Source organism: Podarcis liolepis (genome assembly GCF_965112155.1).
Source record: "Podarcis liolepis genome assembly, chromosome: 9".
NCBI classification, from domain to species: Eukaryota; Metazoa; Chordata; class Lepidosauria; order Squamata; family Lacertidae; genus Podarcis; species Podarcis liolepis.
In genome coordinates, this window is record NC_139564.1 from 76,333,970 (window position 1) to 76,476,663 (window position 142,694).

Genomic DNA, 142,694 nt, shown 5'->3' on the forward strand with positions numbered 1-142,694 from the left:
TCTTCTTCTTCTTCTTCTTGCCTGCTCTACGTTCATTATACTCAGGGCTGCCATATGCCCGGATTTTCCAGGTCATTACCGGGATTTCTGGGGAGCGCTTTGGAGAAGTCAAAGAACTTTCGGGGTGTCAAACCCAATAAAAATACCTAAGAAGGAAAGAAAGAAACGCGCAAGTAATTATTTTTTGGGGGGGCTGCGTGTGCTAACTGTGCTTGTTTGGGGGGCGTCCTGGCGATTCTTGCAGGAGGTCTTTTCGCCCGCCGATCTTTGCGCAGCGCGCCGCGGCCACTCGGGGCGGCGCCTCCTCCTCCTCCTCCTCCTCCTCCTCCTCCTGCTCCTCCTCTTACTCGGCCGCCGCCAGAGGCTCGGGAGGCGCCGCCGCTCCGTCCTGGCCGAGGCATGGCGGGCTCCGGGCGGAGAAGCCTCCTGCTGCTCCTGCAGCTGCTGGCGGGGCCGGGCGGCGCGGGCGGAGCGCCTTCCCCGGGTAAGCGGGGCCCCGCGGGGCTGGCGGGGACGCGGGAGGACGGGGGCCGGCGCGGTCCCTCGGGTGGGCGATGATCTTCCTCGCAGAGCGATCTATCCACCGGGCGGGACCGGGGAATCCCTTCCGCCTCCCAGGTGCCGCCGGACCCGGGGCTCTTTCGGGTGCAGACCGTTCTCCCCCCCCGGGATATAGGGGTGCCCAGTCGTGCCCTCGCGGGGGGTGTGGTGAGTTCAGAGCCCGTGGTAATGATAAAAACGGATAAAGTAACTTTTCTGTAAATGCGTGTTTCTGTTTTGCGGGATGGTACTGGAACAAGGGGGCACCGTAATCGGGGCTGAATAGCCTCACCCTATATTTGTCCACTGGGAAGGAAGCCATCCTGGCTTTCCAAAGGATTGAATCCCAGGTAAGGGCATTTCTCTTTATGTCTACTCAGAAGAAAACCGCGTTGAGTTCAAATGCTCCTTGCTCCCAAGTAAGTGGTTAGAGTAAGCAATGGGTTGGCAGCATTCATATCCCTTGGAATTAGGATAAAAATGCAGAGATCTTTGTTGGTCCAATTATATTTTTAAAAGGCTTATGGGTCAATATGCACATAACTGCTGTAAATTGGTTGCTAACTTGTGAGAGGGAAGGAAGAGCATTTTGTACAGTTTCATATAATTCAAGCAATCCTCATGGGTCATTTTGCTCAGAATTATGATAAAGTAGGATTTTAGCAGGGGAGTATTTGACAAAGGTCCATATACCGGTAGTTAAAGCCGTGGTTTTCCCAGTAGTGATGTATGGAAGTGAGAGCTGGACCATAAAGAAGGCTGATCACCGAAGAATTGATGCTTTTGAATTCTGGTGCAGGAGGAGACTCTTGAGAGTCCCATGGACTGCAAGAAGATCAAACCTCTCCATTCTGAAGGAAATCAGCCCTGAGTGCTCACTGGAAGGACAGATCCTGAAGCTGAGGCTCCAAGACTTTGGCCACCTCATGAGAAGAGAAGACTCCCTGGAAAAGACCCTGATGTTGGGAAAGATTGAGGACACAAGAAGGGGACAACAGAGGATGAGATGGTTGGACAGTGTTCTTGAAGCTACCAGCATGAGTCTGACCAAACTGTGGGAGGCAGTGGAAGACAGGAGGGCCTGGCGTGCTCTGGTCCAGGGGGTCACGAAGAGTCAGACACGACTAAACGACTAAACAACAACCACATTTGACTTTTCCCTATCCATAACTGCCCCCACCCCCATTTTGGGCAGGGCAGTTGCCCTGCAAAGACTTGTCAATCTGACTTTTCTAGGCTAACTTTTACAGTGGGCTGTCCAGAAAAGATGCAGAAGTCTGTTTTTTGTCTTTACAAAGGGATGATGTTGGATACTGGAATTTAAAACTAATAGTTGACGGTGGTTGTTTTGGTTGGGGATGAGAATCCTGCAGGCATTTAAGTGGATACATGCTTGCGACATGTTATGCGCTGAATGTTTCCTTGCTTTGGAGAGATTTCTGATGATTTAAGGCTTATTTGAAGGACAATTGAGGGCTTTGAACATTGGCATTGTAATCCTAGGGAGACAATGTGGAAGCAGATTTGCAATTCTGTTCTGCAGAAAAAACTGATGCTGCTGTGACTACACTTCATTCTGGTTTTTATTCATACATAATCCCTCTTACCTATTTTATTAATGTATGTTTATATATTGAACATTCTCTGCTCTGGTACATATTTGTGTCCCTTCCTTTACCTTGTTAAACACAATCAAGCAAATTTGTTCTTATAAGCATATTGCTTTTTGCCCATCTTACACAATCTTAATGGTAGAGTTGCCATATTTTCTTGCTTCCTTATACACATTTTGCTGCTACTGTTCTGATGCTGCTTCCTATACATTTATGTGGGGCGTGGGAATCTTCTTCAGGAAGTACACAGAATGGATCTCTAAATAACTACTCTTCCAGAGATAAGTAGAACAGAAGTTAGTTTAGAAATGCACAATACAGCAAAACAAAAATGTATCCGAAAACTGAAAGCATTAGGATTACAGTGGAAAGACTGGCTATAGAATCCTGTAGACTCCAGCTTGGTAAAAATTTTGTTTTATTGAATGTATTTGAACTGCCATGTATTCTTGCCAAGTAGATGGGAAAGGCATTTAATAAATAAAAAGAAAAATGAAGTATGCATTTTGAGTCATAATAGCTAAATTGCGGAAATGCAGTATTTAAGCTTCCTTTCTGTGTGAGGTGGTATGAAAATACTGTCTCAAAACTTTTGTTCAGTTTTAATGCTTGGTGTGATGTGAAGAAGAAAAATATTGAGAACATCAAGTTGAGCATTTTAACATTTTAATTTAAAAAATGCAAAGATGGGAGACTGAATATTGCAATGGAAGAAATGCAGTGATGCTTCTAGTCAAACTTCTGTTTCATGACATCAGTTACAACAATAGTATAAATCTGGTTGTTTGCCTTTGTCCTTCTGTTCCATATGAATCGGGAGAGACAGTTGAGCTAGACTGGTGCTTGGAGATGGAGATGGGCTGGATGTGCACCAGTAACGGAAGCTGAATCCTGAAAAGACGGGGTGCTCTGCCTTCCAGGCTCTTGAGTCTAGGAAGTGGGGAGACTGCCTGTTCTGGCTGGTTTCGCTCCTGGAAGGAGCAGGTCCATGGACTGGGGTTGCTTCTGGATTCATCATTTTCAGAGGCTGGGCGGGCCCATTTCAAGCTTTGTCTGGTTTGCCAGTAATGCCCCCCCCCCCTTTTGATAGAGATGACCTGGCCACTATAGTCATACTCTGCAGTAATCCAATCTGAAATTTACTAGTGTGCTGTATATGGGCTGCTCTTGAAGAGAACCTAGAAACTTCCATTGGCCCAAAATGAAGCTGCCCTAAATGACTTAATATTTGAAAAAACACGCCTTTCCATAGAGACGTGACCCTCTTGGGTGTTAAGACCAGCAGATGGGACTTTCTCAGGAATACCTGTGTATAGGATTTCAACCTAATTCTGTAGCTATGAGGCAACAGGTGGGAGTTTTCTGCTTCTTGCTGAGCTGAGAGGTGCTGAGCTCCTATGGCCTGAATACTGGATTTAGGCCCCAATCCCTGTTAACCACGAGTACAACCTCAGCCATAGGTATTGTCAAACTCAGTCCCACAGTGCATTGGATAATGAACTAGTTTGCATGGTGTTTTCCACTCGATAAAAGTGATTTATCACATTTGGGGACAGGAAGGCTGTTAAAACGAGGTTGCAATCTCAGCATAAGCCCAGATGAACTCAGTAGAACATACAGTTGTACATTGGTTCTCAAACTTAATCCATTCTGGAAGTCCGTTCCAAAACCAAGGCGTGCTTTCCCATAGGAAGTAATGCAAAATGGATTAATCTGTTCCAGACTTTTAAAAACAACCCCTAAAACAGCAATTTAGCATGAATTTAACATGGTCTTTTACGAGACCATTGATCCATAAAATGAAAGCAATAAACAATGTATTGTAGTCACACAATCAATCAGTAGCTGAACTGGGTTCTACACAGTCACAAAAACAACAACAAAAAAGCCGCAAAAATACAAAATAGCAAAAACAGACCTCAGTGTGGCACTCAAATCGGAAGCATGACACTCAAAACGGAGCACCTTTGGCTTCCAAAAAAAGTCCGCAAAACGCTAACTTCTGGGTTTGCAGTGTTTGGGTTCCGAGTTGTTTGAGAACCAAGGTACCACTGTACTAGAACATCACAGAGAACTCTGCTGGAAATTCCATTTGTAAGGAATTGCTTTAAACTGGCATCGGATTGGTGTGTGTGCTAGTTAAGATTAAAAAGTAATGTGCACATAATCCTTATTGGAAGACTGCAGAACTGCTTCCTATATAACTGGCTCTGAAATGTGGTTTACAAAGTCTTTGATTAAACCATAAGTGATTATGGTTCTCTACAGATGTTTATCCTCAAGCAAGAGTATTAAACGTTTTTGAGAAAGGAGATGCAGCTGCTAGTTTCAAATATGAAAGCTTTTCTCCTGTGGTTTTCCTTTGATTGTCTTATGCTCTACTTCTAATAATGCAAATTTTCCAGTAGGCTACAGAGAAATTAGAGCAAGAGGAGTGCTTATGTAACCCCCCAAATGAGAATGCTAATATGGATATGTTGGCAATGATCACTGTGAAAGCCAGTGGAGCTGTGTGGCAATACAATTCTGTGTAGCTGGCCCTGGAAAATAGTAGTTTACAGTACAGTGCGGCTATAACAGATTATGTCCCTGCACGCAGGCCTTGCTGCATTGGAGACTTGATTTTGCAGTTCTCTAGGAGCCTCAAGGCTGTGCCTAATTTGCATATACATTTACATAAAATGTCAATTTGCATTCATAAACTTCACAAAATAGACAAACTATGTGTGGCTATAATAGGAATACCTTACAGCCATCTTCCTTTGCATCCTTCTTTCTTTTTTCATATTGTCTCCTTTGACCCCTTTCCCCCCATAACAATTGCCTTCTGGGCGCACTGATTAAAACTCAACAGCTTGGTATAAAAATGTTCATATGTATGTATGTATGTATGTATGTATGTCATTTTGGGGTTTAATCCCATGCACTGAATTCCCTATGAATTCCCTATGAATACATCTGAGTCAGCATGCACTGGATCAGTGTGTTTACTAAAATTTAGGGATGATTTCAGCACCTCTTAACAGATGGCTGGTGAAATTCCCAAGGGGACCTTTCTAAAGCTTGCCTGTATGACAGCCGACCGCAGCATTATTGCTATTGCCAGACAGCTTGCAAGGCCACAACTTGAATAATTGTCCTTACATTAATGTCTACAAAATGCCAACTGCTTTCCAAATAATTCAGAAGGGAACATTTCTCTGCTCTGTTAAGCTCTTAATCTGAGATTGCCACTGCACAGAGGGGAAGGAAAGCGTATTGAATAATATAGGAGGACTATGGATGAAAGATGCAGCGTGTCAGGGTAAATATGGAAACCATGGAAAGGGAGGAGGGGAAGTCACCAGAGAAACAATTTACATTTTAAGTTAAAACATGTTAAGATTTTGTGTGTGTGTGTGTGTGTGTGTGTGAGAGAGAGAGAGAGAGAGAGAGAGAGAAATTAATAAGATTTTTTAATTTAAAAAAGGCATAAATATACAACCCAGTTGCATTCCTTGTAACAACCAGGTACAATTTATATTTCCCACTGGTTCATTGCTAAGCTTGCAAGATGTTGTTGTTGTTATTTTATCATTTATACCCTGCCCATCTGGTTGGGCCACCCCAGCTACTCTGGAAGGCCTCTAATGCATATAGAAACACAATAAAACATCAGCATTAAAAAATTCCCAATCTAGGGCTGCATTCAGATGTCTTCTAAAAGTTGTGTAATTCTTTATCTCCTTGGCATCTGAGGTAGCCTCTGCTGATGTTTACCTATAAATTCTGTTTTCAGCATCAAAATTTTATAGCTTTTTGAACACTGTGGTAAATTTAGGATTTGAGCCAAATTTAGCAGAATGTTGTGGTGTCAGCACTCGCATTTTCTGCATCTACTACTGCTGTTGGCTTTCTCAAATTGCTCCAGGTTGCATAACGTGATTTTTCAGCCAGGGTGGTGGCAGTGGTGAAGAAGCTAATATTTCATGGAAACTATCAGATTTATATACAGTGTTACCTTGAAAGTTGAACGGAATCCGTTCCGGAAGTCCATTCGACTTCGAAAACGTTCAGAAACCAAAGCTCCTGCAGCCGAGCGGAAGCCACGTCAGACGTTCGGGTTCCAAAGAACGTTCGCAAACCAGAACACTCACTTCTGGGTTTGCAGCTTTCGGGAGATAATACGTCCGAGTACCAAGGCGTTTGGGATCCAAGGTACGACTATACAAACAATAGCGTGTGTCAGGGGTTCAGGAGCAGAGACGCAGAGAAGGGAGGAGACAGAGAGCGAGGGGGAGGAATACGAAGGAAGGATGAGTGGGGATGACGACCCGAGATCACCGAGCCTGTCTAGCGAGTCCGAGGATTCCCAGAAGGGAGCGCCAGCAGCCAGAGCAAGGGGGGAGAGCAGGGGGACACCCCAGGAAGAAGGGTCCAGAGAGGGATCAGAAAGCAGCAGTTGGAGATCGGGACCCACGTGCCCAGCCGGGAGCAGCGGGGAGAAAGGGGACCAGATATTGGGCTCCGGAGACTTTCAGAAGGAGGGAGGGCATGAGTCAGGAGTAGTCACGCCCACCTCGGGGAGCGATGAAACGATCAAGAGGAAAGTGGAGAGTTGGGCGCGCGCGCCAAGTTCAAATGTAGCGGAAGCTGGCGCAGTCAGCAGCCCAGAGAGTGAGCCGGGTCCCAAAGCCCGCCGCAAGGAGGCGGAAGGGTCAGGGGGGTCTGCGTCAGAAGAGAGTAGGAAGGGAGAGACCCAGGGGGGCAGAAGGACCCAGAGACGGAAGGAAAGGCGCAGGAGGTGGAGCAAGGCTAGGGTATTAAGCTGGTGCGCTAGAGGCGGGGACTCAGACGGGTCTTTGTCGTTCTGACCTAGAAGAAGTAGGGCTGCACATTGCAGTTTGGAAATGGAACCTGTAATCCAATAAAGACTCTTTGAAACTGAACGCTGGCTGACTTGGTCCTATGTGAGCTGGGACTGGGTGGCAGCCCTGACAGTAAGACCCGTCTCTAAGCTTCTGACACCTGATACCTCGCAGCGGAGACAGAAGCAGCTGGAGGAGGAGATCGGTGTTTGGGAGCAAGCTCACGACGGTTGGCAGAGATGACGGAAGCAGAGAAAGTTTCAGCGCTGCAACAGGCAGTTACCCAATTGAATGCGGAGGTACTGGCATCCAAGAAAAGGGAGGAGGATGCGGCAGCCGCCTACCGAGATCTCCACGCCAGGTTTGAAGCATGGGTTAAGCACGGGCAGCCAGGACCCAGACCGGAGGGGGTTGGGTTGGCACGGAGAGCAGGAGGGCTGGTGGCTCACTTCGATGGGAATTTACAACAGTACTCCAACTTTCGAGCAGATGTAATGTGCGCACTGCAACTGCTGGCAAAAGACTTTAGAGATGAGGAAGAGAAAGTGGGGTTTATACTATCCCATTTGCATGGGGATGCTAAAGCGTGGCTGCGCAATTTGTGGAGGGATAAAGATCCGGCGCTTCAGAGTGCAGATGCCTTCATCAAAGCGATGGATGCGTGTTTTTTGTCTACCATTGATGTGGATCTTGCCCGACGGGAGATTCATGGACTGAAACAAGGGAGGGCGAGCGTCCGGCAGTACCACGCCCGCTTTTTTGCGCTGGTCAGTGCATTGGAATGGGACCGGGATTCGCCCCCAGTCAGGGACCTGTTCTGGGAGGGTCTAAGCTGTGCTGTGAAGGATGAAATTGCGAGGGGGGAGAGGCCCCGAAGCACGCAGGAGGTGGTCCAAAGGGCGCTGCCTGTGGGGGTGAGGCTGGAAGAACGTCCATGGTGCAGAGATGAAGGACGCGGAGGGCGCGAAGCAGCGAGAAGTTTCTCTTTCGTTCCAAGGGAAGCAGCGCGTGCGCAATCCACACCTCCGCCAGGAGGGGGAGTGGAACCTATGGAGGTGGGAGGCGCCAGGGCTCAGTCAGCTACCAGAGCCTCTGCACCGACGGCAGTCAAGACTAAACCTCCTAGAGGAACCAGGAAGTGTTACATATGCGACAGCCCTCAACACTTGGCGAAAGAGTGTCCCCAGAGGAGCTCCAAGCACACTGCAGCCTCCGCAACGGTGAAAGCGACCACGCAATGCAGCGAAGCCCAGCAGGGAAACGACGATGTCTGGCTGGAGACAGAGGCACTGGGGCCCAGCCAGACGCATCAGTGAAGCAGTCCCCAGCGATATTGCAACCCACGGACCCCCTCCCACCCAAACCAGTAGTGCAGCTCACAGCGTCTCTCCAGCTACCCAATGGCGTCACTATCGAAGTGCCGCTTTCTGTGGACTCTGGAAGCAACGCAGACTTTATAGCACAGGATTTTGTGAAGCAGCACGCTATAAAGCTACTGCCTGCCACTCTGCCCCTGCAAGTCGTCACAGTGGATGGCAGAGAGTTGCTAGGGGGGCAGGTGGTGAAGCAGACGCCACCAATGGTGATGCAACTTGGTAACCACAGGGAAGTCATCAGTTTTAATGTCACCCGACTGTCGGACACGCCCATTGTGTTGGGCATGAGTTGGCTGGACAGGCACAGTCCAACGCTGGCTTGGTACCAGAGACAGCTGATCTTCGGCTCCTCTTACTGCGCAGAACACTGCATCCTGCCCAGGCAGGAGGGGGAGGAGGAGGACTCACAACTGCAGTTGGGAACGTTGCAAGCAGTTCCCCACAAATACGCGGACTTTCTGGAGGTCTTCTGCGAGAAAGAGGCGGACAAGCTACCACCGCACAGGCAATATGACTGCAAGATTGACCTCCTGCCAGGGGCGACGCTGCCGAAGGGGAAGCTATATTCCATGTCTGAGGACGAACTACAGGAACTCAAACAGTTCATCAATCACAATTTGCAGCGCGGTTTCACCCGGGAGTCCAGCGCAGTAGGGGGCAGTCCTGTTTTCTTCGTGAAGAAGAAGGACACGCCCCAAAAAAGATTGGTCGTGGATTACCGCCTCTTAAACAGAATGACCAAGCCCTCCGATTTCCCCATGCCCAGGATTGACGACCTGCTGGCGACGGTGCGCAAGGGACGCGTGTTCACCAAGTTGGACCTGCGAGGAGCGTACAATCTCATCCGCATGAGGGAGGGCGATGAGTGGAAGACAGCCATGTTCACGCCTCTGGGCACCTACGAATACAGAGTGATGCCGTTTGGTTTGCAAAACGGTTCTCACTGTTTTCAAGCTTTCATGCATCACGTGTTGGCGGGACTCCTCTACAAGAAGTGCGTCTGCTTTCTGGATGACATCCTGATATTCTCTGACTCGCAGCAAGCACACGACCAGGACGTTCGGGAGGTGCTGAAGAGGCTGCAGCAGCATAGACTGTACGCCAAACTGGAGAAGTGCCAGTTCGACACGACGGAGGTGGATTTCTTGGGTTACAAGCTGTCGGACAAGGGGCTAGCCATGGACAGCGCCAAGGTTCGTGCGGTGTTGGATTGGAAGAGCCCGCGCAACCGGAAAGAGGTCCAGAGGTTTGTCGGATTCGCCAATTTCTATCGCAAGTTTATCAAGGGGTTCGCGATGCAGACGGCAGCTATTACGGACACGCTAAGCTCCAAGAAAAAGAAATTCATCTGGACGGAGCAGGCGGAGCGGTCCTTTCAGACACTCAAGCGTCTCTTCGCGTCGGAAGAGCAACTGCTGCATATCGACCCCAGCAAACCGCTGCGGGTGGAGACAGACGCGTCCGATAGAGCGATGGGAGCGGTCCTGCTGCAGAGGGACCCGCAGGGGGTCTGGAGGCCGGGGGCGTTCTACTCCAGAAAGCTCAGCAAGTCGGAGCAGAACTACACCATCTGGGATAGGGAGCTGCTTGCCATTCATGCAGCTTTCAAGGCGTGGAGGCACTTCCTGATTGGCGCCAAGCACACGGTGCAGGTCTGCACGGACCACAAGAATCTGGAGCACTGGCGCACGGCTCGGTTCCTGAACCAGAGGCAGATACGTTGGGCGGAGTTCTTTGCTGACTTCAATTTCCGAATTGAGTACGTCCCGGGCGACACCAACATCATGGCGGATGCACTGTCCCGAAAACCGCAATACCTCGAAGAGGCGACGCCAGCGGCAGCCATGCACATCTTCGCGCCAACAGCGTGGGCGTGCACTTCAGCCACAGTAGACCTGGATGCGGTGCGACGGGCGTTGAAGGACGACTCATTCGCGCAGGCGAAGATGGCAGAGGTGCACAAGGGCACGGCGAAGGGCGACGAGTTCCAGATACGAGACGGCTTGCTCTTACGTAAAGGGGCCGTCTACGTGCCGGGAGACGAACTTCGCGCCCGGGTACTGCAGCAGCTGCACGACGCACCCACGGCCGGGCACTTTGGCACAGAAAAAACGGTGGAATTGGTCGCAAGAGACTTTTGGTGGCCCAGACTGAGGGGGGAAGTCGCGGACTACGTCGCGAGGTGCGACACCTGCCAGAGGGCCAAGCCGGTGCACAAACCACCGGCGGGACTACTGGAACCGCTGCAAACGCCGTTTGAACCATGGGAGAGAGTGGCCCTGGACTTTGTCACGGATCTACCCAGCTCGAGAGGCAAGACAGCTGTACTAGTGGTGGTGGACTTGTTCACCAAGATGGCACATTTCATACCGTGTGCGAAGGTGGCCACGGCAGAACAAACAGCCAAACTGTTCATAGATCACGTGTTCAAAGTGCACGGGCTGCCGCGGTCTATACTGTCCGACCGCGGACGCCAGTTCATCTCGAATTTCTGGCAAAAGCTGATGGGCTTCCTGAACGTCAAGATCAACCTGACATCAGCAAGGCACCCGCAGACCAACGGGCAAGCGGAGAGGGTCAATGCCATCATGCAGCAGTACCTGAGATGCTATGCCAATCAACAGCCTGCGACGTGGGTGGATTACCTGCCGCTCGCCGAATTCGCCTACAACAACACGAAACACATATCCACAGGGGTGACGCCGTTCTTCGCCAACAATGGGAGGAATCCCAGAACCTTCCCGGGACTGGACAGAGTGGGGGAAGGGGAACCACAGACGGCGGACGCTTTCGCATCTGAGTTGCAAGAGGTCCACGATCAACTCAGACGGCAGCTGGAGCTAGCGAAGCACGCATACAAAGTCCAAGCTGACAAGCACAGGCGAGTGGGCGAGGAGATCCGAGTGGGAGACTGGGTCTGGTTAGCAGCCCACGCGGTGCCGACCCGATCGTTAGCCAAGAGGAAGCTGGGGCACAAGCAACTCGGTCCATACCGAGTCGAAGCGCAGATCAACCCGGTGGCTTTCCGGCTGGTGCTACCGGAGGGTTCCAGGATGCATCCGGTGTTCCACAGGTCGGTGCTCACTCCCTACAGGGCACCGCACAGGTTCCAGGAACCAGGAACGGCACCAAGTCAGTCTCCGGAGCGGACGGAGGCGGGAAGCTTGCCACAGCAGGACCCCATCAACGAAGTCACGGAGATTTTGGACTCCAGATGGGGGGAAGACGGAGTAGAATATCTCCTAGCAAGGGAGGGCACCCGGGCCAGTGCTAATAGCTGGGTGCCGGACTACGCCTTGGAGGAACCCCTGCTCAAGGACGAGTTTCATGCCCTTTTCCCACACAGACCTATGCCAGCGGGCTTCTTCGACGACTGGTTGTTCACGCCCACGCTTTCCTCCAGCACGTTCCATGGCTTCGACTCGGAAGGGGAACCCGCACCGCGCACACGTTCCCCAGAGGGGTCACCGGAGGGTTCGGCGTCCGACAACTCGTATTGGTGGGACGATCGGCCAGAGGAGCAGTGGCGCCGGAAGTGGCAGGAGACACCAGGTCCAGCGACAGACGCAGAGACTGACATGGACGTGTGCGGGGAGGACCTTGGTTTCGAGCACGGCGGCACCGAAATGGAGGCGGAGGAGATCACCGTTGACGAACGTGGGGAGGAAGACTCGGAGGTCTTCAGTTGGCGGCCAGCAACGGGGAGCGAACTGTATCCGACATTCACTCCCGTGACGACGGAGCACCCACCAACCACCCCTGAAAGCGGGGAGGGGGGAAGGGGGGGCTTCGAGGGGGGGATGGATGTCAGGGGTTCAGGAGCAGAGACGCAGAGAAGGGAGGAGACAGAGAGCGAGGGGGAGGAATACGAAGGAAGGATGAGTGGGGATGACGACCCGAGATCACCGAGCCTGTCTAGCGAGTCCGAGGATTCCCAGAAGGGAGCGCCAGCAGCCAGAGCAAGGGGGGAGAGCAGGGGGACACCCCAGGAAGAAGGGTCCAGAGAGGGATCAGAAAGCAGCAGTTGGAGATCGGGACCCACGTGCCCAGCCGGGAGCAGCGGGGAGAAAGGGGACCAGATATCGGGCTCCGGAGACTTTCAGAAGGAGGGAGGGCATGAGTCAGGAGTAGTCACGCCCACCTCGGGGAGCGATGAAACGATCAAGAGGAAAGTGGAGAGTTGGGCGCGCGCGCCAAGTTCAAATGTAGCGGAAGCTGGCGCAGTCAGCAGCCCAGAGAGTGAGCCGGGTCCCAAAGCCCGCCGCAAGGAGGCGGAAGGGTCAGGGGGGTCTGCGTCAGAAGAGAGTAGGAAGGGAGAGACCCAGGGGGGCAGAAGGACCCAGAGACGGAAGGAAAGGCGCAGGAGGTGGAGCAAGGCTAGGGTATTAAGCTGGTGCGCTAGAGGCGGGGACTCAGACGGGTCTTCATCATTCTGACCTAGAAGAAGTAGGACTGCACGTTGCAGTTTGGAAATGGAACCTGTAATCCAATAAAGACTCTTTGAAACTGAACGCTGGCTGACTTGGTCCTATGTGAGCTGGGACTGGGTGGCAGCCCTGACAGCGTGGATTTCTCTGTTTTCTCTCAGTTTTTCCAGGTGTATTTCAATAAATGGTGTGTAGTACAGACTATGGAGTATCATAGACAAAAATTGATAATGTGTGAAATTCAAATGGTTGAAGTGAGAGTAAAGTATTTTCATGACAGAACAGCTGTTATTTACAGGGGTAACTGGTCCGCATTACACTTGAACCAATGTTAGCATTAATCAAAGTCAGCTGTATCAAGTCCACTTCTAACTATGGTTGCGAATTTTTCTTTGGCGCTAACTGTGGTTAGCAAAAACACTACTGCCTCCATAAGGCTGACCATAGCTACACCCAAAACCGAAAGAGAGAGCGAATGTCCATGCAAACTGGGAGGTGTCAACCCACACCTCCAAACTATAGTTAGCAAAGTGTTACTTTTCCTTGCAGTGTGATTTACATGGAGGAGAATGAAACAGCCCACAGGATGGTTAACAGGGTATGTGGGGTCATAATCTGTGGCCACAAATGCAATACACTTCCCAAGCTGTAAATACCCTTCTTAAGGAACTCCCACGTAAATGGGAGATTGCCTGTACTTGCCCTTCTCATCCACTGAATTGTTGCGCCTTCTCTGGAGAAGGAAAAACTTAAACACGATGCAGAGTTCCCAAAAAATAGACCAGAGGCAATGGTATTTCACCCAGCAGATCTTTACTGCTACTGAAGGCAGATGAGCATAATGGTCACAAATGCAATACATTCAGGATTGGCACATTCCATAAACAATCCAGTTGCAGCACTTACAAAAACTAACAAGACTAAACCATAACGCTAAGCATGCTATGTACAGAGCACCACACCAGAAGGAAGAGAGATAGAAAGTAAGAAAGACCCATGCTCCTTCTGGCTTATATCAGCATGACCTTAACAGAAAGAGATAAGAGAACCAGTTTAAGTCAGCTGTACTTAGCTTCTCTGAAGGTATAACCCAAACATCATGAAGCTACTTTCACACAGAGAAACTTCCAGAAACCTATTGAATTAATTTGAATAGGAAAGATCTCTACACATTAGATCAATACTTTCTGCACCAAGAAATGCAAACCGACATGACTATCATGCCCATTTTTACCTTACTTGTATTAAGTCATAAGTCAAATTTGAAAAAGCATAAATTGTTGCTTCTTCTTTCCTCCTATACAGGCAATTCCCCGTTTACACGGGTTGTGTTCCATGTCATCGTGTGTGTCAGTGGAGCGGGTGTAAGCCTACCCCGTTCCACCCCTTTCCAGGGCCAGAAACGGCACGCACGTCCGTGGTCACGTGCCAATCGAGCACGTGCAAAATGGTTGCCATCTGTATACAAAGTAGGAGAATTGTAATGTTTGTGTTACCTCTTTTCCATCTGTACAGGTATGTCTGAACCTTCCTTTATTGCTAAAAGTGAAGACCGTCTGTTTAAATACTTATTTGAAGATTATGAAAGATGGGTTCGCCCAGTAGAGCGTCTGAACGACACAATCAAAGTGAAGTTTGGCCTTGCAATTTCCCAGTTAGTGGATGTGGTACGTTGGAAAGTTCTGCTGTTTGCTCTTTAAATAGGCATAGCAGCGTAAAGTAGTTGCTTGTCAGAAGCGCATCGTCTGAACAGCATCCCTGGCTTTTTCACAGAGCCTCTTCTCCTCATAAAGAGGATGCCATAACTCCACACAGGGTGTTGGGGTTGCAAAAGTTGTCTGTGTGTTATTGGTCGCTTGCTGTTGAGAGGATAGGAGGAAGGAAGCGTGCGTTCATGCGCTCTCTGTTCACACAGGCCTGGCTTGCATGTTATAAAAAGCCAGAGTTTGCTTTAAAGCATAGTTTAATCCTGAATATGCCTTTTGCTTATTGTGTCCTCTTGTAGCTCATGCAAGCCACACTATGCCTTGTTGTGTTGTCTAAATCCAGTCAATGGTTTATTTGTTTCAAATAAACAATGAGCTGTAAGCTGCAAATAAACCAGCATTCATTCTCAGGTTCTTTCTGACTTACCGCTTGGTAAGCCTGGGTTTGGAAGACACGTCAAGCAATAGTATGGCTTCTTTGAGCTGCGCAGGAGAGGAGAAGCTGTGCAGGAGCCCCTGCAGCAAGTGAGAGGCATGGTCACAATCCAGCCCTGGTTTCAGAGGAGCTTGCTTATTCTGTCATGTACCTGAGGCCTCTGTGTGTAGACAGAAGTGGGAGAGTTCCGGCACCTCTTTTTTAAAAAGAAAAATAGCACTGTATGAGATGATTCTCTCAAACAATTACCTTCAAAGGAACTGCTAACTTGATTTCTTGTAGCTGCCAGACTTTCTTTTGCACAAAAATGGAATAACTTAAATGATATGTCTCTTGAGTTGTGGTATAAAAACTTACTGAACCTCACAACTGCTGAAAAGATAGTCCACGAGATTCATGTGATGCGAGGGTAAGAACCAGTAGAACAATTGGGACTTTTATCTTATGTTTGACCTGCACGACTTCCTACCTGCACCTAAAAAAAAAATCCTGTCCTAAATAATATGTTAGTTTAATAAACCTATGTAGAATTGTAATTATTATGTAAGTATTTCTCTGATGACTTTCCACACTCTTGTGTTGAAAAATTAAAAAAAGTTTTTGAAAAGGAAAGAAAAACTTTCCAGCCAATAATAAATAGATTAAAGTTCCTCCAATGCCCCAGAGCAACCAAAAGATAGTGTTAGTCTGGGGCATTTTGGGAAATTCAGGTGTCAGCCTGGAGCCTGCCCTGGTGAGACCTGTAGAATATATGCCATATGTTAATTGACCGCTGTCTGGAAGTGAGAGGAGTGTACTGTCATTCATATAAAATGCTTTTTTCTCTCAATAGGATGAGAAAAATCAACTGATGACAACAAATGTTTGGTTGAAGCAGGTGAGTAGTATATTAGGAAAAAGTTTGGACTGTAACCATGATGTTGGGAGGGATGTTGATTTATACCGTTTGGTTGCAACTGAGGTGTATTATTCAGTGTAAACTCAAATAACCAGGTTGCTACAGCGGTGATGAAATCCTATGCACACTATTCTGGGAATAAATCCCGTTGAATTCAGTGGTGCTTATTTCTGAATAGACCTGTATATAATTGCACTGTAAAGTAAATAAATTAGTTTATCAATTAATACTATCTTTACTCTCTTTGTAGGAATGGATTGATGTAAAACTGAAGTGGGACCCTAAAGATTATGCTGGAATAACATCTATCCGTGTCCCTTCAGATTCTATATGGATCCCAGATATTGTTTTGTATGACAAGTAAGTATTTAATGTTTTTTAACACAATTATTACCGCTGCAAAAATTAAAGAGAGAAATAATTTGAATAAGTTGTATTTTGAAATTGCTAAAGTTGAGAGCATCTTTTTTTCTGAAATGATATATTTGGCACGATAGCATGGCATTCATGCAGAATTTTCAAATGAGAGTAATAGTTTCAAACCATGAAATATATTATGTTTGCTGGAGAGACGTATTTTCTTCAGTTATGTGTGCTGTGTGGTGAAAGAGACATTCCACAGAACACTACCTGAGTCACTAAATGGCAGCCTCATGGTCTTTGTTAGATAAAAGAAGTAAAAAGTAAAAGGGACCCTTTAGCCATTCATTTTGTAAGAGCAAAAGCGGAGTGTTATAAGAGATAGTGAAATGCAAGCAGAACAGTAGTTATAATAATAATAATAATAATTTATTATTTATACCCCGCCCATCTGGCTGGGTCCCCCAGCCACTCTGGGCGGCTTCCAACAAAACACTAAAATACAATAACCTATTAAGCATTAAAAGCTTCCCTAAAGAGGGCTGCCTTTAGATGTCTTCTAAAAGTTTGATAGTTATTTTTCTCTTTGACAACTGGTGGGAGGGCGTTCCACAGGGCGGGTGCCACTGCCAAGAAGGCCCTCTGCCTGGTTCCCTGTAACTTGGCTTCTTGCAGTGAGGGAACCGCCAGAAGGCCCTCAGCGCTGGACCTCAGTGTCCAGGCAGAATGATGGAGGTGGAGACGCTCCTTCAGGTATACTGGACCGAGGACCGAGGGCTTTCAAGGTCAGCACCAACACTTTGAATTGTGCTCGCATATGTACTGGGAGCCAGTGTAGGTCTTTCAAGACTGGTGTTCTATGGTCTCGGTGGCCGCTCCCAGTCACCGGTCTAGCTGCTGCATTCTGGATTAGTTGTACTTTCCGGGTCACCTTCAAAGGTAGCCCCACATAGAGCGCATTGCAGTAGTCCAAGCGAGAGATAACCAGAGCATGCACCACTCTGGCGAGACAGTCCGCGGGCAGGTAGGGTCTCAGCCTGCGTACCAGGTGGAGCTGGTAGACAGCCGCCCTGGACACAGAATTGACCTGTGCCTCCATGGACAGCTGTGAGTCTAGAGTGACTCCCAGGCTGCTCACCTGGTACTTCAGGGGCACAGTTACCCCGTTCAGGACCAGGGAGTCTTCCACACCTGCCCATCTCCTTTCCCCCCAAAACAGTACTTCTGTCTTGTCAGGATTCAACCTCAATCTGTTAGCCGCCATCCATCCTCCAACTGCCTCCAGACACTCACGCAGGACCTTCACTGCCTTCACTGGTTCCAATTTGAAAGAGAGGTAGAGCTGGGTATCATCTGCATATACTGATGAATACCCAGCCCAAACCCCCTGATGAGATCCAGCTGAACTAGGAAACAACTCTCACCTTTGTCCCTAGCCCACCGGAGATCATCGACCAGTGCGACCAAGGCAGTTTCAGTCCCATGATGAGGCCCGAATCCCGACTGGAAGGGATCCAAAATGGTCCGCTTCTTCCAGGCATGCCTGGAGTTGTTCAGCAACCACTCGCTCAATCACCTTGCCCAAGAATGGAAGATTTGAGACTGGGCAATAGTTGGCCATATTGGCAGCATCTAAAGATGGTTTTTTAAAAAGCGGTTTGATAACCGCCTCTTTCAACAGGTCTGGGAAGGCTCCCTCACGGAGGGAAGCATTCACCACCCCACGAAGCCCATCGCCCAGCCCTTCTCGGCTAGCTTTTATAAGCCAGGATGGGCAAGGATCAAGGAGACAGGTGGTTGGTTTCACTCACCCAAGCAGCATATCTACATCCTTGGAGGTAACAGATTGGAATTCATCCAACACAACTTGACTAGACAGGACTCTAGCACTCTCCCGCCCCGGCCCTGCTCCCACGGTGGAGTCTACCTCTTCCCGAATCTGAGCGACTTTATCTGCAAAAAACTTGCAGGAGATCATGTGTCCCGTACTGGGCCCTGATGTAGCAGGTGGTTCCGCTAAATTGCGAACCACCTGAAAAAGTCTCCTGCTGCTGTTTTCTGCAGATGCAATAGAGGCGGTGAAGAAAGTCTTCTTCGCCGTCGCTACCGTCATTTGGTAGGCTCGACATTGAGCTCTAACCCGTGTCTGGTCAGCTTCAGACTCAGTTATCCGCCACCAGCGCTCTAGCCGCCTCAACGATTGTTTCATTGCCCTCAGATCCGTGGAAAACCACGGGGCTGTCCGGGCTCCATGCAATTGGAGAGGGCACTTCAGAGCCAAACAATCAATAGCCCTGGTTGACTCCGCATTCCAGCGTGCCACCAGGGAATCAGCTGAAAGGCCATCAACATGGGATAAAACATCCCCTACCACTCCCTGGAAACCATTTGGATCCATTAAGTGGCGGGGGCAGACAATCTGAATCTGTCCCACCTCCCTGCAGAGGGGAAGGGTTGCGGAGAAGTCCAGTTGCACCAGGAAGTGATCTGACCATGGCACTTCTTTTGTTTCGCTTTTACTTAGTGTCAGAACACCAACATCCATGGAGGTAAACACCAGGTCCAAGGCATGTCCACGGCTATGGGTTGGGCCAGACTTTTTCAGGGACAGCCCCATGGAGGCCATGCTTTCCACGAAGTCCCAAGTGGCCCCTTGTAAGTCGTGTCGGCAGGGATGTTAAAATCCCCTAGGACAACCAAAGTAGGTGTCTCCAGGAGAACATCCGCCGCAACCTGAAGCAGCTTGGGCAGGGAATCCTTGGCGCAGCGGGGAGGTCGGTACACCAAAAGGAATCCTGTACTGCCCCTATAGCCCGACTTCCAGAACATGCACTCAGAGAACTGGGTCTTCCCAATAGGACGCCTGGTGCAAACTAATGACTTCCTAAAAATCACTGCAACCCCCCCTCCCCGCCCACAAGGCCTGGGTTGCTGTGCATAAGAGAAACCTGGTGGACAAGCAGCGGCAAGGACAGGCCCATCTGCTTCATCCAACCAAGTCTCTGTCACACATGCCAGGTCAAGTCCTCCATCCATGATCAAGGCATGGATGGCAGTAGTCTTATGAATCATTGACCTGGCATTGCACAGCAGCACCTTCAGGTCATGTGGGTTTCCCCTGCTGATTCCAGTATCCTTCCGGTCAGGACCAGACCCGGAGTCCTCAGACAACGACTAAACCTGCCTCCTCGGTAATGACATGGTCTGGTCTTAGCATAACTCCTCCTACCCATGATCACTGAGATCGGTTTTCCCAGTGCACCCACCCCCCGTGGGACCCACTCCCTGGCAGCCCTGACCCCTCCCCTTAAGAACAAAAAAAAAACTTAAAAAATCCCAAACAACCCACAATAAAACAAAAAAACTGTAAAAATTACAAATACATCAAAATCAAACAAATTCCCAAGCCCAACCAAACATCCATCCCCCCCACCCCCACATACAAAAAATTCAAAAAGGAAAAAGAATTTTTTTAAACATTTTAAAAAGAACTCTGCACCCCTCCGAGTCCTCCTGGACAGCAGCAGCAGCAGCAGTAGCAGCACCCGTCCTTGTGAGGCCTGGGCCAGGTGGTGAGTGGCAGGAGCGGGGCCCTCAGGCACTTACTACAGGTTTAAGCTGAGGAAGGAGTCACTCCTTGAAATAGGTGTCTTCAGAAAGTTTTGGAGCTCAGCTTTCCTCTGTGTGCTGGAAATGCTGCCACATATAAACTGCAGAGCTTTGCGTGTGACCTTAGCAGCCATAGCACATGGGGCCCTCCAAAGTAGTCTCAGGACTGATCAGGCCGCTTAGAGTCCTAGAACTAACTCTTACATGAATTTGCAGGAAAGAATAAAAGACCTTTATTATGGATCTTGACATCCATAACCTTCAGCATAACTTGGTATAAATCAATTAAATATATTACAAACAAAGAATGGGTGAAATCGTTCTTCAAACAAATCTCTAGCTTGCAGAAAGCCCATTTAGCAGACCACTTTTAATACAGCAAATGCCTTGCTTGTTGATTTCAAACCAAATATAAGAACCATTCCTTCTTTGCAGTCTCTGAATGTGTATGGGTTCTTGAGTTTTGGGTGACTCCCTGTCTCCATTCCTCATTTGCCCACATCAAAGGGTATTTCTCCTGCCTTTCCCGTCAGTTCTCTTCCCAGCACAAGAGCAACGGCTTCAAGGTAACGATAGTCTTGCTGGATTGTTAGTGTGCATTGTTGTTTTCAAACAAAATACAAAAAACCATTTATTTTGACCTCATTCTGTACTGGGTGCCACTGTTAAGAGCGTCACATAAACATCTGAAAATAACCAAGTAAAATGTTTGAGGAAAATAACTTCAGCATGTTACATTTTTAAATAACTTTTCATTGAACATTTTTTCAGTGCAGATGGTCGTTTTGAAGGAACATCTACAAAAACAGTAGTGAAACATGATGGCACAATTGCTTGGACTCCTCCAGCAAATTACAAAAGTTCCTGTACCATAGATGTCACTTACTTTCCATTTGACCGCCAGAACTGCTCCATGAAGTTTGGATCCTGGACGTATGATGGCTCACAAGTTGACATAATTCTAGTGGATGATGAAGTAGACAAGAGAGATTTCTTTGATAATGGAGAATGGGAAATAGTAATGGCAACAGGAATCAGAGGGAACAGAACTGATGGGTGTTGCTGGTATCCATTTATTACCTACTCATTTATAATTAGACGCTTGCCTCTCTTTTACACACTGTTCCTTATTATTCCCTGCATAGGGTTGTCCTTCTTAACCGTCCTTGTCTTTTACCTTCCGTCTTATGAAGGTGAGAAAATTTCTTTGTGCACATCAGTTCTGGTTTCCTTAACGGTCTTTCTGCTTGTCATTGAAGAGATCATACCGTCATCTTCCAAAGTTATACCTCTTATCGGCGAGTACTTGGTATTCACGATGATATTTGTTACATTATCCATTGTAATAACTGTCTTTGCTATTAACGTTCACCATCGGTCCTCGTCTACGCACAATGCAATGGCACCTTGGGTCCGCAGGATATTCCTTCACAAACTTCCAAAACTGCTTTGTATGAGAAGCCACGTCGACAGGTATTTCACTCAGGAGGGGGATGCCAACAATGCGGATGGTGATGAGGCATCTCGGATTACCCTGGAAGCCGCCCTAAATTCTATCCGATATATTACAAGGCACATTGTCAAGGAGAACGAAGTACGTGAGGTGTGTGTATTAGTTAACGTTGCAGTCAACTCTTGAGGCTGGCAGTCTGGGACAGGAGCCTGTGCAGTTGTGGAGTTAATCATAAGTAAAATCCTTGCCTGCTCATGTCAAATATATCGTGCACTGTAGATATCTCATATTTTCAGACAGCATGATCTCTAATAGAAGTAACTAGGCAACTTTTGCATGAGAATAATTTCAAAGGTGAAAATGGACACTTTCAGAGATAATGCAGAAATCCTTATTTAAAATGTTATGCCTTTGTGGTGCAACAAATAGGCTCCCTGCCCCATTTTAAATCATATGTGGCTACTCCTTAGGAACAACCATTTCATTATGATATAAAGGGAGCCACAATAAGTTATGTTTGGGGCAATTTAATTTTGCACTTAGCCCAATAAGAGAGACAGTGGGGTTTTGTGCCATTATTATTACTCTTTAGTTGTAGTGTGTATACAAATATTCTGGAGTGTATTTCAGAAAAGGTACTGATTTTCTTTCTTCTCTCTCTAGGTTGTTGAAGACTGGAAATTTATAGCTCAGGTGCTTGATCGTGTGTTCTTATGGACGTTCCTTCTGGTTTCAATTATTGGATCGCTGGCTCTATTTATTCCTGTAATCCACAAGTGGGCAAACATAATAGTCCCAGTCCATATTGGAAGCACCAACAAATAAGTGTGTGATGAGGACAAAATTGTACCAGTCTTTCTAGAAATATTAATCTTAGAGGTAAATAGTAGTGAAATTATCTGGCACATTTTAATCTACAGTTCTGAAATCTTGGAAGGTGTGGGTTGGAGTTCATGCTTATGTTTAAGCATGGACCTCTTAGGACATACGCATTTTTCCCCCCTTAAGTGTTAGTTCATTGCTTTCCTATTAGAGCTCATTGGTATGCCATTGCTGCCTTGATGTGCCCTAAAACCACCTGTGGAATAAGTGAGGGGCAATGTAGAGTAAAGGACACTCCAAATGTAAATACTAATAATAATCACTTTTAAGACCTGCTACCTGCCATCTGCCAGCATTGGAAGGCTGCTTCATCAAGCGGAACGAGATCCAACTGCTCAGCCCTTCCCCCTTGCCTAAGAAGAGTTGGGAGGGAGCTGCTGCCAGGTGGATCACCAGGGAGGAACAAGGGCAAGGAGAGGAAGTTCTCTCTGAACAACCCTGATCCCACCCCATATGGGTGCCATGTTCTCTTCCGCTCCTGTATTGTGTTTTGTAAGCCACATTGAGAGAGGCAGGATATATGAATAATGCAAAACATTTTAAGCTTTAGTAATCCCGTACAAGGCTTTGGTAAGACAGGACACTATTATAATCCTCAAACGGGGGCTGAGGGTGGGTGGCTTAAAGTAATCTAGCAAGTTTGTGATCTGAAACTGGCCTGTTCATAGCTCATATTCTTTTTTTCTTTTTTAAAAAATAATATTTATTAAAAGTTTAAAGATTACAGAAAGAAGTAAAAAAAAAAAGAGAACGAGAAAAGTAAACAATACAAATCAATACATTACAATACATAAAAAACCAAAAGACACAATACATCAAAACAAAAACAAAAGCAAAAACAATTAAAAACACATCCAATATTTCCATATCTTTGTCCTTCATTAACTTGTTTCATTGACCTCCTCACACCTCCCATTTTGTGTTCTAGTTATTATTTCAGCAAATCCTTTCCATCTTTCACTGTTTTCTGTCATTTAATTGTCTTAATTTATTTTAACCTTATCTTATCATTAAAACCCTAAAACTTATTTATACTTAACTCCTTATAACGTTTCTACTAAAGCCGTGTAATTTCATTCCAACATTTTTCTAACACTCATTAATTTTACAATATTTCTCTAAATAAATTTTAAACTTTTCTCCAATCTTCTTCCACCGTCTCTTCTTCCTGGTCTCGGATTCTGTCAGTCCTTTCTATCAATTCCATATGGTCCATCAACCTGGTGATCTTCTGTCCGAGGCTCTTAACTCTTTTCCATGTCCCTTCTGCAGATCTTCTTCATATTTATACATGCACTTTACTTTATCTTCTGCTGATCTTGTTCTTAATTTCCTTCCTTTGGCACTGAGGAGTAGATCTCGGGGAAACTCCAACCTAACAATGTCTTTATTCCTTCTCGACAGGTCAGCCCATTTTCCATAGTCAGAACTAAAGTCCAAAAGATATTTCAGAGCGTGTTTCAAAATCCCTCCGAAGGTAAAGGCCCCCACAACTCTAATCTCCCCCTGACCTAAATCCAGATCCAGATCCCAAAAGCCAGAACATCCCTGCATAAGGGGATCTATCCAACTTTCCTTCTCCAATCCAAGCGGGACTCCATCCCTCCAAATCTGGCTTTCTCTAAATTCAATCGTAAAAGGCAACAGCTTATATTCATCAAATTGCCTCTGTAAGGCTGGGGCTCTCTCCACTTGTGTTACTTGAGATTCAACAACAGCTTTCTCCCTCGTCTTCTCCACAGCTTGCCATGTCAAAGTAGATTCCTGAATCGATTCCTGAGTAGTTTCTGTATAGGTATTCACTTTTTGTCCCAAATCAGTCACTTTTTGTCCCAAATTATCAATTTTAATAGTCATCACATCCATCTTCTCATGAAGCTGTTCCAATAAAGCACTTGTCTTGCTAAATGCAATCACTAAGGCTTCTTCTGTCGACATTCTTGTCCAAGGTCAATCTCTGATTCTCACGGTCTTTAATCTCTGCAGCTGGAAAATTCCCCAGCTCCACTCCTACAACAGTTTCAAAAGCTCCCTCTAGAGGAAACAATTTCTATTTGTATCCATCCTTTTAAACGCAGATCCAGCACCAAAGTTAGTTTCGATTTTCAGTTACTTTTGCTCCTTTTTAAGTGCAAAAGGAAACAATGGAAACAATATATTTCTCTTATTTAACTATCTGTCAACATATGTTTTATTCACAGTCAATGAACTTTCCCAAAACGTCAATCTTACTGGCAGCCCGTTCCCAGGTTCAAAACGGTGGTAATTTATCTTTCTTCACTCTCTCTCCTGCAGGCTTAGGCGATCTAAAATTTCCCCCCTCTTCTCTTGCTTCCAAGGGGGGTTTAGTAATTTTAACCGATGGAGATTTAATCCTTTACAAAAGGCTTTCCAAGACTTTAGCTTGCAACGTCTTTGCTTCAATCTATTTACAAAAGAGGAAGGCGGACTTCCTGTTTGAAACCTTCCTGTTTCGGTGCCAAATTAAGATGTTTAAAGATCCAATTTTCCGTTCTACTCACGGGTAGTTGTTTAAAGTCCAATTGTCCACAGGAAAAAGTCAGCGCTCTCTGGCAACAGCAATGCAGCTTCACTCCGTGAAAGAAGCAGTCGATTCAAAGCACCGCGCCGCTCACCCCACGTCGCTCCGGATCCCCGAAACCGGGTTTCCCCGCGAGTAGGGGAGGCGCAAAAGGTGCCAGCCGAATCCCACATCCACAGGCTTCTCCCGCCTGTGGTTTTTAGTGGGTCTTTGCCTTCGCCGTGGTGGCCAGACCCTAATTTCCACGGAGCGGATTCCTCCCGATCAGAGGAAATCCGCCATTGCCGGAGGCGCTAACCCGGAAGTCCATAGTTCATATTCTTAGCCACAATCTGTATTGTGGTTTCGTGCTTTCACCTAGCTCCAACATACCTTTCTGCAGTGCTTCTGTTGGCCTATGATCCTTTATCTGCCAGGTCTCCACCACAGCTAATATTCTCTAGAGTCTCTTCTAGTGTCCACTGCTTGTTTGGACACATAGCACAACACGGCAGGGTCCCAAGATGTAGGCCTAGGAAACCTTCATCCCCTGAAGAGCCAAAGGAATTTATTTTGCAACAGATTCTGAATATGAAATTGGGGGGGGGGGATGCTAGCATATATTTACTTTTGTGTAAGTATTTGGGACGGGGTGGGTGGAAAAGAGAATGAAGCACGTGAGAGCCACAAGGTCTCAGTCTGATTTAGCGTGAGGCTTCTGTTATTTTCAGTTCTACAACACACACGGAAATGTTCAAGTATAAACAAGTTAATGTTTCATCGGTAGATTGCCTTAGAAGACTGGGAAATGTTGGGCTACCTAACAAAATGCATTTCTCCCCTTGGTCTCAATTTTTAATACTTTGGGGGGGGGCGGCTGTAGACTTGGATGTGGAAAATGAATATAAGAGCTAATGGATCAGCAGCTATTTCTGCGATCATAAGGTGTTTTTTATTACAGAAGGTGACTTAGAATCATAAGTTGTAAAGTTGGAAGGGACCCCATGGGTCATCTAGTCCAACCCCCTGCAATGCAGGAATCTTAGCTAAAGACTTCTCTGTGATATGGTGGCTAACAAGTTATTTTCCTACATGCACGGGTTCACTCCACTGTTCTTATGGAGAAAAACATGTTGTGTAAACGGGTCTTAAATTTAACATACTAACAAATATCAAATACTGAAATTAAAAAGTCTCTGAACATTTGCATGTTATGTCAAAAAAAGAAGAAGACTGTAATGCTGTTTAAAATCACTTTAGAGATACAGTATAAAGTAGGAAAACCATATCAACCATGGGCTGCAGTCTGTTAAAAATTCATATTTGTGTTTGGCATAAGATAGTGGTCCTTGATGGTTTTGTCTTCTGAGCAGAGGAGGGTTATTAAAGTATCTGGATGAGTCCAGTTTTTAAAGTGTTTTAAAAAAGAATTTCCAAGTTTGCCAGCTACGCTAATGCATTTTGGGAGAAATCTTATACTAATGATAATAAACTAAATATTGCATTTGGTACTCATTGACATCTGAGGACATGGGTGACGCTGTGGTCCAAACCACTGAGTATCTTGGGCTTGCTGATCAGAAGGTTGGCAGTTCGAATCCCTGCAACGGGGTGAGCTCCAGTTGTTCGGTCCCTGCTCCTGCCAACCTAGCAGTTCGAAAGCACGTAAAAGTGCAAGTAGATAAATAGGTAGTGCTCTGGTGTGAAGGTAAACGGCGTTTCTGTGCTCTGCTCTGGTTTTGCCAGAAGCTGCTTAGTCATGCTGGCCACGTGACCTGGAAAGACTGTCTGCGGACAAACACTGGCTCCCTTGGCCAGTAAAGCGAGATGAGCGTTGCAACCCCAGAGTCGTTCGCAACTGGACTTCAGCGGCCAGGGGTCCTTTACCTTTAGTAACATCTGAAACATGTTTATATCTGACTTAAAATCTCTGTTGTATAATGCATTTTTACTATGCAATGAAGGGTTAATTAAGCATTCTTAATTTATTAAGAACCCTACACAGCGTATACTTTTATACACACTCATTCCTTTGTCACCCTTTGCTTCTCTCATAGTAATTTGTTTGCTTTTTATGTAAACAGTTGATATTATTTGTTCTTAGCAGGGAGTTCATTTCATGTTGCAGAGGGACACAGGTGGTGCTGTAGTCTAAACCGCTGAGCCTCTTGGGCTTGCTAATCGGAAGGTCAGCGTTTTAAACCCCTCGACGGGGTGAGCTCCCATTGCTCTGTCCCAGCTCCTGCCAACCTAGCGGTTCAAAAGCATACCAGTGCAAGTAGATAAATAGGTACCACTCTGGCGGGAAGGTAAACGGCGTTTCCGTGCGCTCTGGCTTCAGTCACGGTGTCCCATTGTGCCAAAAGTGGTTTAGTCATGCTGGCCACATGACACCATCTCCCTCTGCCTGAAGCGAGATGAGCGCTGCACCCCATTGTCACCTTTGACTGGACTTAACTGTCCAGGGGTCCTTATCTTTCACCTATTTTACCATTTCATATTCCTTTTCATTTCATGCTCAGCCTCTTTGAGTCAGGAAGTTCAAAGCTGCACCCAGCTTTCATATTGTTTATTCTGTTATCAACAGGTTGGGCACTGATTTCCTTTCGGGTGAAGACCGAGAGAAAGTGGATATTGAGCAGTCCCACCTTCTCTCTATGACCCAGTAGCATTTATCCATCTTCTCCATTCAGATGGCCTACCGCTTGCTTGTTCCTCTTGCTTTGAATGTAGCCGAAGAAACCTTTCCAAATTATTTTTAACTTGCAAGCCTGAGCTCATTCTAAGCCAGGCATCCCCAAACTTGGCCCTGCAGATGTTTTGGAGCTACAACTCCCATCATCCCTAGCTAACAGGACCAGTGGTCAGGGATGATGGGAATTGTAGTCACAAAACATCTGGAGGGCTGAGTTTGGGGATGCCTGTTCTAAGCTTTAGTCCACCTGACCTTCTCGCTGCAAGATCTTCCTTCACAATTCCCCCTTTCTTCCATTTCTTATACTTCCCCTTCTCATCTCATCTGTAAGCTGAGCCACACTGGTTTCTTTAGATGCATCCCACTTTTCTTTCTTGTTGGAATTGTCTGCCTTTTGGCCTTCAGTATTTCACCTTTCAGAAACTCCCGTCCATCTTGGACTCCCTTCTCCTTGAGTATTTCTGACCCTGGGATCACACCCAGTATCTCCTTGAGCTTTTTAAAATGGACCTTCTTAAAGTCCAGAGTACATGTCTGACTACACTCAGCTTTCCCTGCCTCTGTATCATGCCACCCAAGAGGACATGATCACTTCCTTCCAAGATTCCCAGTACTTCCATTTCTTCAATCAGTTCCTCCCTGTTGGTCCAAGATAGATGATCCCCTTGTTGCTTTTTCCACCTTCTGAGAAATGAAATTGTCAGTGAGGCAAAGGAGGAATTTGTGGGATCTTACATTCTGGGCAGAGTTTGAGTTTCAACAGATATTGGGGAAGTTGACAACTCTATCTCTCATTTTGAATGTTTGGTAATCTGTTCCATAAGGCACCCAAGTCTTCAGTCCGGCTTAGAGATCTGTCACAGACATCCACAGTAACATCACTGTAGTTTCTCTCTCCTATGATTTTTACCCATATACTCTCAATCTGCCTTCCATGCCTCAGGTCGTGAATTTCTTCACAAGTGCACACACATCCTTTACATATAATGCTACTCCTCCCTTCCTGTTTGGTCTATTCATAGAACCATAGAACCATAGAATCATAGAATCATAGAGTTGGAAGAGACCACAAGGGCCATCGAGTCCAACCCCCTGCCAAGCAGGAAACACCATCAGAGCACTCCTGACATATGGTTGTCAAGCCTCTGCTTAAAGACCTCCAAAGTAGGAAACTCCACCACACTCCTTGGCAGCAAATTCCACTGTTGAACAGCTCTTACTGTCAGGAAGTTCTTCCTAATGTTTAGGTGGAATCTTCTTTCTTGTAGTTTGGATCCATTGCTCCGTGTCCGCTTCTCTGGAGCAGCAGAAAACAACCTTTCTCCCTCCTCTATGTGACATCCTTTTATATATTTGAACATGGCTATCATATCACCCCTTAACCTCCTCTTCTCCAGGCTAAACATGCCCAGCTCCCTTAGCCGTTCCTCATAAGGCATCGTTTCCAGGCCTTTGACCATTTTGGTTGCCCTCCTCTGGACACATTCCAGTTTGTCAGTGTCCTTCTTGAATTGTGGTGCCCAGAACTGGACACAGTACTCCAGGTGAGGTCTGACCAGAGCAGAATACAGTGGCACTATTACTTCCCTTGATCTAGATGCTATACTCCTATTGATGCAGCCCAGAATTGCATTGGCTTTTTTAGCTGCCGCGTCACACTGTTGGCTCATGTCAAGTTTGTGGTCAACCAAGACTCCGAGATCCTTTTCACATGTACTGCTCTCAAGCCAGGTGTCACCCATCTTGTATTTGTGCCTCTCATTTTTTTTGCCCAAGTGCAATACTTTACATTTCTCCCTGTTAAAGTTCATCTTGTTTGTTTTGGCCCAGTTCTCTAATCTGTCAAGGTCGTTTTGAAGTGTGATCTTGTCCTCTGGGGTGTTAGCCACCTTTTGAACAGGTTATATCCCTCAACTTCTACATTCCAGTCATGAATCTCATCCCACCAGGTTTCAGTAGAGCCTATTAGGTCATATTTGCCATCCTTCATTAAGAACTCAGATTTGTCTTGTTTCTCATACTCTGTTCATTAATATAGAGTCAACTGAAACCACGAGTCATTCCCTCCAGCTGCTTCCATCTTGTAGTTTCCTGCCCCTTAGCAGGTTTATGGAGCATCACCAAGTTTCCTTTGCATCAATGATGCCATTATCCCCAGTACCAGGTATACCCCCATCATCTGTAATACAGGCGTCGTCCCCCCCCCCTTACGCAGGGGTGTTCCTGGCCCCCGTGCACATAAACAAAGATCACTCAAGTGGGGAGCACCCTTCAAATGCCCTCTCTGCCGCTCCATCTCCAATCCATATCAAAACCACTGTCTCCAAACATATTCACAACTAGAATTGAAGCTCTTGGGCTGGTAGGAGGCTGGAGGACTGGAGAGAAAGAGGCTGCTGCTGCTGTGCTACCCCACACACCAGCTGTTAGGTGGGGAGGCTGAGCAGCATAAACAAAGCCCTGCTGTGCCTCCTGTCTCTTTGGGGCTTCCTCCTCCTTCACTGATGTCCTCTTCGGGCACCAGGAAGTGTCTCTTTGAGAGTCATGAGGATTCGCCAGCTCATTCCCACCATTTCTGGGTTTGAATCAAATTACCATCTTTTTCGCCCCATAGGACGCACTTTTTCCCCTCCAAAAATGAAGGGGAAATCTGGGTGCGTCCTATGGGGCGAATGGAGGCTTTCGCTGAAGCCTGGAGAGTGAGAGAGGTCGGTGCGCACTGACCCCTCTTGCTCTCCAGGCTTCAGGAAGCTATCTGCAAGCCTTGGGAGCCCGCGGGAATTCCTGCCAGGCTCCTAAGGCTTGCGGACAGGAGCCTGCAGCCCGAAGCTTGGGGCGGGCTGAGCAGCGCGCCCTGGGCTTCGGGCAGATATCCGCAAGCCTGGGGAGCCTGGCGGGAGTTCCCGCTGGGCCCCCAAGGCTTGCGGATAGCAGCCTGTTCTGGGGGCTGGGTTGGGGGAAGCTCGGGCTTCCCCCGCCCCAGCCCCGCGCCTGGGGGGGAAATAATTTTTTTCTTTACCCCCCCCCAAACTAGGTGCGCCCTATGGGACCGTTCGCCCTATAGGCCAAAAAATACGGTACTTACTTATTTCCTGGTGCCATACATGCGCAATTGTGCACGAGTTGATTGTGCGTAACTGGGGGGCGCCTGTATGGTCTCTCTGATGAGGTTTGTGAGACACATTCCTGCCAACCACTGTGAGGTGCAGCCCATCTCTTGCCACAAGTCCCTCCTCAAGGAAATGGAGACCATGGTCTAAGAAGCCAAACCTTTCTTGACGCTACCACCTGTGCAGTCAGCAGTATACCGCCAGTATTTTCCTCTCCATTCTTGGGCCACGACATTCAGCAGGAAGGAGTGATGAAAAGACCACCTGTGTCCCAAGGCATTTTACATTATTATAACAGTAGGTCCCATTTGATATGCTCCTGTTGTTTCCTTGTGCCTTTTGGGCTTCTCTAGATTATCAGTTTATATTGCAGTAATTGTACGGTTTTTATTTATTTGCTTCAGCGGGTCCCAGTGTCACTAACCCATGCCTAATCATCTTCCTTTTAATATTCTTAAAACAAGACCCCCCCATTCATGGTTTTAATCATTGAAAATTATGAGGACAGTTAGAAATTAAGAATAACTGTTGTATTCTTAATTTTGTTCAGCTTCTTAGTCCAAGCTCTTTATTGTGGATTTGTAAAGACTGGACTGGTCCTTCAGTGCTGATGAATGCAATTCCTCATATTCCTTAAGGGAGCAAATAAGCTTGTGACTCTTGCACTGTGGCAAAGCCCACCCCCACCCCCGCCATTCATTCTATGCCACTCTCACAAAATGGGGCTAATACAGCATCAAAGCCAAAATCTGGGATTTCAAAAAAATGGCTTTGAAAGACCCTGAGTATTTTCATTATTGGTGAATGAAGTTTATTTTATAGTATATGAAGTAAAATGTACATGCTATGAGTCTATTCCTTCTGTTCTCTTTACAGCACTCTATTCAGTAGATACATAACCGAATTACATTTTGTTAGAGGCGCTCCAAAGCAAGCCAGGGGGGGACAGACCCAGCCTTGGTTCCACTGGTGATTTCCATAGGTGGCTTGGATCAGAATGTCGTTTGCAGTTGGGATGACATCTATAGCTACTTTTTGCCAAAACACATCAAAACAGTTCTCTGCTCTGTGCAGACAGTCCAAATCCTACCTGCAAACTGCACATCTGTTCCCTCCAATACTAGCCACTACTGTACTTGGGACTTGTGCACACTTCCACTTGTCTCGTGTCCAGAAAGCATGCGCTCAAGCAGTTTTGCATTTGTCCCGCTGCTTTCCCCTGGGAAACCCCACCGTTTCCCGCTGAATTGGGACAAGCGGAAATTTGTGGAAAACCAAACTACAGTGGTACCTCGGTTTATGAACTTCCTCTGTTCCGTAAGTCCGTTCTTAAACTGAAACCGTTCTTAAACCGAGGTGCGCTTTCCCTAAAGAGGCCTCCCGCCACCGGTGCCCTACCACCGTTCGGCTTCCATTCTTAGACTGAGGTAAAGTTCGCAAACCGGGACACTACTTCCGGTTTTGCGGAGTTCGTAAACTGAATAGTTCATAAACAGGGCTGTTCTTAAACCGAGGTACCACTGTATCTTCTTTTTTTCCAGTTCAGCAGTAAAACATAAATGTTTTCCCAGGGAAAAGCAAGGCAAACAGAGATGTGGAAGAGGTCTTGCTGTGTCTGCAATGTTTTAGGTCTGGTAACGGAAAAGCCTTTCAGGTGCTAGCTGACTAATCCACCATCTTGCCTAAACAATAATCCCTCTTTGCACACATCTTATGCTACGTAGCAGGATTTGTTTGCAGTTATTTGCCAGATGAATGTAAAAACAGCAACAGCCAAGAACAGGTGAATTGCCTTGTTCCATCTTGTACAGCTAGGCATCCCCGTGAAGCTCACAGGCAAGGCATCATGGAGATGGCTGCCCCCTGTTGCTGCCCCTGAATAGTAAGACCCTCATTTTATCAATGGCTAACAGCTCTTCGGAGTGTCCTCCGTTTGCTTGATATGGCTCTTTTCATTTTGCAATGCCTGAACTCAACGGTGTGGGAGTAAGAAAAGCAAGTCCGACTGAAAGTGCACATAGGTTTGGTTCTGTTTCTCATCTATAATGACCTCTTTTCTGATGAGTCCCTCTAAGGAAGAGAATAACTTCCTTTCCTTGACACTTCAATGGCTAATGAGCTTGTTTCTAGGCCCAAGCGAAAGTGGGTTGCCTAAGTCGTGTGTCATTCATGGCTTGCCATGTTCCAACTGGTCAAATGACCTGAAGTTGTGAATGCCTGACTTGGGAAATGAAAGGAGTTTCGGTAGGTTTAAAAAGAAACAAACAAGATACTTGCTTTTCCTCATTTGCTGGCGAGCTCAGAAGCCACGAGGACTATATCTTAGTGAATAACTTCAGCCTTGTAGGACCTCATGTCCTGTGCTTCAAGTTCTGGTTTCTCCTGCCACGAGAGATGCAATGAAAGGCAGCTGCCGGGTGTTTTGCTATTTTTATTGGCTTCCCTATAGATGTGTGTATCACATCCTATGGCCAGGACTTCCATAAATTAGCTGTGTGTGTGTGAAGAAATCCTTCCTTTTGGAGTTGAGGAATTGATTTCATAGTGACCCAGTGTCCTAGTGTATTTAGAGAGGAGGGCTTCACTCTTGACACACCATCAGTGATATGGCTAGAGTTGTGGCAGTGATCCACATTGTTAAAGCTATTGCAATATCTTTGGTTGGCTTAGGGCAGTAGAACAAACTTTCCCCACTTGTGTAGAACTGCATTTCTTTGAGGCTCTTGACACCCACTCAGATCTCATTTTCTTCTAGGAGTGAATATAAGAAGAAAACTGGCATTCTTCCTAGAAATTAAAATTTTCCAGTCTTATACAGTACTTCATAACAGTGTTACACAAATCATTAGTATTTTTATATTTAAATGGAAGGTGGCTGAATCTAGCCTAATGTTTAAGTATCTTTACTCCACTACTGAAAGACATAGGAATAATTACTTTAACATAAAGAGAGAGCAGGTAAGACGTTTGGACAGCAAACAGGAAATAGATTTTTTTACAGGGGAATATCGCCTATACTTCATCTCCAACCATTAGCGGTTGCAAGAATAGTCCTGCTGTCCCCAGAATGCACACAAGAATAAATACCCACAGGAAAATGCGATCAATGACCATGGCGACGTATTTCCAGTCATCTTGAGTCTGGAAAATAAAAATATTTTTTTATCAATTCAGGTACAACTTTTATAAACCTATTGTGGTAGTATGAAAGTTCAATACAGTATTTGTGATTTGATATAACAAAATCCACCATGTGAATTTGCTCCATGGCTGGACTGGCATTGCAGTGTTTCCTCACCAGGACCATCAGCCTGAAAAGGTTCAGAAAAGAGCAGCCAAAAGCATCGAGAGGCTGGAGCAGCCGCCTGGTGGGAAAAGGCAGCGTGGGGGACTGAGAGGAAAAGCTGAGCAGGAGGCAACATGATAGCAGTGTTTCAAGTATGTGTGACATGGAGGAAGGGGGCAGGAAAGGTCTCTCCCTCACAACACTCGAACCTGACATCTAACAAAGCTGAATGTTGGAAGATTCAGGACAGAGAAGAAGTTCAACTATGAACTTCTGCTCCCACAAGAGGCAGTGAAGGCTTTAAAGGAAGACTGGACAAATTCATGGGGGAGAGGGCTATGGATGGCTGTGCTCTGCCTCTTCTGGATCCCAGTTGCTGGAACCCACAGGAGGGGAGAGGGTTCTTGGGCCCGGGTCCTGCTTGCAGGTTTCCAGAAGCATCTGGTCAGCCACTGTGAGAACAGGATAGTGGACTAGATGGGCTTGATCCAGCAAGCTCTTCCTATGTTCTTACTGTACGTAATACACAGTAAGTAGTATTACTACTACTACAATGAGTAAGTAGTAAGTAGTGTGTCATCCAAGTCAGTACATCTTGTGACAGTGAACTCCATGTGTGGTGGACTGAATTGCAAGTGATAAGGGAGCCCAGAGTCTGAAATGGTGAGGACGGAGGAAATAGTACTGGGCTAGGTGAACAAATAGTTTGACCTGGTACAAGATAGCTTCCTGTGGTTCCTCACCCCTGCAGTCTGATGTTTTGTTCCCTGGGTACACAGGTTTATTGCCCTGCTCTGCACCATGACTTGGGAACCTTTCACCTGACAGATGCTAATGGACTATGACTCCCATCATCCCTGACCACTGGTCCTGCTAGCTAGGGATGATGGCAGTTGTAGTCCAACAACATCTGAGGACCCGAGGTTGAGAAAGGCTGATATGGAGGGTCAAAAGTTCCCTAGCCCCGATTTAAAGTGTGGTGCGTGTAGCTTGAATAATTAATAAAGTTTGCCCATACCTCCTTGGCTTCATTTTGCATTCTCATATTTTCTGCAATGTATTTAATGCTCTCGATCGCATCTCTCATTTCTGGCGATACTACCAAAGACGAAAGCAGAGCGTCTACAGATTCAGAACTGGAGCTCTGGGTCAGGTTGCTGTTCACCTTGACATATTTTATATGTTGGTGTTGGTAGCAAGCACAGGTCGTTTCTTGGCACGGGAGGCTGTCTTTGTAGCACCTGGTCTCTGTGCCGCCAAAGCAGTCCAGGGGAGAGAGCTCCGTGTTGTAAGACGGCTTTGAGTCCTGGCCACTGTCATCTGATTCACTGGTGGGCCTGGTCATGAACATGATCCTGGGTAGAAAGTTCAGGAAGATGGTTTTCACCCACTCAGGCATGGTGTGCGTCCTTGGTGTCCTGTAGTGTACATTGAGCACAAACACCGTAATGACTATGGAGAGAGTGACAAATATCATGGTGAAGAGGAGGTACTCCCCAATCAGTGGAATCACTAGAGAGGTTGAAGGAATGGTCTCTGTTATCACCAGTAGGAAAACAGTCAAGGACAAAAGGACCGAGATGCACAGCGTCACTTTCTCACCACAGTCGGAAGGCAGATAAAACACCAACACGGTTAAGAAGGAGATCAAGAGGCATGGGATGATCATATTGATGGTGTAAAATAAGGGCAGCCGCCTGATATAAAGGGAATAGGTGATATCTGTGTACACGGCTTCACAGCAGTTGTACTTGATGTCATGTTTGTAGCCTGGTGCCTTAATGATGGCCCACTCTCCGCTCTCCCAATAGTCCTTGAGGTTCATAGTGGAGCCAACGAGAACCAAGTCAATCTCTGCTTTGTCGTAGGACCAGGAGCCAAACTTCATGGTGCAGTTCTGGTAGTCAAATGGAAAGTACGTCACGTCTATCTTACAGGAGCTCTTAAAAATAGCGGGTGGCATCCAAGTCACGTTCCCGGTGTAATTCAGCAAGGCTTTGGTTTTGTCGTCCACCTGGAAGTCTCCAACAGCACTAGGGAGCGGGGGAAACAACAGACCCCAAAGTTGTCTTCTCCACATTGTCACGTCACTTTGTGAATTCCTTTTTTTAAAATGCCCTCAAGAAAATTCAGCAGCATTTTAGTGTGAATTTCTCCTAATTTGCAAAGCAAATTTCCCCTAATATAATGCATTGTTGAGTGTTATATTCACTAATGCCTTTTAACACACACTTCACCCCAGCATGTGCATTTTTGCACCTCTCATTTGGCTGGAGAACTATATTGCAAAATGTGGATAATTTTTAATGCTGAAGGTTGGCTGTGTTTCAGCTCTCACCTTGTTTCAGAAATTATTAAACTGCATTGCATTTATCCCCCACCCTCTGGAACTGTGTTCCTCCCGTTGAATGCAGTGTCTTCAGACACTTGTTGGAACTGAAGCAGGGGGCAAAAGGTCGCCTCCCTGCTGGCAGCACCCTTGATCCTGCAGCAATTTACCTTTTAAAAACACAATACAGTGAATCGCTTGAGCATAATTAGCATCATATCTATCAGATGTTTGGGAAACGCTGCCCTGGAGGGATGGCTGTTCTGCACAGCCTCTTTCTTGATGCCTCCTAATGTATATTGATGGGATTCAATTAGTGCCCCAATGTAGCAATTACAGCCATACCTCGGGTTACAGATGTTTCAGGTTGCGGACCGCCGAAACCCGGAAGTACCGGAATGAGTTACTTCTGGGTTTCGGTGGTTGCACATGCGCAGAAGTGCTAAATCGCGCTTTGCGCATGCGCAGAATTGCAACCTGCATGTGCGCAGACGCGCCACTGCGGGTTGTAAACGTGCATCCCACATGGATCACGTTCGCAACCTGAGCGTCGACTGTATTGTTCTTTACTGTTATTGGAAGCTACCAGATTAGAAATGTAACGCTACCTCTGCCACCCTCTGTTCCAAGTTCATTACACATTTCATTTCTTCAGTTCAGTAGAAGACACCATGTTAGAGAAACAATGGAAGGGAAAGGGGGGCATTGAGATTCATCTACAGGAATCCTAGAGTTGGAAGGGATCCCAATAGTCAAGCCCCTTGCAATGCTGGAGTTACAAACTAAAGCAACCATGACAGACGACCATCCAACCTCTCTCTGTCTGGACTGCTTAGGTTGTGCCAGTCCATAACACAGACACACTACTGAGACAAGAAAGTCTGATGTGGGTTGGATTTGTCCAATATAAGAAGAAAAGGCTAGCAAGGGACTGGATTCAGATGATCACTTTGCCGCTTCTGATTTTGACTTTTGAAGCCCTTCTAGTGGCCCTTGTGTGATTGCGACTTAGTTGAGTCAGATATCCTGTGCTATGGTCCCTGGAAAGTCTGATGATCCCTGAGATTTGTGAAATGGCAAGAAATTGCAAAAGGGGTGGTGGTGCACAAAATTACTTCATGAAGGAGAAAAGGTATGTCATAGACCAAATGGAGCAAACAGCACCGCAGACCTAGTGGTGGGAGGAAAAAATCCTTAAATAAGAGACACGGGGGAATGATTAATGGACTTCAATGTCTGTACACTAATGCGCAAAGCATGGGAAATAAACAAGATGAGCTTGAGCTCTTGGTACAGCAAACTAAATATGACATAATAGGCATCACTGAAACCTGGTGGGATAAGTCCCACGATTGGAATGTAATAATGGGGGGATACAATCTATTTCAGAGAAACAGACCAGACAAGAAAGGAGGAGGAGTGGCGTTATATGTCAGGGATGTGTATACCTGTGAAGAGATCCAAGATTTAGAACCTCAAAGCCAAAGTGAGAGCATTTGGGTCAAAATTAAGGGAGAGAAGAATAACAGAGACCTCATTGTGGGAGTTTACTATAGATCCCCAAGCCAAACGGAGGACATAGACGATGCCTTCCTGGAACAGATGGCCAAGCATGCAAAAGGAAGGGAGATAGTAGTAATGGGGGACTTCAATTACCCGGATATTTGTTGGATGTCAAACTCAGCCAAGAGCATAAGGTCAAACAGATTCCTCACTGGCCTTGCAGACAACTTCATTGTCCAGAAAGTGGGAGAAGCAACAAGAGGAACAGCCATTTTAGATCTGGTCCTAACCAATGTTGATGACCTGGTTAGTGGGGTAGAAGTGGAAGGATCATTAGGCGCGAGTGATCGTGCTCTTCTGAAGTTTACTATATAGCGGAAAGGAGCAGCCAAGCATACTAGGACTCAATTTCTTGACTTTAAGAAAGCCGACTTCATAAAACTTAGGGAAGTGCTGGGTGAGATCCCATGGACAGTAATACTAAAAGGAAAGGGAGTTCATGATGGCTGGGAGTTTGTTAAGAGGGAGATAGTAAAAGCACAACTTCAGGCAATACCAATGAGACGGAAACATGGAAGGTGCCTAAAGAAGCCAGGGTGGCTATCTAAAGAACTTTTAACTGAGTTAAGATTAAAAAAGGATGTGTAAAGAAAATGGAAAAGGGGGCAAACCACCAAAGAGGAATTCAAACAAATAGCCAGCACTTGTAGACACAAAGTCAGAAAAGCTAAAGCACAGAATGAACTCAGGCTTGCTAGAGAGGTTAAAAGCAACAAAAAAGGCTTTTATGGGTATGTTCGTAGCAAAAGGAAGAACAAAGAAACAGTGGGGTCACTCAGAGGAGAAGATGGTGAAATGCAAACAGGGGACACAGAAAGGGCTGAACTCCTCAATGCCTTCTTTGCCTCAGTCTTCTCCGATAAAGAAAACAATGCCCGACCTGAAGAATTTGGAGCAAATGATTCAGCAAAGGAAACACAGCCCAGAATAACTAAGGAGATAGTACAAGAATACTTGGCTAGTTTAGATGTATTCAAGTCTCCAGGGCCAGATGAACTGCATCCAAGAGTATTAAAAGAACTGGCAGATGTGATCTCAGAACCACTGGCAGTCATCTTTGAGAATTCCTGGAGAACAGGCGAAGTCCCGGCAGACTGGAGGAGGGCAAATGTTGTCCCTATTTTCAAAAAGGGGAAAAGAGAGGACCCAAATAATTACCGCCCAGTCAGTCTGACATCAATACCAGGGAAGATTCTGGAGCAGATCATTCAGCAAACAGTCTGTGAGCACCTAGAAAGGAATGCTGTGATCACCAATACTCAGCATGGATTTCTGAAAAATAAGTCATGTCAGACTAACCTGATCTCGTTTTTTGACAGAATTACAAGCCTGGTAGATGAAGGGAATGCAGTGGATGTAGCCTACCTTGATTTCAGCAAGGCATTTGACAAGGTGCCCCATGATATTCTTGTAAAGAAGCTGGTAAAATGCGGTCTTGACTATGCTACCACTCAGTGGATTTGTAACTGGCTGACTGACCGAACCCAAAGAGTGCTCATCAATGGTTCCTCTTCATCCTGGAGAAGAGTGACTAGTGGGGTGCCACAGGGTTCTGTCTTGGGCCCGGTCTTATTCAACATCTTTATCAACGACTTGGATGATGGACTCAAGGGCATCCTGATCAAATTTGCAGATGACACCAAACTAGGAGGGGTGGCTAACACCCCAGAGGACAGGATCACACTTCAAAACGACCTTGACAGATTAGAGAACTGGGCCAAAACAAACAAGATGAATTTTAACAGGGAGAAATGTAAAGTATTGCACTTGGGCAAAAAAATGAGAGGCACAAATACAAGATGGGTGACACCTGGCTTGAGAGCAGTACATGTGAAAAGGATCTAGGAGTCTAGGTTGACCACAAACTTGACATGAGCCAACAGTGTGACGCGGCAGCTAAAAAAGCCAATGCAATTCTGGGCTGCATCAATAGGAGTATAGCATCTAGATCAAGGGAAGTAATAGTGCCACTGTATTCTGCTCTGGTCAGACCTCACCTGGAGTACTGTGTCCAGTTCTGGGCACCACAATTCAAGAAGGACACTGACAAACTGGAACGTGTCCAGAGGAGGGCAACCAAAATGGTCAAAGGCCTGGAAACGATGCCTTATGAGGAACGGCTAAGGGAGCTGGGCATGTTTAGCCTGGAGAAGAGGAGGTTAAGGGGTGATATGATAGCCATGTTCAAATATATAAAAGGATGTCACATAGAGGAGGGAGAAAGGTTGTTTTCTGCTGCTCCAGAGAAGCGGACACGGAGCAATGGATCCAAACTACAAGAAAGAAGATTCCACCTAAACATTAGGAAGAACTTCCTGACAGTAAGAGCTGTTCGACAGTGGAATTTGCTGCCAAGGAGTGTGGTGAAGTCTCCTTCTTTGGAGGTCTTTAAGCAGAGGCTTGACAACCATATGTCAAGAGTGCTCTGATGGTGTTTCCTGCTTGGCAGGGGGTTGGACTCGATGGCCCTTGTGGTCTCTTCCAACTCTATGATTCTATGATTCTAGGTAATACCAAGGCTTGGTCTGGAAACCTTGTCTGATGAGGAATGGTTGAGAGAATTGGGAACGTTTAGCCTGGAGAAGATGAGAATGAGAGGGATATGATATCCATCTTCAAACATCTAAAAGGCTGTTGCATAGAAGAGGGAGCAAGCTTGTTTTCTGCTGCTCTGGAGGTTAGGACCCAGACCAATTGATTCATCTGACAAGAGACTCCAACTAAACATTAGGAAGAACTTTGGGAGGTTGAGGGCTGTTCCACAGCGGAGCAAATTCCCTTGGAAGGTGGTGGGCTCTCCTTCCTTGGAGGTGTATAAGCAGAGGTCACATGGCCATCTGTCCTGGATGCTTGAGTTGAGATTCCTGTACTGCAAGTGGTTGGACTAAATGACTCTTGGGGTCCCTTCCAACTCTATGGTTCTATGTTTAAGGATGCATTTACTCTTTTGAGAAATAGCATGAGCAGGTTATATGGGGATTCCTTCCTTTCCAAATGGGCATTTAACAGGGAGAGTGCTGTGCCTTGGGATAAGAACCCGTGTTTTGCTTGTGGATGCTCTTGGATCTCTGGTTATGTGGGTCTTGGGTAACGAGCCACTCCTAGGCAGAGTACTGGGCTGGACAAGAGACCAATGATGTTACTCTGTCTAAACCAGTGCCAGGTGTTCAGTGTAAACCAGAGACTGGGAATCTGTGGTTCTCTAGATCAGTGTTTCCCAACCTTTTTTGGGCAAAGGCACACTTGTTTCATGAAAAAAATCTCGAGGCACACCACCATTACAGCCCCGTGACGTCAGCGCGCAGCGTCACGCCGGGAGGGACATGAATTGCTAGCAAATTACATAATCACCTCCTTGAGGGCTGGCTCATCTTCTCCGCAGAACCCCATTTATTAACAGCACAGACTCACACCATAGCCAAGACGAGGGGGGAAAACCTCAGTCATGCACAGTCATGCACATGTGGGGGCTAAATGAGGACGAAGACCGGGCAGAGAGCAGGGTTCAAATCACCCCACCTGGCCAGGACAATCCCTGGGTGCTCCCTTGGGCCACGCACCTGACCCACCCCGCAGGGCTGTTGTTGCGAGGATAACACGGGGAGAACCACGCGCGCCCCTGGGAGCTCCTTGGAGGAGAAAGCGGGCGATGAATGCAATGCACGAAATATATGAGAGGCGACCAGGTTTTGCAGGTGAGGGGCCCCCGCTAGCCTCCGCTTCCAACACCCGGCGCAACGACGCCGAAGTTTCCCCCCGGGCTCGGCTCGGGGAGCAGCGCTGCTCCCCCTCAGCTCCCCTTCGCCCTCCCGGCTCTCTCTGCCGCCCACTGGGGACCCCCCTCACCTGCCAAGTCCGGAGCGCCGGTGGAAGTTGCATGCCTTGCACGCCCGCCAAGGGGTCTCCCCGTGGTCCGATGCGTCCCCTCCGGCGCGGATGCAGCATTGCAAAAATAAAAAACCCCGACGCAGCCCTACCTGGGGGGCAGCCTCCGCCGCTCGGCCTCCGCAGGGATCCCCGGGCTCCATCCTGCCGCCCGATCTCTGCGGGAGCGCAGGCAGGCTGCGCGGGGTCTGCGCGGAAGAGCCCCTGCCTGCCCGGCCGCCGCCGCTGCGCTCATTCCATGGCCGGGAGAAGAGCGCTTCAAACAAAACGCCCGGCCCGCCAGGCCACGCTGGGAAACGTAGTTCGCGCACCCCGCGCAGGCGCAGAGCCCAAGGGCGAGGGGACTACGGATCCCGGCAGCCCCCGTGCCGGGGACGGAGGGGGAGAGGCCGGGTGCAGGGATGGAGGGACGGGTGGGCGAGCGAGTGAGTGAGTGGCAGCTGCCAAGCCTTGGCCGAGAGCCAGGAAGGGCCTCCCCGGAGGAGGAGGAGGGAGGAGCAGAGCGGTAGGGAGGGAGGGAACCCCAGGGGTCATCTAGTGACGGCGCCCCAATCGAAAATTTGACTTAAAAAAAAAAATCTTTCGAATTTTTTAATTTTTCCTGCGGCACACCAGGCAACATCTCGCGGCACACTAGTGTGGTTGGGAAACACTGCTCTAGATCTGGCATCGGCAAACTCTGGCCCTTCAGATGTTTTGGAACTACAACTCCCATGATCCTAGCTAACAGGACCAGTGGTCAGGGATGATGGGAATTGTAGTCTCAAAAAATATCTGGAGGGCCAGAGTTTGCCTATGCCTGCTCTAGATGATGATGGACTACAACTTCATCCACCCAGTGGTGGGACACAGCTTCCACACCATGGATTTTACTACACCTTTGGAAAGGGAAAGATGCTAAAACATAAAGTAATCTTTTAAGAATAGACCAGACTGTATAATCTTACTTGTTATATAGCACAATATCTGGCTTCCAGATCTTCTGCGATGGCACTCGAATAAACTGAACACCTCCATACTTCTCTGGATTCCATTTCAGCTTGTAATCGTTCCACATCTAATCAATGAAGAAGAAGAGAAATCAAGTGGTATTTTAGAATTTTCCCACAACTTCCTATTATAGCTTATTCATTCATTCATTCATTTTATTCATTCATTCATTTAGTGTGCTTATGTGTCTCAGTACAACTTACAAAATAAAACCAGAAGAAAAAAAAGAAATGGGAAAATCAAATGTAAAAACAACACTAAAATTAGACCCAAAGTGCTCATCCATCTATCTGTCTGTCTGTCTGTCTACGATGCTGGGAACCATAGTTTATCCCTTGCAGAGCTATGATTCCCAACACCCTTATCAAACTACAGTTCTCAGGATGCTTTGGGGGAAGCCATGTTCTTTAAATGTGGTGTGGATATGAGCTTTCTCTTCCTTCTGCACAAACACACCCAACATTCCATCCCTGATAAGCTGTGGGAATGTCTTTTTGTACATCTGCAAACCTCACAACACGCCCCCCCCATTCCCCTCTTAATTCCCCCTTCTGCAAGGGTGGTGCTGTTTTGGCTGCCTAAGAAAAGCATTCGCAGGGTAAACATCAGAAATGCAAGGAATGATGGGTCACCTTGAGCGATCAAAAGCCCCACATTTTCCAGTGGCTGGCTAAATCTGCCTCATAATGTAGGGTTGCCATATGTCCGGAATTTCCTGGACATTGCCAGGATTTGGCTGTCAGAAACGGAAATCGCTTAAATGTCTGGGAAAATCTGGATGCAACCCATGTCAGAAGTGTAGATTTTGGCGAATTTCCTTAAAAGTAGATCTTGGGGGGGGGGGGCTCAATGTCTTGTGTCTGGATTTTCACTTTTTGAAATATGGCACCCCTAGATGATGTTATAAAACGGGGGGGGGTCTATAGTTTAGGATTTGCTCTCCATTTTCTGTTTTCTCCAAGGGGAGGGCACCCAATGAGATCTCTGAATTCCTCACATCATTTCTGTGGGATTTCTTCATTCCCCAGGATGCTGTTATGATTTATTTAATGCCAACAAGAGAGACAACCACTAGGTGGCAGCAGAGCATAAAAGGTGTTTCCTGTTTCTGACTCTGGCTGTAGCCTTCGGGGTTTCCTTCTTCAATGGGTTCCTTGAACACACAGGTGTATCACCATCATGTATGTATGTATGTATGTCTGTATGTATGTATTGCACTTCCTATCTCTTCCCCTTCCCCAGCTATCCCCCCAATATAGGACACTAAGCTACAATTTTCCACACCCTTAACACTACAGTTCCCAGGTTTCTTTGGGGGAAGCTCTGTGCTTTCAATGGTATGTGTGCAATCTACATATATAACTCATAGAATCATAGAATCATAGAGTTGGAAGAGACCCCAAGGGCCATCGAGTCCAACCCCCTGCCAAGCAGGAAACACCATCAGAGCACTCCTGACATATGGTTGTCAAGCCTCTGCTTAAAGACCTCCAAAGTAGGAGACTCCACCACACTCCTTGGCAGCAAATTCCACTGTCGAACAGCTCTTACTGTCAGGAAGTTCTTCCTAATGTTTAGGTGGAATCTTCTTTCTTGTAGTTTGGATCCATTGCTCCGTGTCCGCTTCTCTGGAGCAGCAGAAAACAACCTTTCTCCCTCCTCTATGTGACATCCTTTTATATATTTGAACATGGCTATCATATCACCCCTTAACCTCCTCTTCTCCAGGCTAAACATGCCCAGCTCCCTTAGCCGTTCCTCATAAGGCATCGTTTCCAGGCCTTTGACCATTTTGGTTGCCCTCCTCTGGACACGTTCCAGTTTGTCAGTGTCCTTCTTGAACTGTGGTGCCCAGAACTGGACACAGTACTCCAGGTGAGGTCTGACCAGAGCAGAATACAGTGGCACTATTACTTCCCTTGATCTAGATGCTATACTCCTATTGATGAGGCCCAGAATAACTGAAAATACTTCCAATGCTTCTTGGTTGTTTTTTTTACAAAAATCCTAAAGTGTTCCTTCTGTGGTAGGGGCGGGGTTTTTTTTGGGGGGGGGAGGTGTTACTTACATGTCTCAGCCATAAATTAGTCTCCATAATCTGGTTCACTTCGTCCTGGGAAAAGAAAAGTCATAGCTGGGTTTGAAACCCCTCATCCAAGTTACATTCCCAGTGTAATTCAACAATGCTTTGGTTTTGTCGTCCGCCTGGAAGTCTCAGCCGTTTTTCTTGAGCTGGCTGGAGGGTTGCTCTGCCACCCAGGGGGAAATGGCACAGATGGGTTCCTTCACTTTCAGGTCAGTTATTACTATGACCATTATTAATAATAATCCACTCTTCACTCCAAGGCAGGTTGAAACATTAAAACGCAACATTAAAAACTTTTTTTTAAAAAAAACTTACAGCCATAAAAATAAGGTGGATCCTAAAAACACAGACCTCAAGTGTCAAAAGCAAGGGAAGGCACCAGGCGACCCTCTGTGGGGCATACACAGCTTAGGGGCCACCACGGAGAAGACCCTCCACTCCGCAAAATAGCAAAATAGGTTTTGTTTCAAAATAGGTTATATCATATGATCTGAGTAGAACCCCAGCCAAGTCTTCCCCCTCCTGCCCCTGTTCACAGCTTCTGTACTACCCCCCCCCCAAAAAAAAGAACGCTGGGCCAGTGGAAAGTGGCTGGGCTCTCCCCTGAACCCGTTTTGCAGTTCACATCCCATCCATTCACCAGAATTTTCGACTTCCAGTGTTGAGTGGCAACCTGACACAAACGGATTATTTCAGCAACTGAACTGGGACAAAAATTACAGTCTCTGGTCCAGCTTTTGCCAACCCAGCGCCCTCTGGGTGGTTTATTTATTTAATTGGTTACTGCCATTTCACCCCACAACGTCCCTGTGAAGTAGGTGAGACTGAGATACGGTGACTGGCCCAAAGTCACCCGGTGAGCTTCATGGCCAAGATGGGATTTGGACCCGGGTCTTCCAGCTTCCAGGACTCTAACCACTATACCACACTGGCTCCCAGTCTGCCCATCAGTTGTAAAAGTCTGAAAACAACCGGAAGGCATCAAGGCTTCACTCGCAGCCTACTCACCACCTTCACGAGTTGCGATAGGGACACCTCGAACGAAATCATGACCGGGTCAGACACATTCTCCACAGGCCTGATGATGTTGTTGTAATTGGCAAATAGCTCATTGTAGAGTCGGTGTTCAGCTTCGAAACAATGGCAACCTAAAAGAGGGCAGGGTTGGAGCACATACAAAGCTCACGACATTTTGGCCTGGATTTCTGGAACATTCTTGGCTCGGTCAGAGTAGGGCTGCCATACGCCTGGAATTGCTAGGACAGAGCTGGGATTCACCCATCGAAAATGGCCTCTGGGCGGAATTTTCAAAAGTCGGTTAAAAATGTCCAGGGAAACCCAGGTATATGGCAGCCCATATTGGAAGTGTTGATTTTGGGGCAAATTTCCTTTAAAAAAAAGCTTCAAAACTTTTCAATTTTTGAACTATGGCAACCCTAGCCGAGTCCTTCCCATAATCTACTACAGAACCTTAAGAATATAAGAACCTGTGAAGAGCCATGGGACTCTCTCCAGTCCAGCACCCTGGCCTCCTAGTGGCCAACCAGATTCCAAGCAGAATTCAGGTGCAAGAGCCCCCCCCCCCCTCCTGCAGCTTCCAGAAACGCATTTGGTGGCAGGACAGAGCATCCTTGCTGGGGAAAATGCTGGGGATTGGAGCTGGAACATTCTGCACGCCAAGGGCTTCCTTTACCCCTGTCCCTTCCTCTGTCTGTGAAGGGGACAGAACAAAGGGACAGAACTGACACCATCACCATCATTATTAATTGAATTTGCTAGTCTCTGCATCTTGCCCGGGGCAACTTGCAAGCAACTAACCACACAGGCAACCTCCACAGATATAAAAACCAAGGGGAAAAAGAAATACATTGGAAACTTCCGACCCACTTCTCAAAGGTCCCAGATAGTGAAAGCCCAAAGGCTTGGTTGTGGAAGAAATGGTCTATGGTGGAACGGTCTACCTCTGAAGGTCCTGGGCTCTCTTGCATTGAAGGTTTTTAAACAGAGGTTGGGGGTCTGTCTGCCAGGGATTCTCTAGCTCAAATTTCTGCATTGCAGGGGGTTGGACTAGATGACCCTTGGCGTCACCTTCCAACTCCACAATTCTATGATTTCCGGTGAAAAATTAAATAACAAGCCATGACCCTTCTGCAACTGCCCTCATTACTGTGCCTCCTCCTTCACCAACAAACTCCATAGACACAGAAGACAGGCAGCTAACCAGAGAAAGTAGCCTGGGATTTATTATTTAGATGGAGAGATACCCAATTTAATTTACTTGGTGCCCATGCAGTTACAGAAGAATGGCACTGGATGTGGTGTGTTTAAGCAGTATAATGCGTATATCTAGCCAGCGGTGGGGATGCAATGAGTTTGGAAACATTAAAGCTGAGTTTCCCCTTTCCTTTCCTTTCCTTTCCTTTCCTTTCCTTGCTAAATTAAATCATGGAAAGTGCTGTTGATTTACTTGTTCCGAATATTGTCAACAGCTACTGACCTCACAAAAGCAACTTTGCTGAATTGCATTCTGTAAGCTAAAATGTGCCTTTTAGTGGGGATGTAATGAGAATCATTGGACACAGCCCGTGTTTGTCCAAGAGTTGATGTTTCTTGGGGGGGGGGATTTTTATTTTATAAAGTGATTAAAGCATGCTAGAGTATGCCATGTCGAATTAACATTTGACACAATTCACAGAAATCCATTATAATTAACCACAACTAACTGCATTAATTCATACAGCATGAACAAAGTACAGCTGCGTATTCCTGCAGGGTCTCTTCCAACTACCATTCTAAGATTATAAAAATACAGTGGTTGCTTGTCAATACTGAAGATGCTCTACTACCAAAATTAATTCTAGATACATATTCTCAGCCACTAACTATTTAAAAACTCAGAACTACTGCTACTGTTTTAATTTTTTTCTAAAATCTCTGCAGTTAAAACCATGCACCTGTGCATATGGGCACTGGCATATTTATTTTAGTGGAGGAGACTCCTTCCTACCAAAAAAAAAAAGTGTGAGTGAGCTAAGATCATGTTAGTATCCTGGGGTTTACAGTCATAAATGAAAGCAATTCATGGAGGAAGCTAAAGAAATATCTGCAGCATCACCCCCTCAAAAGAAATATATATATACTTGCCCCCCCCCGGAGTTCAAACGCTCTATACTGAATATTTTCTATTAAGGCTAAAACAAAAGATTGATCAAAATGCTCGTGGCATGTGTAAATCATGTTCTGATGGTAGAACTGATCAACACTGTTTTGTGGCCGGGGGCCGTGTGTGAGCATGCACAGATTGCTTCTGAGCACAGGGACGTGGCTGTTTTTCCTCTGCAACAGCCCCTTTGCCCCATGAACTGCTGTTCCAAAGTGCAGGGGGGGGGGGTCATGGATTTTGCATTATCTTCACACCACTGTTAAAATTTCTGCGATGTGTTCTAACCATTTCGTATTGCTCGCTATGATTTGTTAAAAATATTTTGAAACGTTTCTAGCCAAGGGTGCACTGCTGATAGACATGGCAACAGAACCTCTTAAAACAAATTCCCCACATTTGAAACATGAGCAGAAATGCAGAGGAACATAATCTGCTGTGCAAAGACGGTAGATCAAAGCAGACGTACAGTGGTACAACAATGTTTGCTACCATCTTGGATTAGAGAAAAAGAGGGGCACGCTTCGTTTTGCTCTCTCTTCAAACCAACACAATTTAGGGGCTGCTCAAAATGCAACACAGACTCTGGACTCCCATTTGCAAAGGTGGCTGTGGTCCTCTGAGCACATGCAATTTGGTTGTGATTCTATGTTCAGTCAACCAAGTAACAAAGCACAGTTTATTTATGGTTGGACAGACCTGTGGATTTAACAGGCCATCCTAGGAATGGGTGGGTTGCCTATAACCTCTGCTTTGAAAGCCATCTATTTTTGCACATCTAATGTTTTGCTTCAAAATCTTGCCTTTGTGAAAATCTGCCACATATCCCCTCAATCAACAGCTACTCAACAGCAGAACAGAAATTTGAAAGCTCATACTACATTTGTTTGGAGAGAAGTTTCACTCCTTGTATATATTCCAGGAGACAGGAAAACAGACATGTTTCCAATTGGTCAATAAAAACAGCATGAATTTTTATCCTCAGGTACATTTTACATCTTGCAGACATGTTACATTCAGTGCTCCAAAGTCCAGGCTGTACAAGGTTTAAAATATTTCATTGGTTTGCTTGGGAAAGTGATATTTCCTTACAAAAAGAAGGAAATTACTAATTCTGAGTATATAACTTTAAGTCCTTCAGAGATAACCTCTTAAGTGAGACAACCTGGAACATTAGCATTTTAGATTTTTTATTAAAAAAAAACCCAGCCCTTATTTTCATGTATGATTTCCTTGGCATAAATACGAAGTTTTCATCCGGCTTCTTTTGTTCTCTCTCCTCCCGCCTCTCCTAGTTGGCTTCTTCTTCTCTTGAGTTTTCCCTCTTTCCAACACCCACCTCTCTGCTAAAGATGACCCCACCCTCCCTGCTACCAAAACAAGCTTAAAGGCTGAGTTTGTCAGAGGTTAGGTCCCTTATCTCACATACATTCTGCAGGGTGAGGATGTCACCATTTCTGGCCTTACCACATTGTCAAACTGAAACACACACAACACATTCCCCTGGGAAATTACGAGAAATGTATGGCCTTCCCAATCAACCATTTTGCTTCTTCAAAGGAGAGATAAAAAAAGAATAATCCAGCTGCACAACCCTCCAGAATGAGAAAGAATCTTACATTACGGATTCCCAAACCCAACTTCAGGTTCTATTGAAATCCAATAAGTGTATTCTACCCTTTCCAATTCCCCCACCCGCAGTCCTCTCCCCTCGCCGTCCACAGTCACTCACCTTTAAGGAAAGGGAAAAGAGCCACTGGCAGGAGCAGCTCCAGCATCCTCTCCACTCGGCAACAGAGCCTGCCGGAGACAGAAGCAGCTGGGCAGCTTTGCACAGACTCCTTGCAAAATAAGACAGCCTGGATTCTGACAGATGCAGCCAGGAGCCGTGGGTTGCCAGCAGGGCCCTGAACCTGCTGTTCCGTGCTTGGAAGCGCGCTGTATAACCACAGCCCTGCCCCTTTCCTGGCTGCCCACACCAAGATAGGGGAATTGTCAAGTCAAATAGGTGCAGCTACAGCAAGCATGAAACCTCCTCGTCCGCTGATGTGCTCATGCATAAGCAAAGCTGATAACCTGATAACCATAGTTAAGAGCTTTTGCACTTGGCCAGGCAGGGAAGATCGGAACCTTACTCCAAATCTCATGCCAAGCTATTTCAGACAAGTCCAAGTTAATGAAAATGGGATAATTGAATTTGTGCATGGAACGGATATTGACAAGACTTGAGTTTGCATATTATTAAAAGCAGCACTTTGGAGCTGAGCTGGTAGTCAGGCACCATTAATGAATTAGCTAACACAGTTCTTAGATGTTTATGGATTTTTCTTAATGACCGCGACAGAAACGGAGGAGGTGTATGAGAGAGAGGAATCTAGGCTCTGTGCTTGTACGCTATGGCTTTAATGTACATTCAAAGCACTTTTTTCCTGCAAAGAATTCTGGGCACTGTAGTTTGTTAAGGATGGCTGCGAATTTGAACTCTGTGAGGGGTAAACTACAGTGCCCAGAATTCTCTGAGGGGAAGAAAGTGCTTTGAATGTTCTTTAAAATTATGGTCCGTACACTCCTCAGGAGTCACAGTTATTCCTAGATGTACTGCAGGACCCATTTTGTTACTATGCAGAATTCATCATGCGAAAGGCTGGGCTGGATGAATCCCTAGCCGGAATTAAGATCGCCGGAAGAAATATCAACAACCTCAGATATGCAGATGACACAACCTTGATGGCAGAAAGTGAGGAGGAATTAAAGAACATTTTAATGAGGGTGAAAGAGGAGAGCGCAAAATATGGTCTGAAGCTCAACATCAAAAAAATGAAGATCATGGCCACTGGGCCCATCACCTCCTAGCAAATAGAAAGAAGGGGAAGAAATGGAGGCAGTGAGAGATTTTACTTCCTTGGGCTCCATGATCACTGCAGATGGTGACAGCAGCCACGAAATTAAAAGATGCCTGCCCTGCTTCTTGGGAGAAAAGCAATGACAAACCTAGACAGCATCTTAAAAAGTAGAGACATCACCTTGCCAACAAAGGTCCGTATAGTTAAAGCTATGGTTTTCCCAGTAGTGATGTATGGAAGTGAGAGCTGAACCATAAAGAAGGCTGATCGCTGAAGAATTGATGCTTTTGTATTCTGGTGCTGGAGGAGACTCTTGAGAGTCCCATGGACTGCAAGAAGATCAAACCTCTCCATTCTGAAGAAAATCAGCCCTGAGTGCTCACTGGAAGGACAGATCCTGAAGCTGAGGCTCCAGTACTTTGGCCACCTCATGAGAAGAGAAGACTCCCTGGAGGGCCGAGGCTGAGGAAGCCTGGTCTAGGCAATGGTTGTGAATAGAACAGCAGAGCACCATGCTTAGCCTAATTAAAAATTCTGTGCCAGAGGGTCAATGCGTGGTGCTGGTGTGGCTCCTCCCCTTCCCCTGGCTGGTACTTAGAATGTGTGTGTGTGGGGGGGGTGTGAGCACACAAAGCCAGAGAGACAGAGCCATGCTGGATGACAAAGCTAGGACCGTGGGAGAAGTATTTAAATAAATCACATATCCTAAGGACACCACCGTCTCTACTGACCCTCATTCCAAGGAACCCAAGCCATGGGGAAATGCCTGGAACCCCTGGAAGATTGGAGCGGTGTGCAACAATTTTGGGGTGTTCATGCTGTGAGCCCCTCCATCCTCTGCTTAGGTTGCAGCAAGAAGACCATGCATCTTCGAGGCACCACAGTCTTTGCTGACCTTGGAGGGAGGACGGGGCAATCATATCATGGTGATCAACATCACCAGCCCAGCTATGGAAGTTTGTTTCTTTCAGAAGTAGAACAGCAGTAAGAAGGCCTGTCACCTGCTGCTATCAATCCACTCCATGAACAACGGTGCTTTCCTCCCAGTTGAACTATGGCGTTATGATACTGGCGGTTTTATTCTCAATCCCTTCCCTAAATGATTCCTAGCATGCAATTTGCCTCTTTCAAAGCTGCTGTGTCCTGGGTCTCATTTCTGGTTGGTTGCTGCCAGCTCAGATCCCATCAGCTCATACATGGGAAGTTAAGACCTTTTTACACCAATTTGCATCAACTTACACTTCCTTATATCCTTTTTTACTTTTGAATAATTCTTGTCAACAAGATTGGCCAATTCACTGCTCATTCTTGAACAAATTAAAAAGCACTAGCTTTTGGGTGCCAGTGCTTCGCCATACATCCCCAATCTTGAGAACTCTCCATTTTTTCCTACTCTCTTCTTCCTGTTTTGGATCCAAAATAGGACTTCAATTATTAACAATTTCAACATATCAAAATATCAAAACATATCATATTCATTATTTTCCCCCTTTCCCCCTCTCCCCATCAAACCCTCCCCGCCATGACTTCTCTCAGCTCCTCTCTCTGATTTCTCAACACATATTTTTCTCTGCATACTGTAAAATTGTATAAATGCTCACATAATCCGTCTACTATGTTAACCATCAATAAATTTGTGCATGTTTATTCAAAACCTGCCATGGAGTCCAATTCATTTTGTTGTTTTTTTAAGTAGTTTGTAAAAAGTTCCCATTCTTCTTTGAAGTCACAGTTGTCCTTATTTCTCAGTTTGTATGTCAATTTAGGCAGTTCTGCATAGTTCATCCATTTCTCTTGCCACTGTTCCTTTGTCAGGGTTCCTCATTCTTCCATCCTTGTGCTATCAAGACTCTTGACGCTGTTGTTGCATACATAAATAGATTCTTTGTTTTATTTGGCAGGTCTTGTCCTACAATCCCTAATAAAAATGCTTCTGTTTTTTTGCAAATGTCATTCTAAACATTTTCTTCAATTCATTATATATAATTTCCCAAAATTTTTAATTTTCTCTACATTCCCACCGCATATGATTGAAGGTCCCTTCCTTTTCTTTACATTTCCAGCATATGTTTCACCAGGGTTTTGTACATTTTTGCTATCTGTACTGGTTATATACCATCTATACATCATTTTCATATAATTTTCTTTCAGAAGAGAACAATCTGTAAATTTAAGTCTGTTTTCCACAGTTTTTCCCAATCCTCAAATTGTATGTTGTGTCCTATATCTTGTGCCCATTTGATCATGACCAATTTTACTTCCTTGTCTTTTGTTTCCCATTCTAACAGGATACTTACTATATGCACCCTTCAGCAACTTCACTTTTCCTTCTATAAATTCCTTTTGAAATCTAGAAGTGGTATAACTAAATTCTTTCTTGCTATCTTCTTTGTATATCTCATGTAATTGCCTGTAATGTAACCAACTCTGAAAATGATCTTTTATTTCCTCATACTCTTTTAATTTCCATTTTCCTTCTTCATCTTTTAATAAATCACTGTATGTAAGCCACTTCCCTTTTTTCCTAAGTGGTTTGAGCAGCAAAGCTTCAATTGGTGAGCGCCACCAAGGTGTCTTTTGTTCTATTAAATCTTTATATCTCTCCCAGACCCTCATTAATGATTTCCTGATTATATGATTGTAAAATCCTTTATGTACTTTTCCTTTCCTATACCATAAATATGCATGCCATCAAAATCTGTTATCGTGGCCTTCTAAGTCCAATGCTTCTTCCTTTTCCAGATTTATCCAGTCCCTGATCCATACCAAACATGCAGCCTCATAATACAATTTAAGGTCTGGGAGGGCAAAACCGTCTCTTTCTTTTGTATCTGTAAGTATCTTAAGAAGAAGAAGAAGAAGAAGAAGAAGAAGAAGAAGAAGAAGAAGAAGAATAGTAGTAGTAATAGTAGTTTGGATTTGATATCCTGCTTTATCACTACCCGAAGGAGTCTCAAAGCGGCTAACATTCTCCTTTCCCTTACTCCCCCACAACAAACACTCTGTGAGGTGAGTGGGGCTGAGAGACTTCAAAGAAGTGTGACTGGCCCAAGGTCACCCAGCAGCTGCATGTGGAGGAGCGGGGACGCGAACCCGGTTGCCCAGATTACGAGTCCACTGCTCTTAACCACTACACCACGTTGGCTCTCTTATGTTTAATTCTTGTCCCCCCCCCCCCTCATAAACTTGGAAATTTCCTTCTGCCATCTTTTGAGGCAATCATCTTTCACCATTACTGGGACTGTCTGAAAAAGGAAGAGCATATTTGGCAAAACATTAATTTTTACCGCTGCTATTTTTGCTAGTAGGGATGTGAGGGCGATCTCACTGTGACACCTGTCACCCCACTGATCGCCAGGGTTGATTCGGCTGATCTGGCTGGCTAGGCGGGTGTCCCCTTCCTCCCTCACTGCTCCATGTGTGTCCCTCCCGAAGAGGACAACCATCCCAGATAGAAGGAGTGTACCATTCTTCAGTCAAGGGTATACGATAGCTGCGCTCCCCTGCTAGAACCCCCAAACAAGCTCAAGGTCCCATTAGTGCTAAGCTTGCTCAGACACCTTTGGTGAGATTTTATCAAAAGCTTTTTGAAAAACACTTTATGTAAACCACTTAGAGGTTTTTTTTATGATTAGGTATATGAGTTTGACTGGTATACACATTTTGTGTTCATTTGTTTGTTTGTTTTAATCCAAATGCACAATGTCTACCAGTTCACCCTTGTCTACATGCTTGTTGCCACTTTCAAAAAGCTCTAAAACCTTAGTGAGACAGAACTTGTAGAACCCAGGCTGATTCTTACTGAGCAAGACTTCTTGTTCTATATCAGGGATGGATAACCTACATCCCTCAAGGTTGTTGGACTCAAATTCCCATCAGTGCCATTCAGCACTGCCAAGAGTTTGTGGAGATGGTTCCAATGGTTAGAGATGGTGGGAGTTACAGTCTAACAGCATATGGAAGGCCTCAGATTCCTCATCCCTATTGTAGATGGTTCCATTTTGTTTAATAGCCAGAGATGTCTCTTTAATGGGGGTTGTCTGGAGGATGTTTCAAGGGAACACTGATGGTTGGTGGCTACTAGCTAACTGCTCCGGTGGGATGCTGAGAAACAATTTGAGAGTTGGAATGTAGTCAGCCAAAGAGACAGATGTCTGAATTTGCTGGCAAGAAACAGCCTTGTGAGGCTCCAATGAGATGGTGTTGATTATGGAGGAACTGGCGCTGCTTTCAGGACCCTGACCAGTCCCTCTTCTGCACATCATCTGAGATCATCTGAGGAGCTCCTCCCGTGTCCTTTTCTCTCCCGTTGTGCTCAACAGGATGTAGCTTTGTGATGTGACTAGTAGTGCTGCCTCTGAAACGTTTCTCCACTTCGATAAGTCAGGAGCCAGGATGATGTCTGTGTGATATCTATGTATATTGTTATTTTCACCCCACTTCTCATTTCATAAACATATTTCATTTTTCTCATATTGCTGTATCCAGTATACATGGGTGGGGAATGTAAATGTAAAACACCGTAACAAATAAAGGATATAATGAAACAAGATCTTAGACATATGTCCTTCACCAAATAATCAATTAAACCAAACGTAATACTTTTCTATCCAGAGTAGCTCACCCTACTTTTCTGACTGCTCAGAGGCTGATTTGGTGTTTTGTAATGTCCGAATGTAAATGGAGGCACATAGCTTAAATAGCAGGCACCCAAAGCCCATTGCTCTCACTTCAGATCTGTGGAGAAAGCCAGCACCTAAGAGGCTCACGGAAGCCAAACTCGGACCTCTGTCCCGCTGGCCTCATTTGCACATCAGGTTACATAGCTAACAGTTACGGTGAAGGTGCCAACTCTGGCTGCTTTGATTCTTCCCACTCTTACTGGGAGGAAACAAACCATAAGCCAAGCCTTTCCGTTTGCTTTGCTCCCAATGAACCATGTTCTGTAGCCAAGGCTTTGTATGGTTTGTTGGTGTGAAACAAAGCAGGATCCCTCGTTGGCTAAGCCAGGAACTGTGGCTTGTTTCCTTTGCCCACAACAACTCAGAAAGTTGTGTCCGTGTACTTTACCATGACATGGAAAGTAGACTGCTGTGCTTCTGAGCTTTGAACAGTCATTCCAGTTTGTTTGCAGGTTGGTTATACAATAATGGGCACTCATCTTGCGTTCATCCTCATTTGCTCTTGGGGTGTTTACACATGTTCCCCTTAAACATTTGTTCATCCCATCCTTTTCCATGCATTTCCCCTGTCACTTTCCAAACTGCAAAATGCCAGCTTTTTTTAAGTGAATTTGTTACACATGGGCAACAGAACTCTTCAATCCTAATCCAAGCCTAAAATTTTCACTCCTGCGAAACAGTGACCATCTGGAGGTGCCCTGTATCAGTTTCACTGCTACTGCAATCTATTGTTCTTCTTATGTAGAGCCACCTTGCTTTCCCCCAACCAATCCTGATGGGTCATCTCCACAGAGCATCAACTAGCTCTTCGCTCTCATAAAGGGTGGAGACATATTACTGGGGCAGGTATTGCCTCAGGCAGCCCAGACCCGTAGGAATCAGTTAGGAAACCCATAACAACATGTTTGCTTTGTGTTAGTCTGTTGTCTTCGAACAATCAGTGTTTTGGCTGAAACAGGAAAGGACTATAAGTCAGGTGTGGTGCATTTTGTAGAGACAAGCATCAGAGGAACAGAGCACCCTGTGAAATAAAGAGGACTCCCACTCTGAAAGCGTTTTAAGTAAAATACTATTTTAATAGACTGTCTTTGTGCCTACAGAGAAAAATCTGCAAGTTCCAAACATACCTCCTCCCATTTCTGTAAAAGACCAAAATAAAGTATTTTGCATTCAATTCAGTTTTTCCAGACCTGAATCCCACCTTTAACCGCAGCCTGTTGCATGGCGTCCACTTGATTTATTTATTTTATTATTTTGACTACATATGCCTGCACCTGTCTGACTCTTTCTGTCCCTGCCTTCCACTTTTTCCTCATTTCCCTCCATGCTATGGACTATCCATGCTGCCACCCCCTGTGCCTTAAGACTTTAGCCTAGGAGCATTCAGGCATTTCCTCTCACACCCAGGTCCCCTGGTGTCTGAAAGACCCTTTGGTTCAACCTGCACATGACATAAACCAGGGGCTGGAAATCTGGGCTTGCAGGAGCTGATGGACTGCAACTCCCATCATCTCTGGCCATTGGCTATACTGGCGTAGACTGATGGGCGTTGGAATCCAATGACATCTGGGGGGGGTGCCAGTTAGCCAGCTCTGTGCTAACTGTGGTCAGTGCCAGCCGGGCATTTTGCTGCCTGAGGTGAAGGACAAGAGCACATTCTGCCATCTGAAGTCAGCTGGACCAGCAGTTGAATCTTACTTCTGCACTGGTGAGCGGGCAGCATGAGGGTCGCAGGGCAGGCTCCACACAGCCCTCCAACCTCCTACCCTCAGTATCTGCTGCCTGTGGCAAACACCCCACTCTGCCTAATGGTGTGGCTGAGTACAAGGATGATCTGCAGCAGGGGTCCCCAAACTTTGTCAGCAGGGGGCTGGTCCACTGTCCCTCAGACCTTGTGGGGGGGCTGGACTATATTGGGGGGGGTGAACAAGGGATGGTGAGTGGTGCGCGAAAGGGCTCCAGAGAGGGGCGGCTTTAAATGGCGGCTGCTTGAGAGGTGCGCTCAGTCAACCATGGCTCCTGTGTCTTGCGAGTGGCAGGGGCTGGTGGCGGCGGCGGAGGGATGATGAGCGGTGTGTGAAAGGGCTCCAAAGAGGGGCTGGCACCAGCAAAGCCCAGCCCTCTTCCTCCTCTAGGCAGGGTGGGGAGAAGCCAGGAGAAGGGAGGGAGGGAGGAGGTGCCGCCGCTGTGTGAGGGAGATGGAAAGAACATGCATGCTAGCGATCCATGCAGTGATTCCCGGACTGTCTGGGGGCTGGATTTAGAAGGCAATTGGGCCTGATCCGGCCCATGGGCCTTAGTTTGCTGACCCATGATCTGCAGTGAGCCTTTGGTTCTCGTGCTCCCCATTCCCCACTCCTCCAGCACAGCCACAGTGGGACATCTAATCTCTAAACTGAGCTTAATTTCAGTTCGTGCAAACAAGATAGCTTCTTAAACTATGGTTTGAAGCCAGCTTGCCTCTGCAAAGCACCAGCGGCAGCCTGCCAGGTTCAGACAACATGGCAAGCTGTAGTGAATCTGAAATGGAAGCCAGCGCTTCCAATCGTCTCCTCTCAACCCCGAGAGAAAGGGCAGCACATGAGGCTAAGACTTGCCTAGACTCATTTTTGCAACACTAAGCTTTGCTTTAGCCCCCAGTGCACACTTCCTACTGAAGAAGGTTGCCAAACGACACAGACCAAGCCTGTGCTTGACAGGCTGTGCATGTTCCTGGGCTCCTACTGTGGGGGAGATAAATTGTGCTGAAAAAAGATATAAATGTATGTGAGCTGAAAACAAGTGTTTTTACAGAATTATAGAGTTGAAAGGGATCCCAAGGGTCATCTAGTTCAACCCCCAACAATGCAGGAATCACAGCTAAAGAGTCCTTAACAGATGGGCACCCAACCTCTGTTTAAATGAAGTTAATAAAGAGGTAACACTGAAGATGGAGTATTTTGCTGAAAAGTCCGAAGAAATGAAACTGTTCCAACTTTAAAGGATGCCTAGAGGGGTGATCTCTCCCTACCTGCTGAGCACACATGGGATTCTCATGACCTGGAGGCCCACCAGAGCCCTGGCTGGATTGTATTTTGGAAGCCATGTAAGGGCAGGCATTTGGGGACGGGGGTTAAATGTACAGTTGTTTCCTAATTGTTTTTGCCAGTTTTCGTCAACACCTCACTCAGCGCCAACACCCAGGCTAAAGTGTCACATGGGATATAAGCCCACCTTAAAGAAGTTGATTAAATCAAATAATGATTTTATGTTATCCCCGCCCTAGTAAAAATAAATAAATAAATCCTGCTCAAATGACTGGACTTTGAAATTACACTTGTGGAACTCAAAAGAGAGTCCAGCCCGGTCAGTGAATAAGCAATCCTAGGCCTCGGATTTACCCCTTTAAGGGCTCACGTCAATTGAGTGGTTTTGGAACAGCGGCTGCAGGAATAATCCAACAGTCCCCACCACGCAAACAAAGACAAATATCCAGAGAAACAGTCTGTCCACTACCATGGCAACATATTTCCAGTCTTCAATGACCTAGAAGAGAAAAACTCAATTAAATAATTTAATGACTTATCCATTGCATAAAGTGCCCAAGTGCCTGTCCCACTGTGCCTCCCTTGCATGGTGTTTATGGAACTTACGTTCGATCATTTCATACTGATGAATTTTAAATACCAGCTAAGAAGTAATCTGGGAATCAGTCTGAGGCTCCAGAAGATATGAGGGTCAGAAAGGCACACTGCTTAATTCAGCCTCAAGCCTAGAAGACCACCTTACGAGGGTGATGGGGGGGGCAATGTCATGTGCGTGACATCAGGACATTGGGAGGAGCTGGGGGGGGGCTGAATACAGCAGCTGCACGGCTTCAATGGCTGGTGGTTCCTCCTCCTCCAGGTGCCACCTCCGGTGGGAGGCTGTTTTGACCCTCCAGGCCCCATCATTCCTGGCCTTGGGCTAAGAGGGCCGCGGTGATAGGAGTTGTAATCCAAGAACACCTGGGGATGCAACATTGAAGAACGCTGGCCTAATCCGTATGCTACAACCAGGGGTGCCAACTTGAATAAAATATTGTGGGGGCCAGGTAAGCCCTGCCCCACATAATCGATCACATGACACAGTGCACCCACGCCATTTGAATGGGAATACCCTATAACTTTCTGGGGGCTCGGACCCCTCAAATATTTCATTTTGGGGGCTCAAGCCCCTACGCCCCCCAGGAGTTGGCTCCTATGGCTACAACCATCTTTGTTTAAAATGGGCAGTTCCACAAAACCAATAAAAAAGCTTTGTTGAATTAGGTCAATAAAGCCATTGGGGCCAAACTTTTACCCCATCATGGACCACTTGCAAATTGCTTGTGAGTCCATCTATGACCCCCAACATATTTTTTTCTGCCTGTTGTAGCCATTGCAATGCAGCATGCTAAATGAGGTATACTTTTTTACTGAACAAAATGAAAGTTTTTAATTCTAGCTCTAGCCCACTGGGTCCCAAAGAAGAGCCTGGAGGCCCCCATGCTGGAGAAAGCAAGATAGGAGAACATAAGAAAAGCCTGCAGGATCAGGCCCATGGCCCATCTAGTCCAGCACCCTGTTCTCACAGTAGCCAATCAGATGCGCCAGTGAGAAGACTGCAAGCAGGATCCGAGCCCAAGAGTCCTCTCCCTTCCTGTGCTTTCGAGCGTCTGGCACTCAGAAGCATTTAGTGTCTCCAACTGTGGAAGCAGAGCACAGGCTTTGTGGCCAGTAACCATCTACAGCCCTCTGCCCCATGAATTGGTCTAATCCTCTTTTAAAGCCATCTATATTGGTGCCCTCCTGGAGGAGGGAGTTCCATAGTTTAACTCTGTGCTGTGTGTCCTGAATCTGTCCAGGGGGAGTGGGATTACCTATGGGGCACCAAGAGGCAAGAGGACCGCCATGAACACAAACCATCATGAACGCCCAATAAGACAGAGGCCCTCAAATTGCCTGAGATTTCTAGAGACTGTGGGATCAGGTGTGGTGGGGAAATGAAAGGTTCCTTGTGCTACTTACAGTCTCATTGTTGTCCTCACTTCTCATGTGGTCTGCTATGAAACTGACTCCCTCAATAGCTTCCTGGACCTCAGGAGAAAACTTTGCCGATGACCGTAGCCTGACATCCTGATGGCTGCCAATGTGATCAGGGTTTTCCGTCAGTTTCAGGTCGTATTTTTTGGCTGAGGCTGTGTTCACAAAGTAAGTGGAGGAGCCCTTATACAGGTCCGACGGGTTGCTGCCAAACGTGTCTGCTTTGCTCCTCTTGCTGCCGGACAGCCTTTGCCTCATGGAGTTATTCTCTGGGCGCTTCATGAACAGGAAGTTGGGCAGCCTCTTGAGGAAGACCACCTTCACCCACGGAGGCATCGCATGGGTGCTGGGAGACCTGTGGTGCACATTCAGCACGCAGACACTGGTCACAATGGAGAACGTCACCAGGACCATTGTGAACATCAGGTACTTCCCAATCAGCGGGACGTCCAGTGATGTTGGGGGTACGATTTTGGAGATCAGGAGCAAGAACACAGTCAAAGCGAGCAAGACAGAGATGCACAGCGTCATCTTTTCTCCACAGTCTGACGGCAGATAGAAGACGAGGATGGCCAAGGATGTTATGAGCACACAAGGGATGATGAGGTTGATGGTGTAAAAAAGAGGCTTCCGTTTAATGATGAAGTCGTATGTCACATCCACGTAGTTTGGGTCCAAGGGGTTCTCAGTTCGCCGCCCCGGGAGCGCCACAATGTCCCATTCACCACTGGGTGTGAAGTCATCCATGCTGGCCGAGCCGGTTTTAAGGATCATGTCGATTTCGGTGTGATCGTAAGTCCATGACCGGAACTTCAAGGTGCAGTTTTGTTGGTCAAAGGGGAAATGCTTCACTTCGATTTTGCAGGCGCTCTTGTAGATGGCTGGAGGCAGCCACAACATGCTCCCGTTATTCTTCACAATCACGTTGGTGTAAACAGAGACTTCATATGTTCCATCAGCACTAAAGGAGTCAAGAAAAATGTAACTATAGAAAAGGACTTGTGGGTTTCAAAGCGCTGCTAAGGCCAGCCAGTTTTTGTGACCTGAACCAGCCTGGACAGCTCAGTTGGTTAGAGCATGGTGCTGATAGTCGGTGGAAGAAGATTGGAAGAAATTTAAAGACTATTTACAGAAATACTGCAAAATTAATGAATGTTAGAATGATATCAGAATGAAGTTAAGTGGTTTAAGCAGCAATGTTATAAAGGTGTATGTAAAAATGGATTGTAAACAAGTGAGAATCCAAAGTTATAATAAATTATGTTAAAGGACTAAGATAAAAACAAAGAGGGAAAGAAATTGCTGAATTAACTAACTGAATTGGAATACAAAAAAGGGAGGCGTGAGGAGGTCACAGAAACAAGGAAATGAATGTTTCATTCAGTGGTGAATGGGACATTGTTTCCTGCTTGGCAGGGGGTTGGACTCGATGGCCCTTGTGGTCTCTTCCAACTCTATGATTCTATGATTCTATGAATGTAAGGTATGAAAGACTGATGTATTTTTTTAAGTGTTTTTTATCTTTTTTGTATTTTGTATTTTTTCTTCTATTTTTATTTTTGTCTTTCTTTTTCTTCTTTTTTAATTCATGTAATTCTTTTCTTTGAAACTTTAATAAATATCATTTTTAAAAAAAACAAATAGAGCATGGTGCTGATAACCCCAAGGTTGAAGGTTCGATCCCAGTGAGGGCCAGCTGCATATTCCTGTATCTCGGGGGGTTGGACTAGATGACCCTCAGGGTCCCTTCCAACTCTACAATTCTAGGAGTCTATGATTCAAAACTAATTCCGATAATAAAATATTGGGGCTTTTGGACAATGAAAGACCATGAAAGAGCCCATAAATAGTTGGTGTTTCTGCTTATCCAGATTCAGTACCAATATATTACAATGCCATCCCATCCCCACAGTCATGAGGCAAGGAAGTAAGCCACTCATCATAATAATTAGCTGGCAATGCAAAGTGACTTACAATATTTTAAGTAGAAAACAAACACGAACGTAGATTAAAACCAGCATTAAAAGAAAAATTTAAAAGACATTTTCTTCTTCTTTTCAAAACAAGATTAAAACATTCCACCTGTCATGCAAAAAATAAATAAATCCATGGATAGATGTCTTGCCTGGCACCTAAAGGCATGTAACAATGGAGCCAGGCAAGTGTCCCTGGGCAGAGCGTTCTGTAAGTGGGGAGCCACCATAAAGGGCCTTGTTCTCATGCTGTTGCCTCAGGACCTCCTGGGAGGGGAGCGTGGAGAAGGGCCTCTGGTGGCAACTGAAGGGTCAGGGCTGGGGGGGGGGCAGTCCTTGAGGTATTGGGCTTAGCTCAGGGGTGGGAAGTCTTTTAGGCCCAGCAGGCAAGAGCCTTATTGGTCTCCCCCCTGCAGGATGGTTTTGAGCAGTGGGTGGGACGAGCAACTCAACAAGCTTCCTTCAAGAGTAGTTCCAGGGCACCTGAAGTGCAAGGCTCTTCCCAAGCGGCAAGCCTGGGGCTGAGAAAGCGGACTTCTGCAGGACTGGCTGCATGATCCATCAGGATCCACGGGTTATGTATCTGATCTGGCAGGATTTTACCCAACACCCATCAGCTGAGAGGTAGGCTAGGCTGAGAGCGAGCCCACGGGCCCACCCAGGGAGAGCTTCATGGAGGAGTAGAGATTCGAACCCTGGTCTCTCCCATCTAGTTCAGTATTCATCTAGTCCATCTAGTTCAGTATTCTTGACACTGACTGGCAGCAAAGGACCTCCGAGATTCCAGGCAGGGGAGATGCCAGAGGAGGCGGAGCCTGGGACTCCTGCGCTATGGCCCCCCACCCCCAGGCCGCCAGGGTCCCCCCTGAATTGCGGGGGGGGGGGCGGGTGTCAGAGGAGGCTCAGGCTTTCTATCCACCATGGCAGGAAGCCTTCTTTTAAAAAAAGGGATGGAATCTGGTCCTAAGTCAGACATTTCCTTCATAGCGCCGAGTTGTACAAACTTACTTGTTGTATAGAACAATGTCGGGCAACCAGACTTTCTTAGCTGGTATTCTCAGCTTATTGATGCCTTCGTACTCCGAGGGCTCCCAGGCTAAGCGGTAGTCCGTCCATTCCTAGAAGCAGGACACAACCCACACTTTGAGTCGCTGTTCCCATTGCACAACAGACTTCCACAGTTAATTGTTTGGCAGCCTTTTTGTACAAAATACAATTAGAATCACACACACACACACATACACACACACACACTCCAGCTGCTGCTGCAACAACATCATCTATTTAGTTAATTTTACAAGATTTATATAGCGCTGGATTGTAATAAAACCAGTTTACAAAAGAAAATACTTTAAAAACTTTTAAAAATATTCAACACATAAGTAAAAAGCATGCCAGTGTTCAACATGTCTGAATAGCTCCCCCCCCCCCATTTTTAGAAGGCGTACAGGGGAGGCACCTGCCTAATGTCAAGGTGCAGGGAGTTTTCAGTGCTGCCACACTAAAATACTGATTTCTTACAAATGTGGGGCCAGTTCCACAGGTGTAAGTGGTTGAGTAGGCATCTAAGTACATAAGACTAATAAGAACATAAGTCACTCCCTCTCCTCCAAAACGTACAAATATACTTTGAAAGAAAAAGTGCTCTGTACATTTATCTAGTTTAAATAGTGAGAAAAAACAGTTATCTACAACAATGCGATGGGAGCGGAACAGATGCTGTGAACCTTGAAATCTGTGCCAAAATGTGGCAGATAAGCAGCTTCCCAGCCCTGCAAATCTATGATTGCAGGATTCACTGTGATTCCTCAGAGCACCGTCCCATTCACAACTATTCAAAGTGCACTCAGTTGAGCTGGAGTAGCTACAGTATGTATGATAAATGGCTATAGGGAAATGGTTATAGGACGGCAGCCTTCAAAAATAAACCAAGCTGGACGTCATAGCAACCTTCCAAATTCTCAGATACCAATATGATGAGAGGATGGGTTTGTAAATTAATAGAGCAGAAATTATGTATCCACGGGATGCTTACTTGATTGAGCCAGACGTTGGTAGTCATGATCTGTTCACGCTCATTCTGAAGAGAAAGAGAAAGACACAGAAAATCTATGTGGTAAACAGTATCTTAATTGGATCCATTCATTAGGCTTGAATACCCTTCCCTCCATCCTCTCTCCTGAACCTAGAAGGCCACTCAGGTAGAAAGCAGCAAGGCAGTCAGTCTCCCAGTTCCCTTGGGGACTTCAGAAGGCCAGCCTGTATTGTAGCACAAGCTTTGATGGACCACTCTGGCCACTTCCTCTGAGGCAGAATTGCATTTTTGCATCCCGTCCGTGAAAGTTAATGCTAAAATAAAGGTTTCCTTTTAAGGCAGGCCTTCATAGCCTGTCATGTTGGTCCAGATGTTGTGAACTACACCTCTGGGGAGATGGGCATCATAGTCCAAAACATCTGTAAGGGTGGCCCAGGGGACATTAAATCTTCTAGAAGCAGACATGATTCTATGTGGAGTTTATTCAGATTATTACAAAATAAATGTGGCAGTAAGCCTTGGAACATCTGGAAGAGGCTAAGTGGCTGGAGGTGGAAATAAACCACAGAGGAGAAATTGGATTAGAGAGCTTTCTGATGAACCAGGCTCCAGGCTCTTTTGCTAGGCAGATTTCTTAAATGAGAAGAAGGCTCATGGCAACACAGAAATTGGAAAATTAATGGACAAGTCGCAACCTAAAAGGCTTTGGCAGTTGCTGTGCTGCTGTGCTACTCTTGCACCTCTCCTGGGACAGGCGGGGAAGGGAAATCCAGGAGGAAAGGAAGGAGGACTGGGTGGATTCTGCTAGGGTGGGAACCTAGGAGCACAAGAAGAGTCCTACAGAACAGGAACACATGAAGCTGCTTTATTCTGAATCAGACTCATGGCTCCATGGAGCTCAGTATCGCCTATGCTGAGGGCAGGGCCTCTCCAGGGTTTCAGAATACTGGAGATGCCATTGGAGGTTGAGCCTTCTGCTCTACAGCTGAGTTGGCGCTCTTCTGAACAAAAGAAAACCCTCAAGCGCCAAAGCCCATCTAGTTCAGCTTCCTCTTTCTCGCCAGGGCCAGTCAGATGCCCCCATGGGAAATCCAAGCAGGGCCTGAACGCAGCAGAGCTCTCCCCACTTGTGATCTGCAGCAACCTGTATTCAGAGGAGGCACACTAGCAACAGAAGGAAAACATAGCCATGGGGTTAGCAGCCATTAATAGCCCAGTCTGCCATGAATTTGTCCAATCCATCTTTTAAAGCCATACAACTTGGTGTCCACCACTGCATCTTGTGGGAGCAAAAGCCATAGTTTTCCTACGTGCTGCAGGAAGACGTTTGTCTGTCCTGAACCTTCTAATATTTATTTAGGGAGTATTCAGGGTCCTAGATGCTGCAGGACTTGACGTTCAAGCAGATTGGACATTTCACTAAAGTTGATTAAAGTCTCTCTCCTTTCTGTCACTCACTTCCAATAAAATATTTTCAAGATGAATTTATACATTTAACCCACAGAGGAACTGATCTCTTTCCACACAGCACTGCCATTCAACTGGTCAAGAGCTGGCCCCCCCCCCCCGGAACCCCAGTTTGCAACATGAGCCCAGGTAGCCATAGAGCACAGAGACAAAGGGGGGTTCTTGGGGGTGGGATCCAGCACTAAAGTGGGTGGCTAAAGGGGGAGGGAGTAGGAAAACTGCATAGCTGCCGCCTTTACTCCGCAAAGTGGGATGTGCTCTTGTCACTCCAAGTCATTGTACCAAGGAAAAGAGAGATCAGCTGCAAAGTTAGCAGGCATGGCCTGCCTTCATATGCAGACAAGACCAGAGGGCTGCAGGAAGCTTCCTGAGAATTCAATGAGACTCATTCCCGGCCGCGGCGTAGCAGGAGAGACATGTGGCTTGGGCACACGGCAGACCCCCCTGTGGTAAGTGGTTGCCCAGTTCGCCCCCCTCCAGCTGTGCTAGTGACTCCCAGGTTACTGTGTTCAGGATGGCATTGTCTCCTCTGGTTCACAGCAGCTCTCCAGGGACTCAAGCTTCTTTTCACATGTCTGCTCAACCGCAAGAAGGCTTAAGTCAGGACACATCAAAGGATGTTCTTCTTTACACAGCACATAGTTAAACTACAGAACGAGGATGGCCACCATCTTAGATGGCTTTAAAAGTGGAATAAAAATGTTCCTTTTTAACCAGGCCTTTGGTTGAGATCCTATGCCCTTTTAAAACTTGGGGGGGCACTATTGGGTTGTTGTTTTTATTTTTATTATGTATTTTTTGTTTGTTTTTATAACTTGATTTTATTCTGTGAACCTCCCTGAGACTCCCTTGTATAGGGTGGTATATAAATTCAATAAATAATATTAATAATTAGATGAATTCATGGTGGAGGGGGTTATTGATAGCTGCCAATCAGGATGCCTCTGCCTAGGTGTCCACAGCTGGAGGCAGCCATGTTGCTGGAAGCCACAGGAAGGGGGAGGGCTCTTGCGCTCGGATCCTGCTGGCTGGTTTCCTAAAGGCAACTGTTCAGACACTATGAGAACAGGGTGCTGGGCTAGATGGGCTATGGGCCGGATCCAGCAGGCTCTCCTGATGGTCACTGGTGTCATGAATCCCATGGATACGCCATGGAGAGGCTAGTCCAGTGTGGGAGACGAGTGAGAGGTACTCACAGAAGAGGCTGACCCAAGGGATGGTGCTAGTGGGACGGGGAGTGAGACCCAAGTGGAGTCTTATCTGGAGGAGGGTCCCAGTGGTTTAGGAAAGGGGGGTCTGGATTATGGGGGTGGGCCTAGTGGTCTGTTAAAGGAAAGACCCATCTCTGTAATAGCAGACACCTCAGGTGCTACGTCACTGTCAGTGAAGAACTCTCTTCTTCAGACAGGTCTCTGAGAAGAAGTCCAACCATGGCCAGACTTCACTGGACCCCCTACCCCATCCCACCCCCCGTCTCCAGGGTTGTGGAGGCAACAGTGTCAGTGTGTGCAGACTCTGCATGGCCAGCCTTCATGGAAGAGTTCCCACGCGCTGGTCCAGTCCCAAAGCTCATGATGTGACCTACACAGTCGTAGATTTTGCTAGGAAGGAGCGATGGAAGGGATGCTCAGACTCACCACATTGATGAGCTGGGCCAGGATAACCTGCAATTCTATAACGACCAGCTGTGAGGAGTTGAAGGCAGGGCGGATTAAGTTGTTATAGCGAGATGTGTTCAGGAGGTGGTTCATCAGCCTCTCCTCAGCATCAGCTGTGTCGCTTCCTATAAAACAGGAAATGGCAACCGGGTCACAAAATGGCAGCACTGTGCCGCCATTCCTCTTGCTTGACTTCAGAGAGGATTGGATTGAAAACACATTGGGTAGGAGATTTATGTGACGTTTCTAGATCCCATAGTAACTAGGTTTCTTCCCCCACACGATAAATAGGATTCAGTTTCTCGGTGGACTCATTATAGGTCTATTCTATGACTTTTTGAACCCTCTAGGAAGAACAGCCTCAAAAGCAGAATGACTCTAAGCAGAAAGCAACCATTTTAAAATTAAGAGCAAGCACATCAAATGGCTGGACGGTTTCATTCCTTCACAGCCTTTGAGTAGAAAATTTAACCATGGGGGAAGAAACCATAAAACACGTCCCCATCACACACACACACACACACACACACACACACACACACACCCAGCAACATAACCTTGAGGTGGTGGAACAACATTTTGCATGAAAATTCGTGTAATGAAAGCTTGATGGGAATCGCAGGCTTGGGAGAGAGCTTTAGAGTCCCGAAGCAGCCAGGGCAGGGGCGCTCACGTCTTCCATTCCGAATCCTTCCCCACTTGCTTAGCCCTCTTCCTGTCTACTTCTTTGCTGTTAAAATACCCCCAACCACTGAAGCCTCTCCCTGCCCCCCCCCCGCAGCTGCTTTACCCTTTCCCTGCCAATTTCTTCTCTTTCAAATGTACCAGTACCTGCCCAGCCCTCTTCCCCACTTCAGCTGCACTAATCCAGGCAAGGTCCATGGGAGAATATAATCTAAGAGCCAGACTTTTTATAAACTACCAATCCTATTCCACCGCCAAATGCTATTTTCTCCTCATTTTGTGGCAAATAGGGACATGCCACTAGATGTCAGCAGTAGGTTGCTTTGGAATATATATTTTTATGTTGGCGCCTCAATGGTGCCCAAAATTCATGTTGTTCCTTCAATCAGTGTTAAGGTCCTTCCCCTTACTACTACTACTACTACTACTACTACTATTACATAAATTAAGTCCTGGGCACATTATATTCTGAAAGCAAAATAACCCAAATTATTGCCATCACTGTGTCAGATTACAAATTATGGCTAAATCTCTGGTTATTCCCACCACCACCAATCAATATGTGTGATTGGTGGTTTCCTTTCGCCACAACAGGCTAGCAACTTTTCATTCAACCAATTAACATTGTCACCAGGGGGGCCAACCCTGTTCAAGCAGCCTATGAAAATTATTTTAAAAACACAGCAATTCAGTCATTTAAAAATCTGAATTAAAATCACTAACTGATACTGATACGTTTCCCCTACAGCTGGTTTAATTATGCAGCAGTTTCAGTTCCACAGAATACACTTATCTAAGGATTCAAAGTGAGTCACTAGACCTGAGTCAATACAGCAACCACATGCCCACCTTGGAAACAGAATCAATTTGTTTCTTGTGAAGTTGGCAAATGCATTTACAGGCTCTGCAACATTGCAAAAACTACATGCAACTTCTTTTCTCTGTCTTCTACTTTAGACTGGCTAATGCCACTCTCCCTCACTTAATCCAAATGTTTATATGATCAGGATTCCTATTTGCAACAAGCAAGGATTCTTTGCTAGACTTTACGTAATTCCAGATTTTCTTTCTCCTTCTCTATGTCAGGAAAGAACAGGGAGGAAATGTAAATTTTAAGATGCCTCAAGGTCTTTATTGAATGCCATTGTTATTGCTTCTCAGGATGCTCTATTAGAACATGATTTATTCATGTTGCCTAAATGTTGCCTACTGCACTCTAGCAAAATCATGTCAGCATCGTGCCCGAGGCAAGTAAGATTTAATGGATCCTCACTTTAAAAACCTAAGTCATTTTTTAAAAAACGAAAACAGAACACAGAGAGAGATATTTGTTTAGGTCAAAAGTCAGCGTTCTTTTTCTCTTTTTGTTTCAGCCTTAACTCTCCCCTCCAGACACATGCGATGTTTTATCGACAAAAAGTCCCTGTGCATAAATTCAGTAAACGAAGCACAACTTGGGTAACGAAACAACGCCTTCCTTTTTTGGAAGGACAGCAAGATCCATCGCCTAGTGAAGTCAGAGCATGTGAATTCGAGCCAGTTTGCTCCCTTGGAATCTGGGAGAACAAAGAGGGAGGCTGGGGATGGGGTTATCGAACAACATGGCTAAAGTAATACCCTATTAAACGCCGCTCTGCGCTGAGATGCTACGGAGACATCTCAATGCGGGAGGAAAATACCTATGCTCGGATTTTCAGCCGGGGGCTTGTTTTTACCACTTTCGCAACGATCAATTGCTTCTCGCTTGCTCAAATAAAAGGGTTGCAAGACCTCGAGCGTCTTGCTTCTGTAATTCCCATAAAGTGACAGGAAACTCCCCCCTGACATCTCCCCTCGACTCAATGCCCAGCCGAGGCACATTTGTTGGTCGTTCTGCTTTGGCACCCGTTCAGTTAAGCAGGTCTGTACTACATGCGGGTCTTCCTGATCCCATCGAAATCCTGTTCCGCGTAAATTGTGCTTCAACTTTCGTGCACCCCCCCCCCCTCAAAGAAGCAATCCTGCCTGAAAGTTAGAGAAGAACCTTCGTTTCCCAAAGAACGGCTTCCCTCCCCCCCCCCCCGCCTTCAAGAATAGCTCCAAAGCTCCCGTCCCTCTGCAGGAGCTGCATTGGAAAGAGAAGGCAACTCACCGTTGAGATAAAAAGAAAGCCCGGCAAAGAGAGAGAGCCAGTTGATCTTCCTCATGGCAGTTGCAAGAAAGGAGGGGAGCCCTGTTCTGAGGGGGGGCTCAGCCGTCAGGGCAGGACAGGCAGGGGGGGAAAGCAAAGCACCGCGGAGCTCCCGAGGCGCCCCGAGCAGGGAGGCTGTAGGACCCAGCAGGGGAGCCGAGATCCCTCCCTCTCCGCAGCTGCTTCCAGAGCCGGAGATGTGCAGGAGGCATCATGATGTGCGCGTGTGGGAGAAGAAGGGGGAAGCCACGTCGACGGGCCACTGAGCGCCCTTGCCCTGGACCAGCAAACGGGCCATGTGACCAGGCTGCTTTACAGGGGTGGGTCATTAGCTAGATGCAATAGGGGGGGGGGAGAGAGAGAGAGAGAGACAGAACTGTGGGCCAAAGCAGTGCGTGTCCAGGCAGCCCTTGCCCCCAGCACCACTGCAGGATAAACGTGGGCATCAGGCCTCCCCCCAGCTCACCCACACCCTCTCAGCTGAAAGGAAAGCAGAGAGAGCGGCCTCGTGGTTCAGGGGTGGGGCACATGCTTGGCATCCAGAAGGTCCCGGGTTCAATCCCTGCCCCCCCCCCCCGGGTAGGGATGGCTCTTGGCCATGATGGCTGGGCTGTGCCTCTACAGCGGAATACCTGTAGAGCGCTGCTTTTGTGCAGGATGTCTGACTAGCCAGGCCATTGGCGGATCCAGCAGCCTTTTCTTAGACCCCCCTGCCTGAAACCCTGGCCAGTTTGCTGCCGGTCAGTGCAGACCAGGAGTGGGACCCCTGTGCCCCTGCAGATGCCCTTGGACGCCTGACTGCCATCAACTGGGGCCAGTAGAGTTCTAATCCAGCAACACCTGGAGGGCCACAGATTCCCCACCCTTGGTGCAGGGAGGGCTGGGGCACATGGCCAATGGTCTGATCCAGGAGGCTTCCTGTGCTCCACCAACTTCAGTCTCCTACATGTAAGCTGGACAGAAGGGTGCCTTTGACCATGTGCAGAGTGCTTCTCTCCTTCTCATATTGCCATCATGTGGCCTCTCTGTTTGCCAGGGGAACAGCTGAGCCACTACTAAGAAATGAGGTTCATAGAGGAGCAGTCAGAGAAATATCAGAGGGGGCAGATTTCAAAGAAGAGCTGGGTTCTGGTTTGCATATTGTTTTGGAAAGTGTGAATTTGGTAGATTTGGCTTTAAATGCCAAATCTTTAAATTAATTGAATGTCTTCTCCATCCCTTGCTCTGCTACCCCCTTGACCCTTTCTATGGTCCATATTTCCTCCTGCTTCCCCTTCCTTCTCTCTGCATCTTACGCTACTTTGCACTTTCTCTCGCGGTGTGTCTTTGCGAAGTTCCTTTGTGCATTGTCTGACTCAGGCTTACTGCAAGCATCTGGCTTACAAATCAAAGTTTCTGGTGGCAGGAGGAGCTAACTCAGCCTTGTGTTATTCTTATTCTTCCCTCTGTCAGCAGCAGACTGCAAATGCTTTGGAGAGCCAGGCGCCATCCAAAGCCGGGGGGGGGGGCATTTTCCCTGGCAAGAGTCCTCACCACCACCCAGTATTATCTCACAGCAAATCTGGGCAATTTGCAAGATGGGTGGAAATCTCTCTCTCTCTCTCTCTCTGGGGGTGGGTGGGTGTGCTGTTGCTGCTCAGCTGTTGGTAGCCCTCGTTTTGTTTTGCTTTTTAAGAGGGCTTTATTAATTTATTTAGACAGATTTATAAGCTTTCTAAGTAGAGAGTTTATAACAAAATGATCAATAAAATAAGCTAAAGCCATATGGTAAAGTATATGTTACCTCTGTTAAATATTTGAAAACCAAGGACTAAATTATTTACAAAAATACAAATAAACACACAAAAACACTCCATGTAGTCTATCAGTTGCGTCTGCCATTCTTCCAGCGTGGGCAAATCTTGGGTCTTTCAATGTTTTGCAATGAGTATTCTTGCTGCTGCTGTTGCATACATAAAAAAAGTTCGGTCCTTCTTTAACACCTTCTGGCCGACAATGCCCAAGAGGAAGGCCTCTGGTTTCTTAGGGAAGGTATACTTAAATACCTTTTTTAACTCATTATAGATCATTTCAGATTCTGAAGAAGTGTGCATGCACACGAAAGCTCATACCAAGAACTAACTTAGTTGGTCTTTAAGGTGCTACTGGAATGATTTTTTTTATTTTGACTATGGCAGACCAACACGGCTACCTATCTGTAACTTTAAAGCATCTGGTAAGCTTGTTTAAAGAAGGATGTGTTTTAGCCGGCATCTAAGAGAGTACAGTGCTCTCAACAGTCAGGGAGAAAGTCAGAAAACTCGTGGGAATTTTGCATAAGAGAAGAAAATGGGAAAGAGCAGAAACTCAGCAAAACAAGAACGCCTTGATGACAAAGCACTCAATCTGCATCTTCCAGCTCCTTTACTCAATGCAGATTAGTACACAAGAGCACTGAGGCCTTGTTTGCTGTTAAAACCTTACTTGTTGTCTGTGGCTCTTTTTCACCCATCCCAATAATACTTCCATTTGGGAAGGAGTACTCTCTACCTGCCATAGACTTTCCAGCAAAGGGAAATAAGGCACATCTCACTCTTACTTTTCCTCTTTCCCAAGTGTCCTTTAAAACCTCTACTTGGCTACCTAGTTTTGCAAATTGGCTGAAATTTCCAACTTCCTTTTGGCATTAAAGGTACCGTAATTTTCAGACTTTTGATTAGGGTTGGAACACAAATATTTATGGATGTGGGAGTTCATTTCAGTTCACGTTTAAAGGCAAACTTACATAAGTCACACTTTCTAAAACAACCTGTGAACTGAAACACAGCCATCCTTCAAAATCTACACTTCGGTGAATTTTACAATGCAGTTCTCCAACTAAAATGCATATGCAGTACCAAGGGAAATTGTGTATAGAAGTACCTTTATTACTGAAAATTACCCCCCCCCAAAAAAAAAAAACCAACCCCTAAAAATTTGGGTGAATTTGCATTGCAGAAAATGTGTATTATAGCAGATATTTGCACTAAAATGCCGATGAATTTGCACAAGGACATTGTTAGTAAAATATGCAAGCTGATGTGGAAATATGGTAAATTGAACTTACAACTGGAAAAACGAGAAATTGAGAGAAAACAAAATTGCCAGATTTGCAAACTGACCCAGAAAAGTGGCAAACGTAATATTGGGGAAATAGGAAATGGAAAGGCTCCCAATCCCAGCATGGCCCCGGGCCTTGGTAATTTGGTTTCATGGTTTGGGCAAACTCACCTGAAGGACGCTCCCTGGACAAATAACCTGGATCAGGATGCAGGGATGCTTCAGATCACACACTTCTCTAAATACTATTCTTGGCTCCCCAAACACCAAACGGCAGGGTTGAAGTGTCTATTTGGAAGTCAGACATGCAGACTAATGCAAAGATGGGACAGACTAATAGACCTGGGTTAGCTCAGCTGGTGAAGCATGAGACTCTCCATCTCAGGGCTGTTGCTTCGAGCCCCACATTGGGCAAAAGATTCCTGCACTGCCAGGAGTTGGACGAGATGACTGTGGTCGCCCCTTCCAACTCTACAGTTCTGTGGTTCTAAGATTTTGGATCAGACGTATGAATTACTACATGTACTACAGAAATTGGTTGATCCTTCAGTTTCCTAATTTGTTGGAAGGGCTACGTTAAGAGAGTGTTATTAAAAACTCATTTCTGTTAGGTATATAAAATCAACACAGTGTTTCAGGAAAAACAAGCCACAACAGATACAAATTTATCCTTTGATCACATTTCACGCCCAACCCTTCAATCATTTTTATAACATTTACATGCTGCCTTTTCTCCAAGCAGCCACTTCAGCATGGAGTGAGATCGGTGACCCTGAGAGGTGGCGAGTGACCCAGTGAGCTTCATGGCTGAGTGTGGATTTGAACCCGAGTTCTCCTCAGAGCTCGTTCCTAGGCTTGCAGAGTCCCACTGTTACACTGCGGTGGCTCTCATTCACAAGCCAACCATCCTACTTCCTATAAAGTAGGATGCCAAACTCCAGGGAGAAACACAAATATCAAAATAGCCCTCCTCACCTTATTCCCTAAAAAGGTAGGAAAGAGAAGGAGAAGCAAAGGAGAAGCAGCGGAATCACAGCCTCAACCTTACAAACACAAAACCACCTGTGGAATGTTTTCTTTGCAAACTAATGGCACTATTAATCTCAAAATAGCTGGAGGAATCTCTGCCAAACATGCTGAAATGCAGAGTCCTCTGTTGCAAATCCTGCCTATGCAATGGACAGCTGCTCTTGGCACCGGTGAGGTCCTCCGGGTTGGATTTCGGCCGGCATCTGATTTGGCAGGAGATTCTGCTTAGGGTGCACTGGAGCCCAGCCCGTTCCCAGCATGTTGAGACTGGCTCAGTTGGACAGATGTTGGAGTTGTGGGTCGGGGGAGGAGGGGGCTTCTTTCATCTCCTCCAGAGCACGGAGTCAATCCTGTCTTTCTGGAACAATGTGTTGGAGCAGAATTGCATGGCCCTAAAAATATGCGGTTTGGTCCATATCCTCCTCCTGTACTTGTAACACACAGAATGCTGCAGCTCTGGAACTCCTTGCAGGCTGTCTCTCACACGGCTCTTGTTCTGGAAGCAATTAAAGACCTATTTACTTCTGCAGGTCAGAATGTAGGAAAGGTGACACGACTGGTTAATTTTTATCAACAGCCATGTTAACATGGAAGTGGCCTCTACACATGGCCTGCATTCATTGTCTGAGCCCCCGTTTCATGTGTGGCATCCGAGGGAGGTGTGGAGGGTGGCGACACAAAGAACAGGCCTTTTTAGTGGTGGCTCCCCAGCTGCCAGTATGCTCTCTCCACCAGGCCATTGCCCCTTGTGCCATCAACATTAAGGATTGAACCTGGGCCCTTCTGCATACAAAGCTGAAGCTCCGCCCTTCTCCTGCTTCCTCTTTCGTCCTGCTGTACCAGAAGTCAAGTTCAGGTCCAGAAACTGAAGTGCATCCAAGATTTAATTGCTTGGCTGCGCAAGAGAAAATAATACAGAACTCTAATATCCTAAATTAGAGGTATTTTAAAAACCCTGAACATCTTGGCTTAGGTAAGCTAAATATTTGGAAATTTAAAAGGGGTCGTGTTTTTTTCTGCTTTTCTGACTTGGCATACCCTATCGATAGTATAGGTTTTTTTAATTGCAGCTCAGCTTTTGCATGCAGAAGCTTCCAAGTTTGATCCCTGCTATCTCCTTTTATTTTATTTCATTTTAATTTTTTATATCTCATCTTTTCAAAACCCTCAAGGCAACTAACAAAAAAAAAGTATAACAGGTTTAGAAAAATATATCACATATCACAGATCTATGGTGCAGCCACATTTGGAATATTGTGTACAATTCTGGGGACCTCACCTCAAAAAGGGTTTTGTAGAGCTGGAAAAGGTTCAGTAAAGGGCAGCCAAATGGATCAGGGAGAGGGAGTGGCTCTCTTATTCAGAAAGATTGCTCTACCTATCTATCATATGATGATGGGGGGTATATAAGTAAAAATAACTGTGGCTAAGTGGGGTTTCGATGCCACCTTGAGAACTGTAGAACCGAACACATTTCATTTTTGTAACTTTTGTCAAACAGCTGCCCTTTTGCAGGAAGATGTGGATTCTCCTGTCCCATGAAGACAGAAGCAAATTAGCTCGGTGACTCTACAGGCCTTGCCATTTGTCGGGGAACAACCTCATCAGACATACTGTGGCTTCAGCCTGCCTCAGAGAACTTGCGCTCAAGGCAATGGCCTGTCAACTTGGTAAATCTTCAGCGACTCATGGAACAGCCAGGCAAAACCCTTGTGTTGACTTCTGGGGAAGCATGGAGAGGAAGACACATTGCTCCCTTCTCTCCCCCCAAGGAACCATCTCCATCTGCCATCTGATCATAGCTTAGGGCTGCAACAGCAGTCAGAAGGGAACAGGATTTGGGCCCCTAGAGCTATTCTCCTCACCTTCCGTGCCCCCTGACAGCAGAATACTATGTGGCGCTTGCTTGGCAGAATGTATTAGCATCCTCAGTGACAGGCAAGAGATATGCCTGCGGTTCCCAAATCCAAGATGCTCCTTGGAAGCCCCCTCTAGTATGAGGCCTGGTGGGCGGAGGGAACCACCCAGAAGAATTCAGTGTCTCACATAGAGCAGGTAAAGCAAGGAAAAGAACCCAAGTGCAGCCTGGGGGTGAGAAATCAGCCCTGCCTTTTCCATGTCTCCTGGCAAAGCAGGAGCCAGCTGCCAATTGCAAAGAGAATGAGGGATGCACAGCTGAGCTGCAAGATGTCTTCTCCATTAAATGCCTCTTGGGCTTCAGGAAGAAATTGCCAAAGATCCAGAAAGCTGAAAGCTCCAAAAGCAAACCCCTCAGTCGCCCAAGTACTCTCCCACCTGGGATATAGTAGGAAGAGACCTGGGAGACTGCAGACCAAGACTCGCTCTGTCTGGTTTATCTTATGGGTTGTTGGGCAAATCCTTCATACCAGCCATAGAAATGGGGGAGAAATTCAGTTCAGTATGAATGGTGAATCTACCTAACTGCACTTTCTGAAAGATTAGGCAAACTGAAACAGATTATTTGGAGAAATTCACAGGAAAACACTGATTAATTTTCATTGGGAAAAGTTAAAACTGATGTGGAAATAATAGAATCATAGAACAGTAGAGTTGGAAGGTTCACCCAGGGTCATCTAGTCCAGCCCCTGGCAATACAGGAATCACGGCTAAATAATCCCTGATGGATGGCCATCCAACCTCTGCTTAAAAACCTCTAAGGAAGGAGAGTAACCACCTTCTGAAAGAGTCCATTCCACTGTTGAACAGCTCTTACCATCAGAAAGTTCTTCCTAATGTTTAGTCAGAGTCTCTTTTACGTATTGATTTGAATCCATGGGTCTGGGTCCTCCTCTCCTGAGCAAAGCTCCAAGTGCCTTCAGTTATTTGGCTATCCAAATCACATCTCCTCTTCAACAGGTTAAACGTACCCAGTTCCCTCACCGGAAATATGGAGAACTGAATTTAAGACAGAAAAACATGAGAAACAGAGAGAAATAAAAATAGACAGATTCTCCAATATTTGCTGACTGAAGATGGCAGTTTGTTACGCTTGCCACTGTTCTGAGGTTCTAGTTGTTTCCACTGCATGTTTTACTCTGCAGGCAGTGCAGTGATCAGGCCACAGAATGATGTCACAAAACATTACCTTGTCATCCTTACAACAAGGTAGACTGCTACAAGTCATCAACCTGTTAACTAAAGACTGGAGTGGGAAAACTGTGCATTACAGATCATTGTATTCCAGGCTTATGGAGTTGTTCCTGGCCACTGAAATGCATTCTGCAGCTTTGTCATTCTTTCTCTTTAGTTTTCTGCCTGCATCGTAAAAAGTACCAGAGGCAAAAATGTCCAGTTTTCTAAGCTGAAGCTGCCTGAGGGTGATCTGAAATTGGGGAATATTGACATCAGTCCCTTGTCATGGTCAGGTCACTTTCTGTTGAGATGCAGCTTTCAGCATCTTTTCCCTTCAGCAGAGGTGGGGGACCTATGAGGACGGTCCGTCCTCTGAGGCTGATGGGTCCAAAGGGTTTTGACTTGGCTCTGGGTGATTTCACGGCTATGACTGGTACTCCTGCCAAAGCCCGGGCTGACTTGTGGAACATCTGAATGGCTTGGGTCGTTAACACAATTGCCCCTAAGCACCCTCTCCTATTTTGTGGAGCCTGCTTGGCTCCTTGGTATCAGAGATGAATTTAAGGCAGCACAACTGGTCCCACTGCTCTGGGCACTGAGCGTAGGGGCGCTGCTGGGCATCACAACTATCACATAGTAGTGAACAGATGTGCGCACCAGATTTTGGTCTCACACTGGATGCCACTACAAATTGAAAGATCAATGCCCACCCCTGTTGGTTTACTCCAGAACTTTAGGACAAGGAAACAAGCTGGGACACGGCTCAAACACGAGTGGAGGAAAACTCCACTCACATATAATCAACCACTGGTGAGGGCTTATCATTGAACCTACTAAATGGCAGTGAAAAACGAAGATCATGGCCACTGGTCCCATCACCTCCTGGCAAATAGAAAGAAGGGGAAGAAATGGAGGCAGTGAGAGATTTTACTTTCTTGGACTCCATGATCACTGCAGATGGTGACAGCAGTCACGAAATTAAAAGACGCCTGCTCCTTGGGAGAAAGGCGATGGCAAACCTAGACAGCATCTTAAAAAGCAGAGACATCACCTTGCCAACAAAGGACTGTATAGCTAAAGCTATGATTTTCCCAGTAGTGATGTATGGAAGTGAGAGCTGGACCATAAAGAAGGCTGATCGCCGAAGAATTGATGCTTTTGAATTATGGTGCTGGAAGAGACTCTTGAGAGTCCCATGGACTGCAAGAAGATCAAACCTCTCCATTCTGAAGGAAATCAGCCCTGAGTGCTCACTGGAAGGATAGATCCTGAAGCTGAGGCTCCAAGACTTTGGCCACCTCATGAGAAGAGAAGACTCCCTGGAAAAGACCCTGATGTTGGGAAAGATGGAGGGCACAAGGAGAAGGGGACGGCAGAGGACGAAATGGTTGGACAGTCTTCTCGAAGCTACCAGCATGAGTTTGATCAAACTGCAGGAGGCCATGGAAGACAGGAGTGCCTGGCATGCTCTGGTACAGGGGGTCACGAAGAGTCGGACACGACTAAACGACTAAACAACAACAACAACAATGGCAGTGAAGGTAGCAAAAAAGGCTTATGAATGGAGAGTGTTACACTGCATCTTCATGAGCCTCTTCTTGAGTAAGGTTCTTCAGTGGGTGGTCGCAGACCAGATTCAGGCACTCTTGGAGGAAACTGATTTTCTAGATCAATTTCATTTGGGATTTAGGCCCAGCTTTCGCACAGAAACTCCTTTTGTTACCCTATATCAGGGGTGCCCAAACTCTTTTCAAAGAGGGCCAGATTTGTTGAAGTGAACCTCAACCTTAACCCTAGAGGCAACCCTCACCCTAACCCTAACCTCAACCCTAACTCTAAACAAAATGCCAAACCGAAACCTAAGCCTAAGCCTAACCGTAATACTTACCCTAACCTCAACCCTAAACCTTACCCTAACCTGAAGCCTAATTCAAACCTTACCCCTAACCCTAATTCTAACCTCAACCTCAAACCTAACCCTACCCGACTTCTGACCCTAACCCTAACCCTCTAACCCTAAACCTAACTCAAACCTCAACCTCAACGCTAATCCAAACCACAACCTGAACCCGAACCGTAACCTGAAACTCAACCCTAACCCTAACCCTAACCCTATCCCTGACCCTAAACCTAATCCTAACCCTAAACTCAACACCAACCCTAACCCTAACATTAATTATAACCCTACCCTAATCCAAACCTCAACCTCAACTTCAACCCTAAACCTAACCACAACCCTAACCCTAACCCTGCCCTAAACCAAAAATCAACCTCAAACCTAACCTCAAATATAACCCTAACATTAACTCTAACCCTACCCTAATCCAAACGTCGACCTCAACCCTAACCCTAACTTTTACCCTAACCCTAACCCTAACCTCAACCCCAACCCCAACCGTAACCCTATCCCTAACCTCAACCCTAAACCTAACCTCTACCTTAACCTAAACTCAAACCCAAATGATCTGTGTAAAAGAGAAATGGGACCCAAAAATGATGTTTAAAGATGAACAAGGAAGATACCTGGCAGTTGAAATACAAGTACAAGGAGAAAAATTTTTAATAGTTGGAGTTTATGCACCAAATGAAGGGAAGGCGGAATTCTTTAAGAAGCTCCATGAAACTCTGATGGACTATTTGGACTATAATGTAATAATCATGGGAGATATGAATGGTGTGGTTTCTACAAATATGGACAAGGCACAAAGACAGATAATCTCTAAGGAAGGGAGACTTCCGAAGACCTTCTTTGAAATGACTGAAAATATGGATTTAATAGACATCTGGAGAACAAGAAACCCTCTCGAGAGAGAGGGAACTTTTTTCTCTCAAGCAATGATGACCTGGACCAGAATCGACCAAATCTGGATTACTAGTGGGCTGGCTCCAAAGATCAAGAAAATAGAAATCTGCCCAAAGACTTGCTCCGACCATAACGCCGTGAAGATGGAGATGAAATTTACAACAACTGGTCAATTTAGATGGAGGATGAATGACACCTTGTTTCGAGATCAGGAGATCCACAGAAAGGCCCAAAAAACTTTAAAGGACTACTTTGAAATAAATTTAAAGGCTGATGTAGAAATAAGTGTGATCTGGGATGCAAGTAAAGCCGTGATGCGAGGATTTCTAATTCAACAAAACTCAATAAAAAGAAGAAAGCAAAATGAGAAGAAGGAAAAGATTTTGGAAAAGATAAAAGAAGGAGAGAAGAAATTAAGATCAAAACCAAAGTCCCAGGAGATTTTGAGAGAGATTAAGCTATATCAGATACAATATATGGAACTGATGAATCAAGAGATTGAGTGGAAGATAAAGCAAATGAGACAAAAGACATTTGAATCTGCAGATAAATGTGGTAGACTCTTGGCTTGGCAATTGAAGAAAAGACAGAAGTTAAATACAGTTACAAATCTAGAAGTGGATGGAAAGAATATATCTAAGCCTAATGAGATTAGAAACTGTTTTCTGAGTTATTTAAAAAAACTATACTCACAAGGACCACAGAATGAAGAGGACATAGACGAATTCCTTAAAAAATATGGATTACAAAAAATCTCTCATCAAAGCAAGGTGGATCTAAACCAGAGAATAACAGAACAAGAGATAGAGGGTGCCATTCAGAACATGCAACTGGGCAAATCTCCAGGACCAGATGGACTGACTTCCAGATACTATAAAGCTTTAAAGGAATGGTTGATTCAACCGTTAAAGGAAGTCTGTAACGAGATTTTAGAGGGGAAAGGGGCACCAGATTCGTGGAAAGAAGCTTATATTACACTCATACCAAAGACAGAGACTGAAAAGACTCAACTTAAGAACTACTGCCCAATATCTTTACTTAATGTGGATTACAAAATTTTTGCAGACATTTTGGCAAAAAGATTGAAAAGAGTGTTTATGGAGAAGATTCATAAGGACCAATCAGGCTTTCTCCCAAAAAGGCATCTATCAGATAATGTGAGGAACATAATAGATATTTTGGAACTATTGGAGGTGAATATAAACACTAAAGCGGTTCTGATATTTGTGGATGCGGAGAAAGCCTTTGACAATATCTCTTGGAGCTTTATGAAAAATAATCTTCATGGGATGGGGGTAGGCCAAGGATTTGAGAATGGTATGGGTGCGATATATTCTGAACAAAAAGCTAAGTTGATTGTAAATAATGTGATAACTGAAGAACTTAAGATAGAAAAAGGGACACGACAGGGGTGCCCAATTTCCCCATTACTTTTCATTTCTGTTCTGGAGGTGTTGCTAAATATGATTAGAGATGACCAGCAGGTTAAAGGTGTACAGGTCGGAGCTAAACATTACAAGTTAAGGGCCTTTGCAGATGACTTAGTTTTGACTTTACAAGAGCCAGACACTAGTACGAAAAGGGTGTTGGAGATAATCCAACAATTTGGCCAGGTAGCCGGATTTAAACTGAACAAACAAAAGACTAAAGTTTGGGGGGGGAAATTAACAGCCATGGAGAGGGAGAAATTTCAGGATGAGACAGGTTTGACAGTGGTTAAGAAGGTGAAATACCTAGGGATTTATTTAACATCTAAAAATTTGAACTTGTATAAAGACAATTATGAAAAATGTTGGTCAGAAATCAAAAAAGATCTAGAAATATGGTCAAATTTGAAATTGTCAATGTTAGACCGAATTGCAGTTATTAAGATGAATGTATTGCCTAGAATGTTATTTTTGTTTCAAACTTTGCAGATTTTGGACAAGATGGACTGTTTCAAGAGGTGGCAGAAAGACATTTCGAAATTTGTCTGGCAGGGCAAAAAGCCCAGAATAAAATTTAAAGTACTTACAGATGCAAAAGAAAGAGGGGGATTTGCCCTGCCGGACTTAAAATTGTATTATGAAGCAGCAGCGTTTTGCTGGCTGAAAGAGTGGATGCTCCTCGAGAATACAGACATCCTGGATTTGGAAGGCTTTAATAATGAATTTGGTTGGCATGCATATTTGTGGTATGACAAAATCAAGGTGCAAAGGGCCTTCAAAAATCATATTGTTAGAAAAGCTTTATATAATGTTTGGATAAGATATAAAGATCTGTTGGAAAATAAAACCCCTAGATGGTTGTCACCCTTGGAGGCTAAGGCATTGAAAAAGCTCAATACGGAGGCAGGATGGCCAAAGTATTGGGAAATTTTGGAACAAGATGGAGATAAATTGAAGCTACAGAGTCATGAGAAATTGAAACCTAAAGTGCGAGATTGGCTCAATTATTATCAAATAATGGAGGTGTACAAACAAGATAGGAAAATTGGCTTCCAGGTGGAGAAATCAAAACTAGAAACTGAACTGTTAGAACCCAATACTAAGAACTTATCAAGAATGTATAATTTGATGCTGAAATGGAACACACAAGATGAAACAGTTAAATCAGCTATGATTAAGTGGGCACAGGACATTGGTCATAACATTATGTTTGCTGACCGGGAATGGTTGTGGAACACCGGGATAAAATTCACGGCATGTAATGCCTTAAAGGAAAATATTATGAAAATGATCTACAGGTGGTACATGACCCCAGTCAAGCTAGCAAAAATATACCATTTGCCTGACAATAAGTGTTGGAAATGTAAAGAAATTGAAGGTACTTTCTATCACCTTTGGTGGACGTGCCCGAAGATTAAGGCTTTCTGGGAAAAGATATATAATGAAATGAAAAAGGTACTTAAATGTACTTTCCCTAAGAAGCCAGAGGCCTTTCTCTTGGGCATTGTCGGCCAATTGGTGCCAAAGAAAGACAGAACCTTTTTTATGTACGCTACAACAGCAGCAAGAATACTCATCGCAAAGTATTGGAAGACACAAGAACTACCCACCGTGGAAGAATGGCAGATGAAAGTGATGGACTATATGACACTGGCTGAGATGACTGGCAGAATCCGTGATCAGAGGAAAGAGACAGCGGAAGAGGACTGGAAGAAATTCAAAATTTATCTTAAGAACTATTATAAAATTGATGAATGTTAAAATGCCGAGGTGTTGAGAGAAAAAGGGATACAGTGACATAAGATTAAGTTAAAGAAAGGATTAAGAGGACACATATTTGATAAAATTGCTTAGAAGTTGCTGAAATAATTTGGTAAATTGGGATGCAGAAAGGGGAGGTATGGGGGAGTCCGAGAAACGAAGGTTATGGAAAAAAAGGTTATGAAATTATACATGTTTGTTTGTCCTTTTATTTGTTTGTATTGTTTAAAAATTGTTGTAAAACCAATAAAAAATTTTTTTTAAAAAATAAACTCAAACCCAAAACCTAACTCTAACCTCAAACCTAACCCTAACCCTAACCCTAAACTCTACCCTAACCCTAACACTAACACGAAGCCCATCCATAACCCTTACCCTTACCTTTACCATAACCTCAACCCTAACCCTATCTCTATCCCTGACCCTAAACTCAACACCAAGCCTGACCCCAACCCTAACACTAATCCCAACCCCAATCCCAATCCTAACCCTAACCCTAACTCTAACTCTAACTCTAACTCTAACTCTAACTCTAACTCTAACTCTAAACCTAAACCTAAACCTATACCTAACCTCAAACCTAACCCTAACACTAACCCTAAACCTAAACCTAAACCTAACCTTAATTTTAGCCTTAGCCTATACCCTAACGCTAACCCTAACCTCTACCCTAACGCTAACCCTAACCTCAAGCCTAGCCCTAACCCTAACCCTAACCCTAACCCTAACCCTAACCCTAACCCTAACCCTAACCCTAACCCTAACTCTTGACCATGCTACCACTCAGTGGATTTGTAACTGGCTGACTGACCGAACTCAAAGGGTGCTCATCAATGGTTCCTCTTCATCCTGGAGAAGAGTGACTAGTGGGGTGCCACAGGGTTCTGTCTTGGGCCCGGTCTTATTCAACATATTCATCAACGACTTGGATGATGGACTCAAGGGCATCCTGATCAAATGGACTCAAGGGCATCCTGATCACACTTCAAAACGACCTTGACAGATTAGAGAACTGGGCAAAAGCAAACAAGATGAATTTTAACAGGGAGAAATGTAAAGTATTGCACTTGGGCAAAAAAAATGAGAGGCACAAATACAAGATGGGTGACACCTGGCTTGAGAGCAGTACATGTGGAAAGGATCTAGGAGTCTTGGTTGACCACAAACTTGACATGAGCCAACAGTGTGACGCGGCAGCTAAAAAAGCCAATGCAATTCTGGGCTGCATCAATAGGAGTATAGCATCTAGATGAAGGGAAGTAATAGTGCCACTGTATTCTGCTCTGGTCAGACCTCACCTGGAGTACTGTGTCCAGTTCTGGGCACCACAATTCAAGAAGGACACTGACAAACTGGAACGTGTCCAGAGGAGGGCAACCAAAATGGTCAAAGGCCTGGAAACGATGCCTTATGAGGAACGGCTAAGGGAGCTGGGCATGTTTAGCCTGGAGAAGAGGAGGTTAAGGGGTGATATGATAGCCATGTTCAAATATATAAAAGGATGTCACATAGAGGAGGGAGAAAGGTTGTTTTCTGCTGCTCCAGAGAAGCGTACACGGAGCAATGGATCCAAACTACAAGAAAGAAGATTCCACCTAAACATTAGGAAGAACTTCCTGACAGTAAGAGCTGTTCGACAGTGGAATTTGCTGCCAAGGAGTGTGGTGAAGTCTCCTTCTTTGGAGGTCTTTAAGCAGAGGCTTGACAACCATATGTCAGGAGTGCTCTGATGGTGTTTCCTGCTTGGCAGGGGGTTGGACTCGATGGCCCTTGTGGTCTCTTCCAACTCTATGATTCTATGATTCTATGAACCCTAACCCTAACATTAACCCTAACACTAACTCTAACCCCAACCCCAACCCCAACGCCAACCCCAACCCTAACCTTAACCCTAACCCTAAACTTAACCCTAACCCTAACCCTAAACTCTACCTTAACCCTAACCCTAAGCCTAAGCCTAACCCTAACCTTAAACCTAACCATAACACTAAGCCCATCCATAACCCTTACCTTTACCATAACCTCAGCCCTAACCCTATCTCTATCCCTGACCCTGACCCTAAAATCAACCCCAAGCCTGACCCTAACCCTAACCCTAACCCTATCCCTAAACTTAACCTTAACCTCAGACCTAACCCTAACCCTAACACTCACCCTAACCTTAACCTAAAACCTAACCCAAACCCTAACCCTAACCCTAACCTCTACACTAACCTCAACCTCCACCCTAGCCCTAACCCTAACCTCAAATCTAACCCAAACCCTAACCCTAACATTAACCCAAACCCTAACTCTAACCCGAACCCGAACCCGAACCTCAACCTCAACCTCATCCCTAGCTCTAACCCTAACCCCAACCCTAACTCTAACTCTAACTCTAACTCTAACTCTAACTCTAACCCTAACGCTAACCATAGGCTCAACCTTAACACTAACAGTAATCTCAACCCTAACCCTAACGCTAAACTTAATGCCAGCCCTAACCCTAATTGTAACTTCAGCCCTAATACTCACACTAACCTTAACCCTAACCCTAAGATCAACCCAAACACTAACTGTAACCTCAACCCTAACCCCAACCCTAACCTCAACCCTAACCATATCCCAAACCCTAACTCTAACCCTAAACTCAACACCAACCCTAACCCTAACCCAGGGGTGCCCAAACTTTTTTCAAAGAGGGCTAGATTTGATGAATTGAACATACGTAAGGGCTGACCAAAGTTGTTGTTTTTTAGGATTGAAGTTGTTGGGTTTTTAAAATAATTTTACCCCAAAGTTTTTGAGCTTTTTAAAGGATTTTACCCCAGGACATATACTACCACGGGGGCCGGTTTAAATCGGCGGGTGGGCCGGATTCCAGTCCTTTTATTGTTGAGGTGGAAGTGGCCACCCAACACTCCACAGGGCTTGCTAATTTGATTAAAGACTTTCCTCCCATAGCCTTAGCACTGACTGGGGAACGGGGTCTTGGCCCTTGCTAAGAGAATCAGGCAATACAAACCTGTCTGTGAGATGTTGAGCACACACTAATCACCGCAGATGTTCTACCTGCAGGGCTGGTATCTCAGAACAATGCTGTGCAGGGTGTGTGTGTGTGTGTGTGTGTGTGTGTGTGTGTTTGGAGGGGGGATTATGAGTTTGTAGTTTGCTGGAGAGAAAGGAAAGGAAGATGGAGAGAAGAGAGCTGTGTTTCTTGCAATAATTGGCTGAAAGTGGGTAAGGAAGGAGTTGTGCCATGTGCTGCCCCAGGATCAGCTGTAGGCAAGCCTGCTGTTTGCTTCCCTTAATGCTCCATTTGCATGTTTGTAAATAAAGCAAATATGACGGAGACACTGTAAGTCTCTGATGCTCTCATCAAGAGAAAACGAAACACTTTAGTGCTGTCCCTGGAATTTCCCTTTGCTTAAGGAAACAGGGAGAACATAATAAGACAAAGAAAGCCAATGCTTTTATTACACCAAAGTAAATAAAGACAGTTTCAGGGTGCTACCACATTGTAACCTAACAATGGCTACTTAGATATCAGTCCCATTTAATTCAGTGCTAAGTGAGGTTAGAATTGCAACCCCTCCCAGTACCTTGATTTCATGTTGTTGTTGTTGTTTAGTCGTTTAGTCGTGTCCGACTCTTCGTGACCCCATGGACCAGAGCACGCCAGGCACTTCTGTCCTCCACTGCCTCCCGCAGTTTGATCAAGCTCATGCTAGTAGCTTCAAGAACACCATCCAACCATCTCATTCTCTGTCGTCCCCTTCTCCTTGTGCCCTCCATCTTTCCCAACATCAGGGTCTTTTCCAGGGAGTCTTCTCTTCTCATGAGGTGGCCAAAGTATTGGAGCCTCAGCTTCACGATCTGTCCTTCCAGTGAGCACTCAGGGCTGATTTCCTTCAGAATGGAGAGGTTTGATCTTCTTGCAGTCCATGGGACTCTCAAGAGTCTCCTCCAGCACCATAATTCAAAAGCATCAATTCTTCGGCGATCAGCCTTCTTTATAGTCCAGCTCTCACTTCCATACATCACTACTGGGAAAACCATGGCTTTTACTATACGGACCTTTGTTGGCAAGGTGATGTCTCTGCTTTTTAAGATGTTGTCTAGGTTTGCCATCGCCTTTCTCCCAAGGAGCAGGCGTCTTTTAATTTCGTGACTGCTGTCACCATCTGCACTGATCATGGAGCCCAAGAAAGTAAAATCTCTCACTGCCTCCATTTCTTCCCCATCTATTTGCCAGGAGGTGATGGGCCCAGTGGCCATGATCTTCGTTTTTTTGATGTTGAGCTTCAGACCATATTTTGCGCTCTCCTCTTTCACCCTCATTAAAAGGTTCTTTAATTCCTCTTCACTTTCTGCCATCAAGGTTGTGTCATCTGCATATCTGAGGTTGTTGATATTTCTTCCGGCAATCTTAATTCCGGCTTGGGATTCATCCAGCCCAGCCTTTCGCATGATGAATTCTGCAAATAAGTTAAATAAGCAGGGAGACAATATACAGCCTTGCCGTACTCCTTTCCCAATTTGGAACCAATCAGTTGTTCCATATCCAGTTCTAACTGTAGCTTCTTGTCCCACATAGAGATTTCGCAGGAGACAGATGAGGTGATCAGGCACTCCCATTTCTTTAAGAACTTGCCATAGTTTGCTGTGGTCAACACAGTCAAAGGCTTTTGCATAGTCAATGAAGCAGAAGTAGATGTCTTTCTGGAACTCTCTAGCTTTCTCCATAATCCAGCGCATGTTTGCAATTTGGTCTCTGGTTCCTCTGCCTCTTCTAAATCCAGCTTGCACTTCTGGGAGTTCTCGGTCCACATACTGCTTGAGCCTTCCTTGTAGAATTTTAAGCATAACCTTGCTAGCATGTGAAATGAGTGAAATTGTGCGGTAGTTGGAGCATTCTTTGGCACTGCCTTTCTTTGGGATTGGAATGTAGACTGATCTTCTCCAATCCTCTGGCCACTGCTGAGTTTTCCAAACTTGCTGGCATATTGAGTGTAGCACCTTAACAGCATCATCTTTTAAAATTTTAAACAGTTCAGCTGGAATACCATCACTTCCACTGGCCTTGTTATTAGCAGTGCTTTCTAAGGCCCATTTGACTTCACTCTCCAGGATGTCTGGCTCAAGGTCAGCAACCACACTACCTGGGGTGTACGAGACATCCATATCTTTCTGGTATAATTCCTCTGTGTATTCTTGCCACCTCTTCTTGATGTCTTCTGCTTCAGTTAGATCTTTACCACTTTTGTCCTTTATTATGGTAATCTTTGTACGAAATGTTCCTTTCATATTTCCGATTTTCTTGAACAGATCTCTGGTTCTTCCCATTCTGTTGCTTTCCTCTATTTCTTTGCATTGCTCGTTTAAGAAGGCCTTCTTGTCTCTCCTTGCTGTTCTTTGGAAATCTGCATTCAGTTTCCTGTATCTTTCACTATCTCCCTCGCATTTTGCTTGCCTTCTCTCCCCCGCTATTTGTAAGGCCTCGTTGGACAGCCACTTTGCTTTCTTCCATTTCTTTTTCATTGGGATGGTTTTAGTTGCTGCCTCCTGTATAATGTTGCGAGCCTCCATCCATAGTTCTTCAGGCACTCTGTCCAGCAAATCTAAATCCTTAAACCTGTTCCTCACTTCCACTGTGTATTCATAAGGGATTTGGTTTAGATTGTATCTTACCTGTCCAGTGGTTTTTCCTACTTTCTTCAGTTTAAGCTTGAATTTTGCTATAAGAAGCTGATGATCTGAGCCACAGTCAGCTCCAGGTCTTGTTTTTGCTGACTGTATAGAGCTTCTCCATCTTTGGCTGCAGAGAATATAATCAATCTGATTTCGATGTTGCCCATCTGGGGATGTCCATGTGTAGAGTCGTCTCTTGTGTTGTTGGAAAAGCGTGTTTGTGATGACCAGCTTGTTCTCTTGACAGAACTCTATTAGCCTTTGCCCTGCTTCGTTTTGATCTCCAAGGCCAAACTTGCCAGTTGTTCCTTTTATCTCTTGATTCCCTACTTTAGCATTCCAATCCCCTATAATGAGCAGAACATCCTTCTTTGGTGTCACTTCGATAAGGTCTTGTAAGTCTTCATAGAACTGGTCAATTTCAGTTTCTTCAGCACTAGTAGTTGGTGCATAAACTTGGATTACTGTGATGTTAAAAGGTCTGCCTTGGATTCGTATCGAGATCATTCTATCATTTTTGAGACTGCATCCCAGTACAGCTTTCGCCACTCTTTTGTTGACTATGAGGGCCACTCCATTTCTCTTACGGGTTTCTTGCCCACAGTAGTAGATATGATAGTCATCCGAACTGAATTCGCCCATTCCCGTCCATTTTAGCTCACTGATGCCCAGGATGTCAATATTTATTCTTGCCATCTCATTTTTGACCACATCCAACTTACCCAGGTTCATGGTTCTTACATTCCAGGTTCCTATGCAATATTTTTCTTTACAGCATTGGACTTTCCTTTCGCTTCCATGCATATCCACAACTGAGCATCCTTTCGGCTTTGGCCCAGCCGCTTCATCAGCTCTGGATCTACTTGTACTTGTCCTCCGCTCTTCCCCAGTAGCATGTTGGACACCTTCCGACCTGAGGGGCTCATCTTCCAGTGTCATAACTTTTATATGCCTGTTGTCTTTGTCCATGGAGTTTTCTTGGCAGGGATACTGGAGTGGCTTGCCGGTTCCTACTCCAGGTGGATCACGTTTGGTCAAAACTCTCCACTATGACCTGTTCATCTTGGGTGCCCTGCTCGGCGTAGTTCATAGCTTCTCTGAGTTCTTCAAGCCCCTTCGCCACGGCAAGGCAGTGATCCATGATTTCATATTTCTGTATAAACTTGTCATCCTTGAAATCCTTGATTTCATATTTCTGTATAAACTTGTCATCCTAAAGGGTTAGGGGTAAGGTTAGGGTTGGGGTTAGGGTTAGGGTTAGGGTAGAGGTTAGGGTTAGGGTTAGGGTTAGGGTTAGGGTTAGGGTAGAGGTTAGGGTAGAGGTTAGGGTTAGGGTTAGGGTTAGGGTTAGGGTTAGGGTAGAGGTTAGGGTTAGGGTTAGGGTTAGGGTTAGGGTTAGGGTTAGGGTTAGGGTTAGGGCTAGGGTTAGGGTTAGGGTTAGGGCTAGGGTTAGGGTTAGGGTTAGGGTTAGGGTAGAGGTTAGGGTAGAGGTTAGGGTTAGGGTTAGGGTTAGGGTTAGGGTAGAGGTTAGGGTTAGGGTTAGGGTTAGGGCTAGGGTTAGGGTTAGGGTTAGGGTAGAGGTTAGAGTTAGGGCTAGGGTTAGGGTTAGGGTTAGGGTTAGGGTAGAGGTTAGGGTTAGGGTTAGGGTTAGGGTTAGGGTTAGGGCTAGGGTTAGGGTTAGGGTTGGGGTTAGGGTTAGGGTTAGGGTTAGGGTAGAGGTTAGGGTTAGGGTTAGGGTTAGGGCTAGGGCTAGGGTTAGGGTTAGGGTTAGGGTTGGGGTTGGGGTTAGGGTTAGGGTTAGGGTTAGGGTTAGGGTTAGGGTAGAGGTTAGGGTTAGGGATAGGGATAGGGATAGGGATAGGTTTAGGTTAGAGGTTAGGGTTAGGTTTAGGGTAGAGGTAGAGGTAGAGGTAGAGGTTGAGGTAGAGGTTTGGATTAGGGTTAGGGTTAGGGTAGAGGTTCGGGTTAGGATTAGGGTTAGGGTTAGGGTTAGGGTTAGGGTTAGGGTTAGGGTTAGGGTAGAGGTTCGGGTTCGGGTTCGGGTTCGGGTTCGGGTTAGGGTAGAGGTAGAGGTGTTACGATATAGAAGCAATGCAGCTGCGAGCTGCTGGTAGCTTGAAAACACCACATGATGGAATGTTGGGACTGTTCCGTGGGAAACAGAGGGTTAGGGTTAGGGTTAGGGTAGAGGTAGAGGTAGAGGTAGAGGTTGAGGTTTGGATTAGGGTTAGGGTTAGGGTTAGGGTTAGGGTTAGGGTTAGGGTTAGGGTAGAGGTTCGGGTTAGGGTAGAGGTAGAGGTGTTACGATATAGAAGCAATGCAGCTGCGAGCTGCTGGTAGCTTGAAAACATCACATGATGGAATGTTGGGACTGTTCCATGGGAAACAGAGGGACAGTCAATTCACAGTGCAGAGGGCACCGAAATTAGCTCAGAGTGTAATATGAGCTGTACAGGAAGTGTTTGTCCCCTCTCGACTGCTGGAGTTTGAAGAGAGCAGTCATGTTTTTTGTAACGCTGCAAAGACAGAAATAAAGGCATGTAAATACGTTTTCTGTCTATCTCTTTCCCCTGCTGGGGGGGGGCAGGAAAGAGGGTGTATGTTCTTCTCACGCTGAGAAGGATCGCCTATCACGACTTCTGCCTGCATCTTGCCGGGAAAACAGACAGGGAGGTCAATAGGATATCAAGCCGGGTGCCTGGGAGAGTTGCCAGTTTCTCTTAATATGGGCTTGATTCCCGACATCTGGTAGCACGGAGCCGATGGCATCGATCCATGATAGCAGCAGAAGAGGTTGATGGATCGTAATTCATTTTTTTTTTTAATAAAATTTTTATTGGTTTTTCACTTTTTATACAGACATAACACACACATAAAGAGACAAAGACAAAAACATGTATAATTTCAAAAATCTTACTTTCTTAACTTTGGTCCTTGACTTCCCCCCATCCCCCCTTCATACATCCCAATTCCCATAATTATGTCAGCAAGTTATTATTTTTCCTCCTTACCATGTTAATATTACATCTTTTATGAAAAATTAAGTTCTTTCCTAAGTTGGACTCAAATTCCCTTCCATCGATTTCCCATTTTTTATTAAACGTAAATCATATTAACTAAACCCAAAAGTCATATGTGTTTTTGAAATTCTGTTTTCCCCCCCCTCCCATCCCCGGTTTTCGTCCCTTCCCCCTTCTTCCCCCTTCCCAGTCCACAATAACAGTTCTTAGCCTGGATTCCTCACATCCGAGGCCTTCAAGTCTCTTTCAGTCCCTCTCCGCCGGTTTTGTTGGTAGTCCTTTATGTTGGTCTTCGGATCTCGAAGGAGTTCTGTCCCAATCAAGTCAGGTTTTCTTCCCACAAGAAAACTTAAAGACAGCTGCTGCAAAAGTTCCACTAATCTTTCATATTCAGAATGGAGGCCCCAATCATATTTCTTCTTTATTTTAAGTTCTTGAATTCCAAGTACTCCAGGGGCCTCCTCCTTCATCTTTCGCATCTTTTGCAGATTTGTAATCCACGTAATCCAAAGGTCTTCTTGTTTATAATCCACATGTGTAGGCTTCTGGTTGGTACTTTCCATCTGTGCTTCCTCCTTTCCTTGTTTAGTCTCCTTCAATTCTTCAGATATCTCTTCCAGTTCAGCTGCAGATTTTTTCTCATTCAAATCCTCGATACATTCAGCAGAGCTGCTTATTCCAGAAGTCAAGGTCGTGAGTTGTTTATTCATGGCCAGACTCTGCTCTTGTAGAATTCCCACAAGGTGAAACATTCTTTCTATCTCAGCTAGTAAATTTCCATCCGCAGCCATTGTAATGTCTCAGAATTCCCCCTAGAGGGAATCTAGTTACAGTAATCTTTTCCCAACAGTCCTTTACCTCGTTCTTTGTTTCTTTGTTTCCAACCACTTTAATTCATTTATATCACATTTAGTCCAGGGGGATCTTTAATATCAAGCTTTTTCACTTTAAATTGACCGTTTGACAGCTTTGACAGCTGTCAAACTCCTTTCCTCTTCAGCAGGCTCAGAGACAGGACGCTCCCGGGCCCGGGAGGGGGGGTTGCACACAACAAGAGAAAAACTTCTAAAATCACTCTTACACTCCAGCTCAAAACTTCTTTGGTCAAATCGTGAAAGTTAATGTCTTTTTAACTCACCCCAAAAGGGTAGGCTCTCCAACTTAGTTCTCCTGCTATTGCTTTAAATCGTCTGCAGAAGGGGGGGTGCGGACTTCCCTTTGACACATCCCCCGGTCGTATCAAATTCACAGATAATTATTTTAGAGTCCAAATTCCAATTTACTCATGGGTTGCTTCTTTTCAGGTCTGAATTTAAGGAAAAAAGTCAGCGCTCTTCAGCCATGGCACACGGCTTCGCTCCTCCGGGGTAGCGGTCTACTCCCAGCACCACGCCGCTCTCCGTACCCTCTCCGTAGCCTTTAAAAAGGCTCTTCGTGGGTCGGGGGGCGCTTAAGGTGCCCACCGAGTCACCAGGTCCGCAGGCACCCGCGCCTGCGGTTTTTGAGGGTCTCTGCGTCGCCGTCGCGGCAAGACCCGTCCCCAGCGGAGCCAATTCCCTCCGGAGCTCGGAGGGAATCCGCCATTAGCTGTTCGCGCCAACCCGGAAGTCTGATGGATCGTAATTCATCCTCTGCAAGGAGATAAAGGAAGATATGGTAGCGTGCGGATTGAAGCTACAAAAGACGACTGAGCACCGAAGCAGACGTTTTTGCTGATAAGCCAGAAGCAACGGAACCCCTAAGGTATGCTGAATTATGGGCTAAAAGAGTGAACGCAGATTGATTCTTCTCTGGTTCACAAAAGCTGCTTTTTAGATAAAAAACAGCACTGAGAGAGAGCCACATTCTTCGCATTCCTGGGACTGATAAGGTTTGCTGCTCAAGCCTGGAATGTCCAGTTGCTAAGCAACGAAACATCAGTAAAGTGGAAAGTTACTAGCCAACACGGAAGTGAGGCTGAGCACTGTGAGAGGCTGGAAAAACACTGGGAAAACAGCGTTTGTTTTGTCTGCTATTTCACTGCTCTTGGAGGGACTTTCAAAACAGCCTGCGTTTAGCTGCCAAGTGCAACGCAGTGAACAGCCAATAGACTCTTGGATTTTACAGGCTCGAGAGTGAGAGCTGAGGCTTGGATTCAAAATGGATACCAAGAAGGGGGAGGCTTACCTTACCCACCTCCACTGACTAATGACAATTATTCCTCATGGTCTGTAAAGATGAAAGCCCTGCTTCAGAATCAGAGGATTTTTGGGGTGATTGATAACCCCATCCCTGCTGCACCAATGCCAGGTTGGAATTCACAGAATGTGAGAGCCAGGACGGCCATAATTCTGTGTATCTCAGATGATCAACTCGTGCATATTCAGGATTTGGAATATCCGCGTGAGATTTGGCAAACGCTGCGTAGAATACATCAGAGATGCTGGTTCTTCAGCGTTGCTGCATTTTGAAAAGCTGACCAATCTAAGGCTAGCGCCTGATGGAGATGTACAAGCGCATCTGACAGAGATGAAATTCTTACGCCAGCAGATGGCGCAACGCAATTTTCCTCTACAGGGAGAGATCGCCTTGCTGCAATAGATGTCAAAGACAGGGGGAGAGAAGCTGGGAGTTCTGACACCCCCACTGCTACTGCAAGTGAAGAACAGGCTGTTGCTTTGAACGTTGTCCGTTGTTTCAATTGTGGACTGACTGGGCATCTTCAGCGGAATTGTAAGAAGCCACGTCAACAGAAAGGAGCTAAGGGGAGCTCTGCAAAGCCTGAGGCATCAGGCAAAAGTCGTACCAAGTCCCAGATGAAACCTGCAAAAGCATTGCTGTCAAAAGCTGAATTTTCAATGGAGAACGCTTTTGTTCTTGACACGGGTTGCACGCAACACATGACGTCTCGCCAAGGACTGTTCTCAACGTTTAAGAAGCAAAGCTTCACTGTGAAACAGGCCAATGGCCAGGAGCTGGAAGCGACCGGGTTTGGAACTGTGTATCTTGAGAGACTGAACTTGACTATTAACAATGTGTATTTGGTTCCTGATTTAAAGTTCAATCTGCTGAGTGTTTCGCAGATCACAAAGAAAGGACTGATTTTGTCCTATGATAGAGAAAGCTGCAAAATCTTCAAAGATGGAGAGCTGTATCTTTCTGCCAGAGAGAAAGATGGACTGTATTTGTTGACTTTTGATCAAAGTGATTGCATAAATTGTAATGCATCTGAGTCTAACATGGTTTCTCTTGCAGGCGTGACGAAGGACGTCCAGAAGGTGACGAGAGTAACTAGTGCTTTTCAGCGAGTGTATGCTGATGTGATTGGTCCTCTAGCACCATCTAGAGGCAATGCAAGATATTATTTTGTGTGTGTGGATTATTTCACTCATTATGTGTGGATATACATATTGCAGAAACCACAAGAAGCCTTAGAAAGGTTTAAAGAGTTTTGTGACAAGGTTAAGAATGTTCATGATGCTAACACTGATTGTCTTTTCACAGATGAAAAGCCAGTTTTTCTTTTACAGGATTTTCAGGATTTCCTGGATAAGCAAGGCATAAGGCACAAGACTGCTGTTTCAGCAGATGCATGGAACAAAAGTATCTGTGTGCAAGTGAACAAAGAATTGCAAAATGGGATGAAGGCGCAATTGCTGAGTTCACATTTGCCACATGAGTATTGGGCGGAATCGTTATTGTGTTTTTGTTACACTTGGATGAGAAAGGTTTCAAAAGGTTTGGGAAGTTCTCCTTTTGAAAAGCTATTTCATAGAAAACCTTCTGTTGCCCATTTTAAGGTTTTTGGGTCTCATGTGAAATCTGATGCTCCAGGTGGAGTAAAGAATGCTAGAGGCATTTTTGTGGGTTATGAAAAGGGTCTCTACAGAGTAATTTTGTCCGAATCTGGTCAGGTGATTCTCACGAAATTGCTAGAGAGTGCTTCTGAACAGGAGAGAGTAATTGTTCACACATTTCCCACTGAGGACAATTCAGATGATGATGATGATTTTACTGATTACAGTGATACTGAAAGTGACAGTGATAGCTCGAAGAGCTCAGTTGACACAGTCATTGAGAGGAAATCTCACACAATGGCTAGACCTTCACAGGTGAAGGATGAACCACTGTTTACTATCGGAACTGGTTCACCAAAGAGTCCTGAAACTGAACCAGTGAGCAGGGGGGATCAGAACCTCATACGTAGGTCTGAGGTTTGGATTAGAGTTAGGGTTAGGGTTAGGGTTAGGGATAGGGATAGGGATAGGGATAGGGATAGGGATAGGTTTAGTTTAGAGGTTAGGGTTAGGGTTAGGGTTAGGGTTAGGGTTAGGGTTAGGGTTAGGGTTAGGGTTAGGGTTAGGGTAGAGGTAGAGGTTTGGATTAGGGTTAGGGTTAGGGTTGGGTTAGGGTAGAGGTTAGGGTTAGAGTTAGAGTTAGGGTTAGGGTTAGGGTTAGGGTTAGGGTAGAGGTTAGGGTTAGGGATAGGGTTAGGGTAGAGGTTAGGGTTAGGGTTAGGGTAGAGGTAGAGGTAGAGGTAGAGGTAGAGGTAGAGGTTAAGGTTAGGGTTAGGGTTACGGTTACGGTTACGGTTAGGGTTAGGGTTAGGGTTAGTGTTAAGGTTAGGGTTAGGGTTAGGGTTAGGGTTAGGGTTAGGATTAGGGTTAGGATTAGGGTAGAGGTTAGGGTTAGGGTTAGGGTTAGGGATAGGTTTAGGGTAGAGGTTAGGGTTAGGGTTAGGGTTAGGGTTAGGGTTAGGGTTAGGGTAGAGGTAGAGGTAGAGGTAGAGGTTAGGGTTAGGGTTAGGGTTAGGGTTAGGGTAGGGGTTCGGGTTCGGGTTCGGGTTAAGTTTAAAGTTTAGGTTAAGGTTAAGGTTAGGGTTAGGGCAGAGTTTAGGGTTAGGGTTAGGGTTAGGGTAGAGGTAGAGGTTTGGATTAGGGTTAGGGTTGGGGTTAGGGTAGAGTTTAGGGTTAGGGTTAGGGTTAGGTTTAGGTTTAAGGTTAAGGTTAAGGTGAGGGTGAGGGTGAGGGTGAGGGTTAGGGTTAGGGTTACGGTGAGGGTTAGGGTTAGGGTAGAGATTTGGCTTAGGGTTAGGGTAGAGTTTAGGGTTAGGATTAGGGTTAGGTTTAAAGTTAAGGTTAGGGTTAGGGTAGAGGTAGAGCTAGCGGTTGAGGTTTGGATTAGGGTTAGGGTTAGGGTTAGGTTTAAGGTTAAGGTAAAGGTAAAGGTAAAGGTAAAGGTAAAGGTAAAGGTTAAGGTTAAGGTTAAGGTTAAGGTTAAGGTGAGGGTGAGGGTGAGGGTGAGGGTGAGGGTTAGTGTTAGGGTAGACATTTGGGTTAAGGTTAGGGTAGAGTTTAGGGTTAGGGTTAGGTTTAAAGTTAAGGTTAGGGTTAGGGTTAGAGTAGAGGTAGAGCTAGAGGTTGAGGTTTGGATTAGGGTTACGGTTAGGGTTAGGGTTGGGGTTGGGGTTAGGGTTAGGGTTAGGGTTAGGGTTAGGGTTAGGGTTAGGGTTAGGGTTGGGGTTAGGGTTAGGGAAGAGTTTAGGTTTAGGTTTAAGGTTAAGGTCAAGGTTATGGCGAGGGTTAGGGTTAGGGTAGAGGTTAGGGTTAGGTTTAGGGTAAGGGTTAGGGTTAGGGTTAGGGTTAGGGTTAGGGTAGAGGTAGAGGTTTTGGTTTGGATTAGGGTCAGCGATAGAGATAGGGTTAGGGTTGAGGGTATGGTAAAGGTAAGGATTATGTATGGGCTTAGGCTTAAGCTTAGGTTTAGGTTTAGGTTTAGGTTTAGGTTTAGGCTTAGGGTTAGGGTTAAGGTAGAGGTAGAGGTAGAGGTTAAGGTTAGGGTTAGGGTTACGGTTACGGTTACGGTTAGGGTTAGGGTTAGGGTTAGTGTTAAGGTTAGGGTTAGGGTTAGGGTTAGGGTTAGGGTTAGGATTAGGGTTAGGATTAGGGTAGAGGTTAGGGTTAGGGTTAGGGTTAGGGTTAGGGTTAGGGTTAGGGTTAGGATTAGGGTTAAGGTTAGGGTTAGGTTTAGGGTTAGGGTTAGGGTTATGTTTAGGGTTAGGGTCGAGGTAGAGGTAGAGGTAGAGGTTGAGGTTTGGATTAGGGTTAGGGTTAGGGTTAGGGTTAGGGTTAGGGTTAGCGTTAATGTTAGTGTTAGAGTTAGGGTTAGGGTTAGGGCTAGGCTTAAGGTTAGGGTTAGGGTAGAAGTTAGCGTTAGGGTAGAGGCTCGGGTTATAATTAAAGTTAGGGTTAGGGTTAGATTTGAGGTTAGGTTTAGGGTTAGGTTTGAGGTTAGAGTTAGGGTTAGGGTTAGGGTTAGGGTTAGGGTTAGGGTTGGGGTTAGGGTAAGGGTAAGGGTAAGGGTAAGGGTAAGGGCTAGGGCTAGAGGTGAGGCTGAGGTTGAGGTTGAGTTTCGGGTTCAGGTTCAGGTTAGAGTTAAGGTTAGGGTTAGTGTTAGGGTAGAGGTTAGGGTTAGTGTAGAGGTTAGGGTTAGGGTGAGGGTCAGGCTTGGGGTTGAGCTTAGGGTCAGGGTCAGGGATAGAGATAGGGTTAGGGTGGAGGTTATAATAATAATAATAATAATAATTTATTATTTGTACCCCGCCCATCTGGCTGGGTTTCCCCAGCCACTCTGGGCGGCTTCCATAGAAACAAAAAAAAAACAATAAAATATTATACATTAAAAACTTCCCTGAACAGGGCTGCCTTAAGATTTCTTCTGAATGTCAGGTAGTTGTTTATCGTTTTGACATCTGATGGAAGGGCGTTCCACAGGGCGGGTGCCACTACCGAAAATGCCCTCTGCCTGGTTCCCTGTAGCTTTGCTTCTCGCAATGAGGGAACCGCCAGAAGGCCCTTGGCGCTGGACCTCAGCGTCCGGGCAGAACGATGGGGGTGGAGACGCTCCTTCAGGTATACTGGGCCGAGGCCGTTTAGGGCTTTAAAGGTCAACACCAGCACTTTGAATTGTGCTCGGAAACGTACTGGGAGCCAATGTAGGTCTTTCAAGACCGGTGTTATCTGGTCTCGGCGGCTGCCCCCAGTCACCAGTCTAGCTGCCGCATTCTGGATTAGCTGTAGTTTCTGAGTCACCTTCAAAGGTAGCCCCACGTAGAGCGCATGGCAGTAGTCCAAGCGGGAGATAACTAGAGCATGCACCACTCTGGCGAGACAGTCCACGGGCAGGTAGGGTCTCAGCCTGCGTACCAGGTGGAGTTGGTAGACAGCTGCCCTGGATACAGAATTAACCTGCGCCTCCATGGACAGCTGTGAGTCCAAAATGACTCCCAGGCTACGCACCTGGTCCTTCAGGGGCACAGTTATCCCATTCAGGACCAGGGAATCCTCCACACCAGCCCGCCCCCTGTCCCCCAAGAACAGTACTTCTGTCTTGTCAGGATTCAACTTCAATCCATTAGCCGCCATTAGGTTATGGTAAAGGTTAGGGTTAGGGTTAGGTTTAAGGTTAAGGTTAAGGTTAAGGTTAAGGTTAAGGTAGAGGTTTGGGTTTGGGTTTGGGTTTGGGTTTGGGTTTGGGTTTGGGTTTGGGTTCAGGTTAGGATTAGGGTAGGGTTAGGTTTAGGGTTAGGGTTGTGGTTAGGGTCATGGTTAGGGTTAGGATTAGGGTTAGGTTTAAAGTTAAGGTTAAGGTTAAGGTTAAGGTTAAGGTTAAGGTTAAGGTTAGGGTAGAGGTTAGGGTTTGGGTTTGGGTTTGGGTTTGGGTTTAGGTTTAGGTTTTGGTAAGGGTTAGGGTTAGGGTAGAGGTTTGTGTTAGGATTAGGATTAGGTTTAGGCTTGAGGTTGAGGTTAGGGTTAGGGTTAGGATTAGCGTCAGGCTTGGTGTTGAGTTCAGGGTCAGGGATAGAGATAGGGTTCGGGTTGAGGCTATTGTAAAGGTTAGGGTTAGGGTAGAGTTAGGGTTGAGGTTAGGGTTAGGGTTAGGGCTAGGGCTAGGGGTGAGGTTGAGGTTGAGGTTGAGGTTGAGGTTGAGGTTGAGGTTGAGGTTAGGGTTAGGGTTAGGGTAGAGGTTAGTGTTAGCTTTTGGGTACAGGCTAGGGTTAGAATTAAAGTTAGGGTTAGGGTTATGTTTGAGGTTAGGTTTAGGGTTAGGTTTGAGGTTAGAATTAGGGCTAGGGTTAGGGTTAGGGTAGAGTTAGGGTTAGGGTTAGGGCTAGGGTTAGGGTTAGGTTAGAGGTTAGGGTAGAGTTTAGGGTAGGGTTAGGGTCAGGGTCAGGCTTGGGGTTGAGTTTAGGGTCAGGGTCAGGGATAGAGATAGGGTTAGGGTTGAGCTTATGGTAAAGGTTAGGGTTAGGGTTAGGGTTGGGGTAGAGGTAGAGGTAGCGGTTGAGGTTTGGATTAGGGTTAGGGTTAGGGTTAGGGTTGTTCAGTTTCTGTTAATTGGTTCTCGTGGGAAACTTGCAGATTCTAGCTTCGCACAATTAACTCAAGCTGGTGTCAATTTACTCTTGGCAGAAAGCCCAGGTCTGCTTGACCTAGAAACTACTCACTCTGATTGGTTAACGACCAGCACTCAACTCTGTTATCAAGGGATTGTTAGCTCAGTTTGGTGTGAGGTGTGTTAGGAGTTAGAAGTGCTGTGTATGGTTATGAGAGAGAGAGAGAAAGAGAGGATTTATTTTGCTTTTATTTGTATGCAGAAACTCTGCTGGTTTTATTTTTTCCTTTTAATAAATCCTGTAAATAGTTATTCTGAGTCTAGCTGACTAGTCATTTCCACCACGACTAGCTTCCTCGCTGTGCAGGAAAACTCTGCTACGTTTGGGCTAAAGCCAGTAGGGCTATGCCTGACACTTCAAAGTTCCATGAGGTTATGGGCATTGTGCTGCCAGCCTGAGTTGCGGTGGTGTCAGCATCAACGGCGTTGGTTCCAGTAGTTCCAGAAGTTGTTGTTCTCTGGCTGGTTCCTGACCGTGGTGAGCTGGTGACGCAGCGGACACAAGGACAACAGCTGCAGCGTGTGAGTGCTGGGTGCTGTGGTTCCTGTTTTCTCTCTCGGTGGTCGTGAGTAGCTGGTTCCGGGTTCCAGGGACATCGCTCTCAAGATGGCCTCACAACCAGTTCAGATGGCTTTTGAGCGTCTGAATGACTCCAATTACTTGCTGTGGTCGGAACGCATGCAGGCAGTGCTGCAGAGGGATCGTCTCTGGCAAGTGGTGAGTAAGTTTCCTGCGAAGCCTGATGATGAAGACCTCGATAAAGACCAAAGAGCAAGGGCCACAATTGTCTTGGGGCTGGAAGATTCCCAGTTGCCGTATGTGAGGGGAATCAAGACAGCTAGAGGTGTGTGGCAAGCACTTAAAGAACTCCATGTGCGTGAGACAGCGGTTTCCAAGCTGTTCATTCGCAAGGCATTGTACAAGGCAACGTTACAGCCTGGGGTTACAATGCAGGAACACCTACACAGTTTACAGTTAAAGTTTTCTGCGCTACAGGAAAGAGACTGTGCATTAGACCAGCAGGAGAAGGTGGCTATTATTTTGAGTTCTCTCCCGGAAAGCTGGGATAATTTAGTTTTGTCTCTAGAAGGCATGCAGGAGCGTGATTTATCAGTCAGTTACGTTACTGGGCGTTTGATTGAAGAATGGCAGAAGAGGCAAGAAAGGGCATTGGCTGCAGAGACTTCTACTGGCGGGCGGTTTGGAAGGAGTTCTTATGCCGTGCCAGAGGTGAAGCAAAAGCAGCGTACTGGTGAGGAGTCAGCGTTTGCTGTTAGGCGTTGTTTCCGATGTGGGTCTTCAGCGCATCTAAAACGACAATGTCCGGAGTTGGTCAAGTCTCAGTTGCCGGTGCAGGAGCAGAGACGAGATCAGCAGCAGCAGCAGCGTAAAAAGAAATTCTTCAAACAGAAACAGTCGGCTCAGCTGGTGACCGCCGAGGTCAAGATTGCTGATGAGAAACAAGCGGTCTGGGTGGTCGATTCGGGAGCGTCTCGCCACATCGTGAATTCAGATGAATTGTTTGTTTCCAAGAACTCAGCACAGCGCAGCCAGGTGGCTCTAGCAGACGGAAGTACTTCCGAAGTGATTTCGGGGGGTGCAGTTTTTGTTCCTTGTCTTCGTGAATGCCTGCAAAATGTACTTTGTGTGCCTTCATTAAGGAGCAATCTGATGTCTGTAGATTGTTTGCTAAAAGCTGGGTTTAAAGTGTATTTTGAAGGAGACAGTTGCATTATTAAGAAAGCTGGTGAGATTTTAGGCACTGCTAAGTCAGAGGGAGGCTTGTTTTGGCTTAAAGCAGGATCTCAAGTTGCAGCAGTAGTCAGTAAATCTCAGCCTGCAGTGAATAACAAAGCTATACATGACAACTGTGTGCACTTATTGCATAGGAAAATGGGGCATGCTTGCTGGAAAAGTGTACTAAAAATGTCTGAATTGGCTGATGGGGGTAATTTAAAGAGTTGTAACAAGTACCTTGATTGTAATGTTTGTAAAAAGGTTAAAACCCACAGAGTCTCTTACCCCAGAAGTGACAGAGTTAGTGAGTCACCGCTACAGCTGGTTCACATGGACGTAATTGGTCCATTTGCTGTAAGCAGGGGTGGATCGCGTTTTTCACTAACAATTGTGGATGACGCCACGCGTTATTCTTGGGTTTTTCCCATGAAGAATAAGGGTGACGTGTTCACTAAGTTTAAAGGCTGGGTGGCATCTGTGGAAAGATTTCTGTCCATTAAACTCAAAAGGATTCAGACGGACAGAGGTGGCGAATTTATGTCAAATGCCTTTAGAGATTGGTTACAAAAGCGTGGCATTGGGCATAGAAAAACGAACGTTTTTTCCCCAGAGGAGAATGGCATTGCAGAGCGAAAAAACAGATCTTTACAAGATATGATGTTTGCCATGCTTGATGATGCTGATTTGCCCATGTCTTATTGGGGGGAGAGCATGCTCACCGCGTGTTATCTCCAAAATAGGCTCTTTCATCAAACAATAGGTACAACCCCGTACTTTAAATTGTTTCAGAAAAAACCCAAAATTGACCATTTGCATGTGTTTGGATCAAAAGCCTGGGTATTAATTCCAAAACAAATGAGGAAGAAGGGAGATCCTAAGACCAAACAGTTAGTGTTTGTGGGTTACCAGGAGCTGGGAAAAGGTTTCCGCTTTGCTGAAGGGACAAATGGCATTGTGATCTCCAGGAATGCCAGTTTTTGTGAACATAGTGGCTGGGAGAGACTACATGCCAATACTGAGGTTTGGTTTGAACCTTCCCAGGAGCTCCATGACTCTGAAGGTAGACACAGAGAATCAGAGTCTGAGGGGGAGGAAAGTTCAGATAAGAGCTCTCAAGAAAGTGGAGTTAGCCAAAGACCAGTTGCTAAGCAACAAAAGAGAGGTCGTAGTTCTGAGGAGGAAAGTGGGTCAGAAGAAAAATTTTCTCCCAGAAGATCTAAAAGACAAAACAAAGGAGTGCCTCCGGTGCGTTTTTCTCCAGATACTGCAGATGTGTTTAGTGTAATTGCAGAGCCCAAGAGTTTTCAGGAGGTGTTAAAGTTACCAAAAGAGGAGGCAGAGCTCTGGAAACAGGCAATGGAGGAAGAGATGTCCTCTCTGAATGAGCACAAGGTTTTTACACCAGTAGCAGCGCCTGAGGGGGCAAAGATTGTAGGCTGCAGGTGGGTGTACAAACTTAAACCTCTGGTGACAGGAGAGTACAAATACAAAGCTCGTTTAGTGGCTCAAGGATATTCTCAGAGGCCTGGAAAAGATTATGACGAGACTTTTTCCCCTACTGCTAAGGGGGACAGTGTAAGGCTGATTTTAACGCTTGGAGCAAAGAGAAAACTCCTGTTAAACCATTTTGATATCCAGACTGCATATTTACATGCATCAATATCAGAAGACCTGTATCTAGCCGAACCGCCTGGTTATGAGACAGGTTCCAATAGAGTGTTGAAATTAAACAAAGCTCTATACGGTCTCAAACAGGCTGCAAGATCTTGGAACAAATGTTTCCATGAGGCCTTAGTGTCATTTGGTTTCAAGCAGAGTACAGCTGACAATTGTGTTTATGTACGTGGTACAGGCAGTGATCAAGAGTTTTGTCTGATTTATGTAGATGATGTATTGTATGCCTGTAAAACAGATAAACAAACTAAAAGATTTGCCAAGCAATTGTCCAGTAAGTTCAAAGTGAAGGACTTAGGCCCGGTTAGGACATATCTAGGGTTGGAAGTGTGCTGGGCCCAAGATGGCAGCTGCCTAATTAGTCAGCAGAACAAAGTTAAACAACTACTGACTACATACAGGATGCAGGATTGCAAAGGGGCAGCGGTGCCTATGGATCCAGGTTTCATAAAAACACTTCACATAGATGAGAGTCCTGAATTTGAACATCCTGATGTATATCACTCTGTAATTGGAAGTTTATTGTATATAGCACAGTGGTCCAGACCTGATATTAGCTACGCAGTAGGCATATTAAGTAGATTGGTCTCAAAACCCACACTAAATGCCTGGAAAGGGGTAAAACAAGTTCTGAGATATCTCAAACAGACAATTGGCTATATGTTACAATTAAATTCTTCCGAGGACGAAATGTTGAGTTGCTACTGTGATAGTGACTGGGGAAATTTGCCAGATAGAAAATCTGTCACAGGACTAGTCATAATGGTCGGTGGAGCTTTAATCAGCTGGCGGTCACGCAAGCAAGACGTTGTAAGTGTGTCATCAACGGAATCAGAGTACGCCGCATTGAGTGAATTGTGCAACGAGGTGATTTATTTCAAGCATTTGTTAGCAGATTTAAATGTAAATTGTGGAGAACCAGTACGAGTTTACATTGATAATCAAGCTTGTATAACCTTAAGTAAAACAGAGGGTTTCAAATCGCGTTCCAAACATATCTCTGTAAAATACCAAAATGTACGTTGCTGTGTACAAGACAATGTAATCACCTGTACTTATGTATCAAGTGAAGAAAATGTAGCAGATGTATTAACTAAACCATTGGCAAAGATAAAGAACAAGCGAATGTGCAAGGGTTTAGGTTTGCTGGAAAAATAATCTCCTACATAGGTGTATTTGGTGTTAATTGTTCAGCAGAATCTGTGAGGGGGTGTTCAGTTTCTGTTAATTGGTTCTCGTGGGAAACTTGCAGATTCTAGCTTCGCACAATTAACTCAAGCTGGTGTCAATTTACTCTTGGCAGAAAGCCCAGGTCTGCTTGACCTAGAAACTACTCACTCTGATTGGTTAACGACCAGCACTCAACTCTGTTATCAAGGGATTGTTAGCTCAGTTTGGTGTGAGGTGTGTTAGGAGTTAGAAGTGCTGTGTATGGTTATGAGAGAGAGAGAGAAAGAGAGGATTTATTTTGCTTTTATTTGTATGCAGAAACTCTGCTGGTTTTATTTTTTCCTTTTAATAAATCCTGTAAATAGTTATTCTGAGTCTAGCTGACTAGTCATTTCCACCACGACTAGCTTCCTCGCTGTGCAGGAAAACTCTGCTACGTTTGGGCTAAAGCCAGTAGGGCTATGCCTGACACTTCAAAGTTCCATGAAGGGTTAGGGTTAATGTTAGGGTTAGGGTTAAGGCTAGGCTTAAGGTTAGGGTTAGGTTTAGGGTAGAGGTTAGGGTTAGGGTTAGGGTTAGGGTTAGGTTTACTTTTAGGGTTGTGGTTAGGGTCATGGTTAGGTTTAGGTTTAGGTTTAAAGTTAAGGTTAAGGTAAAGGTAAAGGTTAGGGTAGAGGTTAGGGTTTGGGTTTGGGTTTAGGTTTAGGCTAGGGTTAGGTTTAGGGTAGTGGTTTGTGTTAGGATTAGGGTTGAGGTTGAGGTTGAGGTTAGGGTTAGAGTTAGAGTTAGGGTTAGGGTTAGGTTTACTGTTAGGGTTGTGGTTAGGGTCATGGTTAGGTTTAGGTTTAGGTTTAAAGTTAAGGTTAAGGTAAAGGTTAGGGTAGAGGTTAGGGTTTGGGTTTGGGTTTAGGTTTAGGCTAGGGTTAGGTTTAGGGTAGTGGTTTGTGTTAGGATTAGGGTTGAGGTTGAGGTTGAGGTTAGGGTTAGAGTTAGGGTTAGGGTTAGGGTTAGGGTCAGGCCTGGTGTTGAGTTCAGGGTCAGGGATAGAGATAGGGTTCGGGTTGAGGTTATGGTAAAGTTAGGGTTAGGGTAGAGTTAGGGTTGAGGTTAGGGTTAGGGCTAGGGGTGAGGTTGAGGTTAGGGTTAGGGTTAGGGTAATGGCAGAGTTAGGGTTGAGGTTAGGCTTAGGGCTAGGGTTAGGGCTAGGGCTAGGGGTGAAGTTGAGGTTCGGGTTCAGGTTCGGGTTCGGGTTAGAGTTAAAGTTTGGTTAATGTTAGGGTTAGGATGAGGGTTAGGGTTGAGGTTAGGGCTAGAGCTAAGGTTAGGGTTAGGGTTAGGGTTAGAGTTAGGGTTAGGGTTATGGTGAGGGTTAGGGTTAGGTTACAGGCTAGGGTTAGTTTTTAGGTTAAGGTTAGGGTTAGGGATAGGGAAAGTTTTGAGTTTAAGGTTAAGTTTAGTGATAGAGTTAGGGTTAATATTAGGATTAGGGTTAAGGAATTCTCTTCCTGGACACAGGGGCGGAGCTTCAAGCTCCGTCGGGGGGGGGGCGGAGAGCAGGCGGGGGCGTGGCACACATCCTGTGGGCATGCCTGCCGGGACAGTGCGCTCCCCCCACACCCCTGTTCCTCCGCAAGTGCCTGGACGTATGAATGGAGGGAATATCCATACCTATGTCTGCTGATAGCAGAACTTTCAGATGTTTTTATTGCCAGTGCAAGCACGTTGAATAGATTATATGTTTTCTTTAAAGGTAAGGATTTCCATTATGATTTCCTTTTTTATCATTTTGTATAGGGTTTTTGATAATTTTATTTCATTACCATTTCAGACATTAAAATACAAGGTTCTTTTGAACCTTCGGACCTCCTTTCCTTCCTCCACAGGTTCCATGTTTGAGTTTAAATTTGCCACATCTTTTACCATTATCCATCTATTATATAACCATAATTAGCATAAATAATTCCACATTACAAGTGCCACTGCATTCCTCTGAAAGATTTTAACTTTTTACAGGGGTCTTTTAAATAAATTACAGATTTGCTCCAATCTTTAGAAAATACTCAATCTTCCTGGTTTTGGATCTTCCCCATCAGTTTTGTCATCTCTGCTACTCCACCAGTTTCATCTGCCATTCTTCTTTTGTTGGTACCTCTCCTTCCTTCCATCTCTGGGCTAGCAGCATTCTCTCTGCCATTGTTGCATACGTGATTTTCTTCTGAGATGTGTTTAAACAGCACTTGTAAAAGATCCTTGAATGACCTAAATGTTTATAGTTGCTTTGCCTTCCCCATGACATTATTATGAACATTTGTTATTTACAAGTCAAGGAAAGTGGCTTCCTTGATCTTCTGATCTTGTTTTCCCCATTTATGCTCCTTCAATGCCTCTGGTCTTATCATCTGCACTGTGTGGAAAACAGTAATTTGTGATGACATTATCTAAGTGCCCTGCAGGCAAAAAGGGAGAAGAAAAGTTTCAAATCAGCAACTTGAAAGAAGAAAAAACAAAACAAGGAAATGAAAGGAAAAGAGAAATAGTTTAGGATAATGATGGAGTTTAATTCCTGAGTCATTACAGCATCTGAGAATGGAGACATAATCTGCCTCCATTAGAAATGGCAAATGTTGCTTGTTTGTGGGGCTGTAATAAGTTGTGACAGGAAGGGAATTATTATGCAGGTTATTTCAATGTTCATAGCCCCCCCCCCCCGGCCACATTGTCCTTCGCAGCCCCTCTGCCTTGTTGGGATGCAGGAAAGGAGTTGCTCTTCGCAAAGAGAAAGATAAAAAGTCACCTGACATTCCATAAACCAGGTGCTATTGAGTGCTAGCCTCTCCTTCTGATGTGCAAACCCGAGTTAATGAATTTGAATGGACAAATAATATAGATTAACACAAGTCAAATGGGGAGGCTGGTAAGTGATCTTTTATTGTGTTTTTAATATCCTGTTGGAAGCTGCCCAGAGTGGCTAGAGAGGCCCGGCCAGATGGGCAGGGTATAAGTAATAAATTATTATTATTATTATTATTATTATTATTATTATTATTATTATTATTATTATTATTATTGACAAGCTGCAATTGAATGTTCTACACAGTGATTCCCAATTAGCTAAGTAAGAAAAACAGCAGCCCCCCTGTTTTTCCAAAGCCAAGCCAAGGACTCCCTACTTTTGAAAACTGTGATGTCTCTGTGGTAGCTTTTGTTCTGTGAAGGGTGCCACAGACCCCCTGGGGGGGTTATGTGGACCCCCTGGAGTCTGTGGATCACCAGTAGGGAGCCACTGTTCTACACAATGCGATTGCCTTAACTTTAGAATCTCCCAGATAAGCCACTTTGGAAGATGTAGGGAAGTGACCTGGAAGCAAATCACATTGAACACACCTCTGCATTAGCACATAGAGCATTTTAAAAGGTGGACTCGGGGCTGCCCATCGCAATACAGAACACCGCAAGACACTCTGGATAAGTGCTTGCCAGAAGTCGATGGATGAAAGGAAGCAGAAATCATGTCAGTTTTGAGATTCAGACATGACTTATTCAGGAGCAAAGCGGACATTTGATCTGCAATTTGGGGCTGTGCTGAAAAAGTGCAGTGGGGCACAGAGATGGGGGCAGAATGGGAAGGCACCAGCACTTCAAGCAAAGGCTGCCAACTCTTAACTTGCCACCTTTGGGTCCCAGAAGTGCTGGGAAGGATTCACAACTTTTTGGGGATTGCGAGTTGTCTCCTGGGTAGATTTGTCAGATTGGCCCTCTGTACACCTGCTTGTCTATTAAGCCAAATGGGGCACTGCTCCCTGCCCCCCACAAGTTTTGTCTGCTTTCACCAGCCCCCGCCTGCCTGCCTTCTTACCTACCACCAATTCAGGGGGCAGCCCTGCCTCTCAGCCTCCTTCTCCTTGGTCTTGGCGTTGCCCCAATAGAACTCAGCATGGAAGAAGATGGGGACAAACCTAGAATGGTCGGCTCTGCCTGTCTTTGGCTCCAGCACAACCAGTCATTGACTCTGGCACCACCTACTGTTGGCCTCCCTGCCTTTGGCCCACTGCTACGGTACCTCCATTATATAGTGCATGGGTTGCCAACCGTCTTAGGCTTGTGGGCACATTAGGATATTTGAGTGAAGATGTTGGGTGCCATCCCTTCCGGTGACTTCTCTTTTCCTCCCTGGATCAGCCCCCGGCCTGGAAAAGGAGAGAATACATGCATACACATTTCCCTTTCCCAAGAAATCTGAGCACATGTTAGATCCAACAGAATGAACCTGAGCCTTGAAAAGCACATGGAGCTGAAAGAGGAAGTGGGAAAGAGGCCACTCTTCCAACTTCTTCCGTTTCCAAGGAGGCAGAAGGTAGCCACCCTCACAACCTTATGAGCTAGGAGGCAATGAGTGGGGAGGTTTAAGGGCTTTGCGGGTGCCGAGTGAAGGCCTGTAGGACCATGTTCCCCACATCTGCCGCCCTTGGGCAAATGACTAAGATTATGCCCGCTTTGCAAATGCAGTAATGCACTCTCTGCTACATTTCAGCTCTCATTGCTGCTGCTCTCTGCAACGGGTTCAGAAGCGTCTTAGCATTTGGTTATCATGTTATTGATTATCTATCTCTCCATCATAAATACTAATCATTCTAATCTTCATGTGGTCAGCTCTGTTGCTTTCATTCAGCCAAAGTAAAAGAAGAGCGGGAAATCTCATGATTTGCAGAACTACAAGAACTCTTTAGGAGAGGAAACCCTCACGTGGGAGGGGGAAACCTGCCAAATGCAGCCAAATGTGGACTGAACAGGCTTAGCGGCCACTGAATGTTGACGGAGGAAGAAGGAATGGAATGGAGTTTCCTGGAGGAGGATTGTGACCATTCCATGCTGCAACCTTTTGTTGAAGGTCCCTCTGGTCCATCTACACACACACACACACACACACACACACACACACACACACACTTCATTTATTGCTTTGACTCCAGGTTAGCTTTTCCAGAAACTAGAATCTAATTAATGCAATCTAATTAAGTAACTCCAGCTCCTTTCCATTTCTATTGTGGTATTAAAGGCTCTGCAGAGCTGGCTGGTGAAAGACCAGGCAGCAAAGCTGAGTCAGCATTGATTCCCTCTACCTCACAGCCTTGTGTGATTCCAACGTTCATTTTCAGCATTTTAAACATCCATTTCTGTAAGTACAGATATGATCTCACTTGTTCCATGATCCAGCATTCTTGCACGTGATCGATTGGAATTTGGAGGGCCGTAACAGTGCAATGCATCTTTCTGCATTAACAAATTACATAAGGCCTGCTCTCTTGATTATTTCCAAATAAGAGCGCTTTCCAGATTCCCTAGAGAATCTTCCCAGGGCTGAGCTGACCAGAGACTTCAGGCTGCCACCTGCTGGTCCAGCTGGAGAATTTCTCACAATTTTCTGAGAACTTTTCCAATAATTTTCTTTTCTTGCCGGGGATGGATATACATATATATGGTTTTCAGATTAACATTTTACAGTCATATATCCAACATACAACATAGAAACAAGATTCCAGAGAATCTCTTGAACTTCCTCTTCCCCTTTGTGGGTTCTATTGTTAATCATTTCCTCCTGCATCTTTTATAATAATCCAAATCCTTTACATCTCAATTGTATCCAAAATTCACCATTAAACTACAAGTGTTATTCCAATCCTACTAACGATTTTAACTGTTTACAATGGTTTTTAAGTTATAAATTTTCCCCATTCCTTATTAAAACTTTGTTCTTCCTGATTTCTGATTCTTCCAGTCATTTTAGCCATTTTAGCATAATCCATCAACTTGATCTGCCATTCTTCTCTGGTCGGGACTTTATCTTCTTTCCATCTCTGGGCCAGTAACATCCGCACAGCTGTGGTCGCATACATAAATAGTCTTTTCTGCTCCCTTGGGATTTCGGCACCTAGAATTCCTAAAAGGAAGGCTTTGGGGGGGAGGTTAGAAAAGGTTATTTTAAACATTTTTCCCCAACTCATTATATATCATTTCCCAAAATTCTTTTATTACCTTACATTTCCACCACATATGATAAAAGGTTCCTTCTTTTTCCTTACATTTCCAGCATACATTTGACCCTGTTTTATACATTTTTGCTAATTTGCTTGGAGTTAAATACCAACATCACATCATTTTCATATAGTTTTCTTTCAACGTGTAACATGCTGTGAATTTTAAATCCCAATTCCGTAACTTCGCGCATGCTGTAAGTTGTATAATATACCCAAAATCTCTCGCCCAGTGTATCATGATTTGAGAAATTATTATATATTTTAGCTTTATCATGCAGCAAGATTCTCCTGAGGAGGGGGAGGGGGAGATTTTCCTAATGTGTGTTCCCAGCTCCTGCCCTGAAGTATGATCTGAATGGTTGACAGGTTTGCATTTACTGTCTGCACTGAGAAGGATGGAGCCACTCAGAAACTGTTGCACCCTAGAGAAAGTCACCCACTGCTTTCCCAGATTTTTCTAGTCCTAAGAACCTGCTGCTGTGCTTTTTATTGATTTATCTCTTCCCTGTTTGAGTGTTTTGTTCTGGGTGCATTCTGCCATGCTGGATTCATCAAACTATGCCTAAAATCTAGTGTCTCTCCTCCTCCTCCACCTAAAAACCTCCCTGGCTTTGCAAGGGGTTGGACTAGATGACCCTTGGGAATCCCCTCCAACTACAATTCTATTACCATATTTCTTTCTGGGGTAGCATCCACACTAGCTGTTGTTTCCTGGAAACACAAACTTTTGTTCTTTCACTTTTTCTGCAGAAGAATCCAGATCTGCTCATAAAACAACCTATCATTCCAGATCCAGCACTGGCCCTCTTGTCTATTTAAAGAGGAGGCTGGAATGACTAGATACATAAAAGCTTTGGGCACCAAATGCCTTGTGGCTGCACATATTGAAATCACTAAAAATTGGAAAAGGGCAACAGTGTTTATTCTGGCGACACTGGTACAATAGATTATGGCAACTAGCTTGGGAAGACAAGCTTCCTCTGACACTTAATATGTTAATATGTGGTATCGCTTCATTTGCTATGCAACTGAAAGTCACCAAGATTGCAGGCCTTTGTCTTCATCATTTTGGAGGGATGTCTTTTCTTACAAGTCTGGGCTGGATTGCGCGCTCTCTCTCTCTCTCTCTCTCTCTCTCCAAGTGGTGAGAAACGGGTTCTAGGCTTTCCCAGAGTTCACTTTTCTTGGAATGATGCTCAGCAGAGACTGTGGTGCCTTTAGAATAGATAGTCTTACTTATGCACAGCCTGAACATAAGATGCAGGTGCTCAGAGCATTGACGCCCCAACAGATCTTCCTCCTCCATTCATCACAAGTTTGCATCTAGCACAGAGCAAGCAGGTCTCTGTGTCTCCAGCTTTCCATTCTGCTTTTCAGCTCTCTCTCACACACAGCTCTGGCTTTTGTTCTCCTGCCTTGCAGCTAGGTGAAGGGGCTGGAGGAAAGCCCACCCCTTAGCCTGGAGGGCCTCATCCCATAGTTGTACCTCTTGCAGCATGGCTCCTTCTTTGGGGTCCTGAGGAAGACACCTAAGTGGCCAGCTCAGGTCACTGTCTTATGAATAAACTTGTCTGACAAGCTCAGCAATAGAATCCTTTATGAGACTCTAACTCTCAGGGGTCTAAAACCCCAAGAATTAGAAGAGACTTGGGGCAGCATCCCAACTGACCCCCCCAACATACAACAGTAAATCAATATGGAATACTTTAATAATAACAACAGTAACAAACAATATAACACCATAAAACATATTATAGGGCAGATGAGATGAAAATGCCTGGGAAGCCCCCTGACTCATGTATAATAGAGGGAGACATCAATATCCTTCTGGCTTTTAGGTGCATAATAACACTGAGCTGAAAATTGGTGGTGGGCTCAGTTCTCTGGAGTGAGCTGAGCAAGCAAAGCTTCCTAATGTCCTAAAGCTGGTGAGGAATTATCCATTTTAAAATACAGATGGCTCTCCTCTCTCAGCATAGCTGAAAGACAGGCTGTTAAAGATTCAGTTGTCCCAAAGGCCTCCAAAGAAAAGCTCCCTCTCCATTCATCTGATTTTATCAGGTTTTTATTCCATCTTTGCCGTTTGGTTCCCCTGGCAGTCTTGCATCTCTGTCCCCGGCTGCTTCCAGTCTGCCACACATGGGCCTAGCCAGAATTTATGTTGTGGGGGGCAGAGCCTCTGTTAGTTAACTATTTTTATTGATTTACTTGATGGGAAGCAGCTGCCCCCCAGCCCCCCTGGCTACATCGATGCTGCCACATACAAGGGCATTTCAGGTCACACAATTGTCATTGATTGGGGAGTCTTGCATGACAAACCTAGTTTGTCTCCCCCCCCCCACAAAAAAATCAGACCTTTCTGAGATAAGGAAAGGGAAGGGGAAAGTAAAGTCATCTGACCCTTCCGCAAACCAATCAAAATGAATGCATCATCTAATCTCCCTGCAAACAAATCAGGATGAATGCTAGAAGAACCCTCTGTGAAAAGCATGAGGGAATGAGGGTCCCCCCTCCAAAACCCCCTCCCTTTGGTGATCCACATGACTCTCTAGCAGCTTGTGTTTAGAAAGGTAGTTGTTGCTGTTAATAAATGTATTTACATAGCTGTCAAGTGTCCCTTATTTGAAGGGACAGTCCCTTATTCCAGCACCATGTCCCGCTGCTGTCCCTTATTGATGGATGTCCCTTAAATGTCCCTTAAATGATGTCCCTTAAATTTCAAAGGAAGCAGCTCCTCTTCCTCTTTCCCTGCCGGCCAGGGAGGAGGGAGGCTCCAACTGTGTTGCTTGGCTGTGTTGCTCACCCAATAAGAAGTCTAAGAACGATTGGGAGCTTGCATGCCTTGTGCTGATCAAATCGGCTGCGTTGCCTGGGGACTCGCCTTTGCTCAGCGCTTCCCAGCGGAGAGGTGACGGTGGTTTTCCTTGAGGCTTCGTTTGGCTGCTGGCTGGGCTTTCTGCCTTTGGCTCAGAGGGGCTCAGAAGTTGAACATACCTGTGCTGAGTGCTCGGATCGGAGTCGAATGGATACGTCATTGACGGCCCACTCACCCTTGCCGGCGAAAAGGTCTGTCTGGAGTGGGGGCACATGGTGAGGGAAAAGGAAAGGAGATCTTGTGGGGGGGGCTTTTGAATTTGTTTTGGAGGCTCCTTCGATTGACTTATGGGGGGGAAAGGAGCTGGTTGACTAAAATGGTGGGTGACTGGCGATCTCGTGGCGAGGGGGGAAGCTGTGTGTGTGTGGCTAGTTAATGCAAGCTGAGGGGGTTTTTGAATGCTGGACGGCATTTTGTTGCACGTGCTGTTGCAAACTTTGCTGTGCAAAGCCAGGCCGGGGAGCCATCTTAAGTTGAGGCTGCATAGGCCTTGTGGTGCATGTGATTCAGATTCTATTCAGTTGAACCTCTGGTTACAAAGTTGGTTGGACAGTGTTCTCGAAGCTACCAGCATGAGTTTGACCAGACTGCAGGAGGACAGGAAGACTGGAGTGCCTGGAACAGGTGAGGCTGCAGGTCCCTTATTTTGGCGCTGGTCCCTTATTTTCAAGACTGCTGGTCCCTTATTTTCAAATCTGTAAGTTGACAGCTATGTGTATTTATATTCCAGCTTTCTCCCAAGCTGAGATTCAAGGCAGCTTCCAATATTTAAAAACATAACTGTAAAGTACAAAGCAATAAAAACAATAGTTGAAATATACCAAAAGAAAAATTAGAACCAGCCCTTAATATCCCATTAATGCCCTGATGGCAACCCGCTGGTCAGCACTGCCTTCTTTTCCATAATCCTACCAGAATAGAAAGGTCTCAGCCTGCCAGATATAGGATAACAAAGAAGGAGCCAATCTAACCTCTCTTGGGGGGAAATTCCACAATATAAGAGAAGACACAGAAGAGCCTCCCTCTTGGGTCACCACCAACTGTGCTTCTGATCTGATGGGGACAGGGACTAGATTTAAAGCACAGTTGTGAGTGCGTTCTTAAAGCACTGCATTTTGTCTTAATGTTACTCTCTTTGAAGCTTGGCTGTCACAGATATGAAACTCTATCCTTATGGACAAACTAACAGCCTTGCAACGAGAACACACACTGGAAAATACACCACAAACCTTTATGAACGTGGTGTCCTTTTACTGTATACACACAAACTATTGAGCCCGGCTTCCACCCGCCATCATCCCATGGAACAGGGTGGAATGGCATTTTCATCTGACTGCTGAACCATATTTTTCTTGTGATGGCTCTGTACGCCAACTTGCTGTGGTTAATATTGTTTTCTCACTTTCTTTTTCTTTTGTTGGTTTTTTATATCTATTTTGGCTATAACTGAAGAATTAAATATAAATTAGAAAAAAAGAGAAAAGTTACACTTGTCAAATTTCACGCTGCTGTGATACAGCCACGTTAAAAGCACAGGAGGCTCTACAGGAAGCTATTGGTTCTAATATTATGAAAGACATCATTTTTAAAATGCATCCCTTCTCCCTGCAATTCTCCCCACCCATAATTACTTCCTAAATGCTATTAGGCTGCTTAATCAGATGCTCCCATTAGGAAGCAGAGACGTGATCCACTTTGCAGTTAGGCCAGGGTGGGCACCTGCAGAAGCTGATGGCCAATAATGGCAAGATAACAGCTGTCAAATTCCCCTTGCTGCATTTCCTCCTTATCTAGTTATTTCTTCCTCTTGGCTGCCCCAGCCCACACTTTGTGGCAGAACACAACGCCCTGGGAGGAAGAAACCCAGGCTCCCCTAAAATCTGAGAAAATTGTCTCCTTTTCAGCAAGGGAAAGCGTACGCCAAATCTCTAGTCTTGAATCCTGGTAGAATCAGGGTCTGGTTCTGCTAAGGAGAAAAGGAACTTTGTGGCCTCAGCCTCTTTTCCACACCACAAGAGTAAGCCCAGATGCCAGTGTTTTTATAAATGGGGGGTTTTGATCCCATTTGCTGGGGGAAGAGGAGAAAACATTGCTTCTATTTGTGGCCCTCTGTCAGGTGTGGGAAACCTGACATTCTAGGCTTTGCAGCACGCCTGCATGGTCCATTGCCATGCTAGCCAGTTGATAGGCTCCCAGCAGCTGATCAACGTGCTGAATTATCCCAACCATTTTAAATCATGACTGTAAACTTAGCTGGAACAAATTGCTAATACGTAGCAACTTCCTCACCAAAGATTTGGGCTTTCTCTCACCTGTGCTCGAATGGATACAAAAGTTACACCTGCTCCTGGGAAGCGTCTGTGATGCAGTCACTTATTGGGCTGATAAACCAACGTAGGTTCCATGGCTGCCACTAGCAAGTACAAGCGGAGCCTTCTTTGTGTTGACACTGTGAAATGGCTTCCCCAAAGACAGCGGGTGGCTCCCATCTTTCAGACAGTAAATTAAAGCACTTTCATTTGCCTGGGCCTTTGGTGAGCAGCAATTAACTAATCAAGCACTTAGAATCATAGAACTGTGGAGTTGGAAGGGACCCGAAGGGTCATTTAGTCCAACCCCCTGCAATGCAGGAATATCTGATAAAGCATCCAACCTCTGCCTAAGAACCTCCAAGGAAGGAGAGTCCGCAACTTCCTGAGGGAGACCATTCCACTGTTGAATAGCTCTTACTGTTAATTCCCCCCCTGATGTTTAGTCAGAATCTCCTTTCTTGTAACTTTAAGCCTTTGATTCAAGTCCTAACCTCCAGAGCAGCGGAAAGCAAGCTTGCTCCATCTTCCATGAGACAGCCCTTGAGATACTTGACAATGGCTCTCATATTTCCTCTCAGTCTTCTCTTTTCAGGTTAAACATACCCAGCTCCATCAACCGTTCCTCATAAGCCTTGGTTTCCAGACTCTTGATCACCTTGGTCTCTCTCCTCTGCACATCTTCCAGCTTGTCAACATCCTTCATAAATTGTGCTGCCCAGAAGTGTACACAGAATTCCAGGTGTGGTCTGATCAAGGCAAAATAGTGGGACTATGACCTCCCTTGAACTGGACACTACACTTCTGTTAATGTAGTCTAGAATAGCCTTCACTTCTTTGCTCCTGCATCACACTGTGGACTCATGTTAAGTCTGTGGTCCACCAAGACCCCAAGATCCTTTTCACGTGTACTGCTAGTAAGCCAGATATCCCTCATCTTACATTTTCATGCTTAACCTTGCTAAGCTTTGGTGAAAACTCATCTAGTCTCCCTGCAAACTAATCAGGATGAATCTACAATATACTGTATTTTGGAAAGTGGTTTGTCTGTTTCTCCATTTGTTTGCTATGCATTCAGGTACCTCTTAGGATATCATTGCCAAACTTGGCCCAAGCATTCCTGAGGTGGGAGCAGTGGTCGTCATTGGCATTTGGATGCAGACACCATTTTGATTCACAATGGCAGACCAAAATGTGAATTTAGCACGACTTCACCCATTTTTTGGCAATAGGTTCATCCGCCTCTTGAGATATTGTCCCAAAACTTGGCAGAAACTTCCAAAGCTTTATTACTGTTTGGACACTGCATCAAGATAGTGGACCAAAACATGACTTCACCCATTTTATAGCTTAAGTTCATCTGCTTCTTGAGATACTGTTATCAAATTTGACACGAGGGTTCACAAGGTGAAGGCAGTAGACTTTGTCACCATTTGGACTCTGGGCACCATTTTGAAACAAGATGTAGACTGAATATGACTTTGGTATGATTTCACCCAATTTTTGGTGTGACATGTCTGAACTCACAAATTACCCTATCCATTCAGAAATCACTTTTCTTTTTGTTTGTTTCAAAAAATCCCTGGGTGGCACAGGGCACTCCCCACCCAAGCAGGCCATCTGGAATCACTGGACGTCTCCAGTTTCCTCCTTCCAAATGAAAGAACCTTGGAGGGTGCTGTGCTTCTGGAATTCCCAATACTCTAAGAACTAGGGTCAGCATTGCAGCATCTGTCCATTTGTGGACACGCATTTGTGAACACTTGCTGACAAGTTGCTGGAGCCAGTTTAACTCTGTGCAGTGCCAGTAATAAGAGCTGACAACGCGTGAAGTGTCAGAATTTGTGCCAGGCTAAGTGCTGGGCAGGAGGCAGAGGGCCAAGTATCAAAGCCCAGAGGTAAGAGGTAAAGCGCCATTGCCAGGAATATGGAAGGCCAAAATGCCATTTAAGCACAGGGTTGTGGCTAACTAAGAGGAAGAACTCAGTTTTGTATTTCAGAACCAATTACCGATTTAGGAAGGTGGAGAGAGAGAAAAGGGATTCTGTGGACCTAGCTAAGCATCTTCCTCTGCGGTTGTTTCTTCTCCAGGCTGGACCTACCTGGCATCTACAACATTTTCTCATAGATTTTGTTTTCCATAGCGCTGACCATCTTTGTTGTCCTCCTCAAAATTCATTCCAATTTGCCCATGTGGTTTTTAGAACTGTGACACTCTCAACAGGACATAGTTCTCCAGAACAGAGCGGACTAGTGCAAAATAAAGTGGAAATCTTATTTTCATGTGACGTAGAAACTATTGTTCCTGCAATGCATCCCAGAATCCCATCAGGATTTTTTGCAGCTCCATCACTGATCACAGATCATGCTGCTGACTTATGTTCAGCCTGTGATCAGCAGCAAGCCTCCTCACATGTGCAAATACCATGCTGGGTATCCCCCCCCCCATCTGTTAATCTGGACCCTGCTAGGTCTCAGGAACAGTCACAGCCATCAAATGACAAAGCAGCCATGACAGTCCAAGAAGGATCACAGATCCAGCTGTGTACTACATTTCTGCAGGCTGCTTGGAACTTTTTGCTGACTCTCAGTAACAGCCAAGAGAAACATTGGCACCTTTGATATTGAAAACTAAGGATAAACAGAATATCCTACCAACAGATAAATGAGTTACTTAAAAAAAACCCATGAAGATCAACAACTTTATGATGGATGTTGAATCCCTAATCCTGGGACTCTGATCTGTTTAATTCTGAATTTTAAATTGTTGTAATCCACCCTGGGAGGTGCTCGTGAAGGGCAGGCAATAAATTATTATTAAATTAATAATAGTAACAACAACAACAACGATGATGTATGAATTTAAACTATAATTAGACCACCAAATAAACATCATCCAATATCTATACAATCATTTTTTTGTATAATTTTTGCATGAAGATATTTTGTTTAGTCATTTACTATGCATTTTCACTGTCATTTTGTCGCTGATTTTTATGTGGTGTATTTAGCTTAACAATAAATTGTCCAGATAAATAAATAATGCAGAAATGTGCATAGACAGCTTTGCTGCTATTCATTTATCTTTACAATTCCCCTCAGCCCAGCTTCTACCTGGGCTACCATTAGTTGTAAGGTCTCTCTTGCATTTTCCTGCTTGCAGCTACCCAAAGGTTTGCACCAACAGCAATTCCACACAGCCCTTCTCTCTCTCTCTCTCTCTCTCTCTCTCTCTCTCTCTCTCTCTCTCTCTCTCTCTCTGCTCAAGGGCAGCCCCGGCAGCCTGGCACATAATAGATGAAGGCAGTCCTTCCTCATCAGTGCAGCAAGCCTGGAAAGTGCATTTTGGGGGAAATCATTGCAGGCTTTCAGTTGTCTGCATCTGGGCTGCAGAGCCGTACTATTTTGGAGCTGCAGCCCTGCGTGAGCTGCAGCAGCAAAGACACCCTTCATGCTTGTGATGGCACGGGGAGTGGGGACAAGGCTTTAAAAACAGGAATGAATTCAACCCAGCTTGCGTTTAACCTACACAATTAATACCTTTCGAAACAATGACAGAAATGAAATGCAGCCATCTTTCAAAATGTGATACAGTTCTCCAGGTGGGTAATATGTGCCAAAATGCATTTAAAAACTGACATGAAAATGTGGAGAATTGTGTTTAGGAATTGTGTCTCTTTTTCTGCTTTTTTCAATAAAAACCTAAGAAGACCACCTGGATCAGGCCATTGGCCCATGTGGGCCAGTTTTCACAGTGTCCAGATCCGCCAGAACCAGGGGGCGGCAAGGTTGACCACGCCTGGGCCAGTTCACTCCAGGGACGATCCCACGCCCGCCATTTCTGGCATCTGCGCAGACGCAATATTCAGCACCGTGGAAGTGAGTCCCTGGGCCACACTGTGCTGATTTAGCGCAGCGCGCGGGGACTCGCCAAGCGGGCAGCTCAGTTGGGGGGGTGGCTCGTGGGGGGCGGACGGTTAAACAACCCCTGTGGGCCACTTGTGGCCCATGGGCCTTAGGCTGTCAACCCCTGCCCAGGACTTTCCCCTTCCGTAGTTTCCAGCGTTTCTGGAAGCATTTCAGCTTCCAAGTGTGGAGGCAGAGCAGAGCCACTGTGGCCAGGAGAGAGGCAGCACTTCTGAAATGTGGGAAACGTAATCCTCCATGTGGCCAGAGCCCCTGACGCTTCCAGGAATTGTGTACGTTTTGATCAAGAAACAAGCCACAATCGAGAGGAGCTGCCTATTTTAGTTCAACTTGTAAAGGAAATAACTTAAAGGCCCAAACCTGTTTTTAGGCAGGGGAGGGAACAGTATCAGAAAGAATTTCTGCTCCACAGAAGCTGCTAAGTACAAGCCTTGTTGTGCAGTGACCCCTGGAGCCAGCAGGCTCTGCGCTAGAAGCTGCTTTTAACCTCCCTGGCCCGCAGTCGATGGCTGCAGAGGGCTCAGGCGTCAAAAGGAATTTAAGCAACCCAGAAATCCAGGCAGGCTTGAAAGAAACCCTTAAAATGTAACAAACCTGCCTTTTGTTTTTATTCTGCAAATGAAAAATGACATCCTCGCTCTCCTCCCTCTGGTGTCCTGGATGAGCAGCTGGTTAATCACATGGGATTAATGAAAACCAAGGATTTCTTAACATGCTCAGCTGTTGACACCAAATCCTCAGAACCTCTGCTTGAATTATTTAGAATGCATGAGGTGTTCATTTATTTCAATGGGTCTCCTCTGAGTAGGACTAGCATTACAACCAGCATTGGATGTAACACTATGATTCTTTGATGGGGAGAGTAACAGGAAACATATTGTGTGGAGCTGGTGTAGTCCAAGCCAGGCTGGCTACCTCTGCTCTATATACACAGTTCAATGATGCTGTTTTGCTACCAACACCTTGGTGGAACCTGTATTAGCAGTTAAGGTTCAGCAGACAACGTAACCAATGTAAAACGTATCAGGAGAGACTGAAGCCACAGAAAGCCAGTGTCAAGGGATCTAAGATGTCCAACATTTCAGGGATTCTCTAGCTGAGATTCCTGCATTGCAGGGGGTTGGACTAGATGACCCTGGGACCCCTTCCAACTCTGCGATTCTATGATTCTTTGAACACTTACTGAGCATCCACAAAAGCTAAAGAGAGATGGGGCAGCCAGCCAACACCTTCTCCGGGTGGGCTTGAGCTGTTGTTATGCGTTTTCTAAGCAGGAGGAAATGTGTTCTTCATCAGTCCAATCCAGAGAGCAAAGAAGAGGAGGTTATGCTGGTAAATAAAACCCTGATGCAGTCAAGAGCTCAATATGCACCAGAGAATTCAATTTACAGAGCAAGACTATCAGTCTTGGGCCATCAGGAAGGCTTGGGCGCAGCACACTAGAGCAGGCCCTGACAGCCTGAATTAAGCCAAGCGCTAGCCAGATGTCAGCTTCCTCCAACAGATAATTCAATTCAGTCCTATCAAAATCAGGCCCTCGGGGTCTGGTATTTATGTTTGTCTTTGGAACTCATTTGGAAAACTTCAAGGAAAAGAGGTCTTAAAATCCAGTGCTGCTCAGACCTGTGAATTTACCTTCTGGCTCTGATGCATGAAAAAAGAGCCTTCACATTTTTTTCAAATTATGTGACTTTGATAAAGGCGAATGGGTCCTTCAGAGGCTACAGACTTGATGACTGTTCACTTGTTGAACTGGATTTGTGTATGTGGAGGGGTGGAGAGAAGGGGATTGTGCCTGCTGTCCCATTCCTGATGTGATCAACTCCCGCCCGGGAACCAATGTCCCCACTGTGGAAGGACGTGTGGGTCCAGAATTGGCCTCCACAGTCACTTACGGACTCATTGTTAAAACCGTGTTTATGGAAGACAATCTTACTCGGCTACGAGTGATCGCTAAAAAAGAAGAGTTCTGGACTAGAACTCCCACCAGCCCCAACCAGCATGACCAATGGTCAGGAATGCTGGGAGTTGCAGTCCAAAACATCTGGAATGCACCTGTTCCTGGCTCTCCTTCTTGGGTTCAGAACTCAAACCACCATTGAAGGCTTTGAAAGTTTTATTGATGAAATCAGTACACTGTCCCCACATGGGTCTACAGGTTACAAGCAGGGAAAGCACAGCAGAATGCCAAGATACCTGGCTGGGCCTAGCTAAGACATTGATCTGACCTTTGACGTGTGCTGTGCTCTCCTTTTGCAGCGTGGGGTGGGCATGGCTTATTCCCATGGCCAATGTCCCAACCCTCAGGATGGGGAAGCCAACGGGAACTCCTCCACAGAAGCGGGACATGCATGGTCTGCTCACTGGAACATAACAACATCAGAAAAGCCTGCTGGATCAGGCCAATGGCCCATCTCACAGTGGCTATCAAGATGCCCCAATGGGAAACCAGGGAGCAGGATTCCAGCCCAAGAGTCCAACTGCGGATTCTGAGCAGTCATTGTGACCATGCTATCCATGGCCCTCTCCTCCATGGATTTGTCTAATTGTCTTTTAACGCCATCTTGGTTGGTGGCCATTCCTGCCTCCAGGCAGTTCCATAGTTTAACTCTGCGCTGTGTGAAGAAGGACTTTCTTTTTTCCTGCATCTCCCAACATTCAGCTTCACTGGATGTCCACAAGTTGTTAGGAAGAACAACTTTTCTCTATCCACTTTCTCAATGCCAGACATAATGTTATAATCTTCTATCGTGTCACATCATACTCACCTTTTCTCTAAACTGTCACCCCCATCCTTCTCCTTGTTGAAAAATCCTGGGGATCCTTTGGATTTCAGTTTGGTCACTTTAAATATGACCTTTGAGGAGAGATTCCCACCTTTAAAACTTGCTACCAGCATCTTAAACCAGGGATGGGCAACCTTTTTCAGCCAGGGGGTTGCATTCCCTTTTGGATGGGGCCAGAGGTAAAAGTGAACAAAGCAGTTATTTTTAACAAAATGGGTAGACCACCGGATTGCAAGAAAACCACAAACTGGTTTACAAAGGTAGGCTAGGTTCTACACTCCTCTGCATTCGCCATCCAGACAAGAAAAGGTATGGTCAGAGATCAATGACACCTCCTAGCTAGGCAAAAACAGTCTCAGAGGGAGTTAAGCAAGGACAGGGAGCAGGGAAGCCAGTCCCAGAAAGCCAAATTCTGTCCCTGGGCCGGAGGTTCCCAATCCCTGTCTAAAGTTGTGTTTTAACACATTTGGCTTGGCTCTGATTTTGTAGGTGCCCCCATGTTTGGCAAGAAATATCAGCTGGCCAATTGGAGAAAGCAACAACCACTCCTTGATAGGAGAACATAAGAAGAACCTGCAGGATGAGGCCCATCGAGTCCAGCACCCTGTTCTCACAGTAGCCAATCAGGTGCTCCAATGGGAAACCCACAAGCAGGATCCATGCACAAGAGTCCTCTCCCTTCCTGTGCTTTCCAGCATCTGGCACTTAGAAGCATTTACTGCCTCCAACTGTGGAAGCAGAGCAGAGCCATCGTGGCTTCCACCTTCAGGAGCCCTCCTCTGTCCTCTTGTCTACTTCTCCTTCAAAGCCGTTTCGGCTGGTGGCTGTCACTGCTCCCTGTGGGACCAACGAGCAGATAGTAGTTTGAAAACCCCTCTTTTCCTGATTGACCACCAGAAGCCTATTTGGGGAACGGCAGAGGAAAGTTCCTGTCATTTCATATTAGTTGACATCAGGACAGCGTGGGCACCCAGAAGAAATGCCGTGTGTTGTGTGGCCTTGAAAGAGGCAGCAAAAGCCCTTCAGATTGTTTAGACTTGAAAACAGCCTTGCATCCTCATGGTTTTAGTGTTTGGTGGATTTCAAACTAAACAACCACCAGACTAGACAATGTTCTTGTCATTTGCTGTGCCCTGCTGCTCCCACCTGACTCAGGTGAACCACCTGCCCCTATTTACCAGGGACAACCACCGTTTCCTGCTGCCTGTCCTGGGGAAATGACAGTCCCTATTTTAGTTTTGAGGAGATGTCACATTATTTTTTTTGTCAGTGTGAGTTTTTATTCATTTATTTATTTCTTAAAATTCATATGTGTCAGGGGTTCAGGGACAGAGGCACAGGTGAGGGGGGAGACGGAGAGCGATGGGGAAGAAACCCAAGACAGTGAGGAAGAGGATGAGAATGACTTGAGGTCTTCCATGAGTCTCTCAAGTGAATCGGAGGATTCCCAGAAGGGGGCGCCCCTGGTCAAGCCAAGGGGGGTCACAGGGGGGACCTGCCAGGAGCAGGGAAGCAGCAGGGAAACCCCGAGTGGGAGTGGGAGATCGGGGTCGGCTTCCCAGGAGGAACGGAGTGAGAAGGGTGGAGTTCCCAGTGTGACAGACGGAGCAGAGCAGGAAGGAGACAGGGGAAGGAGATCGGGGCAGGACGTCCTGCCGGAAGGGGCGGAGAGTAGTACAGGGAGTAGTGTAGCTGTCAAAAGGAAGGTCAGGGGTAGCGAACGTGCGCCAAGTTCAAATGTGGAGGCGCGCGGAAATGCAGAGAGCCCGGAGGAGGAGCCTGGCCCCAAAGCACGAAGGAGGGGGGAGCAGGCATCTGAGGGATCCGCGTCAGGGGAAAGCAGGAGGGAAGGAACCCAGGGGGGCAGGAAGACCCTGCGGAAAAGAAAGGACAGGAAGAGGTGGTCTAGCACAAGCCTCTTAAGCTGGTGTAGAGGCGGGACCGACTCAGAGGGGACTTCAAACGTCTAGGCTAAAAGACGCGGGGCTGCACGCCTCGGTTGTGGAACCAATAATGAACTGCAATAAACATCCTTGTATATAAGAAGAGCTTGGCGTTGGTCTTTTGTGAGCTGAGACCTGAGGCAGCCCCTGACAATATGCCACTTGATTGTAAAGAAAAAACCCCAAAGTGGTTTACAAAAAGAATAAAACAATAAAAATATTCAAAAAATTAAAACCAGCAATAAACTTAGAACATATCTCCATTCTTGATATCTGGGTAGGCTTATATAAGCAAAAATATTTTTAGCAGACACCGAAAAGAGTTCAAGTGATCCCTGGATTTTAGGACTTTATCTGGGCCTATGGACCTAGACTAGAGAGAGCGGGAGAAGACCCTCTTGGTACAAGTCTGTTTATCCCGCAAACAGCTGCTGAGTTGGGTTAAGTTCTAATATTAGCCATCTCTAGCCTTGGGCAAGAAGGGGCCCCATTAGCCATCTGCTAGGCTCATCCTCTGCTCAAGTCCGTAAACCTCTTCCATTAAGTTAGTATTTACATTAAAAGCCACGTGGGCCTGGATAGGAGGTCCCTGTGCACATAGAAGAGTAGTTAGTAATCTGATAATTATTATTTGCATAGGTAACATTTGCTATCTATAGAAATGCATAGTAAGGATTTAATCTGCCACCTAAAAGGTAGATCTGCACCTGGCAAACGCTGATCAAGCGATATTCCTGTGTTGTGTCAAGAATACAGTGCCCTAGGGGAGGGGTCAGGTGAAGAGTGACCACAAGCCTGTCTGGAATTATTTTGGGATGCAAGTGCACACATAGAGACCTGCTGGCTTATCTCAGCTGATTAGATGAAAAGCACTAAATTGTTAAAGTGACTAGAACATGATTAAATCAGGAAACCAAGCCATAGAAGGGGGCTGTTAAGCTCTGTTTGTGCTGATTTTATACATTTCCAGCAACTGGAGGGGACTGGCTGGTGGGACATTGTTGTACAACAGTATAAAATGTGTCTTGTATTTCTAACAGGCACTCAGGCTGGATCTACATGGATCTAAAAAAACGCTAAGAAAAAACGGTTACAGTATATAGCTCTCAATGCAAATTTCCATTGACTGCTGTACAGCACCCCCTGGTGTCATATTTTTATAACACATTTTTAACATTATAATTGACCTGTGTAGCTCAGTCTTTGCAAAGAGATCCCACTGAGTCATCTTGATATTGCAACATCAAAATGAACTGCTTTCTCAATTCCTTCCTTCCTTCCTTCCTTCCTTCCTTCCTTCCTTCCTTCCTTCCTTCCTTTTGCCTTCTCATTAATGGCTAAAAGGAGTGAGGGTACAGTGGCGGAGAGTTCCACCAGTTACACAAGCAAGGTACCTGCCTGATGTTCATAGGCAGGGAGTTCCAAAATGTAGGAGCTGCTACATGAGAAGATTGCAGAATGGGTGTTCTGTGGCACCCGTAATAGTGCCAGTTCTGCAGATTTAAGTGTTTGAGTAGGTGCATATGGGGAAAGGCAATCTTTCAGGTAAACTGGCCCCAAGTTGTTAAGGGCTTTCTATAGCAATACAATGAGCTCTATGTGGGGCTCCCTTGAAGGTGACCCAGAAACTACAACTGATCCAGAATGTGGCAGCCAGACTGGCGACTGGGAGTGGCCACCGGGACCATATAACACCGGTCCTGAAAGTCCTACATTGGCTCCCAGTACATTTCCGAGCACAATTCAAAGTATTGGTGCTGACCTTGAAAGCCCTAAACGGCCTCGGTCCAGTATACCTGAAGGAGTGTCTACACCCCATCATTCTTCCCGGACACTGAGGTCCAGCGCTGAGGGCCTTCTGGCGGTTCCCTCACTGCGAGAAGCCAAGTTACAGGGAACCAGGTAAGGGCCTTCTCGGTAGTGGCACCCACCCTGTGGAACGCCCTCCCATCAGATGTAAAGGAGATAAACTGAGGCATCTGATCAAGGCCTGTATGTTAAAATGAAAGTTGTAAAAGGGAATTACAGGCTGGGAGCAAATGCCCTTATTACCATTAAATGCCATTGGTATGGTAAGCGAAATGCCACACCAAACAGAAGTACAGAATTTCCCCGGATGGAACTCAACTAAACCAATATGAGTTATACCTGTACAAGGGGACTTCTGTGTATGTAAATCATTAGATGCAGCTGATTCTACCATGGTAGGCTCTTCTCATTGCCACTATACTTGGGATTATATTAAGAGTAGTCAAACCTGAGTAAATGGTACTACCTATCGAACTCGGAATAGCTTGCCCTGTGCACCTCCTTTTATTCATGCATGGAAAATGGTGTGGAACATAACTGTGACAGCAAAAGGCAATCTAACATACTGCACTGTGAACTTTATACCCCTTTTGATATTTCGCCTTATGCACTCCACGTACCAAAAACTTCAGACCCGATGGTTGTGGTGGATATGTGGAGAATGGGCATACAAGCAACTCCCTTCCAAATGGAGTGGGACTTGTTTCCTGGGATGGGTATTACCACCAAAGTGGATTATGCCCACTAGTTCGGCCAAGCGTACACGAAGAAACGCTGATATTTCTCGTATAGCAGGAGGAAGTACCCAGAGTTGGAGCGATACTGATGATTGGCCACCAGAGCGCATTATAGCCTATTATGATCCTGCCTCCTGGAATCCTGATGAGCTCATACAAGGGGCACGGGATCCTATTTATAATCTAAACAGAATAATTCGATTGCAAGCAGTAGTGGAACTTGTAACCAATGCAACGGCCCAGAGTTTGAGACTTATTGCACAACAGTTGGGTGAAAGTAGAGCCGCCATTTTGCAGCTGAAAATGGGAATGAATTATGTACTTGCCAGGCAGGGAGGCCTATGTGGAGTCTTGAACTTGACAGGGAATGCCTGTTGCTTTAACATTTCTGATAATGGTGAGGCAATCCGTGTGTTGGCCACAAAGATGGAGAGTATAGCACATGTCCCAATACAAATATGGGAAGGATGGGATATGGGATGGCTCACCAATTGGTTACCTAATGTTGCAGGATTCAAAGGGATACTATTGTCTTGCTTGTTTTTCTTGACGGTAGTAGTAATGGTTTTATGTATGGTGCCATGTATCATTTCATGTTTTAGAAGTACAATTAGCAAGATGATTTCAAAACCTCATATCATGGCCCTATACCAGTGCTTCCCAACCTTTTTTGGGCAAAGGCACACTTGTTTCATGAAAAAAATCTCGAGGCACACCACAGCCCCGTGACGTCAGCGTGCAGCGTCACGCCGGGAGGGACGCACGAAAGTGTAAGTTTCAATTTTTTCCCCTCCCCCTTGCCTTCCTTCTGTGCCAACCGCCAAAAAGCCAAGAATTGCGGGACCGCCGGCGGAGGGGGGGAGGGCGAGCGGAGGCAGCGGCGAGCCCCGTTCCTCCCCATCCGCCCCATTCCGTGCAAGGAGCGCGAACAGGTGTGAGAAGGGGGTCAAACCTGCGGGCCGGCGCCGGGGAACCTCCAAGCTTTGGGGGTTGGGGGGGAGGAGGCAGCAAAGCGAGGCAGGAAGGAGAGCGCGGCTTGGCTGGGTGAGCTTTGGCAGGGGCAGGGAATGAGAGCCGCGAGGCAGGCGCTGCGGACGGAGGCGCTGCCCGCCGAGCTCGCAGGCAGCCAGGCAGGCAGACGGCGAGAGCCCCGCGCTGGGCGGCCTCTCCTCGCCGTCGCCGCCCCGCCTCTCGCCGCCCGACTCGCCCGCCTCCCTCCGGGGACGGCGCCCCAATCGAAAATTTGACTTTAAAAAAAAAATCTTTCGATTTTTTTAATTTTTCCCACGGCACACCAGGCAACATCTCGCGGCACACTAGTGTGCCGCGGAACAGTGGTTGAAAAACACTGCCCTATACAGAGCTTTACCTCAGGAATATGATGAAGGTCAAGCTATCAAGGACACTTGGGATGAAGGTCCTTGAGCTTGAAAGGGGGGAATGAGGCATCTGATCAAGGCCTGTATGTTAAAATGAGCTTAAAGATATATTTGTAAATGTTTGTATGTTTCATGCCAGGCAGAAACCAGCTGGCTAAGTACTTTGGCAGTTGTTTATCTTCCTGCTCTCCTGAACAAGCCCCCCCCCCCCCCCGATTTATAGCAGTAGCAGGAGACAAGTTTCTCAAAGTTGTAAAAGGGAATTACAGGCTGGGAGCAAATGTTACACTGACCCTACATATTACAGAATACAATCAAGCTGCAAAAACACTAATTAAGAGTTGGTCAGCATGGATTTCTGAAAAATAAGTCATGTCAGACTAACCTGATCTCGTTTTTTGACAGAATTACAAGCCTGGTAGATGAAGGGAACTCAGTGGATATAGCCTACCTTGATTTCAGTAAGGCATTTGACAAGGTGCCCCATGATATTCTTGTAAAGAAGCTGGTAAAATGTGGTCTTGACTATGCTACCACTCAGTGGATTTGTAACTGGCTGGCTGACCGAACCCAAGGGGTGCTCATCAATGGTTCCTCTTCATCCTGGAGAAGAGTGACTAGTGGGGTGCCACAGGGTTCTGTCTTGGGCCCGGTCTTATTCAACATCTTTATCAACGACTTGGATGATGGACTCAAGGGCATCCTGATCAAATTTGCAGATGACACCAAACTGGGAGGGGTGGCTAACACCCCAGAGGACAGGATCACACTTCAAAACGACCTTGACAGATTAGAGAACTGGGCAAAAACAAACAAGATGAATTTTAACAGGGAGAAATGTAAAGTATTGCACTTGGGCAAAAAAAATGAGAGGCACAAATACAAGATGGGTGACACCTGGCTTGAGAGCAGTACATGTGAAAAGGATCTAGGAGTCTTGGTTGACCACAAACTTGACATGAGCCAACAGTGTGACGCGGCAGCTAAAAAAGCCAATGCAATTCTGGGCTGCATCAATAGGAGTATAGCATCTAGATCAAGGGAAGTAATAGTGCCACTATATTCTGCTCTGGTCAGACCACACCTGGAGTACTGTGTCCAGTTCTGGGCACCACAATTCAAGAAGGACACTGACAAACTGGAACGTGTCCAGAGGAGGGCAACCAAAATGGTCAAAGGCCTGGAAACGATGCCTTATGAGGAACGGCTAAGGGAGCTGGGCATGTTTAGCCTGGAGAAGAGGAGGTTAAGGGGTGATATGATAGCCATGTTCAAATATATAAAAGGATGTCACATAGAGGAGGGAGAAAGGTTGTTTTCTGCTGCTCCAGAGAAGCGGACACGGAGCAATGGAGCCAAACTACAAGAAAGAAGATTCCACCTAAACATTAGGAAGAACTTCCTGACAGTAAGAGCTGTTCGACAGTGGAATTTGCTGCCAAGGAGTGTGGTGGAGTCTCCTACTTTGGAGGTCTTTAAGCAGAGGCTTGACAACCATATGTCAGGAGTGCTCTGATGGTGTTTCCTGCTTGGCAGGGGGTTGGACTCGATGGCCCTTGTGGTCTTTTCCAACTCTATGATTCTATGATTCTATGAAATAGTAAGATTTATTGTTTAACAGAAAATAATACTATGTGCCTCCCATCAGACTCTAACCATATTTTCCTAAGGTTTAAGGTATACTGAGAGAGTTAAAGGGCAATAAATTTTGGGAAGAGCTAATGGGGAAAGCAGCTGGCTGGGAAAGGGGGGTGTAAACTGAAGAGGCTTCTTTTGAAGCTGTTTTTACTGAGTTCCTTTTTACTTTGTGTGATGGGATGATGAGCTGCTTGTGCGTAAAATCGTGGTCCCTCAGAGTTTGTGCAACTCCACAAACCTCTGTGTGTGACAGAGCTCCTCAGACATGTCTGCCCTAGTCACTTGCAGATTCCGACAGTGGTTGCTTTCGGAAGCGCTTCCAGCATAGAAGCTCCTTAACGGAAACACGTCTTCTGGACTCACGGCGTGACAGCTTCCGGCGAGGAATGGGTCTCCCTATGGGAGCTTCTGACACCTCCCCACTGTTCTCGCTGGACGTGTCCCTGAGCCCTCCCTCTTGCTCGCTTTCCCTCAGAGATCCTCCCCTTTCCTTGCTGGTTCCTGCTTTCGCTGCTGCGTCTCTCTCAACCTTCGTGAGACTTCCCTCCAGAGACCCATCTCTCCCCCTGCTGGTCCCTGCTTCCACTGCTGAGTCCCTCCCAGCCTCCGTGAGCCCTCTCCCCACCTGTTCCTCCGATGGCAGTTCCCTGACACTTTGCAAAGGCCTTTTCTTCTAAAAAGCTATCTATGTTATGTATGAGATTTGTTGGCTTAATGTAATTATGCAAAGGATTTAGAAAGTAAGAAATGTTAGATTCTTATGTTAGATTCTTATTTCATTGATGGTGTGTGAGAATGTGAACCCAAGATCTCTGTTTAGATAGAATTTAATACCATGAGCCATTTGTTTTAGCAATTTGTTTTGGAATGCAGGGGCAACAGGGGCAAAAGGTGATCTGGTAATTAAGGTGCCTTGTCGAGGCAAATGTAAGATATATGGCTACTTGTCTGCCATTTATGGATAGAAGGAAATATAGCTCTTTGTCTCCCATAAAAGGTAATAGGAAATGGGTGTATCTTTTATGATTGGTTCTAGCAAACAGCCAATAGGAATTTCAACCAGGCTGATTGGACAGAGGCAGCCAAAGGAGGAGCAAGGGGGCTGGGCTGAGGAAATATAAGTGCTGGCCATCAGGGCTGGAGGGAGGCAGAGCTTTGGTAACCATATACCACTGTGCCTATCATTTATTTGTCTGACAAATAAATTATTATTTTAATTTTGCTATTGCTGCATTGAATATTTCATTCCAGCTAAGCGTTAACCACAAGCAGGGTGCTACAAAACAACTACCTGACTTTTAGAAGACATCTGAAGGCAACCCTGTTTAGTGAAGTTTTTAATGTGTGATGTTTTATTGTGGTTTTAATATTCTGTTGGGAGCCGCCCAGAGTGGCTGGGGAAACCCAGCCAGATGGGCAGGGTATAAATGATAATAATAATTAACAACAACAACAACAACAGCAATTGTAATAGTAACACCTTGAAATTGGCCTGGTAGCAAATTGGCAGGCACAGGCATTACATGCTGCCAAGGCCTCCCTCCTGTCAGCAATCCTGCAGCTTCTGGCTGAAGCACAAGCCCCACCTACAGTGCATTGCAGTAATCCAGTCTCAAAGTCTCCAGTGCATGGACTACTGTGGCCAGGCCTTCCCATTGGCTGGCCAGTGTGCTCCTCGAAAGGAAATGTGTCCTGCTGTTGCCCCTGGAGCTTCTCGCTGCTCCATCTTCCTGCTCCCCAAACTCTTCCTCTTTAAATCACTGGCTCCTTATCCCTGTCACTTGCTGAGCCTCATGATAAACTCTGCCTGTTCCATTGTGACATTTCCACATGCGGAGCAGTTTCTGGCTGCTGTGGAGCAGTCAGCGCTTGGCCGCTGTTGGGCTGGATCCCTCTAAGTTGTAAAAATGTGCAGAGTGGATATTTCTCACTCTGTTGTTGGCAGTACCCCAACTCAGTCCTGGCACGCTCAGCTGCCTCTCTTTGCTTGCATTTTCAATTTTCTTTCCATGAAAGTGTCATCTATCACTGGCAACCTTTCCACTGGCCATTAATTTTTACCAACTGCCAGATTGACGGGACTCCAGCTCCTGCTCCTTGGTTCCTTACTTAAAGGGGTGGGCAGAATTGCAAATAGCTCCTGGTATTAGTGATGTTAAATGAAAAAGAAGGTGGTAAAGAGAGGCGAAGGGAGGGAGGAGGAAACAAATTCAACAGTGCAGAGTGCATGGGGCTTAGACATTGGCCTTCCCTGAATTGTTTTGCATTGCATTTGACTAGTGCCTCTCATACCCCTCAAGCGTCCCAGTTTTCCAGGAACAGCCCCAGAATTACGAAAGCAAGCCATGGGATGTCGAGGGGGCCTGACACACGCCTTAAAACTCCCCCCCCCCTAGTGCTCCTGTTCGGACTTGTCATACTGCATAGACCAGTGGGACTGGCTGCCAGGCAGGCCAGGGGTTAAGGGGGGGGGCAGCAGGAAATAACCTGAATTACGGATTCTGAGTTTTGCTGCATTGCTGCTGGCTGCTTGCTTTCTCCAAATGCCATTTCCATGTTCATTCAAACAATACTTTGGCCCACTTGTGCTTTTTCAATATAGTTATCTCTCTTTTCCCCTCCAGCATTGTTTATAATTTATATATCTGTGGTGCATGGGATTTCAAGCGGCTTGCAGACTATTTCTTGGAACTCATTGAGATATAGTTTGCCTTGCAAATAGAAAGGCAGGCTAAACAAATCTGAAATTTAATTGCTTTCAGAGCTGTCAGCTAGACTGATTTTGCAGTGAATTATCAAGAGCAATAAATTGCATTTTGTGGGCCAGGCTAGCTGTATACGCTGCTATTTTCATTTCTTAACCCATTAGTTGGGTTGATTCTACCTAGAACAGTCTTCCTGGGCAGAATACTCTTACTTGTCATGCAAGATTACCAATAAAGACTGCCAACATTTTTTGTTTGCTTGCTTGTTTCCAGATCAGGTCGCCAGGTTAGTCTGTTACAGCAAAAGTAACCAAGCGTTTTGTGGCTTGGGGGGGGGGGGACGTGGGAGAGGGCCTCCTCAGTGGTGGCTGCTCCCAGACAACTTTGGAACTCCCTCCCTAGAGAAGCCAGACTGGCTCCCTCCTTGCTATTCTTCTGCCGGCAAGTGGAAACCTTTCTCTTCCAACATGCCTTTGGGAACTGGCTGTTTTTGAGGAAAGGGATGGTGCTGTGATGTTTTATTGTTATTGTCTGTGTTTAAGGGGTTTTTAAATATGATTTCAATTCTATGAATGTTTAATTACATTTTAATGATTATCCTTTCTATGTTTTTAGCTTGTTCTGTTTCATCTATGTAAGCTGCCTTGACTCCTGGACTGGGGGAAAAGCAGGACAACAACTAGGGCTGCCTGAAAGCCATGCTATCTTGAAGACAAACTAGGAGCAGAGGGCGGAGGGATGTTGCCCTAGTAATAGTCCAGGCTAAACGGAAAGCATTGTCTTAGTAAGGCGGGGTGCATGGGGCGTTAGGGGAGGGTTTGTACCTCTGGTGGGGGACATGTCATGCACCTTCTGGGGTAGTTTGTCCACCTCTGCACTCATCTCTCACCTGTGGCTCCTGGAAGCTGTCAGTATTGTTTGAATTAACATGGAACACTTACTTTTAGGGTTAATGGATGCACAACTGGAAAAGGACTCCAACTCTGAAAGGTGAATGTCCGTGGCTCAGTGGGAGGTGCCTGTTTTGCACTCAGCAGGCTCCAGGTTCGATTCCTGGCCTCCCCAAATGAGGCTGGCAAAGACTAATGTCTGAAAGCATTGAATGAGAGCCAGCCTGACAGATAGTGCTGAGCTCACTGAAGCAAGAGTCTGACTCTCTATAAGGCTGCCTGTGCTCCAGGGTCTGCAGCTACATCTGCTTCCAACCTACTGCAAAAAGCACTCATTCCCCACAGCCCCAGTGCAGGTATCACGCCCCCCCCCCTTGGGAGCATGCTCCAGGTTGTATTTTCCACCATATGCCACTTTTGCTGAAGGTGTGAGTAAGCCATTTGGCAAGAGCACAACAGTCCATGGGAGACGCTGACCACTTTCTCTCCTGGCTCACAGGGATAAACATTTCAGTAATTAAAAGTGGGCTCTGCAACAAAATGTTGCAGTGTGTTTTTCCATTTTCTCTTCCCCCCCCCCCCTTCTTCTGTCACCACTGAGCATTCATGGTCCTCATGGGCCTGCTTTTGTGAGTCTGCCTCCCCTGAAGCTTTCTTTTCTAAAGATTTTCTGTTCTTCAGCAAAGCCCTGGGGGCTCCCCAAAGTCCACTGATGTTTTCCTATTGTACATATAGGCATTTATAGTTGGAGAACTGAACTTATGGCCAGGGTTGGGAATCTTTTTCAACCAAAGGGCCACATTCCTTCATGGGCAGCCTTTTCGGGGCCAGTGCCGGATGCAAAAGTGGGCAGAACAATAGATCTGAGTCTTTCCTTTGTGCAATAGCTTGCATTCTTGCCACGCAAAAGTCACCCCCCTCTGCATCTCCTTCCAGGCAAGAAGAGCCCAAGGACACGTTGCATCCAGGCAAAAGCGCTCAAGGAGGCTCTAGCCTTTGGTGGGGGGAGATGCTGCTGGGGAGGGTCGAAAGGGCCAAAAAGAGACCTGAGGGCTGCATTTGACCCTGATGTTCTCCACATGCCAGGTGGTATGAGCATCGCTGCTGGCAGCCCTTTCCTCTAAAAGAGGGCCAGTCAATGCTGAAGAAGGGAGAGGGGCGTTTATGGGTTCCTGGCCCCTCACAGGCTCTGATCTGCTTGGCTTCAGCAAGGTGAATGGACCATGTGTCTCCACACCATGCCCTGGTACAAGAATGCAGAATATAAGGAAGTCGCGAAAACCTTATGCTAATCTTTGTTTCCCCCACCCCCTTCTAGGTTATTCACCACCCACCATCTTGTAATATGCCATTCCCCCCCCCCCGTTCCTTGTTTAAATCCAGGGATTGGTAACTCATGGCCTGCAAGATGTTGCTGGACTTCGTCATCTTTGACCATTGGCCATCATGGCTGATGGCTGATGGGAGCTGGAGTCCAACAGCATCTGGAGGTCCACAGGTGTGTCCAAAGCTTCCGTTCTCTCTGCAATAAAGAATCAAAGAGTTGGAAGGTACACCTAGTCCAACCCCCTGCCATGCAGGAATCATAGCTGAAGAATCCCTGGCAGAGGAAGGAGCGCTTACCACCTTCTGAGGGTTTCTGTTTCCATGTCAAACAGCTCTGACCATCAGAAAATTATTTCTAATGTTTAGCCAGAGTCTCCTTCCTTGTCTTTTGAATCCATTGGTTTGGGTCCCACCCTCTGGAGCAACAGAAGACAAGCTGGCTCCGTCTTCCATGTGACAGCCCTTCAGGTATTTGGAGACAGCTATCATGTCTTCTCTTTTCTCTTTCAGCCTTGCATATACCGTTGTAACAAATTTCATGCTAAATGATCACCGGCAGATCCTAACAGATTATCCTTTGAGTTGTTTTTGTGTCTTCATTTGTACATGCAGAATTTTCATGGACATTCAGGGTACAGTCTGATTATTTATATTCATTCTAATTTTGCAAGATAAGCAACCTAACTGGAGCCATTTTGTCTTCTGGATTTGGCAGTCAGCCTGGCGATTAAAATTACATGGCTCCAGGTTTGTCATCACCATATCATTATCACTGCTCCATTGCATAATCAGTTGTATGGTGGAGCCTGGTCACGATCCAGTGCTAAGTTCTGCACACCTTCCTGTGCAATGACTAGATGACCGTTCCCATCAGCGCCTGGAGATTCATTGAGCTCGTCCAACAGGGGTCAGAGCAGCACTGCAGGTGTCCATCTGCGCATGTATCCACTGCATGAGTGCAAGTTGGCTTTGTGCCTGGATCTGCCTTGGCTGGATTGCGTCTGTAAGTCTGAGTCTGGTCTATGCATTTAGTGAATAGAGTGTTTTTGTGCCTATAAAGTATTTAAGAATACACGATTGCTTCTAGTTTCAGGGAGAGGGGGTGTCTAGCAAAACAAGGGACTGTTCTTATGCAGCTTAGCAGGTGCCCCCAAAGCAGCAGCAGCGCCATGGAGAGTTCTGTCATGGGCTGGCCAAGTCAGGATTACAATGACTCAAGGGACGGATCCAGTGGGTTGGGGGGAGCCTGAGGGGTGGGGAGGGGGGGAATTCAAGGAAGGTTTCTGAATCTACTCCCTCACTCCAATCTTCTTTGTGGTGTGTCCCTCCTGTCCTTCAGGCCCTGCCAGACTTTCCAGATGGGGATGAGCTGTGCACCAATAAGTTTCCCAGTGCAGCCAGAGGTTGGCTACAGCTGTGTCAGCCCAGAAGGGGAAAGTTTGCCCAGCACTGGATCAACTTCTGAGGCCTCAAGCTAGTTAGGTCACTCACCTTTGTGTAGCACTGAATAGGATTAGCATTGTGTGACTGCCTGAATTGCCTTAATCTGTTTATGTAGTGCAGTAGCCTAAATACGGTAACTCCTGCCAACCTAGCAGTTCGAAAGCACGTCAAAGTGCAAGTAGATAAATAGGTACAGCTCCGGTGGGAAGGTAAACGATGTTTCCGTGCGCTGCTCTGGTTCGCCAGAAGCGGCTTAGTCCTGCTGGTCACATGACCCGGAAGCTGTACGCTGGCTCCCTCGGCCAGTAAAGCGAGATGAGCGCCGCAACTCCAGAGTCGGTCACAACTGGACCTAATGGTCAGGGGTCCCTTTAACTTTTACCTTACCCTAAATATAAAAACCTTTGGGGGGGAAATTTTGCCTTGCATTTTTTCCTCCAGGAGCCAGAAGCCAGGACAAGCTCTGAGTGAGCAACAAAGGCTGGAGGTGTGTTTTGTCTTGAAGCATCCCTGCATCCCTCCCAAGTCTATCCTGGTGGGGATGCCATTATCTCTGAATCCGGCAGACACAGAGTTGGAGGTTGCAGAAGCACCAGGTTCAAGTTCAGGCCTCTGAATTGTCTGATGGTGATCAAGGAAACACTGCCCTGGGGCCATCAGACAGGAACCCCCCAGAAGAACCTCCTGGACCACTAGGGTCCAAACAACCAGAGCCCAGATCCTCAGAGATTCCTTGCCCTGAGCCTGAGGAACCAGATGCCCTCACTGCACATGGCCAGCCCAGCCTGCAACAGAGGAGGCGTGTCCATCTTCAGGTCAGAGGGTTCGCCCTTTAAGGTTCTGAAGTTCCCCATGAGGGGGTGGGGCCTGGAGGAGGCAGTCTGGAGGCAGAGGCTTGCAAGCTTTCAGTCCGCTGACAACCTTTACAAGAGCACATTGCTCGCTGGGCGCTATCTGAGGTCCTGCAACTTCTGAGCTGCCTCCAGTCTGGCCTCTTTCTCTGTGGGCTCTGGCATTCCACAAGAACATGGCCGGCTGAAGAGTGTGAATCCTTCAAGGGTTAACCCCTTTGCCTGGAAACAAACAACCCTCGTGGCCTCCTCAATGAACCTTTGCGCAGGCGCAGTGCAGCAGAGGGCACGTCCTTCTTCAGGGAAAGCATTTATGAAGGTACTGGCTCAGGCTCCACAGGCAACTGGCAACCAGCCTCAGGTTCAGTATCAGGAGCTTAGGTCCAGTTCATCATCTGGTGGTTCTGAACCTCTGGACCCTGCCAGTCTATCCACACTTGACTCTCAGTTCCAGGCCACAGCCATGACAGGATATTGGATATCTTGGAGTTATGACCTGCCTTCCCTCTGTTTATTTTTAATGATGGAGTTTGCTCATCACCCAAAGTATGAGGGTGGGAAGGAATCTGGATGCAAAGGTGGCCTTCCTTTCCAACAACCCTGAGCAATGCAGGAAGACACGGGGCCAGAAGGGAGCATCAAGCAGAAGTCCTAAACCAGCTAGGAGAACTGTCCAACAGGATGTGGACAGCAAGAACAGGAACTGAGTCAGGAGATCTGGACCAGCAAGAGAGCTGCCCAACAGTGTCTGGGTAGCAAAGCTGAGTGACAACCTGCCTATCTGAGTCAACCCATGACTGGTGACTTGCATGAACTCAGTCATGCTTTATCACATTGTTCCTGAGCTTCTAAAACTGTTGCTTATCAGCTGAGTTGTGCATTTGATTCTACTAATAAATGCTGACAGTTCACCAGCCTTCCAACTTCTCTAGGCATATTTGTCAACCCTTGTTCTTGTTACAATCAATTTGAATTTCTTGCCATGAGAAAGGGCATGACACCAGCTTAGATGTCTTTAAAAGGGGATTAGACAAAGTCATGGGAGATTAGTCTATCCGTGGTTGTTAGTCTTGATGAATTTCTGAAAGTGTCATGTTCAGAGGCTTGGTTTGTTTGTTTATTTCCTATAAACTGCACAATAAAATATTTTTATTATTTATTAAATTTGCATACCACCCTTCATCTGAAGATCACAGGACAGTTCACAAAATAAAAACACAAAGTACATAACACAATAAGAACAAAACAGAAAACAAAACCCCCAATATGCTAAGATGGTGAACATCACACACACCCATAAAACAGCACAAAAATGCGTAACATCAGGATAGTGATGCGGACCGAGCTATACATAATTTTTCATTATACCCTATTTGAATTATGTCATTACGTCTATGTTTTATGTGGGCAGCTATACAGGGGGCAAAGTGGGTCCCTCAGGTAAGCTGGTCTCAAGCTGTTCAGAGTTCTATAGACTAAGAGTAAGACCTTGAATTTAGCTCAGCAGCATAGAGGCAGCGTGTGGAGATCCTTAAACAAAGGTGTCATATATTGCTGATGGGAAGCACATTAGGCACTCAACTGCAGCTTCTGGACCAAACACAAGGAAAGACCTCCCTACAGAATATTGAAGCAGTCTAATTTTGACGTACCAATGCCTGGATCACAGTCGTCAAGCTACCCCAGTCCAGAAATGGCTGCAGTTGTGTCACCAAACAAAGATGCCAGCTGTCAGGAAGCAGCTGTGGCCAAGGGCTTTCTCTTTGTGGGCTTCCCAGGAGTATTTGTCTGGCCACAGGATGCTGGGTGATATGGGTCCATTGGTCCCTTATGTCCCTTCAAAACGCCACCCTTTCTCTCTGCCTGCACTCATGTGACATTTCAGCCCAGTGACCTTGAAAAGCAGCTGTCAGCATTCCAGCAACAGAAGGCTGCCTTCATTCTAAATGAAAAGACTCCTTTGCTTCAGAATGCATCAGTGGGTCGCATCCGCTGGGATTGACCAGCAAAAGTGATTGTTCTAGTTTGGCTCTGTCTTTTCCTTTCCTTCCAGGTCTGTCAACCCGAGGTCTTGGGTGTACATGTAACAACTGCAGTGACAACAATGTTGGGTTTGTATCACAATGAAGTCTGCGTCGCATCAGACCAGAAGTCTGCCTCCCAACTTCCCCTCGTTCTGACTGTCACCTCCTTGCACCCTTTGCATTTAAAATAAAGTCTCTTGGCAGGAGATCATGGACTGCTCCTCACGCTTCATTTATCCATCTTCCATGCCCTCCTGAACAGGAAAAGAGTCACCGTTTCCATGCCATGTTTTTAATCTTCATCTCACCTTTTCTATTATATCATGGCCAAAGACTAAATGGCTCTCCAGTCCTTCACTTGAGTTATTAGGTGCATAATGGGAACTCTTGAGGAAGGACTAAGCATGAAGGATAGGCTATTAGAGGAGAAGCGGTTCTGCTCTTGCTTGTCCCCTGGATGCTTTTCTGACTCATTCTAATAACTGGCAAAATTGTGTTTCAGTGACGTTATTCATGTCCATGTGATAGCTGTTCCAAAGTTCTTTAAGAGAAGATAAAAAATTTATGGCTTTGTTTTAAAGGAGCAGTGAGAATTGTTTATAAGATATGTAGAAATACAATCCACGCTATGGTGTGGTGTGGTGGTACACGATGAATCAGCCATGCTGAAGCTCAGCAAACCCAGACAAGGCTGGTGCCCATTGCTGTGATAGACTCATGAGTGGGAAGGATTCCCAAGGGTCATCATCCAACCCCTGCAAAGCAGGAATCACAGCTCAAGAATCCCTGACAGGTGGCCCTCCAACCACTGCTTGAATACCTCCACTGAAGGAGAGTCCACCACCTTCCGAGGGAGTCCATTCCACTGCTGAATGGCTGTAACTGTCACAAAGTTATCCCTAACGTTTGGCCAGACTGGTCCTCCTTGCAATTTGAATCCAGTCCTACCCTCCAGAGTAGAAGAAAACAAACTTGCTCCATCTTCCATGTGACAGCCCTGCAGATATTTGAAGATGGCTGTCATATCATCTCTGATGCTTTAGTTCAGACTTCTGCAGTGCAGGGGGTGGACTGGATGACCTGCCAAATCTAGTTCTGTGATTCTTCTCTTCGCCAGCTAAAATGTACCCAGTTCCCTCAACCCTTCCTCCTAAGGCGTGGTTTATTAATTATAATCAGCTTTTCATGAGAAAAGATGTCACTAAGAGTTAGACAAATACAAAATTAAACTGACACCAAGACAATTTGAAACCAAGACAACTCCAGGAATTCGTGGGGAGGAAATCAGCATTGCTCTGTGGCAAGTGTTTCATGAGGGCAAATATTATACCACCACCACCCCCCGAGCCTATTTGGGGGGTGCCTGGTGGGAGCCTCTTTGTACAAGTGGAAGCAAGGGTTTCACAAAAGCAGCACCATTAGTATATAAACCGAATGATTTTTTTTAAATTAAGGAATGGGTCTCCAACTGCATAGTCAGGTTCAAGGTTGGTCTCAGGAGTTCGTGAAAAGTTGAAGACTACTGCAGTGCGGCTCTTGTTGCGTTCTTAGTGTAATTATTCACTGCTGCAATAATTTCAAAAAATCGAGTTACAAATTTAATTTAAATTTTGGCTGCTGTTGTGTTGTACCTATTTTACTTAAATTATTTTTTGGGGGGGTTGGATATAGTAATTGTCTGTATAGTATTTGCACACACACACACTGAGAAACAGAATGGATGGAAGTTGGTCTGAAATTTTACTAAATGCAGCAATTGAATGTACTAAAGAAATCAAATAGAGATTTTTCTAGGCTAGCAGTTTCCTTGACGTGCTGGTTTTCAATGTGCAGCGAGTTGTTTTTTAAAAAACCACACGCAGTGCAGCATTCACAAGTGTGCTTCCTCCCTCTGCCAACAGTTTCAAATGGCAGCCCCCCAAAGGCATTTGCTTGTAAGTTTTGCCAAAAGCGCAGGCTACTCCTTAGTTTAATTTCATGGAAGCATGTACAGAGCATGTGCAGAGAAATTAAAATTAAACCATACAATTAAAGCACTCTTGTACCATTCTAACAGCCATGGTTCCCCCCAGAGAATCTGAGAATGGTGCATGCTCTAGTTATCTCCCGCTTGGACTACTGCAATGCGCTCTACATGGGGCTACCTCTGAAGGTGACCCAGAAACTACAACTGATCCAGAATGTGGCAGCCAGACTGGCAACTGGGAGTGGCCACCGGGACCATATAACACCGGTCCTGAAAGTCCTACATTGGTTCCCAGTACATTTCCGAGCACAATTCAAAGTGTTGGTGCTGACCTTGAAAGCCCTAAATGGCCTCAGCCCAGTATACCTGAAGGAGTGTCTACACCCCATTGTTCAGCCCGGACACTGAGGTCCAGCTCTGAGGGCCTTCTGGCAGTTCCCTCGCTGCGAGAAACCAAGTTACAGGGAACCAGGCAGAGGGCCTTCTCGGTGGTGGCACCCGCCCTGTGGAACGCCCTCCCATCAGATGTCAAAGAGAAAAACAACTACCATCTGAAGGCAGCTCTGTTTAGGGAAGCTTTTAATGTTTAATAGGTTATTGTATTTTAGTGTTTTGGTGGATGCGCCCAGAGTGGCTGGGGAAACCCAGCCAGATGGGCGGAGTACAAATAATACATTATTATTGTTGTTGTTGTTGTTGTTGGGAATTATAGCTCCTTTCGCAAGCTACAGTTTTCGAAATTCTTTGGGGAAAGCCACAGCTGCTAAAATGGTATAACGAGGGGTTTAAATGTATTGTGCTTGTGGGTGTGAGCTCTGTTTGGACTTTG

The 142,694-nt window shown here is 45.9% G+C and overlaps 3 protein-coding genes and 1 long non-coding RNA gene across 11 annotated transcripts; 1 reads left to right on the forward strand and 3 right to left on the reverse strand.

Annotated features, from left to right (window-relative positions):
- Nucleotides 1-365: 365 nt before the first annotated feature.
- CHRNA5 (cholinergic receptor nicotinic alpha 5 subunit) lies at nt 366-26,179 on the forward strand. 7 transcript variants are annotated; one of them, XR_014516062.1, is made up of 7 exons: nt 366-466; nt 14,319-14,470; nt 15,778-15,822; nt 16,094-16,203; nt 20,584-21,415; nt 21,929-22,814; nt 25,015-26,179. XR_014516062.1 is itself a non-coding variant. In XM_083460754.1 (6 exons), exons 1-6 carry the CDS (start codon nt 400-402, stop codon nt 22,088-22,090), a joined length of 1,386 nt encoding a protein of 461 aa, XP_083316880.1. In that variant the 5' UTR covers nt 370-399; the 3' UTR covers nt 22,091-22,820. The 7 variants fall into 7 exon arrangements, 5 of the variants coding, with proteins under 5 accessions (XP_083316880.1, XP_083316881.1, XP_083316884.1 ...); XR_014516063.1 differs by having other exon boundaries at nt 382-466; nt 21,929-22,880; nt 24,922-26,179; XM_083460754.1 differs by lacking the exon at nt 25,015-26,179 and having other exon boundaries at nt 370-484; nt 21,929-22,820.
- A 4,212-nt stretch (nt 26,180-30,391) lies between these two features.
- CHRNA3 (cholinergic receptor nicotinic alpha 3 subunit) lies at nt 30,392-49,817 on the reverse strand. 2 transcript variants are annotated; one of them, XM_083460750.1, is made up of 6 exons: nt 49,505-49,817; nt 45,624-45,760; nt 44,595-44,639; nt 42,484-42,593; nt 34,778-35,792; nt 30,392-33,614 (listed from the first exon to the last, which is right to left on the reverse strand). In XM_083460750.1, exons 1-6 carry the CDS (start codon nt 49,548-49,550, stop codon nt 33,486-33,488), a joined length of 1,482 nt encoding a protein of 493 aa, XP_083316876.1. In that variant the 5' UTR covers nt 49,551-49,817; the 3' UTR covers nt 30,392-33,485. The 2 variants fall into 2 exon arrangements, with proteins under 2 accessions (XP_083316876.1, XP_083316875.1); XM_083460749.1 differs by having other exon boundaries at nt 45,621-45,760.
- Nucleotides 49,818-56,349: 6,532 nt separating this feature from the next.
- Nucleotides 56,350-70,627, reverse strand: CHRNB4 (cholinergic receptor nicotinic beta 4 subunit). The gene is made up of 7 exons (XM_083460221.1): nt 70,288-70,627; nt 67,452-67,597; nt 64,348-64,392; nt 63,321-63,430; nt 60,325-61,300; nt 57,397-58,822; nt 56,350-57,269 (listed from the first exon to the last, which is right to left on the reverse strand). Exons 1-6 carry the CDS (start codon nt 70,340-70,342, stop codon nt 58,682-58,684), a joined length of 1,473 nt encoding a protein of 490 aa, XP_083316347.1. The 5' UTR covers nt 70,343-70,627; the 3' UTR covers nt 56,350-57,269; nt 57,397-58,681.
- Nucleotides 70,628-107,327: 36,700 nt separating this feature from the next.
- On the reverse strand, nt 107,328-109,492 carry LOC310686763. The gene is made up of 2 exons (XR_014516098.1): nt 109,283-109,492; nt 107,328-107,669 (listed from the first exon to the last, which is right to left on the reverse strand). It is a non-coding gene; the product is annotated as an uncharacterized lncRNA (long non-coding RNA).
- Nucleotides 109,493-142,694: the final 33,202 nt, after the last annotated feature.

Bases quoted from the DNA above. Each gene is read 5' to 3' on its own strand.
- CHRNA5 (XM_083460754.1), top strand. From the start codon at position 400: ATGGCGGGCTCCGGGCGGAGAAGCCTCCTGCTGCTCCTGCAGCTGCTG. The intron at 14,471-15,777 runs GTACGTTGGAAA...TTCTCTCAATAG, and splicing joins TTTCCCAGTTAGTGGATGTG to GATGAGAAAAATCAACTGAT. The intron at 21,416-21,928 runs GTGTGTGTATTA...TTCTCTCTCTAG, and splicing joins AGGAGAACGAAGTACGTGAG to GTTGTTGAAGACTGGAAATT.
- CHRNA3 (XM_083460749.1), bottom strand. From the start codon at position 49,550: ATGCTGGAGCTGCTCCTGCCAGTGGCTCTTTTCCCTTTCCTTAAAG. The intron at 44,640-45,620 runs GTGAGTAGGCTG...TTCTTTTCCCAG, and splicing joins TATCGCAACTCGTGAAGGTG to GACGAAGTGAACCAGATTAT. The intron at 35,793-42,483 runs GTAAGATTATAC...CCCGCTCCCTAG, and splicing joins GATATTGTGCTATATAACAA to TGCTGTTGGAGACTTCCAGG.
- CHRNB4 (XM_083460221.1), bottom strand. From the start codon at position 70,342: ATGAGGAAGATCAACTGGCTCTCTCTCTTTGCCGGGCTTTCTTTTTAT. The intron at 67,598-70,287 runs GTGAGTTGCCTT...CCTGTTTTATAG, and splicing joins GCTTTCTTTTTATCTCAACG to GAAGCGACACAGCTGATGCT. The intron at 58,823-60,324 runs GTAAGTAGCACA...TTTCTCTTCTAG, and splicing joins GTGAGGACAACAATGAGACT to GTCATTGAAGACTGGAAATA.